At 54.1% G+C, this 144,179-nt stretch overlaps 2 protein-coding genes across 3 annotated transcripts; both read right to left on the bottom strand.

The window, feature by feature from the left end:
• Positions 1-52,061: 52,061 nt before the first annotated feature.
• Positions 52,062-99,125, bottom strand: RASSF1 (Ras association domain family member 1). Of its 2 annotated transcripts, XM_073645155.1 has the most exons (6): positions 98,197-99,125; positions 76,941-77,059; positions 54,832-54,936; positions 54,261-54,552; positions 52,732-52,847; positions 52,062-52,598 (listed from the first exon to the last, which is right to left on the bottom strand). In XM_073645155.1, the coding sequence occupies exons 1-6, from the start codon at positions 98,510-98,512 to the stop codon at positions 52,452-52,454; spliced, it is 1,095 nt and encodes a 364-aa protein (XP_073501256.1). In that variant the 5' UTR covers positions 98,513-99,125; the 3' UTR covers positions 52,062-52,451. The 2 variants fall into 2 exon arrangements, with proteins under 2 accessions (XP_073501256.1, XP_073501257.1); XM_073645156.1 differs by lacking the exons at positions 76,941-77,059; positions 98,197-99,125 and adding an exon at positions 57,796-58,167.
• A 10,401-nt stretch (positions 99,126-109,526) lies between these two features.
• ZMYND10 (zinc finger MYND-type containing 10) lies at positions 109,527-136,963 on the bottom strand. Its single transcript, XM_073642806.1, has 12 exons — positions 136,725-136,963; positions 126,264-126,372; positions 125,505-125,621; positions 125,378-125,431; positions 124,575-124,727; positions 123,982-124,070; positions 123,816-123,916; positions 123,539-123,711; positions 123,328-123,453; positions 116,027-116,148; positions 115,818-115,943; positions 109,527-109,817 (listed from the first exon to the last, which is right to left on the bottom strand). Exons 1-12 carry the CDS (start codon positions 136,817-136,819, stop codon positions 109,721-109,723), a joined length of 1,362 nt encoding a protein of 453 aa, XP_073498907.1. The 5' UTR covers positions 136,820-136,963; the 3' UTR covers positions 109,527-109,720.
• Between the last annotated feature and the right edge of the window lie 7,216 nt (positions 136,964-144,179).

Here is a 144,179-nt window from a genome sequence, read left to right as displayed (position 1 = left end):
TCTCCCCCGCACTCCCCCTGATACTATATATACAAGGCCGCACAGCATAGTCCTGTCTGTATCTCCCCTCCCCCGCACTCCCCCTGATACTATATATACAAGGCCGCACAGCACAGTCCTGTCTGTATCTCCCCCGCACTCCCCCTGATACTATATATACAAGGTCGCACAGCGCAGTCCTGTCTTTATCTCCCCCGCACTCCCCCTGATACTATATATACAAGGCCGCACAGCACAGTCCTGTCTGTATCTCCCCCGCACTCCCCCTGATACTATATATACAAGGCCGCACAGCGCAGTCCTGTCTGTATCTTCCCCGCACTCCCCCTTATACTATATATACAAGGCCGCACAGCATAGTCCTGTCTGTATCTCCCTTCCCCCGCACTCCCCCTGATACTATATATACAAAGCCGGACAGCAAAGTCCTGTCTGTATCTCCCCCGCACTCCCCCTGATACTATATATACAAGGCCGCACAGCACAGTCCTGTCTGTATCTCCCCCCGCACTCCCCCTGATACTATATATACAAGGCCGCACAGCACAGTCCTGTCTGTATCTCCCCCGCACTCCCCGTGATACTATATATACAAGGACGCACAGCACAGTCCTGTCTGTATCTCCCCCGCACTCCCCCTGATACTATATATACAAGGCCGCACAGCACAGTCCTGTCTGTATCTCCCCCGCACTCCCCCCTGAAACTATATATACAAGGCCGCACAGCACAGTCCAGTCTGAATCTCCCCCCGCACTCCCCCTGATACTATATATACAAGGCAGCACAGCGCAGTCCTGTCTGTATCTCCCCCGCACTCCCCCTGATACTATATATAGAAGGCCACACAGCGCAGTCCTGTCTGTATCTCCCCGCACTCCCCCTGATAATATATATACAAGGCCGCACAGCACAGTCCTGTCTGTATCTCCTCCGCCCTCCCCCTGATACTATATATACAAGGCCGCACAGCGCAGTCCTGTAAGTATCTCCCCCGCACTCCCCCTGATACTATATATACAAGGTCGCACAGCGCAGTCCTGTCTGTATCTCCCCGCACTCCCCCTGATACTATATATACAAGGTCGCACAGTGCAGTCCTGTCTGTATCTCCTCGCACTCCCCCTGATACTATATATACAAGGCCGCACAGCGCAGTCCTGTAAGTATCTCCCCCGCACTCCCCCTGATACTATATATACAAGGTCGCACAGCGCAGTCCTGTCTGTATCTCCCCGCACTCCCCCTGATACTATATATACAAGGTCGCACAGCGCAGTCCTGTAAGTATCTCCCCCGCACTCCCCCTGATACTATATATACAAGGTCGCACAGCGCAGTCCTGTCTGTATCTCCCCGCACTCCCCCTGATACTATATATACAAGGCCGCACAGCGCAGTCCTGTAAGTATCTCCCCCGCACTCCCCCTGATACTATATATACAAGGTCGCACAGCGCAGTCCTGTCTGTATCTCCCCGCACTCCCCCTGATACTATATATACAAGGCCGCACAGCGCAGTCCTGTAAGTATCTCCCCCGCACTCCCCCTGATACTATATATACAAGGTCGCACAGCGCAGTCTTGTCTGTATCTCCCCGCACTCCCCCTGATACTATATATACAAGGTCGCACAGCGCAGTCCTGTCTGTATCTCCCCGCACTCCCCCTGATACTATATATACAAGGCCGCACAGCACAGTCCTGTCTGCATCTCCTCCGCCCTCCCCCTGATACTATATATACAAGGTCGCACAGCGCAGTCCTGTCTGTATCTACCCGCACTCCCCCTGATACTATATATACAAGGCCGCACAGCGCAGTCCTGTCTGAATCTCCCCCGCACTCCCCCTGATACTATATATACAAGGCCGCACAGCACAGTCCTGTCTGTATCTCCCCCGCACTCCCCCCTGATACTATATATACAAGGCCACACAGCACAGTCCTGTCTGTATCTCCCTCGCAATCCCCCTGATACTATATATATGTAGCACCCTGAGGATTCGGCTGCTACAGGAGTATTGCACCTCAACCCAGAGGTGTGATATTCCACTCCCGGGTAAGGAAGGAGTGTGGAACTGAGCTCAGATAGACTGCATGCACTACATACATCCCATTCCAGAGGAGCAGGCCGACGGCACTCCCACTTAGAAATGTGCAGGTGCGACCGAGCCTGTTCCTGGCTGGAGTGGGAGGGGGGAGGAACATCCCATGTAGTGTAGGGGCAGATAGGGGGAGCAGTCTGGGTAGTGGTAGGAGCTCATTGGGTGCTGGGCACCTGAGCTCACACATAGAGGGTGTATATAAGGTGGGCACCATCAAAGATCAGGGTCAGACGCAGAGAGTTAGTCTGCTGCAGAGGAAGTCAGCCTGCAGCAAGGGAGCAGAACAGACCTGAGCCTGAAGAGTGAGAGAGTGGAGTACAGAAAGACCCAGAGGGGGACAAAGAAGGGACCCAAGAACCCAAATAAGAACACCGGGTGAGGAGTCAGCAGAAGGGTACCGGAACCCAAGCTGGTGGGGGTAAAGACATTCCCCAGCCAGAGACCGGAGACCGTGGGCAGAGTCTGTCACGGTCACCCACTACATTCACCCTGAAGGCACACCACATGGAGGGTCAGGGAACCTGAGGCCAAAGGTTGCCCAACAGAAGGCCCGAGGGAGCTGGATTTAGGTGAATCACTGGTGGGGACGGCTGAAGGAAGGACAGAGGGAGAGCTCAGGGCCACGCTCCGGACTTGTTTGGGGGTTGGCCGGATCCAGGACCTGGTGGACGCAGCACGGCTCGGGAGGTCACTTGGAGCTAGAGTGACCAGGAACATCTGCAGTAAGTAAAGACCCTTAACTGCACTACCCGAGTCTGTCATCATTACCGGCTGCACCGCACCACCACAACCCCATCCTCTGCGCCTGTCCCCTCTGAGGCTATACCCCTCCCGTTGGGGGTTATCCCACCAAGCTGCGCATCCACCATCAGCCTCAGCGGACCCTGCTGCAGCGGCGGCCACAGTGACCGCATCACAACGGGTGGCGTAGTCGACATAACGAACTTTAATAACATCAGTAAGGACTGCCACATAACACTTAGCTTGACGCCCTGGGCACGGGATCGGGTCACAGCCGCTCGGAGACTACAACCCCCCATCTGATCCGGTGCCGGGTATTCCCCTCACAAAGGAATATGTCCCAGGGGGCGCGTCAACTTTGGCGTAGTCGGCAGGATTACGTGCCCGCAACACCCGGGTACTGCGTGCCTGAAGAAAAGTGCAAGTTTACCTCAGAAAGAAGACTCCTGCCGGTTCCGGAGGGTCCACGCCATCGGACTCCATCACCAGTCGTTTCCCGCCGATTGTCCGCCATTTCCAGCTTGTTCCCGCCATCTGCAGAGTTTCCCGCCACTGGGAAGCGATTCCCGCCAAAACCGCAGATTTCCCGCCTTGGAAGAGCAGCGGACGCCATTATGGGCGTGCCAAAGGAGGGCGAGAGGCCACCTCCCATCGTGGGCCGGGACAGAAAATGGCGCCAAAAGTGGAAACCGCCCCCACCAACAGAGACTGTGATGCTGGAGGTGTCTGTCAGCGTGAAAGAACTCCCCCTGGAGCTGACAGTCACCGAGTTGCCCCGGGACCGCCCTCGAAGTGGGAGGAGACGAAAGAAAAGAGCAAAGATGGGTGTCGCTTGGAGCAGTGTAGAACGAGCGCACCCGGAGGCAAGAGGTCTAATGAGGAGTAGCGGAGAAGCTCACCCGGAGTCGAGGAGAGAAAGAGTGGACCCGGGAATGGAGCGGCAGCAGAGCAGCACCGGCCCGCTGGCCAGGAGCCTGCTGGAGGAAGAAGGAGGAGAGCAGAGCAGCACCGGCCCGCTGGCCAGGAGCCTGCCGGAAACAGAGCAGAGCAGCACCGACCCGATGGTCAGGAGCCTGCTGGAGTCAACAACCCCGCTAGGCTTAGCGGAGATCCTGGCGCAGCTTCCCCGAGATCGGGAGTGCGCGCGGAGTGCCCTGGAGGGCCTCGCGGGAAGGATGGCCCGAGTGCAGAGGGAGATCCTGGCGGAGTGGGGCCGGGAGATGGCCCAGCAAGCTGGAATCCGCCCACGGAACCCGCTCCCTTGGAAGAAGACACCGACTACCTCTGCGGATGACGCGGGAGGACCCAAGGCCGGAGACGGCGCAGAAGAGGGAGCGAGACGTATGGCAGCAGGTAAGGGGGATGCCTATACCCCATACCGGAAGGCCACCCACCTGCCCCAGCTCCCCGTCGCAGAGCCCGAAGGTCCCCCGGCCGTACCCGAGACCGCCATGACACCGCCACCGACTAGGCCCCGACCGGAAGCCGCCGTCGCGACCCCGATGACGTCACGCATCGTGACCCGGAGCGTGGCGCCGGAAGAGGAGCCTCCGGCCTGGTCACAGGGCCTAGCATTTCCGGGCGCCGCATCCAAAGCAGAGCCATCTACCTCCGCGGAGCCTCCGGCCTGGTCGCAAGGCCAGGTAACCCAGGGCGCCGCCGTCCTAACGGTGCCCTTCACCTTCCAGGTGCCCCAGGCCTGGCCGCAAGGCCTGGGCAACCCGGGCGCCACCACCACCGCGCCCGCGCCCGTAATACCTAGGGTGCCACATCTGGGAGAGGACCCCTTCAGCCAGCTAACGTGGCCGGACGGTCGGCCTTTCATCTGGCCCGAAGGATTCTTGGAGCTGGAGCGGCAGAAGCAACTAGGTCCCCTGTGTGAGCCCCTAATCCCGGCTCCGAAGCCCGTGACTCGGGTCTCGCCTCCACTCGAGGAAGCCCAGTTCGTGTGGGATCCCACGGGAGAAGATTTGATGGGGTTCACCGGAGAGACTCGGGCAGCTGCAGCAGAGCGTACAGAGTGTTGCCGTCAACAGCTGGCAGAGTTCAAGAGAGAGCGGGAGGAGAGGCAGGCCAAAGAGCAATGGGCCCAGACCCGCAGCGCGGAGCAAAAGAGTCGGACCAGAAGGGACCCCCGTGCAGCAGATCGTCCCCGTACCATCGGGACGGTAATAAAGTTTAATGCGCAGCATGGGTGGGGCTTCATAAGGGACCGGAACACCATGGGTGACGTCTTCGTTACACGACGGGACGTCGAGTCCCACCTGCCAGAGGGTCACAAAGGCCGTGACCTCTACGTCGGTGATGAGGTAACGTTCACCCGGCACAAGTGTGCCAAGGGACCTTACGCCCTCCACGTGCATCGCTTGACGGAGGAGGAGTTGCGGTGCGAGGAGGAGGAGCAAGAGGACCCGGACGGGTCTGAAGAAACCACCAGCCGTAAGATAAGAGCAGGAGGCAGACGCCGTTGAGTGCGGCAGAGCAGGAGACTGTATATAGTTGCCTGTCGGGGCACAGTGAATCGGAACTGAAACTGGAACTGTTGTTGCTGCTAAAATAGTCCCCGTTGGGACCAGCGAACTGTTACCTGTAACCCTTTCCATACCAGGCTGAGGACTGTGAGCAGCCATCCCTTTCCCTTTACCTGGCCGGGGACTGAGAACGGCCAAAATTTCCCCTGTACATAGTTGCGCTTGCTAAAGCGCCCCCTATCGGTTTTATAGGAAAAACCATTTTTCTAAAAGACTGTCGCACTCTACCTGGTCACGAGTTGCACGGTGACCAGAGGAACAGAAGAGAGAAAGAGACGACGAGAATGTTGTTTACCTGAAAAAGTTTATATATATATTTATATAGTATTTCGTATAATATTTAATATGTTTTACATGTTTATAAAAATGTTGTATGTTTTGGTGTTTTTTGTCTTTGCAGCCCGAGGACGTGCTGTGATTTACCAGGGGGGAATGTAGCACCCTGAGGATTCGGCTGCTACAGGAGTATTGCACCTCAACCCAGAGGTGTGATATTCCACTCCCGGGTAAGGAAGGAGTGTGGAACTGAGCTCAGATAGACTGCATGCACTACATACATCCCATTCCAGAGGAGCAGGCCGACGGCACTCCCACTTAGAAATGTGCAGGTGCGACCGAGCCTGTTCCTGGCTGGAGTGGGAGGGGGGAGGAACATCCCATGTAGTGTAGGGGCAGATAGGGGGAGCAGTCTGGGTAGTGGTAGGAGCTCATTGGGTGCTGGGCACCTGAGCTCACACATAGAGGGTGTATATAAGGTGGGCACCATCAAAGATCAGGGTCAGACGCAGAGAGTAAGTCTGCTGCAGAGGAAGTCAGCCTGCAGCAAGGGAGCAGAACAGACCTGAGCCTGAAGAGTGAGAGAGTGGAGTACAGAAAGACCCAGAGGGGGACAAAGAAGGGACCCAAGAACCCAAATAAGAACACCGGGTGAGGAGTCAGCAGAAGGGTACCGGAACCCAAGCTGGTGGGGGTAAAGACATTCCCCAGCCAGAGACCGGAGACCGTGGGCAGAGTCTGTCACGGTCACCCACTACATTCACCCTGAAGGCACACCACATGGAGGGTCAGGGAACCTGAGGCCAAAGGTTGCCCAACAGAAGGCCCGAGGGAGCTGGATTTAGGTGAATCACTGGTGGGGACGGCTGAAGGAAGGACAGAGGGAGAGCTCAGGGCCACGCTCCGGACTTGTTTGGGGGTTGGCCGGATCCAGGACCTGGTGGACGCAGCACGGCTCGGGAGGTCACTTGGAGCTAGAGTGACCAGGAACATCTGCAGTAAGTAAAGACCCTTAACTGCACTACCCGAGTCTGTCATCATTACCGGCTGCACCGCACCACCACAACCCCATCCTCTGCGCCTGTCCCCTCTGAGGCTATACCCCTCCCGTTGGGGGTTATCCCACCAAGCTGCGCATCCACCATCAGCCTCAGCGGACCCTGCTGCAGCGGCGGCCACAGTGACCGCATCACAACGGGTGGCGTAGTCGACATAACGAACTTTAATAACATCAGTAAGGACTGCCACATAACACTTAGCTTGACGCCCTGGGCACGGGATCGGGTCACAGCCGCTCGGAGACTACAACCCCCCATCTGATCCGGTGCCGGGTATTCCCCTCACAAAGGAATATGTCCCAGGGGGCGCGTCATATACAAGGCCGCACAGCGCAGTCCTGTCTGTATCTCCCCCCCACTCCCCCTGATACTATATATACAAGGCCGCACAGCGCAGTCCTGTCTGTATCTCCCCCGCACTCCCCCTGATACTATATATACAAGGCCGCACAGCACAGTCCTGTCTGTATCTCCCCCACACTCCCCTTGATACTATATATACAAGGCCGCACAGCACAGTCTTGTCTGTATCTCCCCCGCACTCCCCCTGATACTATATATACAAGGCCGCACAGCACAGTCCTGTCTGAGTCTCCCCCGCACTCCCCCTGATACTATATATACAAGGCCGCACAGCACAGTCCTGTCTTTATCTCCCCCGCAATCCCCCTGATACTATATATACAAGGCCGCACAGCACAGTCCTGTCTGTATCTCCCCTGCACTCCCCCCTGATACTATATATACAAGGCCACACAGCACAGTCCTGTCTGTATCTCTACCGCACTCCCCCTGATACTATATATACAAGGCCGCACAGCACAGTCCTGTCTGTATCTCCCCCGCACTCCCCCTGATAATATATATACAAGGCCACACAGCACAGTCCTGTCTGTATCTCCCCTGCACTCCCCCTGATAATATATATACAAGGCCACACAGCACAGTCCTGTCTGTATCTCCCCCCCACTCCCCCTGATAATATATATACAAGGCCACACAGCACAGTCCTGTCTGTATCTCCCCTGCACTCCCCCCTGATACTATATATACAAGGCCACACAGCACAGTCCTGTCTGTATCTCTACCGCACTCCCCCTGATACTATATATACAAGGCCGCACAGCACAGTCCTGTCTGTATCTCCCCCGCACTCCCCCTGATACTATATATACAAGGCCACACAGCACAGTCCTGTCTGTATCTCCCCCGCACTCCCCGATACTATATATACAAGGCCGCACAGCGCAGTCCTGTCTGTATCTCCCCCGCACTCCCCCTGATACTATATATACAAGGCCGCACAGTGCAGTCCTGTCTGTATCTCCCCCGCACTCCGCCTGATGCTATATATACAAGGTCGCACAGCGCAGTCCTGTCTGTATCTGCCCAGCACTCCCCCTGATACTATATATACAAGGCCGCACAGCACAGTCCAGTCTGTATCTCCCCCGCACTCCCCCTGATACTATATATACAAGGCCGCACAGCGCAGTCCTGTCTGTATCTTCCCCGCACTCCCCCCTGATACTATATATACAAGGCCGCACAGCAAAGTCCTGTCTGAATCTCCCCCGCACTCCCCCTGATACTATATATACAAGGCTGCACAGCACAGTCCTGTCTGTATCTCCCCCGCACTCCCCCTGATACTATATATACAAGGCCGCACAGCAAAGTCCTGTCTGTATCTCCCCCGCACTCCCCCCTGATACTATATATACAAGGACGCACAGCACAGTCCTGTCTGTATCTCCCCCGCACTCCCCCCTGATACTATATATACAAGGCCGCACAGCACAGTCCTGTCTGTATCTCCCCCGCACTCCCCCCTGATACTATATATACAAGGCCGCACAGCACAGTCCTGTCTGTATCTCCCCCGCACTCCCCCCTGATACTATATATACAAGGCCGCACAGCACAGTCCTGTCTGTATCCCCCCGCACTCCCCCTGATACTATATATACAAGGCCACACAGCACAGTCCTGTCTGCATCTCCTCCGCCCTCCCCCTGATACTATATATACAAGGTCGCACAGCGCAGTCCTGTCTGTATCTACCCGCACTCCCCCTGATACTATATATACAAGGCCGCACAGCGCAGTCCTGTCTGTATCTCCCCCGCACTCCCCCTGATACTATATATACAAGGCCGCACAGCACAGTCCTGTCTGTATCTCCCCCGCACTCCCCCCTGATACTATATATACAAGGCCACACAGCACAGTCCTGTCTGTATCTCCCTTGCAATCCCCCTGATACTATATATACAAGGCCGCACAGCGCAGTCCTGTCTGTATCTCCCCCCCACTCCCCCTGATACTATATATACAAGGCCGCACAGCGCAGTCCTGTCTGTATCTCCCCCGCACTCCCCCTGATACTATATATACAAGGCCGCACAGCACAGTCCTGTCTGTATCTCCCCCACACTCCCCTTGATACTATATATACAAGGCCGCACAGCACAGTCTTGTCTGTATCTCCCCCGCACTCCCCCTGATACTATATATACAAGGCCGCACAGCACAGTCCTGTCTGAGTCTCCCCCGCACTCCCCCTGATACTATATATACAAGGCCGCACAGCACAGTCCTGTCTTTATCTCCCCCGCAATCCCCCTGATACTATATATACAAGGCCGCACAGCACAGTCCTGTCTGTATCTCCCCTGCACTCCCCCCTGATACTATATATACAAGGCCACACAGCACAGTCCTGTCTGTATCTCTACCGCACTCCCCCTGATACTATATATACAAGGCCGCACAGCACAGTCGTGTCTGTATCTCCCCCGCACTCCCCCTGATAATATATATACAAGGCCACACAGCACAGTCCTGTCTGTATCTCCCCTGCACTCCCCCTGATAATATATATACAAGGCCACACAGCACAGTCCTGTCTGTATCTCCCCCCCACTCCCCCTGATAATATATATACAAGGCCACACAGCACAGTCCTGTCTGTATCTCCCCTGCACTCCCCCCTGATACTATATATACAAGGCCACACAGCACAGTCCTGTCTGTATCTCTACCGCACTCCCCCTGATACTATATATACAAGGCCGCACAGCACAGTCCTGTCTGTATCTCCCCCGCACTCCCCCTGATACTATATATACAAGGCCACACAGCACAGTCCTGTCTGTATCTCCCCCGCACTCCCCGATACTATATATACAAGGCCGCACAGCGCAGTCCTGTCTGTATCTCCCCCGCACTCCCCCTGATACTATATATACAAGGCCGCACAGTGCAGTCCTGTCTGTATCTCCCCCGCACTCCGCCTGATGCTATATATACAAGGTCGCACAGCGCAGTCCTGTCTGTATCTGCCCAGCACTCCCCCTGATACTATATATACAAGGCCGCACAGCACAGTCCAGTCTGTATCTCCCCCGCACTCCCCCTGATACTATATATACAAGGCCGCACAGCGCAGTCCTGTCTGTATCTTCCCCGCACTCCCCCCTGATACTATATATACAAGGCCGCACAGCAAAGTCCTGTCTGAATCTCCCCCGCACTCCCCCTGATACTATATATACAAGGCTGCACAGCACAGTCCTGTCTGTATCTTCCCCGCACTCCCCCTGATACTATATATACAAGGCCGCACAGCAAAGTCCTGTCTGTATCTCCCCCGCACTCCCCCCTGATACTATATATACAAGGACGCACAGCACAGTCCTGTCTGTATCTCCCCCGCACTCCCCCCTGATACTATATATACAAGGCCGCACAGCACAGTCCTGTCTGTATCTCCCCCGCACTCCCCCCTGATACTATATATACAAGGCCGCACAGCACAGTCCTGTCTGTATCTCCCCCGCACTCCCCCCTGATACTATATATACAAGGCCGCACAGCACAGTCCTGTCTGTATCCCCCCGCACTCCCCCTGATACTATATATACAAGGCCACACAGCACAGTCCTGTCTGTATCTCCCCCGCACTCCCCCTGATACTATATATACAAGGTCGCACAGCGCAGTCCTGTCTGTATCTCCCCAGCACTCCCCCTGATACTATATATACAAGGCCGCACAGCGCAGTCCTGTCTGTATCTCCTCCGCCCTCCCCTTGATACTATATATACAAGGCCGCACAGCACAGTCCTGTCTGTATCTCCCCCGCACTCCCCCTGATACTATATATACAAGGCCGCACAGCACAGTCCTGTCTGTATCTCCCCCGCACTCCCCCTGATACTATATATACAAGGCCGCACAGCACAGTCCTGTCTGTATCTCCCCCGCACTCCCCCTGATACTATATATACAAGGTCACACAGCACAGTCCTGTCTGTATCTCCCCCGCACTCCCCCTGATACTATATATACAAGGCCGCACAGCATAGTCCTGTTTGTATCTCCTCCGCCCTCCCCCTGATAATATATATACAAGGCCACACAGCACAGTCCTGTCTGTATCTCCCCTGCACTCTCCGATAGTATATATACAAGGCCGCACAGCACAGTCCTGTCTGTATCTCCTCCGCCCTCCCCGATACTATATATACAAGACCGCACAGCGCAGTCTGTCTGTATCTCCCCGCACTCCCCCTGATACTATATATACAAGGCCGCACAGCACAGTCCTGTCTGTATCTCCTCCGCCGTCCCCGATACTATATATACAAGGCCGCACAGCACAGTCCTGTCTGTATCTCCCCCGCACTCCCCCTGATACTATATATACAAGGCCACACAGCACAGTCCTGTCTGTATCTCCCCTCCCCCGCACTCCCCCTGATACTATATATACAAGGCCGCACAGCACAGTCCAGTCTGTATCTCCCCCGCACTCCCCCTGATACTATATATACAAGGCCGCACAGCACAGTCCTGTCTGTATCTCCCCCTCACTCCCCCTGATACTATATATACAAGGCCGCACAGCGCAGTCCTGTATGTATCTCCCCCTCACTCCCCCTGATACTATATATACAAGGCCGCACAGCATAGTCCTGTCTGTATCCCCCCGCACTCCCCCTGATGCTATATATACAAGGCCGCACAGCACAGTCCTGTCTGTATCTCCCCCGCACTCCCCCTGATACTATATATACAAGGCCGCACAGCACAGTCCTGTCTGTATCTCTCCCGCACTCCCCCTGATGCTATATATACAAGGCTGCACAGCACAGTCCTGTCTGTATCTCCCCCGCACTCCCCCTGATACTATATATACAAGGCCGCACAGCACAGTCCTGTCTGTATCTCCCCCGCGCTCCCCCCTGATACTATATATACAAGGCCGCATAGCACAGTCCTGTCTGTATCTCCCCCGCACTCCACCTGATACTATATATACAAGGCCGCACACCGTAGTCCTGTCTGTATCTCCCCCGCACTCCCCCTGATACTATATATACAAGGCCGCACAGCACAGTCCTGTCTGTATCTCCCCCGCACTCCCCCTGATACTATATATACAAGGCCGCACAGCGCAGTCCTGTCTGTATCTCCCCCGCACTCCCCCTGATACTATATATACAAGGCCGCACAGCACAGTCCTGTCTGTATCTCCCCCGCACTCCCCCTGATACTATATATACAAGGCCGCATAGCACAGTCCTGTCTGTATCTTCCGCGCACTCCCCCTGATACTATATATACAAGGCCGCACAGCGCAGTCCTGTCTGTATCTCCCCCGCACTCCCCCTGATACTATATATACAAGGCCGCACAGCACAGTCCTGTCTGTATCTCCCCCGCACTCCCCCTGATACTATATATACAAGGCAGCACAGCACATTCCTGTCTGTATCTCCCCCGCACTCCCCCTGATACTATATATACAAGGCCGCACTCACAGTCCTGTCTGTATCTCCCCCGCACTCCCCCTGATACTATATATACAAGGCCGCACAGCACAGTCCTGTCTGTATCTCTCCCGCACTCCCCCTGATGCTATATATACAAGGCCGCACAGCACAGTCCTGTCTGTATCTCCCCCGCACTCCCCCTGATACTATATATACAAGGCCGCACAGCACAGTCCTGTCTGTATCTCCCCCGCGCTCCCCCCTGATACTATATATACAAGGCCGCATAGCACAGTCCTGTCTGTATCTCCCCCGCACTCCACCTGATACTATATATACAAGGCCGCACACCGTAGTCCTGTCTGTATCTCCCCCGCACTCCCCCTGATACTATATATACAAGGCCGCACAGCACAGTCCTGTCTGTATCTCCCCCGCACTCCCCCTGATACTATATATACAAGGCCGCACAGCGCAGTCCTGTCTGTATCTCCCCCGCACTCCCCCTGATACTATATATACAAGGCCGCACAGCACAGTCCTGTCTGTATCTCCCCCGCACTCCCCCTGATACTATATATACAAGGCCGCATAGCACAGTCCTGTCTGTATCTTCCGCGCACTCCCCCTGATACTATATATACAAGGCCGCACAGCGCAGTCCTGTCTGTATCTCCCCCGCACTCCCCCTGATCCTATATATACAAGGCCGCACAGCACAGTCCTGTCTGTATCTCCCCCGCACTCCCCCTGATATTATATATACAAGGCCGCACAGCACAGTCCTGTCTGTATCCCCCCGCACTCCCCCTGATACTATATATACAAGGAGGCACAGCACAGTCCTGTCTGTATCTCCCCCGCACTCCCCCTGATACTATATATACAAGGCCGCACAGCACAGTCCTGTCTGTATCTCCCCCGCACTCCCCCTGATACTATATATACAAGGCCGCACAGCGCAGTACTGTCTGTATCTCCCCCGCACTCCCCCTGATACTATATATACAAGGCCGCACAGCGCAGTACTGTCTGTATCTCCCCCGCACTCCCCCTGATACTATATATACAAGGCCGCACAGCACAGTCCTGTCTGTATCTCCCCCGCACTCCCCCTGATACTATATATACAAGGCCGCACAGCGCAGTACTGTCTGTATCTCCCCCGCACTCCCCCTGATACTATATATACAAGGCCACAGAGCGCAGTCCTGTCTGTATCTCCTCCGCCCTCCCCCTGATACTATATATACAAGGCCGCACAGCACAGTCCTGTCTGTATCTCCCCCGCACTCCCCCTGATACTATATATACAAGGCCGCACAGCGCAGTACTGTCTGTATCTCCCCCGCACTCCCCCTGATACTATATATACAAGGCCGCACAGCACAGTCCTGTCTGTATCTCCCCCGCACTCCCCCTGATACTATATATACAAGGCCACAGAGCGCAGTCCTGTCTGTATCTCCCCCGCACTCCCCCTGATACTATATATACAAGGCCACAGAGCGCAGTCCTGTCTGTATCTCCTCCGCCCTCCCCCTGATACTATATATACAAGGCCGCACAGCACAGTCCTGTCTGTATCTCCCCCGCACTCCCCCTGATACTATATATACAAGGCCGCACAGCGCAGTACTGTCTGTATCTCCCCCGCACTCCCCCTGATACTATATATACAAGGCCGCACAGCACAGTCCTGTCTGTATCTCCCCCGCACTCCCCCTGATACTATATATACAAGGCCGCACAGCACAGTCCTGTCTGTATCTCCCCCGCACTCCCCCTGATACTATATATACAAGGCCACAGAGCGCAGTCCTGTCTGTATCTCCTCCGCCCTCCCCCTGATACTATATATACAAGGCCGCACAGCACAGTCCTGTCTGTATCTCCCCCGCACTCCCCCTGATACTATATATACAAGGCCGCACAGCGCAGTACTGTCTGTATCTCCCCCGCACTCCCCCTGATACTATATATACAAGGCCGCAGAGCACAGTCCTGTCTGTATCTTCCCCGCACTCCCCCTGATACTATATATACAAGGCCGCACACCGCAGTCCTGTATGTATCTCCCCCCGCACTCCCCCTGATACTATATATACAAGGCCGCACAGCACAGTCCTGTCTGTATCTCCCCCTGACTCCCCCTGATACTATATATACAAGGCCGCACAGCACAGTCCTGTCTGTATCTCCCCCGCACTCCCCCTGATACTATATATACAAGGCCGCACAGCACAGTCCTGTCTGTATCCCCCCGCACTCCCCCTGATACTATATATACAAGGCCGCACAGCGCAGTCCTGTCTGTATCTCCCCCGCACTCCCCCTGATACTATATATACAAGGCCGCACACCGCAGTCCTGTATGTATCTCCCCCGCACTCCCCCTGATACTATATATACAAGGCCGCACAGCGCAGTCCTGTCTGTATCTCCCCCGCACTCCCCCTGATACTATATATACAAGGCCGCACACCTCAGTCCAGTCTGTATCTCCCCCGCACTCCCCCTGATACTATATATACAAGGCCGCACAGCGCAGTCCTGTCTGTATCTCCCCCGCACTCCCCCTGATACTATATATACAAGGCCGCACACCACAGTCCAGTCTGTATCTCCCCCGCACTCCCCCTGATACTATATATACAAGGCCGCACAGCGCAGACCTGTCTGTATCTCCCCGCACTCCCCCTGATACTATATATACAAGGCCGCACTCACAGTCCTGTCTGTATCTCCCCCGCACTCCCCCCTGATACTATATATACAAGGCCACACAGCACAGTCCTGTCTGTATCTCCCCCGCACTCCCCCTGATACTATATATACAAGGCCGCACACCGCAGTCCTGTATGTATCTCCCCCCGCACTCCCCCTGATACTATAGATACAAGGCCGCACAGCACAGTCCTGTCTGTATCTCCCCCGCACTCCCCCTGATACTATATATACAAGGCCGCACAGCACAGTCCTGTCTGTATCTCCCCCGCACTCCCCCCTGATACTATATATACAAGGCCGCACAGCACAGTCCTGTCTGTATCTCCCCCGCACTCCCCCTGATACTATATATACAAGGCCGCACAGCACAGTCCTGTCTGTATCTCCCCCGCACTCCCCCTGATACTATATATACAAGGCCGCACAGCACAGTCCTGTCTGTATCTCCCCCGCACTCCCCCTGATACTATATATACAAGGCCGCACAGCACAGTCCTGTCTGTATCTCCCCCGCACTCCCCCTGATACTATATATACAAGGCCACACAGCACAGTCCTGTCTGTATCTCCCCCGCACTCCCCCTGATACTATATATACAAGGCCGCACAGCACAGTCCTGTCTGAATCTCCCCCGCACTCCCCCTGATACTATATATACAAGGCTGCACAGCACAGTCCTGTCTGTATCTCCCCCGCACTCCCCCTGATACTATATATATATAAGGCCGCACTCACAGTCCTGTCTGTATCTCCCCCGCACTCCCCCCTGATACTATATATACAAGGCCACAGAGCGCAGTCATGTCTATATCTCCTCCGCCCTCCCCCTGATACTATATATACAAGGCCGCACAGCACAGTCCTGTCTGTATCTCCCCCGCACTCCCCCTGATACTATATATTCAAGGCCGCACAGCGCAGTCCTGTCTGTATCTCCCCCGCACTCCCCCTGATACTATATATACAAGGCCGCACACCGCAGTCCTGTATGTATCTCCCCCCGCACTCCCCCTGATACTATATATACAAGGCCTCACAGCGCAGTCCTGTCTGTATCCCCCCGCACTCCCCCTGATACTATATATACAAGGCCACACAGCACAGTCCTGTCTGTATCTCCCCCGCACTCCCCCTGATACTATATATACAAGGCCGCACAGCACAGTCCTGTCTGTATCCCCCCGCACTCCCCCTGATACTATATATACAAGGCCGCACAGCGCAGTCCTGTCTGTATCTCCCCCGCACTCCCCCTGATACTATATATACAAGGCCGCACAGCGCAGTCCTGTATGTATCTCCCCGCACTCCCCCTGATAGTATATATACAAGGCCGCACAGCACAGTCCTGTCTGTATCTCCCCCGCACTCCCCCTGATACTATATATACAAGGCCGCACAGCGCAGTCCTGTCTGTATCTCCCCCGCACTCGCCCTGATACTATATATACAAGGCCGCACACCGCAGTCCTGTATGTATCTCCCCCCGCACTCCCCATGATACTATATATACAAGGCCACACAGCACAGTCCTGTCTGTATCTCCCCCGCACTCCCCCTGATACTATATATACAAGGCTGCACAGCACAGTCCTGTCTGTATCTCCCCCGCACTCCCCCTGATACTATATATACAAGGTCGCACAGCGCAGTCCTGTCTGTATCTCCCCCGCACTCCCCCTGATACTATATATACAAGGCCGCACAGCACAGTCCTGTCTGTATCTCCACTGCACTCCCTCTGATACTATATATACAAGGCCACACAGCACAGTCCTGTCTGTATCTCCCCCGCACTCCCCCTGATACTATATATACAAGGCCGCACAGCGCAGTCCTGTCTGTATCTCCCCCCGCACTCCCCCTGATACTATATATACAAGGCCGCACAGCGCAGTCCTGTCTGTATCTCCCCCGCACTCCCCCTGATACTATATATACAAGACCGCACAGCAAAGTCCTGTCTGTATCTCCCCCGCACTCCCCCTGATACTATATATACAAGGCCGCACAGCATAGTCCTGTCTGTATCTCCCCCGCACTCCCCCTGATACTATATATACAAGGCCGCACAGCACAGTCCTGTCTGTATCTCCCCCCGCACTCCCCCTGATACTATATATACAAGGCCGCACAGCGCAGTCCTGTCTGTATCTCCCCCGCACTCCCCCTGATACTATATATACAAGGCCGCACAGCAAAGTCCTGTCTGTATCTCCCCCGCACTCCCCCGGATACTATATATACAAGGCCGCACAGCACAGTCCTGTCTGTATCTCCTCCGCCCTCCCCCTGATACTATATATACAAGGCCGCACAGCATAGTCCTGTCTGTATCTCCTCCGCCCTCCCCCTGATACTATATATACAAGGCCGCACAGCACAGTCCTGTCTGTATCTCCCCACGCTCCCCCTGATACTATATATACAAGGCCGCACAGCACAGTCCTGTCTGTATCTCCCCTGCACTCCCCCTGATACTATATATACAAGGCCGCACAGCACAGTCCTGTCTGTATCTCCTCCGCCCTCCCCCTGATACTATATATACAAGGCCGCACAGCGCAGTCCTGTCTGTATCTCCCCCGCACTACGCCTGATACTATTTATACAAGGCCGCACAGCGCAGTCCTGTCTGTATCTCCCCCGCACTCCCCCTGATACTATATATACAAGGCCACACAGCACAGTCCTGTCTGTATCTCCCCCGCACTCCCCCTGATACTATATATACAAGGCCACACAGCACAGTCCTGTCTGTATCTCCCCCACACTCCCCCTGATACTATATATACAAGGCCGCACAGCACAGTCCTGTCTGTATCTCCCCCGCACTCCCCCTGATACTATATATACAAGGCCACACAGCATAGTCCTGTCTGTATCTCCGCCGCACTCCCCCTGATACTATATATACAAGGCCGCACAGTCCTGTCTGTATCTCCCCCGCACTCCCCCTGATACTATATATACAAGGCCGCACAGTCCTGTCTGTATCTCCCCCGCACTCCCCCTGATACTATATATACAAGGCCGCACAGCACAGTCCTGTCTGTATCTCCCCCGCACTCCCCCTGATACTATATATACAAGGCCGCACAGCGCAGTCCTGTCTGTATCTCCCCCGCACTCCCCTTGATACTATATATACAAGGCCGCACAGCGCAGTCCTGTCTGTATCTCCCCCGCACTCCCCCTGATACTATATATACAAGGCCGCACAGCGCAGTCCTGTCTGTATCTCCCCCGCACTCCCCCTGATACTATATATACAAGGCCGCACATCACAGTCCTGTCTGTATCTCCCCAGCACTCCCCCTGATACTATATATACAAGGCCGCACAGCGCAGTCCTGTCTGTATCTCCCCCGCACTCCCCCTGATACTATATATACAAGGCCGCACAGCACAGTCCTGTCTGTATCTCCCCCGCACTCCCCCTGATACTATATATACAAGGCCACACAGCACAGTCCTGTCTGTATCTCCCCCGCACTCCCCCTGATACTATATATACAAGGCCGCACAGCACAGTCCTGTCTGTATCTCCCACGCACTCCCCCTGATACTATATATACAAGGCCACACAGCACAGTCCTGTCTGTATCTCCCCCGCACTCCCTCTGATACTATACATACAAGGCCGCACAGCACAGTCCTGTCTGTATCTCCCCTGCACTCCCCCCTGATACTATATATACAAGGCTGCACAGCACAGTCCTGTCTGTATCTCCCCCGCACTCCCCCCTGATACTATATATACAAGGCCGCACAGCAAAGTCCTGTCTGTATTTCTCCAGAACTCCCTCTGATACTATATATACAAGGCCGCACAGCACAGTCCTGTCTGTATCTCCCCCGCACTCCCCCTGATACTATATATACAAGGCCACACAGCACAGTCCTGTCTGTATCTCCCCCGCACTCCCCCTGATACTATATATACAAGGCTGCACAGCACAGTCCTGTCTGTATCTCCCCCGCACTCCCCCTGATACTATATATACAAGGCCGCACAGCACAGTCCTGTCTGTATCTCCCCAGCACTCCCCCTGATACTATATATACAAGGCCGCACAGCGCAGTCCTGTCTGTATCTCCCCCGCACTCCCCGTGATACTATATATACAAGGCCGCACAGCACAGTTCTGTCTGTATCTCCCCCGCACTCCCCCTGATACTATATATACAAGGCCGCACAGCACAGTCTTGTCTGTATCTCCCCCGCACTCCCCCTGATACTATATATACAAGGCCGCACAGCGCAGTCCTGTCTGTATCCCCCCGCACTCCCCCTGATACTATATATACAAGGCCACACAGCATAGTCCTGTCTGTATCTCCCCGCACTCCCCCTGATACTATATATACAAGGCCGCACAGCACAGTCCTGTCTGTACTCCCCCTGATACTATATATACAAGGCCGCACAGCGCAGTCCTGTCTGTATCTCCCCCGCACTCCCCCTGATACTATATATACAAGGCCGCACAGCGCATTCCTGTCTGTATCCCCCTGCACTCCCCCTGATACTATATATACAAGGCCGCACAGCGCAGTTCTGTCTGTATCTCCCCCCGCACTCCCCCTGATACTATATATACACAAAGCCACACAGCGCAGTCCTGTCTGTATCTCCCCCCGCACTCCCCCTGATACTATATATACAAGACCACACAGCATAGTCCTGTCTGTATCTCCCCGCACTCCCCCTGATACTATATATACAAGGCCACACAGCAGAGTCCTGTCTGTATCTCCCCCGCACTCCCCCTGATACTATATATACAAGGCCGCACAGCGCAGTCCTGTCTGTATCTCCCCCGCACTCCCCCTGATACTATATATACAAGGCCGCACAGCGCAGTCCTGTCTGTATCTCCCCCGCACTCCTCCTGATACTATATATACAAGGCCGCACAGCACAGTCCTGTCTGTATCTCCCCCGCACTCCCCCTGATACTATATATACAAGGCCGCACAGCGCAGTCCTGTCTGTATCTCCCCCGCACTCCCCCTGATACTATATATACAAGGCCGTACAGCATAGTCCTGTCTGTATCTCCCCCACACTCCCCCTGATACTATATATACAAGGCCGCACAGCGCAGTCCTGTCTGTATCTCCCCCGCACTCCCCCTGATACTATATATACAAGGCCGCACAGCGCAGTCCTGTCTGTATCTCCTCCGCCCTCCCCCTGATACTATATATACAAGGCCGCACAGCACAGTCCTGTCTGTATCTCCTCCGCCCTCCCCCTGATAGTATATACACAAGGCCGCACAGCAGAGTCCTGTCTGTATCTCCTCCGCCCTCCCCCTGATACTATATATACAAGGCCGCACAGCACAGTCCTGTCTGTATCTCCCCCGCACTCCCCCTGATACTATATATACAAGGCCGCACAGCACAGTCCTGTCTGTATCTCCCCCGCACTCCCCCTGATACTATATATACAAGGCCGCACAGCACAGTCCTGTCTGTATCTCCCCAGCACTCCCCCTGATACTATATATACAAGGCCGCACAGCACAGTCCTGTCTGTATCTCCCCCGCACTCCCCCTGATACTATATATACAAGGCCACACAGCGCAGTCCTGTCTGTATCTCCCCAGCACTCCCCCTGATACTATATATACAAGGCCGCACAGCGCAGTCCTGTCTGTATCTCCCCCGCACTCCCCCTGATACTATATATACAAGGCCGCACAGCGCAGTCCTGTCTGTATCTCCCCCGCACTTCCCCTGATACTATATATACAAGGCCGCACAGCGCAGTCCTGTCTGTATCTCCCCCGCACTCCCCCTGATACTATATATACAAGGCCGTACAGCGCAGTCCTGTCTGTATCTCCCCCGCACTCCCCCTGATACTATATATACAAGGCCGCACAGCGCAGTCCTGTCTGTATCTCCCCCGCACTCCCCCTGATACTATATATACAAGGAAGCACAGCGCAGTCCTGTCTGTATCTCCCCCGCACTCCCCCTGATACTATATATACAAGGCCGCACAGCGCAGTCCTGTCTGTATCTCCCCCGCACTCCCCCTGATACTATATATACAAGGCCGCACAGCGCAGTCCTGTCTGTATCTCCCCCGCACTCCCCCTGATACTATATATACAAGGCCACACAGCACAGTCCTGTCTGTATCTCCCCCGCACTCCCCCTGATACTTTATATACAAGGCCGCACAGCAAAGTCCTGTCTGTATTTCTCCAGCACTCCCTCTGATACTATATATACAAGGCTGCACAGCGCAGTCCTGTCTGTATCTCCCCCGCACTCCCCCTGATACTATATATACAAGGCCGCACAGTCCTGTCTGTATCTCCCCCGCACTCCCCCTGATACTATATATACAAGGCCACACAGCACAGTCCTGTCTGTATCTCCCCCGCACTCCCCCTGATAATATATATACAAGGCCACACAGCGCAGTCCTGTCTGTATCTACCCGCACTCCCCCTGATACTATATATACAAGGCCGCACAGCGCAGTCCTGTCTGTATCTCCCCCGCACTCCCCCTGATACTATATATACAAGGCCGCACAGCGCAGTCCTGTCTGTATCTCCCCCGCACTCCCCCTGATACTATATATACAAGGCCGCACAGCACAGTCCTGTCTGTATCTCCCCCGCACTCCCCCTGATACTATATATACAAGGCCGCACAGCGCAGTCCTGTCTGTATCTCCCCCGCACTCCCCCTGATACTATATATACAAGGCCACACAGCGCAGTCCTGTCTGTATCTCCCCCGCACTCCCCCTGATACTATATATACAAGGCCGCACAGCGCAGTCCTGTCTGTATCTCCCCCGCACTCCCCCTGATACTATATATACAAGGACGCACAGCACAGTCCTGTCTGTATCTCCCCCGCACTCCCCCTGATACTATATATACAAGGCCGCACAGCACAGTCCTGTCTGTATCTCCCCCGCACTCCCCCTGATACTATATATACAAGGCCGCACAGCGCAGTCCTGTCTGTATCTCCCCCGCACTCCCCCTGATACTATATATACAAGGCCACACAGCACAGTCCTGTCTGTATCTCCCCCGCACTCCCCCTGATACTTTATATACAAGGCCGCACAGCAAAGTCCTGTCTGTATTTCTCCAGCACTCCCTCTGATACTATATATACAAGGCTGCACAGCGCAGTCCTGTCTGTATCTCCCCCGCACTCCCCCTGATAATATATATACAAGGCCGCACAGCACAGTCCTGTCTGTATCTCCCCCGCACTCCCGCTGATACTATATATACAAGGCCACACAGCACAGTCGTGTCTGTATCTCCCCCGCACTCCCCCTGATTCTATATATACAAGGCCGCACAGCACAGTCCTGTCTGTATCTCCCCCGCACTCCCCCTGATACTATATATACAAGGCCGCACAGCACAGTCCTGTCTGTATCTCCCCCGCACTCCCCCTGATAATATATATACAAGGCCACACAGCGCAGTCCTGTCTGTATCTCCCCCGCACTCACCCTGATACTATATATACAAGGCCGCACAGCACAGTCCTGTCTGTATCTCCCCCGCACTCCCCCTGATAATATATATACAAGGCCACACAGCGCAGTCCTATCTGCATCTCCCCCGCACTCCCCCTGATACTATATATACAAGGCCGCACAGCACAGTCCTGTCTGTATCTCCCCCGCACTACGCCTGATACTATTTATACAAGGCCGCACAGCACAGTCCTGTCTGTATCTCCCCTGCACTCCCCCTGATACTATATATACAAGGCCGCACAGCACAGTCCTGTCTGTATCTCCTCCGCACTCCCCCTGATACTATATATACAAGGCCGCACAGCGCAGTCCTGTCTGTATCTCCCCCGCACTACGCCTGATACTATTTATACAAGGCCGCACAGCGCAGTCCTGTCTGTATCTCCCCCGCACTCCCCCTGATACTATATATACAAGGCCACACAGCACAGTCCTGTCTGTATCTCCCCCGCACTCCCCCTGATACTATATATACAAGGCCACACAGCACAGTCCTGTCTGTATCTCCCCCACACTCCCCCTGATACTATATATACAAGGCCGCACAGCACAGTCCTGTCTGTATCTCCCCCGCACTCCCCCTGATACTATATATACAAGGCCACACAGCATAGTCCTGTCTGTATCTCCGCCGCACTCCCCCTGATACTATATATACAAGGCCGCACAGTCCTGTCTGTATCTCCCCCGTACTCCCCCTGATACTATATATACAAGGCCGCACAGTCCTGTCTGTATCTCCCCCGCACTCCCCCTGATACTATATATACAAGGCCGCACAGCACAGTCCTGTCTGTATCTCCCCCGCACTCCCCCTGATACTATATATACAAGGCCGCACAGCGCAGTCCTGTCTGTATCTCCCCCGCACTCCCCCTGATACTATATATACAAGGCCGCACAGCGCAGTCCTGTCTGTATCTCCCCCGCACTCCCCCTGATACTATATATACAAGGCCGCACAGCGCAGTCCTGTCTGTATCTCCCCCGCACTCCCCCTGATACTATATATACAAGGCCGCACAGCACAGTCCTGTCTGTATCTCCCCCGCACTCCCCCTGATACTATATATACAAGGCCGCACAGCGCAGTCCTGTCTGTATCTCCCCCGCACTCCCCCTGATACTATATATACAAGGCCGCACAGCGCAGTCCTGTCTGTATCTCCCCCGCACTCCCCCTGATACTATATATACAAGGCCACACAGCACAGTCCTGTCTGTATCTCCCCCGCACTCCCCCTGATACTTTATATACAAGGCCGCACAGCGCAGTCCTGTCTGTATCTCCCCCGCACTCCCCCTGATACTATATATACAAGGCCGCACAGCACAGTCCTGTCTGTATCTCCCCCGCACTCCCCCTGATACTATATATACAAGGCCACACAGCACAGTCCTGTCTGTATCTCCCCCGCACTCCCCCTGATACTATATATACAAGGCCGCACAGCACAGTCCTGTCTGTATCTCCCACGCACTCCCCCTGATACTATATATACAAGGCCACACAGCACAGTCCTGTCTGTATCTCCCCCGCACTCCCCCTGATACTATACATACAAGGCCGCACAGCACAGTCCTGTCTGTATCTCCCCTGCACTCCCCCCTGATACTATATATACAAGGCTGCACAGCACAGTCCTGTCTGTATCTCCCCCGCACTCCCCCCTGATACTATATATACAAGGCCGCACAGCAAAGTCCTGTCTGTATTTCTCCAGAACTCCCTCTGATACTATATATACAAGGCCGCACAGCACAGTCCTGTCTGTATCTCCCCCGCACTCCCCCTGATACTATATATACAAGGCCACACAGCACAGTCCTGTCTGTATCTCCCCCGCACTCCCCCTGATACTATATATACAAGGCCGCACAGCATAGTCCTGTCTGTATCTCCCCTGTACTCCCCCCTGATACTATATATACAAGGCTGCACAGCACAGTCCTGTCTGTATCTCCCCCGCACTCCCCCTGATACTATATATACAAGGCCGCACAGCACAGTCCTGTCTGTATCTCCCCAGCACTCCCCCTGATACTATATATACAAGGCCGCACAGCGCAGTCCTGTCTGTATCTCCCCCGCACTCCCCGTGATACTATATATACAAGGCCGCACAGCACAGTTCTGTCTGTATCTCCCCCGCACTCCCCCTGATACTATATATACAAGGCCACACAGCACAGTCCTGTCTGTATCTCCCCCGCACTCCCCCTGATACTATATATACAAGGCCGCACAGCACAGTCCTGTCTGTATCTCCCCCGCACTCCCCCTGATACTATATATACAAGGCCACACAGCACAGTCCTGTCTGTATCTCCCCCGCACTCCCCCTGATACTATATATACAAGGCCACACAGCACAGTCCTGTCTGTATCTCCCCCGCACTCCCCCTGATACTATATATACAAGGCTGCACAGCACAGTCCTGTCTGTATCTCCCCCGCACTCCCCCTGATACTATATATACAAGGCCGCACAGCATAGTCCTGTCTGTATCTCCCCTGCACTCCCCCCTGATACTATATATACAAGGCTGCACAGCACAGTCCTGTCTGTATCTCCCCCGCACTCCCCCTGATACTATATATACAAGGCCGCACAGCACAGTCCTGTCTGTATCTCCCCAGCACTCCCCCTGATACTATATATACAAGGCCGCACAGCATAGTCCTGTCTGTATCTCCCCTGCACTCCCCCCTGATACTATATATACAAGGCTGCACAGCACAGTCCTGTCTGTATCTCCCCCGCACTCCCCCTGATACTATATATACAAGGCCGCACAGCACAGTCCTGTCTGTATCTCCCCAGCACTCCCCCTGATACTATATATACAAGGCCGCACAGCGCAGTCCTGTCTGTATCTCCCCCGCACTCCCCGTGATACTATATATACAAGGCCGCACAGCACAGTCCTGTCTGTATCTCCCCCGCACTCCCCCTGATACTATATATACAAGGCCACACAGCACAGTCCTGTCTGTATCTCCCCCGCACTCCCCCTGATACTATATATACAAGGCCGCACAGCACAGTCCTGTCTGTATTTCTCCAGAACACCCTCTGATACTATATATACAAGGCCGCACTCACAGTCCTGTCTGTATCTCCCCCGCACTCCCCCTGATACTATATATACAAGGCCACACAGCACAGTCCTGTCTGTATCTCCCCCGCACTCCCCCTGATACTATATATACAAGGCCACACAGCACAGTCCTGTCTGTATCTCCCCCGCACTCCCCCTGATACTATATATACAAGGCCGCACAGCACAGTCCTGTCTGTATCTCCCCCGCACTCCCCCTGATACTATATATACAAGGCCGCACAGCATAGTCCTGTCTGTATCTCCCCTGCACTCCCCCCTGATACTATATATACAAGGCTGCACAGCACAGTCCTGTCTGTATCTCCCCCGCACTCCCCCTGATACTATATATACAAGGCCGCACAGCACAGTCCTGTCTGTATCTCCCCAGCACTCCCCCTGATACTATATATACAAGGCCGCACAGCATAGTCCTGTCTGTATCTCCCCTGCACTCCCCCCTGATACTATATATACAAGGCTGCACAGCACAGTCCTGTCTGTATCTCCCCCGCACTCCCCCTGATACTATATATACAAGGCCGCACAGCACAGTCCTGTCTGTATCTCCCCAGCACTCCCCCTGATACTATATATACAAGGCCGCACAGCGCAGTCCTGTCTGTATCTCCCCCGCACTCCCCGTGATACTATATATACAAGGCCGCACAGCACAGTCCTGTCTGTATCTCCCCCGCACTCCCCCTGATACTATATATACAAGGCCACACAGCACAGTCCTGTCTGTATCTCCCCCGCACTCCCCCTGATACTATATATACAAGGCCGCACAGCACAGTCCTGTCTGTATCTCCCCCGCACTCCCCCTGATACTATATATACAAGGCCACACAGCACAGTCCTGTCTGTATCTCCCCCGCACTCCCCATGATACTATATATACAAGGCCGCACAGCACAGTCCTGTCTGTATCTCCCCTGCACTCCCCCCTGATACTATATATACAAGGCCACACAGCACAGTCCTGTCTGTATCTCCCCCGCACTCCCCCTGATACTATATATACAAGGCCGCACAGCACAGTCCTGTCTGTATCTCCCCTGCACTCCCCCCTGATACTATATATACAAGGCTGCACAGCACAGTCCTGTCTGTATCTCCCCCGCACTCCCCCCTGATACTATATATACAAGGCTGCACAGCACAGTCCTGTCTGTATCTCCCCTGCACTCCCCCCTGATACTATATATACAAGGCCGCACAGCAAAGTCCTGTCTGTATTTCTCCAGAACTCCCTCTGATACTATATATACAAGGCCGCACAGCGCAGTCCTGTCTGTATCTCCCCCGCACTCCCCCTGATACTATATATACAAGGCCGCACAGCGCAGTCCTGTCTGTATCTCCCCCGCACTCCCTCTGATACTATATATACAAGGCCTCAGAGCGCAGTCCTGTCTGTATCTCCCCCGCACTCCCCCTGATACTATATATACAAGGCCTCAGAGCGCAGTCCTGTCTGTATCTCCCCCGCACTCCCCCTGATACTATATATACAAGGCCGCACAGCGCAGTCCTGTCTGTATCTCCCCCGCACTCCCTCTGATACTATATATACAAGGCCGCACAGCACAGTCCTGTCTGTATCTCCCCCGCACTCCCCCTGATACTATATATACAAGGCCACACAGCACAGTCCTGTCTGTATCTCCCCCGCACTCCCCCTGATACTATATATACAAGGCCGCACAGCACAGTCCTGTCTGTATCTCCCCCGCACTCCCCCTGATACTATATATACAAGGCCGCACAGCACAGTCCTGTCTGTATTTCCCCCACACTCCCCCTGATAATATATATACAAGGCCACACAGTGCAGTCCTGTCTGTATCTCCCCCGCACTCCCCCTGATACTATATATACAAGGCCGCACAGCACAGTCCTGTCTGTATCCCCCCGCACTCCCCCTGATACTATATATACAAGGCCACACAGCGCAGTCCTGTCTGTATCTCCCCCGCACTCCCCCCTGATACTATATATACAAGGCCGCACAGTCCTGTCTGTATCTCCCCCGCACTCCCCCTGATACTATATATACAAGGCCGCACAGCACAGTCCTGTCTGTATCTCCTCCGCACTCCCCCTGATAATATATATACAAGGCCACACAGCGCAGTCCTGTCTGTATCTCCCCCGCACTCCCCCTGATACTATATATACAAGGCCGCACAGCGCAGTCCTGTCTGTATCTCCCCCGCACTCCCCCTGATACTATATATACAAGGCCGCACAGCGCAGTCCTGTCTGTATCTCCCCCGCACTCCCCCTGATACTATATATACAAGGCCGCACAGCACAGTCTTGTCTGTATCCCCCCGCACTCCCCCTGATACTATATATACAAGGCCGCACAGCACAGTCCTGTCTGTATCTCCTCCGCCCTCCCCCTGATACTATATATACAAGGCCGCACAGCACAGTCCTGTCTGTATCTCCTCCGCACTCCCCCTGATACTATATATACAAGGCCGCACAGCACAGTCCTGTCTGTATCTCCTCCGCCCTCCCCCTGATACTATATATACAAGGCAGCACAGCACAGTCCTGTCTGTATCTCCCCCGCACTCCCCCTGATACTATATATACAAGGCCGCACAGCACAGTCCTGTCTGTATCTCCCCCGCACTCCCCCTGATACTATATATACAAGGCAGCACAGCGCAGTCCTCTCTGTATCTCCCCGCCCTCCCCCTGATACTATATATACAAGGCAGCACAGCACAGTCCTGTCTGTATCTCCTCCGCCCTCCCCCTGATACTATATATACAAGGCCGCACAGCACAGTCCTGTCTGTATCTCCCCCGCACTCCCCCTGATACTATATATACAAGGCAGCACAGCGCAGTCCTGTCTGTATCTCCCCGCACTCCCCCTGATACTATATATACAAGGCCGCACAGCACAGTCCTGTCTGTATCTCCCCCCGCACTCCCCCTGATACTATATATACAAGGCCACACAGCACAGTCCTGTCTGTATCTCCCCCGCACTCCCCCTGATACTATATATACAAGGCCGCACAGCACAGTCCTGTCTGTATCTCCCCCGCACTCCCCCTGATACTATATATACAAGGCCGCACAGCACAGTCCTGTCTGTATCTCCTCCGCCCTCCCCCTGATACTATATATACAAGGCCGCACAGCACAGTCCTGTCTGTATCTCCTCCGCACTCCCCCTGATACTATATATACAAGGCCGCACAGCACAGTCCTGTCTGTATCTCCTCCGCCCTCCCCCTGATACTATATATACAAGGCCGCACAGCACAGTCCTGTCTGTATCTCACCGCACTCCCCCTGATACTATATATACAAGGCAGCACAGCGCAGTCCTGTCTGTATCTCCCCCGCACTCCCCCTGATACTATATATACAAGGCCGCACAGCACAGTCCTGTCTGTATCTCCTCCGCCCTCCCCCTGATACTATATATACAAGGCCGCACAGCACAGTCCTGTCTGTATCTCCCCCGCACTCCCCCTGATACTATATATACAAGGCCGCACAGCGCAGTCCTGTCTGTATCTCCCCCGCACTCCCCCTGATACTATATATACAAGGCCGCACAGCGCAGTCCTGTCTGTATCTCCCCCTGATACTATATATACAAGGCCGCACAGCGCAGTCCTGTCTGTATCTCCCCCGCGCTCCCCCTGATACTATATATACAAGGCCGCACAGCACAGTCCTGTCTGTATCTCCCCCGCACTCCCCCTGATACTATATATACAAGGCCGCACAGCGCAGTCCTGTCTGTATCTCCCCCGCACTCCACCTGATACTATATATACAAGGCCGCACAGCACAGTCCTGTCTGTATCTCCCCCGCACTCCCCCTGATACTATATATACAAGGCCGCACAGCACAGTCCTGTCTGTATCTCCCCCGCACTTCCCCTGATACTATATATACAAGGCCGCACAGCGCAGTCCTGTCTGTATCTCCCCCGCACTCCCCCTGATACTATATATACAAGGCCGCACAGCGCAGTCCTGTCTGTATCTCCCCCGCACTCCCCCTGATACTATATATACAAGGCCGCACAGCGCAGTCCTGTCTGTATCTCCCCCGCACTCCCCCTGATACTATATATACAAGGCCGCACAGCGCAGTCCTGTCTGTATCTCCCCCGCACTCCCCCTGATACTATATATACAAGGCCACACAGCACAGTCCTGTCTGTATCCCCCCGCACTCCCCCTGATACTATATATACAAGGCCGCACAGCACAGTCCTGTCTGTATCTCCCCCGCACTCCCCGATACTATATATACAAGGCCGCACAGCGCAGTCCTGTCTGTATCTCCCCCGCACTCCCCCTGATACTATATATACAAGGCCGCACAGCGCAGTCCTGTCTGTATCTTCCCCGCACTCCCCCCTGATACTATATATACAAGGCCGCACAGCGCAGTCCTGTCTGTATCTCCCCTGCACTCCCCCTGATACTATATATACAAGGCCACACAGCTCAGTCCTGTCTGTATCTCCCCCGGACTCCCCCTGATACTATATACAAGGCCGCACAGCACAGTCCTGTCTGTATCTCCCCCGCACTCCCCCCTGATACTATATATACAAGGCCGCACAGCACAGTCCTGTCTGTATCTCCCCCGCACTCCCCCGATACTATATATACAAGGCCGCACAGCGCAGTCCTGTCTGTATCTCCCCCGCACTCCCCCTGATACTATATATACAAGGCCGCACAGCACAGTCCTGTCTGTATCTCCCCCGCACTCCCCCTGATACTATATATACAAGGCCGCACAGCACAGTCCTGTCTGTATCTCCCCCGCACTCCCCCTGATACTATATATACAAGGCCGCACAGCACAGTCCTGTCTGTATCTCCCCCGCACTCCCCCTGATACTATATATACAAGGCCGCACAGCACAGTCCTGTCTGTATCTCCCCCGCACTCCCCCTGATACTATATATACAAGGCCGCACAGCACAGTCCTGTCTGTATCTCCCCCGCACTACGCCTGATACTATTTATACAAGGCCACACAGCACAGTCCTGTCTGTATCTCCCCCGCACTCCCCCTGATACTATATATACAAGGCCGCACAGCAGAGTCCTGTCTGTATCTCCCCCGCACTCCCCCTGATACTATATATACAAGGCCGCACAGCACAGTCCTGTCTGTATCTCCCCCGCACTCCCCCTGATACTATATATACAAGGCCGCACAGCACAGTCCTGTCTGTATCTCCCCCGCACTCCCCCTGATACTATATATACAAGGCCGCACAGCACAGTCCTGTCTGTATCTCCCCCGCACTCCCCCTGATACTATATATACAAGGCCGCACAGCACAGTCCTGTCTGTATCTCCCCCGCACTCCCCCTGATACTATATATACAAGGCCGCACAGCAGAGTCCTGTCTGTATCTCCCCCGCACTCCCCCTGATACTATATATACAAGGCCGCACAGCATAGTCCTGTCTGTATCTCCCCCGCACTCCCCCTGATACTATATATACAAGGCCGCACAGCAAAGTCCTGTCTGCATCTCCCCCGCACTCCCCCTGATACTATATATACAAGGCCGCACAGTCCTGTCTGTATCTCCCCCGCACTCCCCCTGATACTATATATACAAGGCCGCACAGCACAGTCCTGTCTGTATCTCCCCCGCACTCCCCCTGATACTATATATACAAGGCCGCACAGCAGTCTTGTCTGTATCTCCCCCACACTCCCCCTGATACTATATATACAAGGCCGCACAGCAGTCTTGTCTGTATCTCCCCCGCACTCCCCCTGATACTATATATACAAGGCCGCACAGCACAGTCCTGTCTGTATCTCCCCCGCACTCCCCCTGATACTATATATACAAGGCCGCACAGCACAGTCTTGTCTGTATCTCCCCCGCACTCCCCCTGATACTATATATACAAGGCCGCACAGCACAGTCCTGTCTGTATCTCCCCCACACTCCCCGATACTATATATACAAGGCCGCACAGCACAGTCTTGTCTGTATCTCCCCCGCACTCCCCCTGATACTATATATACAAGGCCGCACAGCACAGTCCTGTCTGTATCTCCCCCGCACTCCCCCTGATACTATATATACAAGGCCGCACAGCACAGTCCTGTCTGTATCTCCCCCGCACTCCCCCTGATACTATATATACAAGGCCGCACAGCACAGTCCTGTCTGTATCTCCCCCACACTCCCCCTGATACTATATATACAAGGCCGCACAGCACAGTCCTGTCTGTATCTCCCCCTCACTCCCCCTGATACTATATATACAAGGCCGCACAGCACAGTCTTGTCTGTATCTCCCCCACACTCCCCCTGATACTATATATACAAGGCCGCACAGCACAGTCCAGTCTGTATTTCCCCCGCACTCCCCCTGATACTATATATACAAGGCCGCACAGCGCAGTCCTGTCTGTATCTCCCCCGCACTCCCCCTGATACTATATATACAAGGCCGCACAGCACAGTCCTGTCTTTATCTCCCCCGCACTCCCCCCTGATACTATATATACAAGGCCACACAGCACAGTCCTGTCTGTATCTCCCCCGCACTCCCCCTGATACTATATATACAAGGCCGCACACCGCAGTCCTGTATGTATCTCCCCCCGCACTCCCCCTGATACTATAGATACAAGGCCGCACAGCACAGTCCTGTCTGTATCTCCCCCGCACTCCCCCTGATACTATATATACAAGGCCACACAGCACAGTCCTGTCTGTATCTCCCCCGCACTCCCCCTGATACTATATATACAAGGCCGCACAGCACAGTCCTGTCTGTATCTCCCCGCACTCCCCCTGATACTATATATACAAGGCCGCACAGCGCAGTCCTGTCTGTATCTCCCCACCACTCCCCCTGATACTATATATACAAGGCCGCACAGCATAGTCCTGTCTGTATCTCCTCCGCCCTCCCCCTGATACTATATATACAAGGCCGCACAGCACAGTCCTGTCTGTATCTCCCCCGCACTCCCCCTGATACTATATATACAAGGCCGCACAGAACAGTCCTGTCTGTATCTCCCCCGCACTCCCCCTGATACTATATATACAAGGCCGCACAGCACAGTCCTGTCTGTATCTCCCCCGCACTCCCCCTGATACTATATATACAAGGCCGCACAGCACAGTCCCGTCTGTATCTCCCCCGCACTCCCCCTGATACTATATATACAAGGCCGCACAGCACAGTCCTGTCTGTATCTCCCCCGCACTCCCCCTGATACTATATATACAAGGCCACACAGCACAGTCCTGTCTGTATCTCCCCCGCACTCCCCCTGATACTATATATACAAGGCCGCACAGCACAGTCCTGTCTGAATCTCCCCCGCACTCCCCCTGATACTATATATACAAGGCCGCACAGCACAGTCCTGTCTGTATCTCCCCCGCACTCCCCCTGATACTATATATACAAGGCCGCACAGCACAGTCCTGTCTGTATCTCCCCCGCACTCCCCCTGATACTATATATACAAGGCCGCACAGCACAGTCCTGTCTGAATCTCCCCCGCACTCCCCCTGATACTATATATACAAGGCCGCATAGCACAGTCCTGTCTGTATCTCCCCCGCACTCCCCCTGATACTATATATACAAGGCCGCACAGCGCAGTCCTGTCTGAATCTCCCCCGCACTCCCCCTGATACTATATATACAAGGCTGCACAGCGCAGTCCTGTCTGTATCTCCCCCGCACTCCCCCTGATACTATATATACAAGGCCGTACAGCGCAGTCCTGTCTGTATCTCCCCCGCACTCCCCCTGATACTATATATACAAGGCCACACAGCACAGTCCTGTCTGTATCTCCCCCGCACTCCCCCTGATACTTTATATACAAGGCCGCACAGCAAAGTCCTGTCTGTATTTCTCCAGCACTCCCTCTGATACTATATATACAAGGCTGCACAGCGCAGTCCTGTCTGTATCTCCCCCGCACTCCCCCTGATACTATATATACAAGGCCGCACAGTCCTGTCTGTATCTCCCCCGCACTCCCCCTGATACTATATATACAAGGCCACACAGCACAGTCCTGTCTGTATCTCCCCCGCACTCCCCCTGATAATATATATACAAGGCCACACAGCGCAGTCCTGTCTGTATCTCCCCCGCACTCCCCCTGATACTATATATACAAGGCCGCACAGCACAGTCCTGTCTGTATCTCCCCCGCACTCCCCCTGATACTATATATACAAGGCCGCACAGCGCAGTCCTGTCTGTATCTCCCCCGCACTCCCCCTGATACTATATATACAAGGCCACACAGCGCAGTCCTGTCTGTATCTCCCCCGCACTCCCCCTGATACTATATATACAAGGCCGCACAGCGCAGTCCTGTCTGTATCTCCCCCGCACTCCCCCTGATACTATATATACAAGGCCGCACAGCACAGTCCTGTCTGTATCTCCCCCGCACTCCCCCTGATACTATATATACAAGGCCACACAGCACAGTCCTGTCTGTATCTCCCCCGCACTCCCCCTGATACTATATATACAAGGCCGCACAGCGCAGTCCTGTCTGTATCTCCCCCGCACTCCCCCTGATACTATATATACAAGGCCACACAGCACAGTCCTGTCTGTATCTCCCCCGCACTCCCCCTGATACTTTATATACAAGGCCGCACAGCAAAGTCCTGTCTGTATTTCTCCAGCACTCCCTCTGATACTATATATACAAGGCTGCACAGCGCAGTCCTGTCTGTATCTCCCCCGCACTCCCCCTGATAATATATATACAAGGCCGCACAGCACAGTCCTGTCTGTATCTCCCCCGCACTCCCGCTGATACTATATATACAAGGCCACACAGCACAGTCGTGTCTGTATCTCCCCCGCACTCCCCCTGATTCTATATATACAAGGCCGCACAGCACAGTCCTGTCTGTATCTCCCCCGCACTCCCCCTGATACTATATATACAAGGCCGCACAGTCCTGTCTGTATCTCCCCCGCACTCACCCTGATACTATATATACAAGGCCGCACAGCACAGTCCTGTCTGTATCTCCCCCGCACTCCCCCTGATAATATATATACAAGGCCACACAGCGCAGTCCTGTCTGCATCTCCCCCGCACTCCCCCTGATACTATATATACAAGGCCGCACAGCGCAGTCCTGTCTGTATCTCCCCCGCACTCCCCCTGATACTATATATACAAGGCCGCACAGCACAGTCCTGTCTGTATCTCCCCCGCACTCCCCCTGATACTATATATACAAGGCCGCACAGCACAGTCCTGTCTGTATCTCCCCCGCACTACGCCTGATACTATTTATACAAGGCCGCACAGCACAGTCCTGTCTGTATCTCCCCTGCACTCCCCCTGATACTATATATACAAGGCCGCACAGCACAGTCCTGTCTGTATCTCCTCCGCCCTCCCCCTGATACTATATATACAAGGCCGCACAGCACAGTCCTGTCTGTATCTCCTCCGCCCTCCCCCTGATACTATATATACAAGGCCGCACAGCGCAGTCCTGTCTGTATCTCCCCCGCACTACGCCTGATACTATTTATACAAGGCCGCACAGCGCAGTCCTGTCTGTATCTCCCCCGCACTCCCCCTGATACTATATATACAAGGCCACACAGCACAGTCCTGTCTGTATCTCCCCCGCACTCCCCCTGATACTATATATACAAGGCCACACAGCACAGTCCTGTCTGTATCTCCCCCACACTCCCCCTGATACTATATATACAAGGCCGCACAGCACAGTCCTGTCTGTATCTCCCCCGCACTCCCCCTGATACTATATATACAAGGCCACACAGCATAGTCCTGTCTGTATCTCCGCCGCACTCCCCCTGATACTATATATACAAGGCCGCACAGTCCTGTCTGTATCTCCCCCGCACTCCCCCTGATACTATATATACAAGGCCGCACAGTCCTGTCTGTATCTCCCCCGCACTCCCCCTGATACTATATATACAAGGCCGCACAGCACAGTCCTGTCTGTATCTCCCCCGCACTCCCCCTGATACTATATATACAAGGCCGCACAGCGCAGTCCTGTCTGTATCTCCCCCGCACTCCCCCTGATACTATATATACAAGGCCGCACAGCGCAGTCCTGTCTGTATCTCCCCCGCACTCCCCCTGATACTATATATACAAGGCCGCACAGCGCAGTCCTGTCTGTATCTCCCCCGCACTCCCCCTGATACTATATATACAAGGCCGCACAGCACAGTCCTGTCTGTATCTCCCCAGCACTCCCCCTGATACTATATATACAAGGCCGCACAGCGCAGTCCTGTCTGTATCTCCCCCGCACTCCCCCTGATACTATATATACAAGGCCGCACAGCACAGTCCTGTCTGTATCTCCCCCGCACTCCCCCTGATACTATATATACAAGGCCACACAGCACAGTCCTGTCTGTATCTCCCCCGCACTCCCCCTGATACTATATATACAAGGCCGCACAGCACAGTCCTGTCTGTATCTCCCACGCACTCCCCCTGATACTATATATACAAGGCCACACAGCACAGTCCTGTCTGTATCTCCCCCGCACTCCCCCTGATACTATACATACAAGGCCGCACAGCACAGTCCTGTCTGTATCTCCCCTGCACTCCCCCCTGATACTATATATACAAGGCTGCACAGCACAGTCCTGTCTGTATCTCCCCCGCACTCCCCCCTGATACTATATATACAAGGCCGCACAACAAAGTCCTGTCTGTATTTCTCCAGAACTCCCTCTGATACTATATATACAAGGCTGCACAGCACAGTCCTGTCTGTATCTCCCCCGCACTCCCCCTGATACTATATATACAAGGCCACACAGCACAGTCCTGTCTGTATCTCCCCCGCACTCCCCCTGATACTATATATACAAGGCCACACAGCACAGTCCTGTCTGTATCTCCCCCGCACTCCCCCTGATACTATATATACAAGGCCACACAGCGCAGTCCTGTCTGTATCTCCCCCGCACTCCCCCTGATACTATATATACAAGGCCGCACAGCATAGTCCTGTCTGTATCTCCCCTGCACTCCCCCCTGATACTATATATACAAGGCTGCACAGCACAGTCCTGTCTGTATCTCCCCCGCACTCCCCCTGATACTATATATACAAGGCCGCACAGCGCAGTCCTGTCTGTATCTCCCCAGCACTCCCCCTGATACTATATATACAAGGCCGCACAGCGCAGTCCTGTCTGTATCTCCCCCGCACTCCCCGTGATACTATATATACAAGGCCGCACAGCACAGTTCTGTCTGTATCTCCCCCGCACTCCCCCTGATACTATATATACAAGGCCGCACAGCACAGTCCTGTCTGTATCTCCCCCGCACTCCCCCTGATACTATATATACAAGGCCGCACAGCGCAGTCCTGTCTGTATCCCCCCGCACTCCCCCTGATACTATATATACAAGGCCGCATAGCACAGTCCTGTCTGTATCTCCCCCGCACTCCCCCTGATACTATATATACAAGGCCACACAGCATAGTCCTGTCTGTATCTCCCCGCACTCCCCCTGATACTATATATAAAAGGCCGCACAGCACAGTCCTGTCTGTACTCCCCCTGATACTATATATACAAGGCCGCACAGCGCAGTCCTGTCTGTATCTCCCCCGCACTCCCCCTGATACTATATATACACAAAGCCACACAGCGCATTCCTGTCTGTATCCCCCTGCACTCCCCCTGATACTATATATACAAGGCCACACAGCATAGTCCTGTCTGTATCTCCCCGCACTCCCCCTGATACTATATATACAAGGCCACACAGCAGAGTCCTGTCTGTATCTCCCCCGCACTCCCTCTGATACTATATATACAAGGCCGCACAGCACAGTCCTGTCTTTATCTCCCCCGCACTCCCCCTGATACTATATATACAAGGCCGCACAGCGCAGTCCTGTCTGTATCTCCCCCGCACTCCCCCTGATACTATATATACAAGGCCGCACAGCGCAGTCCTGTCTGTATCTCCCCCGCACTCCTCCTGATACTATATATACAAGGCCGCACAGCACAGTCCTGTCTGTATCTCCCCCGCACTCCCCCTGATACTATATATACAAGGCCGCACAGCGCAGTCCTGTCTGTATCTCCCCCGCACTCCCCCTGATACTATATATACAAGGCCGTACAGCTTAGTCCTGTCTGTATCTCCCCCACACTCCCCCTGATACTATATATACAAGGCCGCACAGCGCAGTCCTGTCTGTATCTCCCCCGCACTCCCCCTGATACTATATATACAAGGCCGCACAGCGCAGTCCTGTCTGTATCTCCTCCGCCCTCCCCCTGATACTATATATACAAGGCCGCACAGCACAGTCCTGTCTGTATCTCCTCCGCCCTCCCCCTGATAGTATATACACAAGGCCGCACAGCAGAGTCCTGTCTGTATCTCCTCCGCCCTCCCCCTGATACTATATATACAAGGCCGCACAGCACAGTCCTGTCTGTATCTCCCCCGCACTCCCCCTGATACTATATATACAAGGCCGCACAGCACAGTCCTGTCTGTATCTCCCCCGCACTCCCCCTGATACTATATATACAAGGCCGCACAGCACAGTCCTGTCTGTATCTCCCCAGCACTCCCCCTGATACTATATATACAAGGCCGCACAGCACAGTCCTGTCTGTATCTCCCCCGCACTCCCCCTGATACTATATATACAAGGCCACACAGCGCAGTCCTGTCTGTATCTCCCCAGCACTCCCCCTGATACTATATATACAAGGCCGCACAGCGCAGTCCTGTCTGTATCTCCCCCGCACTCCCCCTGATACTATATATACAAGGCCGCACAGCGCAGTCCTGTCTGTATCTCCCCCGCACTCCCCCTGATACTATATATACAAGGCCGCACAGCGCAGTCCTGTCTGTATCTCCCCCGCACTCCCCCTGATACTATATATACAAGGCCGTACAGCGCAGTCCTGTCTGTATCTCCCCCGCACTCCCCCTGATACTATATATACAAGGCCGCACAGCGCAGTCCTGTCTGTATCTCCCCCGCACTCCCCCTGATACTATATATACAAGGAAGCACAGCGCAGTCCTGTCTGTATCTCCCCCGCACTCCCCCTGATACTATATATACAAGGCCGCACAGCGCAGTCCTGTCTGTATCTCCCCCGCACTCCCCCTGATACTATATATACAAGGCCGCACAGCGCAGTCCTGTCTGTATCTCCCCCGCACTCCCCCTGATACTATATATACAAGGCCACACAGCACAGTCCTGTCTGTATCTCCCCCGCACTCCCCCTGATACTTTATATACAAGGCCGCACAGCAAAGTCCTGTCTGTATTTCTCCAGCACTCCCTCTGATACTATATATACAAGGCTGCACAGCGCAGTCCTGTCTGTATCTCCCCCGCACTCCCCCTGATACTATATATACAAGGCCGCACAGTCCTGTCTGTATCTCCCCCGCACTCCCCCTGATACTATATATACAAGGCCACACAGCACAGTCCTGTCTGTATCTCCCCCGCACTCCCCCTGATAATATATATACAAGGCCACACAGCGCAGTCCTGTCTGTATCTACCCGCACTCCCCCTGATACTATATATACAAGGCCACACAGCATAGTCCTGTCTGTATCTCCCCGCACTCCCCCTGATACTATATATACAAGGCCGCACAGCACAGTCCTGTCTGTACTCCCCCTGATACTATATATACAAGGCCGCACAGCGCAGTCCTGTCTGTATCTCCCCCGCACTCCCCCTGATACTATATATACAAGGCCGCACAGCGCATTCCTGTCTGTATCCCCCTGCACTCCCCCTGATACTATATATACAAGGCCGCACAGCGCAGTTCTGTCTGTATCTCCCCCCGCACTCCCCCTGATACTATATATACACAAAGCCACACAGCGCAGTCCTGTCTGTATCTCCCCCCGCACTCCCCCTGATACTATATATACAAGGCCACACAGCATAGTCCTGTCTGTATCTCCCCGCACTCCCCCTGATACTATATATACAAGGCCACACAGCAGAGTCCTGTCTGTATCTCCCCCGCACTCCCTCTGATACTATATATACAAGGCCGCACAGCACAGTCCTGTCTGTATCTCCCCCCGCACTCCCCCTGATACTATATATACAAGGCCGCACAGCGCAGTCCTGTCTGTATCTCCCCCGCACTCCCCCTGATACTATATATACAAGGCCGCACAGCGCAGTCCTGTCTGTATCTCCCCCGCACTCCTCCTGATACTATATATACAAGGCCGCACAGCACAGTCCTGTCTGTATCTCCCCCGCACTCCCCCTGATACTATATATACAAGGCCGCACAGCGCAGTCCTGTCTGTATCTCCCCCGCACTCCCCCTGATACTATATATACAAGGCCGTACAGCATAGTCCTGTCTGTATCTCCCCCACACTCCCCCTGATACTATATATACAAGGCCGCACAGCGCAGTCCTGTCTGTATCTCCCCCGCACTCCCCCTGATACTATATATACAAGGCCGCACAGCGCAGTCCTGTCTGTATCTCCTCCGCCCTCCCCCTGATACTATATATACAAGGCCGCACAGCACAGTCCTGTCTGTATCTCCTCCGCCCTCCCCCTGATAGTATATACACAAGGCCGCACAGCAGAGTCCTGTCTGTATCTCCTCCGCCCTCCCCCTGATACTATATATACAAGGCCGCACAGCACAGTCCTGTCTGTATCTCCTCCGCCCTCCCCCTGATACTATATATACAAGGCCGCACACCGCAGTCCTGTCTGTATCTCCCCCGCACTCCCCCTGATACTATATATACAAGGCCGCACAGCACAGTCCTGTCTGTATCTCCCCCGCACTCCCCCTGATACTATATATACAAGGCCGCACAGCACAGTCCTGTCTGTATCTCCCCAGCACTCCCCCTGATACTATATATACAAGGCCGCACAGCACAGTCCTGTCTGTATCTCCCCCGCACTCCCCCTGATACTATATATACAAGGCCACACAGCGCAGTCCTGTCTGTATCTCCCCAGCACTCCCCCTGATACTATATATACAAGGCCGCACAGCGCAGTCCTGTCTGTATCTCCCCCGCACTCCCCCTGATACTATATATACAAGGCCGCACAGCGCAGTCCTGTCTGTATCTCCCCCGCACTCCCCCTGATACTATATATACAAGGCCGCACAGCGCAGTCCTGTCTGTATCTCCCCCGCACTCCCCCTGATACTATATATACAAGGCCGTACAGCGCAGTCCTGTCTGTATCTCCCCCGCACTCCCCCTGATACTATATATACAAGGCCGCACAGCGCAGTCCTGTCTGTATCTCCCCCGCACTCCCCCTGATACTATATATACAAGGAAGCACAGCGCAGTCCTGTCTGTATCTCCCCCGCACTCCCCCTGATACTATATATACAAGGCCGCACAGCGCAGTCCTGTCTGTATCTCCCCCGCACTCCCCCTGATACTATATATACAAGGCCGCACAGCGCAGTCCTGTCTGTATCTCCCCCGCACTCCCCCTGATACTATATATACAAGGCCACACAGCACAGTCCTGTCTGTATCTCCCCCGCACTCCCCCTGATACTTTATATACAAGGCCGCACAGCAAAGTCCTGTCTGTATTTCTCCAGCACTCCCTCTGATACTATATATACAAGGCTGCACAGCGCAGTCCTGTCTGTATCTCCCCCGCACTCCCCCTGATAATATATATACAAGGCCGCACAGCACAGTCCTGTCTGTATCTCCCCCGCACTCCCGCTGATACTATATATACAAGGCTGCACAGCGCAGTCCTGTCTGTATCTCCCCCGCACTCCCCCTGATACTATATATACAAGGCCGCACAGTCCTGTCTGTATCTCCCCCGCACTCCCCCTGATACTATATATACAAGGCCACACAGCACAGTCCTGTCTGTATCTCCCCCGCACTCCCCCTGATAATATATATACAAGGCCACACAGCGCAGTCCTGTCTGTATCTACCCGCACTCCCCCTGATACTATATATACAAGGCCGCACAGCGCAGTCCTGTCTGTATCTCCCCCGCACTCCCCCTGATACTATATATACAAGGCCGCACAGCACAGTCCTGTCTGTATCTCCCCCGCACTCCCCCTGATACTATATATACAAGGCCGCACAGCGCAGTCCTGTCTGTATCTCCCCCGCACTCCCCCTGATACTATATATACAAGGCCACACAGCGCAGTCCTGTCTGTATCTCCCCCGCACTCCCCCTGATACTATATATACAAGGCCGCACAGCGCAGTCCTGTCTGTATCTCCCCCGCACTCCCCCTGATACTATATATACAAGGCCGCACAGCACAGTCCTGTCTGTATCTCCCCCGCACTCCCCCTGATACTATATATACAAGGCCACACAGCACAGTCCTGTCTGTATCTCCCCCGCACTTCCCCTGATACTATATATACAAGGCCGCACAGAGCAGTCCTGTCTGTATCTCCCCCGCACTCCCCCTGATACTATATATACAAGGCCACACAGCACAGTCCTGTCTGTATCTCCCCCGCACTCCCCCTGATACTTTATATACAAGGCCGCACAGCAAAGTCCTGTCTGTATTTCTCCAGCACTCCCTCTGATACTATATATACAAGGCTGCACAGCGCAGTCCTGTCTGTATCTCCCCCGCACTCCCCCTGATAATATATATACAAGGCCGCACAGCACAGTCCTGTCTGTATCTCCCCCGCACTCCCGCTGATACTATATATACAAGGCCACACAGCACAGTCGTGTCTGTATCTCCCCCGCACTCCCCCTGATTCTATATATACAAGGCCGCACAGCACAGTCCTGTCTGTATCTCCCCCGCACTCCCCCTGATACTATATATACAAGGCCGCACAGTCCTGTCTGTATCTCCCCCGCACTCACCCTGATACTATATATACAAGGCCGCACAGCACAGTCCTGTCTGTATCTCCCCCGCACTCCCCCTGATAATATATATACAAGGCCACACAGCGCAGTCCTGTCTGCATCTCCCCCGCACTCCCCCTGATACTATATATACAAGGCCGCACAGCACAGTCCTGTCTGTATCTCCCCCGCACTACGCCTGATACTATTTATACAAGGCCGCACAGCACAGTCCTGTCTGTATCTCCCCTGCACTCCCCCTGATACTATATATACAAGGCCGCACAGCATAGTCCTGTCTGTATCTCCCCCGCACTACGCCTGATACTATTTATACAAGGCCGCACAGCACAGTCCTGTCTGTATCTCCCCTGCACTCCCCCTGATACTATATATACAAGGCCGCACAGCACAGTCCTGTCTGTATCTCCTCCGCACTCCCCCTGATACTATATATACAAGGCCGCACAGCGCAGTCCTGTCTGTATCTCCCCCGCACTACGCCTGATACTATTTATACAAGGCCGCACAGCGCAGTCCTGTCTGTATCTCCCCCGCACTCCCCCTGATACTATATATACAAGGCCACACAGCACAGTCCTGTCTGTATCTCCCCCGCACTCCCCCTGATACTATATATACAAGGCCACACAGCACAGTCCTGTCTGTATCTCCCCCACACTCCCCCTGATACTATATATACAAGGCCGCACAGCACAGTCCTGTCTGTATCTCCCCCGCACTCCCCCTGATACTATATATACAAGGCCACACAGCATAGTCCTGTCTGTATCTCCGCCGCACTCCCCCTGATACTATATATACAAGGCCGCACAGTCCTGTCTGTATCTCCCCCGCACTCCCCCTGATACTATATATACAAGGCCGCACAGTCCTGTCTGTATCTCCCCCGCACTCCCCCTGATACTATATATACAAGGCCGCACAGCACAGTCCTGTCTGTATCTCCCCCGCACTCCCCCTGATACTATATATACAAGGCCGCACAGCGCAGTCCTGTCTGTATCTCCCCCGCACTCCCCCTGATACTATATATACAAGGCCGCACAGCGCAGTCCTGTCTGTATCTCCCCCGCACTCCCCCTGATACTATATATACAAGGCCGCACAGCGCAGTCCTGTCTGTATCTCCCCCGCACTCCCCCTGATACTATATATACAAGGCCGCACAGCACAGTCCTGTCTGTATCTCCCCCGCACTCCCCCTGATACTATATATACAAGGCCGCACAGCGCAGTCCTGTCTGTATCTCCCCCGCACTCCCCCTGATACTATATATACAAGGCCGCACAGCGCAGTCCTGTCTGTATCTCCCCCGCACTCCCCCTGATACTATATATACAAGGCCACACAGCACAGTCCTGTCTGTATCTCCCCCGCACTCCCCCTGATACTTTATATACAAGGCCGCACAGCGCAGTCCTGTCTGTATCTCCCCCGCACTCCCCCTGATACTATATATACAAGGCCGCACAGCACAGTCCTGTCTGTATCTCCCCCGCACTCCCCCTGATACTATATATACAAGGCCACACAGCACAGTCCTGTCTGTATCTCCCCCGCACTCCCCCTGATACTATATATACAAGGCCGCACAGCACAGTCCTGTCTGTATCTCCCACGCACTCCCCCTGATACTATATATACAAGGCCACACAGCACAGTCCTGTCTGTATCTCCCCCGCACTCCCCCTGATACTATACATACAAGGCCGCACAGCACAGTCCTGTCTGTATCTCCCCTGCACTCCCCCCTGATACTATATATACAAGGCTGCACAGCACAGTCCTGTCTGTATCTCCCCCGCACTCCCCCTGATACTATATATACAAGGCCGCACAGCAAAGTCCTGTCTGTATTTCTCCAGAACTCCCTCTGATACTATATATACAAGGCCGCACAGCACAGTCCTGTCTGTATCTCCCCCGCACTCCCCCCTGATACTATATATACAAGGCCGCACAGCAAAGTCCTGTCTGTATTTCTCCAGAACTCCCTCTGATACTATATATACAAGGCCGCACAGCACAGTCCTGTCTGTATCTCCCCCGCACTCCCCCTGATACTATATATACAAGGCCGCACAGCATAGTCCTGTCTGTATCTCCCCTGTACTCCCCCCTGATACTATATATACAAGGCTGCACAGCACAGTCCTGTCTGTATCTCCCCCGCACTCCCCCTGATACTATATATACAAGGCCGCACAGCACAGTCCTGTCTGTATTTCCCCAGCACTCCCCCTGATAATATATATACAAGGCCGCACAGCATAGTCCTGTCTGTATCTCCCCCGCACTCCCCCTGATACTATATATACAAGGCTGCACAGCACAGTCCTGTCTGTATCTCCCCCGCACTCCCCCCTGATACTATATATACAAGGCTGCACAGCACAGTCCTGTCTGTATCTCCCCCGCACTCCCCGTGATACTATATATACAAGGCCGCACAGCACAGTTCTGTCTGTATCTCCCCCGCACTCCCCCTGATACTATATATACAAGGCCACACAGCACAGTCCTGTCTGTATCTCCCCCGCACTCCCCCTGATACTATATATACAAGGCCACACAGCACAGTCCTGTCTGTATCTCCCCCGCACTCCCCCTGATACTATATATACAAGGCCGCACAGCACAGTCCTGTCTGTATCTCCCCTGCACTCCCCCCTGATACTATATATACAAGGCTGCACAGCACAGTCCTGTCTGTATCTCCCCCGCACTCCCCCCTGATACTATATATACAAGGCTGCACAGCACAGTCCTGTCTGTATCTCCCCTGCACTCCCCCTGATACTATATATACAAGGCCGCACAGCAAAGTCCTGTCTGTATTTCTCCAGAACTCCCTCTGATACTATATATACAAGGCCGCACAGCGCAGTCCTGTCTGTATCTCCCCCGCACTCCCCCTGATACTATATATACAAGGCCGCACAGCGCAGTCCTGTCTGTATCTCCCCCGCACTCCCTCTGATACTATATATACAAGGCCTCAGAGCGCAGTCCTGTCTGTATCTCCCCCGCACTCCCCCTGATACTATATATACAAGGCCTCAGAGCGCAGTCCTGTCTGTATCTCCCCCGCACTCCCCCTGATACTATATATACAAGGCCGCACAGCGCAGTCCTGTCTGTATCTCCCCCGCACTCCCTCTGATACTATATATACAAGGCCGCACAGCACAGTCCTGTCTGTATCTCCCCCGCACTCCCCCTGATACTATATATACAAGGCCACACAGCACAGTGCTGTCTGTATCTCCCCCGCACTCCCCCTGATACTATATATACAAGGCCGCACAGCACAGTCCTGTCTGTATCTCCCCCGCACTCCCCCTGATACTATATATACAAGGCCACACAGCACAGTCCTGTCTGTATCTCCCCCGCACTCCCCCTGATACTATACATACAAGGCCGCACAGCACAGTCCTGTCTGTATCTCCCCTGCACTCCCCCCTGATACTATATATACAAGGCTGCACAGCACAGTCCTGTCTGTATCTCCCCCGCACTCCCCCCTGATACTATATATACAAGGCTGCACAGCAAAGTCCTGTCTGTATCTCCCCCGCACTCCCCCTGATACTATATATACAAGGCCGCACAGCACAGTCCTGTCTGTATTTCTCCAGAACTCCCTCTGATACTATATATACAAGGCCGCACTCACAGTCCTGTCTGTATCTCCCCCGCACTCCCCCTGATACTATATATACAAGGCCACACAGCACAGTCCTGTCTGTATCTCCCCCGCACTCCCCCTGATACTATATATACAAGGCCACACAGCACAGTCCTGTCTGTATCTCCCCCGCACTCCCCCTGATACTATATATACAAGGCCGCACAGCACAGTCCTGTCTGTATCTCCCCCGCACTCCCCCTGATACTATATATACAAGGCCACACAGCACAGTCCTGTCTGTATCTCCCCCGCACTCCCCCTGATACTATATATACAAGGCCACACAGCACAGTCCTGTCTGTATCTCCCCCGCACTCCCCCTGATACTATATATACAAGGCCGCACAGCACAGTCCTGTCTGTATCTCCTCCGCCCTCCCCCTGATACTATATATACAAGGCCGCACAGCGCAGTCCTGTCTGTATCTCCCCCGCACTCCCCCTGATACTATATATACAAGGCCGCACAGCATAGTCCTGTCTGTATCTCCCCTGCACTCCCCCCTGATACTATATATACAAGGCTGCACAGCACAGTCCTGTCTGTATCTCCCCCGCACTCCCCCTGATACTATATATACAAGGCCGCACAGCACAGTCCTGTCTGTATCTCCCCAGCACTCCCCCTGATACTATATATACAAGGCCGCACAGCGCAGTCCTGTCTGTATCTCCCCCGCACTCCCCGTGATACTATATATACAAGGCCGCACAGCACAGTCCTGTCTGTATCTCCCCCGCACTCCCCCTGATACTATATATACAAGGCCGCACAGCACAGTCCTGTCTGTATCTCCCCCGCACTCCCCCTGATACTATATATACAAGGCCGCACAGCACAGTCCTGCCTGTATTTCTCCAGAACTCCCCCTGATACTATATATACAAGGCCGCACAGCACAGTCCTGTCTGTATCTCCCCCGCACTCCCCCTGATACTATATATACAAGGCCGCACTCACAGTCCTGTCTGTATCTCCCCCGCACTCCCCCTGATACTATATATACAAGGCCACACAGCACAGTCCTGTCTGTATCTCCCCCGCACTCCCCCTGATACTATATATACAAGGCCACACAGCACAGTCCTGTCTGTATCTCCCCCGCACTCCCCCTGATACTATATATACAAGGCCGCACAGCACAGTCCTGTCTGTATCTCCCCCGCACTCCCCCTGATACTATATATACAAGGCCGCACAGCATAGTCCTGTCTGTATCTCCCCTGCACTCCCCCTGATACTATATATACAAGGCCGCACAGCATAGTCCTGTCTGTATCTCCCCCGCACTCCCCCTGATACTATATATACAAGGCCGCACAGCACAGTCCTGTCTGTATCTCCCCAGCACTCCCCCTGATACTATATATACAAGGCCGCACAGCGCAGTCCTGTCTGTATCTCCCCCGCACTCCCCGTGATACTATATATACAAGGCCGCACAGCACAGTCCTGTCTGTATCTCCCCCGCACTCCCCCTGATACTATATATACAAGGCCACACAGCACAGTCCTGTCTGTATCTCCCCCGCACTCCCCCTGATACTATATATACAAGGCCGCACAGCACAGTCCTGTCTGTATCTCCCCCGCACTCCCCCTGATACTATATATACAAGGCCACACAGCACAGTCCTGTCTGTATCTCCCCCGCACTCCCCCTGATACTATATATACAAGGCCGCACAGCACAGTCCTGTCTGTATCTCCCCCGCACTCCCCCTGATACTATATATACAAGGCCGCACAGCGCAGTCCTGTCTGTATCCCCCCGCACTCCCCCTGATACTATATATACAAGGCCGCACAGCACAGTCCTGTCTGTATCTCCCCCGCACTCCCCCTGATACTATATATACAAGGCCACACAGCACAGTCCTGTCTGTATCTCCCCCGCACTCCCCCTGATACTATATATACAAGGCCGCACAGCACAGTCCTGTCTGTATCTCCCCCGCACTCCCCCTGATACTATATATACAAGGCCGCACAGCGCAGTCCTGTCTGTATCCCCCCGCACTCCCCCTGATACTATATATACAAGGCCGCACAGCGCAGTCCTGTCTGTATCTCCCCCGCACTCCCCCTGATACTATATATACAAGGCCACACAGCACAGTCCTGTCTGTATCTCCCCCGCACTCCCCCTGATACTATATATACAAGGCCGCACAGCACAGTCCTGTCTGTATCTCCCCCGCACTCCCCCTGATACTATATATACAAGGCCACACAGCACAGTCCTGTCTGTATCTCCCCCGCACTCCCCCTGATACTATATATACAAGGCCGCACAGCACAGTCCTGTCTGTATCTCCCCCGCACTCCCCCTGATACTATATATACAAGGCCGCACAGCGCAGTCCTGTCTGTATCCCCCCGCACTCCCCCTGATACTATATACACAAGGCCGCACAGCGCAGTCCTGTCTGTATCTCCCCGATACTATATTCTCCACACTCCTGCCCTTTCCCCCGGCGGCTGGATATTGTCTTCTGGTCAGATCCTGACTGATGGCCGCCCGTTCTCGTCTTATCAGAGCTGGGTTTTGTTGCGTTTTGAGGATTGACTGCAGGTTCTCAATGGGAGATCTGGAAGTTTCCAGCCGAGGACCCAGAATGTCCATTATTTGTTGCATGACCACTTGGTTCTCACTTTTATTTTGTGACCTGGTCTTCGTGGATGAAAAGGCCCGACACATTGTTTGTGATCCCCTCCATGGATGAGAAGCCCCCACACATTACGAGTGAAGACATTCTTCCACCAGAAATCCAAGAAAGGTAATAAGCACAGTGCAGTGATGGTTCGGGAAAATCCAATTACTGGTAATTATCTTTTTCCTACACCCTGACAGCAACATGCGGAGAGACTAAAATAGAAGAAGTCCCTGGGAGGGACCACCGCAGAAAGAACCTTTCTTCCAATGGAAAGATCAGGATGCGCCTGTGTCGTGCTACGTCACTTCCGGCCCCAACTTCCGAACTTGGAAGCGGCCCACCGGTAGCAGAGCGGCGTCCTCTACCCATTCCAGCAATTGCCCAGAAGGACAAGGAAGAACAGCAAACCCCATCGATGGACCCAGGGGATTGTCAGCTGAATATCCCGGGCATGCCTGCTGCAACTCCTGAAGACATTTCTCCAAGTATCTCCAACTTCATCTGGCAAGGCTGCAGGTCTCCTGACCGAGGGGGGCCAGGAGCGTGGAGACCCGAGGGGGGCCAGGAGCGTGGAGACCCGAGGGGGGCCAGGAGCGTGGAGACCCGAGGGGGGCCAGGAGCGTGGAGACCCGAGGGGGGCCAGGAGCGTGGAATATTGGGGCATCACAGAAACTTCTTGGATTTATCAATAAACTGTAACAAAGGACGGAATGTTTACAATTATCCGTCAGTAACCATAGAAACAGCAACTAAAAGAGCGAAAATACTAAAAGGGGCAAAATGTGAAAAGCAAAATCTCTTTCAGTCTTAAAACTTACACTGCCCTGCAGTACCCAGCAGAGCCTGTGGTTTGGGGGCGCTCTTTATTCACTTCTGATTTTGGTTTCCTATCTGAGATAACATTAAACTACAAGAAGATCCTAGCGATAACGAGGACGCTGTACCTTTAAATGAAATAAGGATATGATTCACATTGAATAACATTTTCTCTGAATAAACCGTCCCCCATCTGCAGGAAATGACTCAACCGTGGCAGAACATGATGCAATACTCTGCATCGCCAGTGACAGGAAAGGGAGATCTTACCAAGTGTCATTACTGCAGCCGTCCAGTCCGCGCCTGTCCACAGCGTAAATCTACAAATAATCAGGTCATTTCTACTGCCACAATCCTGTGTCATGTCTTATCCTCCAGAGCTGCGGTCACTATTCTGCTATTACATCAGGTCTTATCCTCCAGAGCTGCGGTCACTATTCTGCTGTTACATCAGGTCTTATCCTCCAGAGCTGCGGTCACTATTCTGCTGTTACATAGAGAAATAGATTCGGCACTCTAATTTGTAATAAACGTTGATTTAGTCATGCAGATGTGATCCATAAAGTAACGTTTCGGTCGTACCATTTCGACCTTCCGCAGACGGATTGCTGGCGAAACAAAACGCCAGGGAAACCAGAGCTGTGGTGCCTGGGCTTGTATTGCCCTAAGGATTTTTGGCGCAGTGAACGCCGCCGCTCGTCATGAATTAGATGAGCAGAGACCACCCTGCCCCCACTTCACCCATTTTATTGGAGTTGGGAGAAACTGGCGCGAAAACACCAGAAATCAAAGTTTAGGAGCAACTTCAATTTGCACCTAAATTTTGCAACTTTTCAAAGCTTCTACACCAGAATAATGGTGGAAGGTTTAGAGCAGGGGTCTCAAACTCGGCTGGGTATATGGGCCGCACATGGAAAAAATTTGAATTTGGGGGGCCGCATTCTTTGTTCAATGTGACATTTTTAGTGATACCATTTTTTTTTGTATAAACCTTTTGAACATTTTTGCCGTGTTTATTTTTTTATGGCCTGGGTCGTTATGGATGTGGCGATAATAAACGTGCACTTTTTTGTGTTTACTTTAGTTTACATATAAAACAGCATTTTTAGTGCCCAATATTTTTTCATGCTTTATTTTATTTTTTATACAATTTTATTTCCCCCAATTGGCCACATACAGTAATATTGTCTTACAATTAGCATCATATAGTAATAATGGAAAACATCTTGTAGTAACGTTCCCCATCCTGGCGCCCATCTTGTACTAATGTGCCCCATCCAGGTCCCCGTCCTGTGGCTATGTGCCTCATCCAGGTCCCCTCTTGTGGCTATGTGCCTCATCCAGGTCCCCTCTTGTGGCTCTGTGCCCCATCCAGGTCCCCTCTTGTGGCTCTGTGCCCCATCCAGGTCCCCATCTTGTGGCTCTGTGCCTCATCCAGGTCCCCATCTTGTGGCTATGTGCCTCATCCAGGTCCCCATCTTGTGGCTATGTGCCCCATCCAGGTCCCCATCTTGTGGCTATGTGCCCCCTGTTCTTCACACACATAAAATAGAAAAAAAAAAAAAGATGATTCTCACCTGTCCTCCGTTCCCTCGGCGTCCTTCCTGCAGATGTCGCCCGCAGGCACAGACCCCTTGACGATCCCGACCTGGTCCAGGAGGAGCCGCCGACAGCAGCGCTGCATTGCCGCACACAGACTGTCTCCCAGCACTGCATTTTCAATGTCAGCCGCCGGCCAATCAGAGACCAGCAGCTGATATCTGCATATGGCAATGACGTCATACTCGCTGCGCCGACACGCAGATATCAGCTGCTGGCCTCTGATTGGCCGGCGGCTGGCATTGGAAATGCAGTGCTGGGAGACAGTCTCTGTGCGGCAATGCAGCGCTGCTGTCGGCGGCTCCTCCTGGACCAGGTCGGGATCGTCAAGGGGTCTGTGCATGCGGCCCGCGTGTTTGAGACCCCTGGTTTAGAGGGATCGTCCCTACATCTCCCATTGTGCAGAGCAGGATTTATACACCAGCAGGAAACTGTAAAAGGAAACTGAGGATACAAAGTAGCACAAAACTTTATTAGTGCCAGAAACACAAATACGTAGAATCAGACGGGGCCATACAGTGCACGGGCACCTCCTCCCCCGACCTGCACCACGAGCCCCAGCCGCCTGTGCGTCTCCGGCGCAGCCTCGAAGGTCGCAGTCACAGAGCCGCACATTGAGGTTCCTGCCCGTGTTACGCCGGGACGTTCATCCCGTCCCCTCAGGTCATTGCCCACCATTGTAGATGCACTCTCTCTTCCGCTCGCTCACATGTATTCTGCGGGGGTAGATCTCTGCGCCCCCGGCCGTCGCTCCCACACTTCAGTCACACCGCGTCCTCTGGATCAGTCGTGCAGTCTTCATGCGCTCAGTTCCTTTAGGGGTACGCATGGTGTTTCAACCAGGGGTCCGTGACACAAGAGCCTCCTGCATCTGCTGCCGGCAACGGGCGTAGCGCTGCACAATCTGCCGCATGTGCTCCTCTTCCTCACGCTGAAGAATACGCAGGAAGTTCTGCAGCTCCGGCATGCTGAAGGCGTCCCACTGCGAGGGAGAGACGGGGTCAATGCAACAAGAGCGCAGCACAGAAGAAGCCACAGAGACAGCCGACAAAAGCAGGCAGAGCCGACAAAAAGCAGGCAGAGCCGACAAAAAAGCAGGCAGAGCCGCAACTTACATTCACTTCACCAGTCTCGTTCTCCTTCAGAATGAAACTTAGAATCTTCTCACACGGCCCCGATAGCAGACGCAACCTTAACGGCTCCTCATCATCAGAGAGTCTCCGCATACAGACTGCAAGAAATGGTATTATCAGTGCAGATGTTATATCAGTGCTGGAGCGTTATAAGAGGCTGATATCAGTCACATATGGTGTAATGTCTGGAGGTTATATCAGTACTGGAGCGTTATAAGAGGCTGATATCAGTCACATATGATGTAATGTCTGGAGGTTATATCAGTAATGGAGCGTTATAAGAGGGGCTGATATCAGTCACATATGGTGTAATGTCTGGAGGTTATATCAGTACTGGAGCGTTATAAGAGGCTGATATCAGTCACATATGATGTAATGTCTGGAGGTTATATCAGTACTGGAGCGTTATAAGAGGCTGATATCAGTCACATATGGTGTAATGTCTGGAGGTTATATCAGTACTGGAGCGTTATAAGAGGGGCTGATATCAGTCACATATGGTGTAATGTCTGGAGGTTATATCAGTACTGGAGCGTTATAAGAGGGGCTGATATCAGTCACATATGGTGTAATATCTGGAGGTTATATCAGTACTGGAGCGTTATAAGAGGGGCTGATATCAGTCACATATGGTGTAATGTCTGGAGGTTATATCAGTACTGGAGTGTTATAAGAGGGGCTGATATCAGTCACATATGGTGTAATGTCTGGAGGTTATATCAGTACTGGAGTGTTATAAGAGGGGCTGATATCAGTCACATATGGTGTAATGTCTGGAGGTTATATCAGTACTGGAGCGTTATAAGAGGGGCTGATATCAGTCACATATGGTGTAATATCTGGAGGTTATATCAGTACTGGAGCGTTATAAGAGGGGCTGATATCAGTCACATATGGTGTAATGTCTGGAGGTTATATCAGTACTGGAGCGTTATAAGAGGGGCTGATATCAGTCACATATGGTGTAATGTCTGGAGGTTATATCAGTACTGGAGTGTTATAAGAGGGGCTGATATCAGTCACATATGGTGTAATGTCTGGAGGTTATATCAGTACTGGAGCGTTATAAGAGGGGCTGATATCAGTCACATATGGTGTAATGTCTGGAGGTTATATCAGTACTGGAGCGTTATAAGAGGGGCTGATATCAGTCACATATGGTGTAATATCTGGAGGTTATATCAGTACTGGAGCGTTATAAGAGGGGCTGATATCAGTCACATATGGTGTAATGTCTGGAGGTTATATCAGTACTGGAGCGTTATAAGAGGGGCTGATATCAGTCACATATGGTGTAATGTCTGGAGGTTATATCAGTACTGGAGCGTTATAAGAGGGGCTGATATCAGTCACATATGGTGTAATGTCTGGAGGTTTTATCAGTACTGGAGCGTTATAAGAGGAGCTGATATCAGTCACATGTGATGCTGTATTTCTGTGTAGCCGTTGATGAGGCCACTTCTGCTGTGTGTACATGGCTGCCGTACGACCACCTCTGGGCAGGTTCTCACCTTGACCTTCCTTCTCTGTTCTCTGGAATAAGGCGAATTTCCGGGGATTATCCAGCACGGTGAATTTGCGCAGCAGCGCCTGGATGACCTCGCTGGCCGGGGTGCGGGAGCTCAGGTGCAGGTGTTTGGAGGCGTCCTTGGGGAGGTAGAAGGAGGTTCTGCGTCTCACTTGGGAGCGTACAGCTCCTCTCCTCTCATGATTACAAGATGGCTTCTTTGCTTCAGGCACTGACACCGGGCGGACGAGCTTCAGCTGCACCTTGATGAATCCGGTGTAGGAGCCATCTTTATTCTGAAGAGCGGAGAACAGGTTCGTTTATCCCCTGGAAAGAAAATGTATTCACGGATCCCGGTGCTGAGTGACCGCTGAGCGGGAGAACCGGGACCTGATACCAGAACCGACACCAGTCACCGGAGCAATGAGGGGGTCACCCGAGAAATATCAGAGCATCTCGTCACCACCGGCCCCCGACAGTCGGCCCCAGTCATGACGCAGCCCCCCTGCCAGTAATCACCACACACCGCTACCCCCCGTCAGTGACGTCTCGCAGGTGTCAGCCGGAGGACGTACCAGGCTCATGAAGAGATTGCTCTTGATCTTGGAGTTGTAATCCTTGATCATCTGCTGCGTCTCCGTCAGGCTCAGGGCCGGCGGCTGCTTCTCTGGTTTCTCATCCTGTAAAGACAAGAGATGATGGGAGTTGTCAGCCAGATGTGGAGATCAGCGGCTCCTCCGGCGTCATCTCCGCCTTTATTGGAGGCGGCTGCGGATCCCCTGATGTGTGACGGGTTCTTCTGGTTTCTCCGCACTTTCCTCGTAGTTTTGGGTGGTGAAGACGCCGGTGCGAGGTTTCTGAGCTCGCTGCACGACGGGGACGTCCCTGCTGAATCACCAGCGGCGGATTAACCCTTCACAGCTGGTAACAGCCTATGCGGGATATTTCCTCCTGTGCCCGGGTCAGCTGCTCTGACTGTAAAGAATCCTTTCCTATACAAGACTTTGGCCTTCTTGACGCCGCTCCTCCATTGTTTGCCCCCAAGATACAGGGCCGACTGTATCATGGGGTCACAGACAAAGTTACCCGAACTCCTGCCCTTCACCCTCATCCCCCCCCTCCCATGATGGGGGGTGTAATTTCCACCTGTACTTATACCTTTATGATACAGTATGAGACATGGAGCAACGATAAGAACTATCATAGGCACAAAACTCAGAAAGCTCTGCTCCCATCCAGGCTGCAGCCGACGTTACACTGCAACGACACCACCTCTCTGCCCCATCCTGCACTCCTCTCCGCAGGGTCCACGCTCCCCCTCCTTCCGTTTCTTGCTCACAGTTGCATCACTCTCTTTGCTGGGGATGATGGGGGGTTGGGAGCCATTGGACGGCCGCCAGCCTCCGCCAGCCCGGCTCTGACTCCGAACGCAGCGGCTGAGAGTTCAGCTGAAGTGAAAGGAGCCCGAGAACCAGAAAGGCCGAAACCGAGAGGAAGGAAACTGCACAACCCGGCCCCAGCCGTACGCAGCTGCCGCCAGACCCCGGCCCCCACTCCCCAGCCCCCCCCGCTCCCTCCCCAGCCCCCCCGTCACCCCCCCCCCCTCCGTCGCCCGCTCCCTCAGATCCCCCCCCCCCTCAGTCACCCGCTCCCTCAGATCCCCCCCCCCTCAGTCACCCGCTCCCTCAGATCCCCCCCCCCCTCAGTCACCCGCTCCCTCAGATCCCCCCCCCCTCAGTCACCCGCTCCCTCAGATCCCCCCCCCCTCAGTCACCCGCTCCCTCAGTCACCCGCTCCCTCAGTCACCCGCTCCCTCAGATCCCGCTCCCTCAGATCCCGCTCCCTCAGTCACCCGCTCCCTCAGATCCCCCCCCTCAGTCACCCGCTCCCTCAGATCCCCCCCCCCCTCAGTCACCCGCTCCCTCAGATCCCCCCCCCCCTCAGTCACCCGCTCCCTCAGATCCCCCCCCCCTCAGTCACCCGCTCCCTCAGATCCCCCCCCCCTCAGTCACCCGCTCCCTCAGATCCCCCCCCCCTCAGTCACCCGCTCCCTCAGTCACCCGCTCCCTCAGTCACCCGCTCCCTCAGTCACCCGCTCCCTCAGATCCCGCTCCCTCAGTCACCCGCTCCCTCAGATCCCCCCCTCAGTCACCCGCTCCCTCAGATCCCCCCCTCAGTCACCCGCTCCCTCAGATCCCCCCCTCAGTCACCCGCTCCCTCAGATCCCCCCCCCGTCAGTCACCCGCTCCCTCAGATCCCCCCCCTCAGTCACCCGCTCCCTCAGATCCCCCCCCCCTCAGTCACCCGCTCCCTCAGATCCCCCCCCCTCAGTCACCCGCTCCCTCAGATCCCCCCCCTCAGTCACCCGCTCCCTCAGATCCCCCCCCCTCAGTCGCCCGCTCCCTCAGATCCCCCCCCTCAGTCGCCCGCTCCCTCAGATCCCCCCCCCTCAGTCGCCCGCTCCCTCAGATCCCCCCCCCTGTCACCCGCTCCCTCAGATCCCCCCCCCTCAGTCGCCCGCTCCCTCAGATCCCCCCCCCTCAGTCGCCCGCTCCCTCAGATCCCCCCCCCTCAGTCGCCCGCTCCCTCAGATCCCCCCCCCTCAGTCACCCGCTCCCTCAGATCCCCCCCCCTCAGTCACCCGCTCCCTCAGATCCCCCCCCCTCAGTCGCCCGCTCCCTCAGATCCCCCCCCCTCAGTCGCCCGCTCCCTCAGATCCCCCCCCCTCAGTCGCCCGCTCCCTCAGATCCCCCCCCCTCAGTCGCCCGCTCCCTCAGATCCCCCCCCCTCAGTCGCCCGCTCCCTCAGATCCCCCCCCCTCAGTCACCCGCTCCCTCAGATCCCCCCCCCTCAGTCACCCGCTCCCTCAGATCCCCCCCCCTCAGTCACCCGCTCCCTCAGATCCCCCCCCCTCAGTCGCCCGCTCCCTCAGATCCCCCCCCCTCAGTCACCCGCTCCCTCAGATCCCCCCCCCTCAGTCGCCCGCTCCCTCAGATCCCCCCCCCTCAGTCGCCCGCTCCCTCAGATCCCCCCCCCTCAGTCGCCCGCTCCCTCAGATCCCCCCCCCTCAGTCGCCCGCTCCCTCAGATCCCCCCCCCTCAGTCACCCGCTCCCTCAGATCCCCCCCCCTCAGTCACCCGCTCCCTCAGATCCCCCCCCCTCAGTCACCCGCTCCCTCAGATCCCCCCCCCTCAGTCGCCCGCTCCCTCAGATCCCCCCCCCTCAGTCGCCCGCTCCCTCAGATCCCCCCCCCTCAGTCGCCCGCTCCCTCAGATCCCCCCCCCTGTCACCCGCTCCCTCAGATCCCCCCCCCTCAGTCACCCGCTCCCTCAGATCCCCCCCCCTCAGTCGCCCGCTCCCTCAGATCCCCCCCCTCAGTCACCCGCTCCCTCAGATCCCCCCCCCCCTCAGTCGCCCGCTCCCTCAGATCCCCCCCTGCATCAGTCTTTACTCCTGGGGTGTGCACCGCTCCGGTGTGTTGGCGCTATATGAGCCGGGCAGTAGCTCCGTGGCCCCTGCAGGGCGGCCCTGTCTCTGACCTGGCTCTTGGCCGGGGGTCTCCGGGGCAGTATGGAGGTCCTGGCGGTGTAGTAGAGCTCCAGCTCCGGGTCGGACTCCTCCTGGCTGCAGTAGCCGCTGCTCGTGGTGCTGCTCCAGCTCCGCTCGAAGCTCGCGCTGTCCTTGTCTCCCTTCCCCATAGCGGCGGCGGCGGCGGCGGCGGCGCAGATCACGGACAGAGCAGATCGCACGACGTCCTCCCTCCGGCAGAGCGCAGACAGAGTGGCGTCTCCAGGAGGATCGGGCGGAGCGATGACTTCATCCTCCCGAGTCCCCACACCCACATCCGCCCCGGAAGCCGCTGATCTCACAGCTGATCTCCGCCGCATCTTCTGCATTTTTCAAACCAGCGCGAAACACCCAGATGCAGATCCAGTCCTAGAACCAGATCCAGTCCCAGGTCCAGTCCTAGAACCAGATCCAGTCCCAGATCCAGTCCTAGAACCAGATCCAGTCTCTGGTCCAGACCTAGAACCAGATCCAGTCTCTGGTCCAGTCCTAGAACCAGATCCAGTCCTAGAACCAGATCCAGTCCCAGGTCCAGTCCTAGAACCAGGTCCAGTCCCAGATCCAGTCCTAGAACCAGATCCAGCCCTAGAACCAGATCCAGTCCCAGGTCCAGTCCTAGAACCAGATCCAATCCCAGATCCCTTCTCTGGTCCAGTCCTAGAACCAGATCCAGTCCCAGGTCCAGTCCTGCTGCTGGGAGTTATTGGTCAGTACAGCAGATGTTGATTTGAGGCTGAAGTTGTTTCTTATTTACTAAATTTTCTTTTTTTACAGGTTTAATAAGAATAAGAAATGTTGATAACAATAACCCTCAGTGCGGAGCGCCAGACCTGAATGCACATAGAAGCAGCTACAAAAATTATGAAAGTGGCAGAAAATGGGCATTGAAGGCGTTATCCAAACGGTCACATGACTCTGGGCCGCTGATCTCCCCCTGCAGACACAGCAATCAGATTAGGCCACTCCAGTCTGGCCCAAACGGGTCCTGGGCATCAGAGCAGGCGATCGGCCAATGTTCACAATTGTATAAAAGTAACTGATGTTCTTAAAGAGTGAAATGGTCCCGGATCTCACTACACTGGTACACAGATAGTGATGGCCGCAGGGACTTGTCACAGCTGTGGGGGTCCCGCTCTGATATCCGCAATCTTCACATACAGAACAGCACTGCAGACCCTCTGATCCTGCCGCCGTCACATGTGACTGGAACAGAGAACTGGACATCAATGAGAACAGGATCACATACACTTCAGACCGTACTGGGACCAATGGAGGGACCCCCAACAACCAATGGCGGGACCCCCAGCAACCAATGAAGGGACCCCCAGCAACCAATGGAGGGACCCTAGCAACCAATGAAGGGACCCCCAGCAACCAATGGAGGGACCCGAGCAACCAATGAAGGGACCCCCAGCAACCAATGGAGGGACCCCCAACAACCAATGGAGGGACCCCCAACAACCAATGGAGGGACCCTAGCAACCAATGAAGGGACCCCCAGCAACCAATGGAGGGACCCCCAGCTGGACCCCCAGCAACCAATGGAGGGACCCTAGCAACCAATGAAGGGACCCCCAGCAACCAATGGAGGGACCCGAGCAACCAATGAAGGGACCCCCAGCAACCAATGGAGGGACCCCCAGCAACCAATGGAGGGACCCCCAACAACCAATGGAGGGACCCCCAGCTACCAATGGAGGGACCCGAGCAACCAATGAAGGGACCCCCAGCAACCAATGGAGGGACCCCAGCAACCAATGGAGGGACCCCCAACAACCAATGGAGGGACCCCCAGCTACCAATGGAGGGACCCGAGCAAGCAATGAAGGGACCCCCAGCAACCAATGGAGGGACCCCCAGCTGGACCCCCAGCAACCAATGGAGGGACCCTAGCAACCAATGAAGGGACCCCCAGCAACCAATGGAGGGACCCGAGCAACCAATGAAGGGACCCCCAGCAACCAATGGAGGGACCCCCAACAACCAATGGAGGGACCCGAGCAACCAATGAAGGGACCCCCAGCAACCAATGGAGGGACCCCCAACAACCAATGGAGGGACCCCCAGCTACCAATGGAGGGACCCGAGCAACCAATGAAGGGACCCCCAGCAACCAATGGAGGGACCCCAGCAACCAATGGCAGGATGCCCAGCAACCAATGCAGGGACCCCCAGCAACCAATGGAGGGACCCCCAGCAACCAATGGAGGGACCCGAGCAACCAATGAAGGGACCCCCAGCAACCAATGGAGGGACCCCCAGCAACCAATGAAGGGACCCCCAGCAACCAATGGAGGGACCCGAGCAACCAATGAAGGGACCCCCAGCAACCAATGGAGGGACCCCAGCAACCAATGCAGGGACCCCCAGCAACCAATGGAGGGACCCCAGCAATCAATGGAGGGACCCCCAGCAACCAATGGCAGGATGCCCAGCAACCAATGCAGGGACCCCCAGCAACCAATGCAGGGACCCCCAGCAACCAATGGAGGGACCCCCAGCGATAATGAAGTAACCCCTAGAGTAAGTAACTGGTGCCATATCTCATCATGGGCAGGGGCTGGCTGGTAAATTTTGGCCTAGGGGCAAGCATACAGCAGTGGCCCATGAGCAGCGGCACAGCCTCACTGCGCGAGACCAGCACCAGACATGTAGAAATGCGGTTTCTAACCGTTTGTGCAGACACATGCACATTTGTGGCTGCTGGAGGTTATTTTGCAGGGCTCTGGCAGTGCTCCTCCTGTTCCTCCTTGCACAAAGGCGGAGGTAGCGGTCCTGCTGCTGGGTTGTTGCCCTCCTACGGCCCCCTCCACATCTCCTGGTGTACTGGCCTGTCTCCTGGTAGCGCCTCCAGCCTCTGGACACTATGCTGACAGACACGGCAAACCTTCTGGCCACAGCTCGCATTGATGTGCCATCCTGGATGAGCTGCACTACCTGAGCAACTTCTGTGGGTTGTAGAGTCCGTCTCATGCTACCACGAGTGTGTAAGCACAACCAACATTCAAAAGTGACCAAAACATCAGCCAGAAAGCATTGGTACTGAGATGTGGTCTGTGGTCCCCACCTGCAGAACCACTCCTTTATTGAGGGGGTCTTGATAATTGCCAATAATTTCCATCTATTGTCTATTCCATTTGCACAACAGCAGGTGAGATTGATTGTCAATCAGTGCTGCTTCCTAAGTGGACAGTTTGATTTCACAGAAGTTTCATTTACTTGGAGTTATATTCTGTTGTTTAAGTGTTCCCTTTATTTTTTTGAGCAGTGTATGTAATTTAACAAAGGGTAAAAATCCTTGAATGAAACAGATAATGTATGATGCAAACAAAAGTGCCCCCAAACCCAGTATGATACCCCCACAGTGCATCCCTCCACACTCACAGTATGATGACTCTACTGTACCCCCCTCACTCAATCCCCCCAAACAAAGAATGGTGATCCCATCACAGTATGATTATCCAACTGTAATCCCCACACAGTCCTCCATACAGAATAATGGGCCCCACATAGCCCTCCATACAGTATAATGGCCCCACATAGCCCTCCATACAGTATAATGGCCCCACATAGCCCTCCATACAGTATAATGGCTCCACATAGTCCTCCATAAAGAAAAATGGGCCCCACATAGCCCTCCATACAGAATAATGGCCCCACATAGTCCTCCATACAGTATAATGGGCCCCACATAGCCCTCCATACAGAATAATGGGCCCCACATAGTCCTCTATACAGAATAATGGGCCCCAAATAGTCCTCCATACAGTATAATGACCCCACATAGTCTTCAGTACAGTATAATGGGCCCCACATAGTCCTCCATACAGTATAATAGGCCCACATAGTCCTCAGTACCGTATAATGGGCCCCACATAGTCCTCCATACAGTATAATGACCCCACATAGTCCTCAGTACCGTATAATGGGCCCCACATAGTCCTCCATACAGTATAATCGGCCCACATAGTCCTCCATACAGTATCATGGCCCCACATAGTCCTCCATACAGTATAACGGCCCCACATAGTCCTCCATACAGTATAATGGGCACCACATAGTCCTCCATACAGTATAATGGCCCCACATAGTCCTCCATACAGTATAATGGGCCCACATAGTCTTCCATATAATATAATAAGCACCACATAGTCCTCCATACAGAATTATGGGCCCCGCATAGTGCTCCGTACTGTATACATGGCTCCGCATAGTGCTCCGTACTGTATACATGGCCCCGCATAGTGCTCCGTACTGTATACATGGCCCTGCATAGTGCTCCGTACTGTATATATGGCCCCTGTATAGTGCTCCGTACTGTATACATGGCCCCGAATAGTGCTCCGTACTGTATACATGGCCCCGCATAGTGCACCGTACTGTATACATGGCCCCGCATAGTGCTCTGTACTGTATACACGGCCCCGCATAGTGCTCCGTACTGTATACACGGCCCCGCATAGTGCTCCGTACTGTATACACGGCCCCGCATAGTGCTCTGTACTGTATACACGGCCCCGCATAGTGCTCCGTACTGTATACACGGCCCCGCATAGTGCTCCGTACTGTATACACGGCCCCGCATAGTGCTCCGTACTGTATACACGACCCCGCATAGTGCTCCGTACTGTATACACGACCCCGCATAGTGCTCTGTACTGTATATATGGCCCCGCATAGTGCTCTGTACTTTATATATGGCCCCGCATAGTGCTCTGTACTGTATATATGGCCCCGCATAGTGCTCTGTACTGTATATATGGCCCCTGTATAGTGCTCCGTACTGTATACATGGCCCCGCATAGTGCTCCGTATTGTATACATGGCCCCGCATAGTGCACCATACTGTATACATGGCCCCGCATAGTGCTCCGTATTGTATACATGGCCCCGCATAGTGCTCCGTACTGTATACACAGCCCCGCATAGTGCTCCGTATTGTATACACAGCCCCGCATAGTGCTCCGTACTGTATACATGGCCCCGCATAGTGCTCCGTATTGTATACATGGCCCCGCATAGTGCTCCGTACTGTATACACAGCCCCGCATAGTGCTCCGTATTGTATACACAGCCCTGCATAGTGCTCCGTACTGTATACACGACCCCGCATAGTGCTCCGTAAGGGATACACGACCCCGCATAGTGCTCCGTATTGTATACACAGCCCCGCATAGTGCACCATACTGTATACATGGCCCCGCATAGTGCTCCGTATTGTATACATGGCCCCGCATAGTGCTCCGTACTGTATACACAGCCCCGCATAGTGCTCCGTATTGTATACACAGCCCTGCATAGTGCTCCGTACTGTATACACGACCCCGCATAGTGCTCCGTAAGGGATACACGACCCCGCATAGTGCTCCGTATTGTATACACGGCCCCGCATAGTGCTCTGTACTGTATACACAGCCCCGCATAGTGCTCTGTACTGTATACACGACCCCGCATAGTGCTCCGTACTGTATATATGGCCCCGCATAGTGCTCTGTACTGTATATATGGCCCCGCATAGTGCTCTGTACTGTATATATGGCCCCGCATAGTGCTCTGTACTGTATATATGGCCCCGCATAGTGCTCTGTACTGTATACATGACCCCGCATAGTGCTCTGTACTGTATACATGGCCCCGCATAGTGCTCTGTACTGTATATATGGCCCCGCATAGTGCTCTGTACTGTATACATGGCCCCGCATAGTGCTCTGTACTGTATATATGGCCCCGCATAGTGCTCTGTACTGTATACATGGCCCCGCATAGTGCTCTGTACTGTATATATGGCCCCGCATAGTGCTCTGTACTGTATATATGGCCCCGCATAGTCCTCTGTACTGTATACATGGCCCCGCATAGTGCTCTGTACTGTATACAGTGCTGGCCAAAAGTATTGGCACCCCTGCAATTCTGGCAGATAATACTCCGTTTCTTCCTGAAAATGATTGCAATCACAAATTCTTTGGTCTTATTCTCTTCATTTAATTTGTATTCAATGAAAAAAACACAAAAAGAATTGTCCTAAAGCCAAATTGGATATAATTCCACACCAAACCTAAAAAAGGGGGTGGACAAAAGTATTGGCACCCTTTGAAAAATCCTGTGATGCTTCTGTAATTGGTGTAATTAACAGCACCTGTAACTTACCTGTGGCACCTAACAGGAGTTGGCAGTAACTAAATCACACTTGCAGCCAGTTAACATGGATTAAAGTTGCCTCAACCTCTGTCCTGTGTCCTTGTGTGACCACATTGAGCATGGAGAAAAGAAAGAAGACCAAAGAACTGTCTGAGGACTTGAGAAACCAAATTGTGAGGAAACATGAGCAATCTCAAGGCTACAAGTCCATCTCCAAAGACCTGAATGTTCCTGTGTCTTCCGTGCGCAGTGTCAGCAAGAAGTGTAAAGCCCATGGCACTGTGGCTAACCTCCCTAGATGTGGACGGAAAAGAAAAACTGACGAGAGATTTCAACGCAAGATTGTGCGGATGGTGGATAAAGAACCTCAACTAACATCCAAACAAGTTCAAGCTGCCCTGCAGTCCGAGGGTACAACAGTGTCAACCCGTACTATCCGTCGGTGTCTGAATGAAAAGGGACTGTATGGTAGGATACCCAGGAAGACCCCACTTCTTACCCCGAGACATAAAAAAGCCAGGCTGGAGTTTGCCAAAACTTACCTGAGAAAGCCTAAAACGTTTTGGAAGAATGTTCTCTGGTCAGATGAGACAAAAGTAGATGGGAAAAAGCATCAACATAGAGTGTACTGGGAAAAAAAAGAGGCATTCAAAGAAAAGAACACGGTCCCTACAGTCAAACATGGCGGAGGTTCCCTGATGTTTTGGGGTTGCTTTGCTGCCTCTGGCACTGGACTGCTTGACCGTGTGCATGGCATTATGAAGTCTGAAGACTACCAACAAATTTTGCAGCATAATGTAGGGCCCAGTGTGAGAAAGCTGGGTCTCCCTCAGAGGTCATGGGTCTTCCAGCAGGACAATGACCCAAAACACACTTCCAAAAGCACTATAAAATGGTTTGAGAGAAAGCACTGGAGACTTCTAAGGTGGCCAGCAATGAGTCCAGACCTGAATCCCATAGAACACCTGTGGAGAGATCTCAAAATGGCAGTTTAGAGAAGGCACCCTTCAAATATCAGGGACCTGGAGCAGTTTGCCAAAGAAGAATGGTCTACAATTCCCGCAGAGCATTGCAAGAAACTCATTGATGGTTACCGGAAGCGGTTGTTCGCAGTTATTTTGGCTAAAGGTTGTGCAACCAAGTATTAGGCTGAGGGTGCCAATACTTTTGTCCGGCCCTTTTTTGGAGTTTTGTGTGAAATGATCAATGATTTGATATTTGCTTCATTCTCTTTTGTGTTTTTTCTTTGCAAGAAAATTAAATGAAGAGAATAAGACCAAAGAATTTGTGATTGCAAGAAACTGAGTATTATCTGACAGAATCGCAGGGGTGCCAATACTTTTGGCCAGCACTGTATATAGCCCCGCATAGTGCTCTGTACTGTATACATGACCCTGCATAGTGCTCTGTACTGTATATATGGCCCCGCATAGTGCTCTGTACTGTATATATGGCCCCGCATAGTGCTCTGTACTGTATATATGGCCCCGCATAGTGCTCCGTACTGTATACATGACCCCGCATAGTGCTCCGTACTGTATATATGGCCCTGCATAGTGCTCTGTACTGTATATATGGCCCCGCATAGTGCTCTGTACTGTATATATGGCCCCGCATACTGCTCCGTACTGTATACATGACCCTGCATAGTGCTCCGTACTGTATACATGGCCCCGCATAGTGCTCCGTACTGTATACATGGCCCCGCATAGTGCTCCGTACTGTATACATGGCCCCGCATAGTGCTCCGTACTGTATACATGGCCCCGCATAGTGCTCCGTACTGTATACATGGCCCCGCATAGTGCTCCGTACTGTATACATGGCCCCGCATAGTGCTCTGTACTGTATACATGACCCCGCATAGTGCTCTGTACTGTATATATGGCCCCGCATAGTGCTCTGTACTGTATACATGGCCCCGCATAGTGCTCCGTACTGTATACATGGCCCCGCATAGTGCTCTGTACTGTATACATGGCCCCGCATAGTGCTCTGTACTGTATACATGGCCCCGCATAGTGCTCTGTACTGTATACATGGCCCCGCATAGTGCTCCGTACTGTATACATGGCCCCGCATAGTGCTCTGTACTGTATACATGGCCCCGCATAGTGCTCCGTACTGTATACATGGCCCCGCATAGTGCTCCGTACTGTATATATGGCCCCGCATAGTGCTCCGTACTGTATATATGGCCCCGCATAGTGCTCCGTACTGTATACATGGCCCCGCATAGTGCTCCGTACTGTATACATGGCCCCGCATAGTGCTCTGTACTGTATATATGGCCCCGCATAGTGCTCCGTACTGTATACATGGCCCCGCATAGTGCTCTGTACTGTATACATGGCCCCGCATAGTGCTCTGTACTGTATACATGGCCCCGCATAGTGCTCTGTACTGTATACATGGCCCCGCATAGTGCTCCGTATTGTATACATGGCCCCGCATAGTGCTCCGTATTGTATACATGGCCCCGCATAGTGCTCCGTACTGTATACATGGCCCCGCATAGTGCTCTGTACTGTATACATGGCCCCGCATAGTGCTCTGTACTGTATACATGGCCCCGCATAGTGCTCTGTACTGTATATATGGCCCCGCATAGTGCTCTGTACTGTATATATGGCCCCGCATAGTGCTCTGTACTGTATACATGGCCCCGCATAGTGCTCTGTACTGTATACATGGCCCCGCATAGTGCTCTGTACTGTATACATGGCCCCGCATAGTCCTCTGTACTGTATACATGGCCCCGCATAGTCCTCTGTACTGTATACATGGCCCCGCATAGTCCTCTGTACTGTATACATGGCCCCGCATAGTCCTCTGTACTGTATACATGACCCTGCATAGTGCTCTGTACTGTATACATGGCTCTGCATAGTGCTCTGTACTGTATACATGACCCTGCATAGTGCTCTGTACTGTATATATGGCCCCGCATAGTCCTCTGTACTGTATACATGGCCCCGCATAGTCCTCTGTACTGTATACATGGCCCCGCATAGTCCTCTGTACTGTATACATGACCCTGCATAGTGCTCTGTACTGTATACATGGCTCTGCATAGTGCTCTGTACTGTATACATGACCCTGCATAGTGCTCTGTACTGTATATATGGCCCCGCATAGTGCTCTGTACTGTATATATGGCCCCGCATAGTGCTCTGTACTGTATACATGACCCCGCATAGTGCTCTGTACTGTATACACGGCCCCGCATAGTGCTCTGTACTGTATACATGGCCCCGCATAGTGCTCTGTACTGTATACATGGCCCCGCATAGTGCTCTGTACTGTATATATGGCCCCGCATAGTGCTCTGTACTGTATACATGACCCCGCATAGTGCTCTGTACTGTATACACGGCCCCGCATAGTGCTCTGTACTGTATACATGACCCTGCATAGTGCTCTGTACTGTATACATGGCCCCGCATAGTGCTCTGTACTGTATACAGTGCTGGCCAAAAGTATTGGCACCCCTGCAATTCTGTCAGATAATACTCAGTTTCTTCCTGAAAATTATTGCAATCACAGATTCTTTGGTATTATTATCTTCATTTAATTTGTATTCAATGAAAAAAACACAAAAAGAATTGTCCTAAAGCCAAACTGGATATAATTCCACACCAAACCTAAAAAAGGGGGTGGACAAAAGTATTGGCACCCTTTGAAAAATCCTGTGATGCTTCTGTAATTGGTGTAATTAACAGCACCTGTAACTTACCTGTGGCACCTAACAGGAGTTGGCAATAACTAAATCACACTTGCAGCCAGTTAACATGGATTAAAGTTGCCTCAACCTCTGTCCTGTGTCCTTGAGTGACCACATTGAGCATGGAGAAAAGAAAGAAGACCAAAGAACTGTCTGAGGACTTGAGAAACCAAATTGTGAGGAAGCATGAGCAATCTCAAGGCTACAAGTCCATCTCCAAAGACCTGAATGTTCCTGTGTCTTCCGTGCGCAGTGTCATCAAGAAGTGTAAAGCCCATGGCACTGTGGCTAACCTCCCTAGATGTGGACGGGAAAGAAAACCTGACGAGAGATTTCAATGCAAGATTGTGCGGATGGTGGATAAAGAACCTCGACTAACATCCAAACAAGTTCAAGCTGCCCTGCAGTCCGAGGGTACAACAGTGTCAACCCGTACTATCCGTCGGCGTCTGAATGAAAAGGGACTGTATGGTAGGATACCCAGGAAGACCCCACTTCTTACCCCGAGACATAAAAAAGCCAGGCTGGAGTTTGCCAAAACTTACCTGAGAAAGCCTAAAACGTTTTGGAAGAATGTTCTCTGGTCAGATGAGACAAAAGTAGATGGGAAAAAGCATCAACATAGAGTGTACAGGAAAAAAAAGAGGCATTCAAAGAAAAGAACACGGTCCCTACAGTCAAACATGGCGGAGGTTCCCTGATGTTTTGGGGTTGCTTTGCTGCCTCTGGCACTGGACTGCTTGACCGTGTGCATGGCATTATGAAGTCTGAAGACTACCAACAAATTTTGCAGCATAATGTAGGGCCCAGTGTGAGAAAGCTGGGTCTCCCTCAGAGGTCATGGGTCTTCCAGCAGGACAATGACCCAAAACACACTTCCAAAAGCACTATAAAATGGTTTGAGAGAAAGCACTGGAGACTTCTAAGGTGGCCAGCAATGAGTCCAGACCTGAATCCCATAGAACACCTGTGGAGAGATCTCAAAATGGCAGTTTGGAGAAGGCACCCTTCAAATATCAGGGACCTGGAGCAGTTTACCAAAGAAGAATGGTCTACAATTCCAGCAGAGCATTGCAAGAAACTCATTGATGGTTACCGGAAGCGGTTGTTCACAGTTATTTTGGCTAAAGGTTGTGCAACCAAGTATTAGGCTGAGGGTGCCAATACTTTTGTCCGGCCCTTTTTTGGAGTTTTGTGTGAAATGATCAATGATTTGATATTTGCTTCATTCTCTTTTGTGTTTTTTCTTTGCAAGCAAATTAAATGAAGAGAATAAGACCAAAGAATTTGTGATTGCAAGAAACTGAGTATTATCTGACAGAATTGCAGGGGTGCCAATACTTTTGGCCAGCACTGTATATGGCCCCGCATAGTGCTCTGTACTGTATACATGACCCCGCATAGTGCTCTGTACTGTATATATGGCCCCGCATAGTGCTCTGTACTGTATATATGGCCCCGCATAGTGCTCTGTACTGTATGCATGGCCCCGCATAGTGCTCTGTATGGAATATATGGCCCCGCATAGTGCTCCGTACTGTATACACAGCCCCGCATAGTGCTCTGTACTGTATACATGACCCCGCATAGTGCTCTGTACTGTATATATGGCCCCGCATAGTGCTCTGTACTGTATATATGGCCCCGCATAGTGCTCTGTACTGTATATATGGCCCCGCATAGTGCTCTGTACTGTATGCATGGCCCCGCATAGTGCTCCGTACTGTATACATGGCCCCGCATAGTGCTCTGTACTGTATATATGGCCCCGCATAGTGCTCCGTACTGTATACATGGCCCTACATAGTGCTCTGTACTGTATATATGGCCCTGCATAGTGCTCCGTACTGTATACATGGCCCCGCATAGTGCTCTGTACTGTATATATGGCCCCGCATAGTGCTCCGTACTGTATACATGACCCCGCATAGTGCTCTGTACTGTATACATGGCCCCGCATAGTGCTCTGTACTGTATACATGGCCCTGCATAGTGCTCCGTACTGTATATATAGCCCCGCATAGTGCTCTGTACTGTATACATGGCCCCGCATAGTGCTCCACACAGTATAATGGCCCCAGATTAAAAAAATAAATAAATACTCACCTCTGCCATTCCAAACTGATCCCTACTTATCTGGGGGTCCACGGGCCATCCCCCTTTCACCTGATGGGAGGGCGCGTGCAGAGGAGAGTGGCCGCGGCAGTATTGAGGCAATGGCTGACGACCGGGCGGCCCAAAACCTCTGCTGGAGGACCGGCCTGGTGGGCACTTGCCCCTCTGCCACCTGGTCCAGCCCGCCCCTGATCATGGATTAGACAAGCCGTGGTGTTTCGCCCCATCCCACCATCCAGCCCCAGCTCTGCCCGTTCTGGTGGATCTGGGTGAAACTGACTTGGAAAAAGGCCAAAAGTCACAAATTTCTTGATCAATCTGGAGATGTGACTGATAAATCCGAGCCGAGATCCAGATCAGTACAACGGTCGCTGCCCAATCGGATGACAGGAGCTGACTTTCTTGGTTTCCTGGTTCTCTTCACCGCGGGTGTCGGACCTGGTTCTCTGCACCGCGGCTGTCGGACCGGGTTCTCTGCACCGCGGCTGTCGGACCGGGTTCTCTGCACCGCGGCTGTCGGACCGGGTTCTCTGCACCGCGGCTGTCGGACCGGGTTCTCTGCACCGCGGCTGTCGGACCGGGTTCTCTGCACCGCGGCTGTCGGACCGGGTTCTCTGCACCGCGGCTGTCGGACCGGGTTCTCTGCACCGCGGCTGTCGGACCGGGTTCTCTGCACCGCGGCTGTCGGACCGGGTTCTCTGCACCGCGGCTGTCGGACTTCATTGTGGCCCTTATATTCCGCTCCTGAACCCCGGGCACATCTATGGGCTCCTGTCGCGGGGCTGCACATGGACCCTGTCATTAGCACATGATGCCCCTTCCCCCGCTGCTCTACTTCATTTTAACCTTTGTTCTTGTGATTTTGGCAGACTCTGGGTCACATGATCGTATATCCTGAGGCCGGGGGTCTCCTGCCAGATGTGGGAACATCCTGCTTTTAATAGTTACCGGTCCCTCGGGGTCATCGCCCCTCTGTGCTGTAAAATTAGGCTGTAATCCAACCACGGCCATTACTCTGTGACACTGAGCGGCCTTCATCCACAGAGGCCCAGCCTCAGCTACAGACCTGCAGAGCAGCCTCCACCCAGAGGACCAGCCTCAACTACAGACCTGCAGAGCAGCCTCCAACCACAGAGGACCAGCCTCAACTACAGACCTGCAGAGCAGCCTCCAACCACAGAGGACCAGCCTCAACTACAGACCTGCAGAGCAGCCTCCACCCACAGAGGCCCAGCCTCAACTACAGACCTGCAGAGCGGCCTCCACCCACAGAGGCCCAGCCTTAACTACTGACCTGCAGAGCAGCCTCCAACCACAGAGGACCAGCCTCAACTACAGACCTGCAGAGCTGCCTCCACCCAGAGGACCAGCCTCAACTACAGACCTGCAGAGCAGCCTCCACCCACAGAGGCCCAGCCTCAACTACAGACCTGCAGAGCGGCCTCCACCCACAGAGGCCCAGCCTTAACTACTGACCTGCAGAGCAGCCTCCAACCACAGAGGACCAGCCTCAACTACAGACCTGCAGAGCAGCCTCCAACCACAGAGGCCCAGCCTCAGCTACAGACCTGCAGAGCGGCCTCCACCCACAGAGGCCCAGCCTTAACTACTGACCTGCAGAGCAGCCTCCAACCACAGAGGACCAGCCTCAACTACAGACCTGCAGAGCAGCCTCCAACCAGAGGACCAGCCTCAACTACAGACCTGCAGAGCAGCCTCCAACCACAGAGGCCCAGCCTCAGCTACAGACCTGCAGAGCGGCCTCCACCCACAGAGGCCCAGCCTTAACTACTGACCTGCAGAGCAGCCTCCACCCAGAGGACCAGCCTCAGCTACAGACCTGCAGAGCAGCCTCCACCCAGAGGCCCAGCCTCAGCTACAGACCTGCAGAGCAGCCTCCACCCAGAGGACCAGCCTCAACTACAGACCTGCAGAGCAGCCTCCACCCGCAGAGGACCAGCCTCAACTACAGAAGTACAGAGCGGCCTCCACCCACAGAGGACCTTCCTCAACTACAGACCTGCAGAGCAGCCTCCACCCAGAGGCCCAGCCTCAGCTACAGACCTGCAGAGCAGCCTCCACCCAGAGGACCAGCCTCAACTACAGACCTGCAGAGCAGCCTCCACCCAGAGGACCAGCCTCAACTACTGACCTGCAGAGCAGCCTCCAACCAGAGGACCAGCCTCAACTACAGACCTGCAGAGCAGCCTCCAACCACAGAGGCCCAGCCTCAGCTACAGATCTGCAGAGCAGCCTCCACCCAGAGGACCAGCCTCAACTACAGACCTGCAGAGCAGCCTCCACCCAGAGGACCAGCTTCAACTACAGACCTGCAGAGCAGCCTCCACCCGCAGAGGACCAGCCTCAACTACAGACCTGCAGAGCAGCCTCCACCCGCAGAGGACCAGCCTCAACTACAGACCTGCAGAGCAGCCTCCACCCACAGAGGACCAGCCTCAACTACAGACCTGCAGAGCAGCCTCCACCCGGAGGACCAGCCTCAACTACAGACCTGCAGAGCAGCCTCCACCCAGAGGACCAGCCTCAACTACAGACCTGCAGAGCAGCCTCCACCCAGAGGACCAGCCTCAACTACAGACCTGCAGAGCAGCCTCCACCCAGAGGACCAGCCTCAACTACAGACCTGCAGAGCAGCCTCCACCCGCAGAGGACCAGCCTCAACTACAGACCTGCAGAGCAGCCTCCACCCGCAGAGGACCAGCCTCAACTACAGACCTGCAGAGCAGCCTCCACCCAGAAGACCAGCCTCAACAACAGAACTGCAGAGCAGCCTCCACCCAGAGGACCAGCCTCAACTACAGACCTGCAGAGCAGCCTCCACCCAGAGGACCAGCCTCAACTACAGACCTGCAGAGCAGCCTCCACCCACAGAGGACCAGCCTCAACTACAGACCTGCAGAGCAGCCTCCACCCACAGAGGACCAGCCTCAACTACAGAACTGCAGAGCAGCCTCCACCCACAGAGGACCAGCCTCAACTGCAGACCTGCAGAGCGGCCACCACCCACAGAGACCCAGCCTCAACTACAGACCTGCAGAGCAGCCTCCACCCACAGAGGACCAGCCTCAACTACAGACCTGCAGAGCAGCCTCCACCCAGAGGACCAGCCTCAACTACAGACCTGCAGAGCAGCCTCCACCCAGAGGACCAGCTTCAACTACAGACCTGCAGAGCAGCCTCCACCCAGAGGACCAGCCTCAACTACAGACCTGCAGAGCGGCTTCCACCCACAGAGGACCAGCCTCAACTACAGACCTGCAGAGCAGCCTCCACCCAGAGGACCAGCCTCAACTACAGACCTGCAGAGCGGCCTCCACCCACAGAGACCCAGCCTAAACTACAGAACTGCAGAGCAGCCTCCACCCACAGAGGACCAGCCTCAACTACAGAACTGCAGAGCAGCCTCCACCCACAGAGGACCAGCTTCAACTACAGAACTGAAGAGCAGCCTCCACCCAGAGACCCAGCCTCAACTACAGACCTGCAAAGCAGCCTCCACCCACAGAGGACCAGCCTCAACTACAGACCTGCAGAACGGCCTCCACCCAGAGGACCAGCCTCAACTACAGACCTGCAGAGCAGCCTCCACCCAGAGGACCAGCCTCAACTACAGACCTGCAGAGTGGCCTCCACCCACAGAGGACCAGCCTCAACTACAGACCTGCAGAGCGGCCTCCACCAACAGAGACCCAGCCTCAACTACAGACCTGCAGAGCAGCCTCCACCCACAGAGGACCAGGCTCAACTACAGAACTGCAGAGCAGCCTCCACCCACAGAGGACCAGCCTCAACTACAGACCTGCAGAGCAGCCTCCACCCACAGAGGACCAGCCTCAACTACAGACCTGCAGAGCAGCCTCCACCCACAGAGGACCAGCCTCAACTACAGAAGTACAGAGCGGCCTCCACCTACAGAGGCCCAGCCTCGACTACAGACCTGCAGAGCGGCCTCCACCCAGAGGCCCAGCCTCAACTACAGACCTGCAGAGCGGCCTCAACCCACAGAGGACCAGCCTCAACTACAGACCTGCAGAGCAGCCTCCACCCACAGAGACCCAGCCTCAACTACAGACCTGCAGAGCAGCCTCCACCCAGAGGACCAGCCTCAACTACAGACCTGCAGAGCAGCCTCCACCCACAGAGGACCAGCCTCAACTACAGACCTGCAGAGCAGCCTCCACCCACAGAGGACCAGACTCAACTACAGACCTGCAGAGCAGCCTCCACCCACAGAGGACCAGCCTCAACTACAGAAGTACAGAGCGGCCTCCACCCACAGAGGCCCAGCCTCGACTACAGACCTGCAGAGCAGCCTCCACCCAGAGGCCCAGCCTCAACTATAGACCTGCAGAGCGGCCTCAGCCCACAGAGGACCAGCCTCAACTACAGACCTGCAAAGCGGCCTCAGCCCACAGAGGACCAGCCTCAACTACAGACCACCAGAGCAGCCTCCACCCACAGAGACCCAGCTTCAACTACAGACCTGCAGAGCAGCCTCCACCCAGAGGACTAGCCTCAACTACAGACCTGCAGAGCAGCCTCCACCCACAGAGGACCAGCCTCAACTACAGACCTGCAGAGCAGCCTCCACCCAGAGGCGCAGCCTCCACCCACAGAGGACCAGCCTCAACTACAGACCTGCAGAGCAGCCTCCACCCAGAGGACTAGCCTCAACTACAGACCTACAGAGCGGCCTCCACCCACAGAGACCCAATCTCAACTACTGACCTGCAGAGCAGCCTCCACCCACAGAGGACCAGCCTCAACTACAGAACTGCAGAGCAGCCTCCACCCACAGAGACCCAGCCTCAACTACAGACCTGAAGAGCAGCCTCCACCCACAGAGGACCAGCCTCAACTACTGACCTGCAGAGTAGCCTCCACCCACAGAGGACCAGCCTCAACTACAGACCTGAAGAGCAGCCTCCACCCAGAGGACCAGCCTCAACTACAGACCTGCAGAGCAGCCTCCACCCAGAGGCCCAGCCTCAACTACAGACCTGGAGAGTGGCCTCCACCCATAGAGACCCAGCCTCAACTACAGACCCGCAGAGCGGCCTCCACCCACAGAGGCCCAGCCTCAACTACAGACCTGCAGAGCAGCCTCCACCCACAGAGGACCAGCCTCAACTACAGAAGTACAGAGCGGCCTTCACCCACAGAGAACCAGCCTTAACTACTGACCTGCAGAGCAGCCTCCACCCACAGAGGACCTTCCTCAACTACAGACCTGCAGAGCAGCCTCCACCCACAGAGGACCAGCCTCAACTACAGAAGTACAGAGCGGCCTTCACCCACAGAGAACCAGCCTTAACTACTGACCTGCAGAGCAGCCTCCACCCACAGAGAACCAGCCTTAACTACTGACCTGCAGAGCGGCCTCAAGCCAAAGAGGACCAGCCTCAACTACAGACTTGCAGAGCGGCCTCCACCCACAGAGGCCCAGCCTCAACTACTGACCTGCAGAGCGGTCTCCACCCACAGAGGCCCAGCCTTAACTACTGACCTGCAGAGCGGCCTCCACCCACAGAGGCCCAGCCTGAAGTACAGACCTACGGTACTTTTACATGGATTGGACTCTGTGGTTGATGTTTAAAGGGACATTTTATCTAACAAAGTATATGGCATCACTATCATCAGCGGGGTCCGACCTATGGGACCCTTTAAGAACCTAAGTTGCTTTTTTTCTCCTTTCCCCATTGAAAACACATGTACACTGGGCTGACAACTATCTTAGTGTCTGACAACCACACTCAGAAGATGCGGACATGAATGAATCCCCCAGATATACCCGGTATGCCGGCGTTCACAAGGGCAGAGCGCTGACGTGTCTTATAGTGCGGATTATTCTAGGGTCCGAGGATTATACACAGGGACACTAAGGGTTAACTAGGGCTCCAGTGTTGTTTTAAAGGGACAGATCCCTGAGGGCACAGCAGGGGGTGACTAATCATCTATTATATGGATTCTCAGAAGTCACAGACTGTTTGTCACTGGAGCAGCGGCTGCACCCCAACTTTATGGGGAGCAGATTTTATGTTCCACAGAAATCACTAGCGCATGCGTTACTGCGGCCAAGATTGTCAAGCTCCTCCATACATTCCTAGGGACTCCTCTGTCCCCTCCAGACTCCTCTGCCCCCCTCCAGACTCCTCTGTCCCCCTCCAGACTTCTATGCCCCCCTCCAGACTCCTCTGTCCCCTCCAGACTCCTCTGTCCCCCTCCAGACTCCTCTGCCCCCTCCAGACTCCTCAGCCCCCCATCAGACTCCTCTGTCCCCCTCCAGACGCCTCTGCCCCCCTCCAGACGCCTCTGTCCCCCTCCAGACTCCTCTGTCCCCCTCCAGACTCCTCTGTCGCTCTCCAGACTCCTCTGTCCCCCTCCAGACTCCTCTGTCCCCCTCCAGACTGCTCTGTCCCCCTCCAGACTCCTCTGTCCCCCTCCAGACTCCTCTGTCGCTCTCCAGACTCCTCTGTCCCCCTCCAGACTCCTCTGTCCCTCTCCAGACTCCTCTGTCCCCATTGGACACCCTAGCTTCCCCCAGAATTCTTTGGCTGTGTTAATCTCCACTAACAAAAGGATTGAGCATGTTGAAATCCAACATGCCTGGTCCTTCTTTGCCATGACCTCAGGCGAGAGCTGTGACATCCCCTCGTACATGGCTGATGGTCCGGCTCGCTGTGTACGGAGACCTCTGACTTTAGCGTCTGCTGCAGTATTTTATACCTTAAAAAAACAGTGTAAAAAACGCTGTAAAATGCAGTAATGGCTGATGTTCCTGTGCAGATGATAAGCTGCTGAACGCTGACCAGGCGGACCCCCGCTACCACAAGGACTGTGCTTTGTGTCACCATTTTGTTTTGTCTTCCCTTTTGCTGTATTTTCTTTTATGGACTCAATGTTGGTTTATGCTGCACTTTAATAAACCAACAAGAAATTTAAAGAGACAGCGTACCTGTGTCTACCTCCGTGTGCAGCTGACTGAGCGATCTACCACAATGGTTTAATCTTTGTCGATCTTCCATAACTGGACCGGACGGGGAATGAGTCTCTCCCCTCCAGTCATGGTTAGTGTCCAGCGCCGGGTAATATGGCGGTTATCAGGCATGGCGGTCTTACCACATCGGTGTCTTTCTCCCAGGCGGCGTCCTGTAATTGGTCGCTGTCCGCGTCGTCTCCTCTGCTGCAGTCCAATCGGATGAGCGCTCGGCATCGGTAGTGACACGTGAAGCTGCAATCTGCGAGACACAAGAGTAATGCAGGTGACTGGTGAGGCCCGAGCACATCCCCAGCAGGGGGCGCTAAGGGTCATTTCTACTCCATTAGAGGAAAAGCAGAGAAGTTTTCAGGGTCCTGATGATGCGGGGAAGTGAGGCGGAACAGAGGAAAGCGCAGCAGCATGGAGGGAGGTACAGAGGCACAGAGGAAAGCACAGCAGCATGGAGGGATGTACAGCGGCACAGAGGAAAGCGCAGCAGCATGGAGGGAGGCACAGAGGGATGTACAGCGGCACAGAGGAAAGCGCAGCAGCATGGAGGGAGGTACAGAGGAAAGCTCAGCAGCATGGAGGGAGGTACAGAGGAAAGCGCAGCAGCATGGAGGGAGGTACAGAGGCACAGAGGGATGTACAGCGGCAAAGAGGAAAGCGCTTCATCATGGAGGGAGGTACAGAGGGATGTACAGCGGCAAAGAGGAAAGCGCTTCATCATGGAGGGAGGTACAGAGGAAAGCGCAGCAGCATGGAGGGAGGTACAGAGGCACAGAGGGATGTACAGCGGCAAAGAGGAAAGCGCTTCATCATGGAGGGAGGTACAGAGGGATGTACAGCGGCAAAGAGGAAAGCGCTGCATCATGGAGGAAGGTACAGAGGAAAGCGCAGCAGCATGGAGGGAGGTACAGAGGCACAGAGGAAAGCGCAGCAACATGGAGGGAGGTACAGAGGCACAGAGGGATGTACAGCGGCACAGAGGAAAGCGCAGCAGCATGGAGGGAGGTACAGAGGAAAGCGCAGCAGCATGGAGGGAGGTACAGAGGCACAGAGGGATGTACAGCGGCACAGAGGAAAGCGCAGCAGCATGGAGGGAGGTACAGAGGCACAGAGGGATGTACAGCGGCACAGAGGAAAGCGCAGCAGCATGGAGGGAGGTACAGAGGGATGTACAGCGGCACAGAGGAAAGCGCAGCAGCATGGAGGGAGGTACAGAGGCACAGAGGAAAGCGCAGCAGCATGGAGGGAGGTACAGAGGCACAGAGGAAAGCGCAGCAGCATGGAGGGAGGTACAGAGGAAAGCGCAGCAGCATGGAGGGAGGTACAGAGGCACAGAGGGATGTACAGCGGCAAAGAGGAAAGTGCTGCATCATGGAGGGAGGTACAGAGGGATGTACAGCGGCAAAGAGGAAAGCGCTGCATCATGGAGGGAGGTACAGAGGCACAGAGGAAAGCGCAGCAGCATGGAGGGAGGTACAGAGGCACAGAGGAAAGCGCAGCAGCATGGAGGGAGGTACAGAGGCACAGAGGAAAGCGCAGCAGCATGGAGGGAGGTACAGAGGCACAGAGGGATGTACAGCGGCACAGAGGAAAGCGCAGCAGCATGGAGGGAGGTACAGAGGGATGTACAGCGGCACAGAGGAAAGCGCAGCAGCATGGAGGGAGGTACAGAGGAAAGCGCAGCAGTATGGAGGGAGGTACAGCGGCACAGAGGAAAGCGCAGCAGCATGGAGGGAGGTACAGAGGCACAGAGGGATGTACAGCGGCACAGAGGAAAGCGCAGCAGTATGGAGGGAGGTACAGCGGCACAGAGGAAAGCGCAGCAGCATGGAGGGAGGTACAGAGGCACAGAGGGATGTACAGCGGCAAAGAGGAAAGCGCTGCATCATGGAGGGAGGTACAGAGGGATGTACAGCGGCAAAGAGGAAAGCGCTGCATCATGGAGGGAGGTACAGAGGCACAGAGGAAAGCGCAGCAGCATGGAGGGAGGTACAGAGGCACAGAGGGATGTACAGCGGCACAGAGGAAAGCGCAGCAGCATGGAGGGAGGTACACAGGCACAGAGGAAAGCGCAGCAGCATGGAGGGAGGTACAGCGGCACAGAGGAAAGCGCAGCAGCATGGAGGGAGGTACAGAGGCACAGAGGAAAGCGCAGCAGCATGGAGGGAGGTACAGAGGCACAGAGGGATGTACAGCGGCACAGAGGAAAGCGCAGCAGCATGGAGGGAGGTACAGAGGGATGTACAGCGGCACAGAGGAAAGCGCAGCAGCATGGAGGGAGGTACAGAGGCACAGAGGAAAGCGCAGCAGCATGGAGGGAGGTACAGAGGCACAGAGGAAAGCGCAGCAGCATGGAGGGAGGTACAGAGGCACAGAGGGATGTACAGCGGCACAGAGGAAAGCGCAGCAGCATGGAGGGAGGTACAGAGGCACAGAGGGATGTACAGCGGCACAGAGGAAAGCGCAGCAGCATGGAGGGAGGTACAGAGGGATGTACAGCGGCACAGAGGAAAGCGCAGCAGCATGGAGGGAGGTACAGAGGCACAGAGGAAAGCGCAGCAGCATGGAGGGAGGTACAGAGGCACAGAGGGATGTACAGCGGCAAAGAGGAAAGTGCAGCAGCATGGAGGGAGGTACAGCGGCAAAGAGGAAAGCGCAGCAGCATGGAGGGAGGTACAGAGGCACAGAGGAAAGCGCAGCAGCATGGAGGGAGGTACAGAGGCACAGAGGAAAGCGCAGCAGCATGGAGGGAGGTACAGAGGCACAGAGGAAAGCGCAGCAGCATGGAGGGAGGTAAAGAGGTACAGAGGGATGTACAGCGGCACAGAGGAAAGCGCGGTAGCATGGAGGGAGGTACACAGGCACAGAGGAAAGCGCAGCAGCATGGAGGGAGGTACAAAGGCACAGAGGGATGTACAGCAGCAAAGAGGAAAGCGCAGCAGCATGGAGGGAGGTACAGAGGGATGTACAGCGGCACAGAGGAAAGCGCAGCAGCATGGAGGGAGGTACAGAGGCACAGAGGAAAGCCCTGCATCATGGAGGGAGGTACAGAGGCACAGAGGGAAGTACAGAGGCACAGAGGAAAGCCCTGCATCATGGAGGGAGGTACAGCGGCACAGAGCGAGGTACAGCGGCAAAGAGGAAAGCCCTGCATCATGGAGGGAGGTACAGAGGCACAGAGATACAAATTATTACGCAGATGCCATTTTCCTCTGATTTTCCTGGACACAGATGAGTCGTACAACGTCCAATCATCGAACGTTAGAGGATAAATCACATTTATTGCACAAATCTCCCAATGAGAACAGGATTTATTGCAAAACTTAAAAAAAAAACTCAGAAAGCAGAAAATTCTTCTGCAGAACAAGAGTGCAGACATTTTCCAGGTTGTAAAGATCTGAGATCGGTGATTTGTGGGATCTGCAGCATTAAGACGTCACATTCACCGACATCAGAAGCTTTTCCATCAGAAACCTCCTGACAGGCCGCCGCCGTCCATCTAACATCGGAGCTCGGGGATTTCACAATTCTCCTCCATTGATTGTGGGAGTTTATAGAGTTTCTGGTAGAATTTCTTTGACGGAAGTCAGAATCGCCCCCAGAGCTGCTGTTTAGTGATGAGCGAACGCACTCGCTACTGCTCGAGATGCTCGGCGCTCTGCGAGTATTTCCGGAGTTGCTCGGCGGGAGCTCGGGTCCCCTCCCTGCATGTTTGGCGCTCTTTACAGAACCAATGAACATGCAGGGATTGCCGCAGCCATGCACTGTAATGCCGTAGCGATGTTGGTTGTGGCATTACAGTGATTGGCTGGCCGCACAGCATCATCAGGTCTATATCAGACCGGGCGCCGCCATGCTCGTCATAGTCACTACAGATCAGACAGTGTAGGGAGAGCTGCTGCTGAGCTAGGGAGAGATTTGCTTTTTTATAGTTAGTATAGGTATTCCACAACATATATACACTGTGTTCCAAATTATTATGCAAATAATATTTTCTCAGATTTTCCCACATTCCCTCTATGAATTGCAGTCATTGTAATTTTCCAGTCCAATAACTATTCGAGTACAATTGAAAGGTTTTTGTATAAACTGCCGATGATAACAGGAGATTTTTAAAAAATAAAACACTCAAACTGCACTCAAAATGCATGTTCCAAATTATTATGCCCAGCAGAGGTTTCAACCTTTTCATTTTAATAAAGAACAAAAAAATGGTCATTTGTGAAATTCTAAGCATTAGCCGGTTATTACACACTGAAATCAAGCAGTTTTCAACTCAAAACTTTATTCTAGGTGATGTTACATTTGCACATAGGACCCCTTGTTCGAAAGGAGCTTCTGAACTCTCTCGTCCATTGAATTTGTCAGGTTTTGGATGGTTTCTGCTTCAATTGTTTGCATGAGGACAGAATACGCTAACAGAGCTGTTGCTTAGATGTGAACTGCCTCCCGCCATCATAGACACTCCTTTTGATGATGCTCCAGAGGTTCTCAATGGGGTAGAGGTCAGGGGAGCATGGGGGTCACACCATAAGTTTGTCCCCTTTTATGCCCATAGCAGCCAGAGATGCAGATGTGTTATGTGCAGCATGAGACCGGGCATTATCAGGCATGAAATGATCTTGCTGCGGAATACACGGTTCTTCTTCTTGAACCATGGCAGGAAGTGCTGTTTGAGAAACTCCACATACATTATGGAGTTCATCTTTACCCCTTCAGGGATCCTAAAAGGGCCGACAATCTCTCTCCCCATGATTCCAGCCCAAAACAGGCAGGAAGAAGCAGTGTGGTGGCCGCAGACTGAAGGAGGGCAACCGTTCCCTGTAACACCAACACGAAGGAAGCTGCCAGTACAACTGTTAGGTCTTCCCGAGTCTGGTTAATAACCCCAAAAAGGCCATTTGCACCACCTGCCAGGCCAGCATCAGCAGGGGTGGCAAAACTACCAGCCTGACCTCCACCAGCATGATCAGGCACATGGCAGCAAAGCACCGACTAAGTGGGCCGATCCGCAGGGTCCAGGAACAGTGTCTGTGGGTGACACCACTGCTTATTTCGCTGTTGTGCATGCAAGCCAATCCCCTGAGGCGCGGGGTACTCTCACAAGGAGTGCAAAGTTTTGGGAAGATGCTGAGGGAGTACCTTGCCGACCGTACCAACGTCCTCCGTGATTCCTCTGTGCCTTATAATTATTGGGCATCCAAGCTGGATACGTGGAATGAACTGGCTCTCTATGCCTTGGAGGTCCTGGCCTGCCCTGCCGCCAGCGTTTTATCAGAGCGGGTTTTTAGTGCCGCTGGTGGAATTATAACTGATAAGCGCATCCGCCTGTCAACTGACAATGCTGACAGGCTGACTCTTATAAAAATGAACAAGGGCTGGATTGGGCCAGACTTCTCAACACCACCGAATGATAGCAGCGTAACATAAACTCAAATCCAGCGTCTTTTTTTTGGGAGGTCTAACTCTATTCCCATGCACCTCTGTCTTCACACCCAGACATGGGTATACGCTTCCTGATTGTGTCTATTTGCTCTTGTCCTCCTCCTTCTCCGCATCCTCCACCACCATATCACAATCATATGTACCATATCAACATATCTATGTCTCTTGCAAGGGGCATTGGAGTTCCTCTAAATTTTTGGCAGCCGTTGCATTCACTGCTTACAAAATAACACTATGGGAGACCCACTTCCTAATAATGGGAACATTGTTTTCAGGAGGCCCTCCGCCCTCTACGTCTCTTGCAAGGGGCATTGGAGTTCCTCCAAATTTTAAGCAGCCATTGCTTCACTGCATACGCAATAACAGTATGGGAGACCCACTCGTTAATAATGGGAACAACAAAGCATAGCCGGCTGATGTCTCTCTAACAATAGTGAGGGCCAACTGCTGGCCCTTTAAGAATAGTAAGGGCCGCCTGATGGCCCTATAAAAATAGGCTTTGTGACTTTCAGAGTCCCTCCATTATAAATTAAACAGGATGTGTCTGATGATGTGTCATACACCACATGGCCAGATAAGGTTGTAAAATGTTAAAATGACATTTCCCGGTGAATGCATTTGTCACGGTTGAAAGCAATGCAAAAGTGCAAAAACACATCAAAAACGCTATGTGTGAACATAGCCCAAGGTATGGAGGAGCATTATTGTTTTTGGTTATTTATTTTGCCTTATATACAAGTCATTACCCTGGAAAGGATGTTCCTTAACATATTTCCCAGGAAAATCCATTTTGGTTTAGTTTTTGTATGTTTTATTGTCCGTAAAAGTAGCGTAATACTCTGACAACGTTGTTGACAGCAGTGACCTGGGAGTCAGAAATGCTTCCAGGGGTCTTCCCCATGCTGTTCCCATGTCATTTGAGCACTGTTCCCATCAATTTGGGCAATTTTTAGGCCCTCTGCAGACCACCGGGGGGAGCCGCCTGAAAAATGCTTGAGTTTCCCATAGACTTACATTGGGCTCGTTACTTGGACCGAGCACCCGAGTATTCCAATGTGCTCGACCCGAGCAACGAGCACCCGAGCATTTTAGTGCTCGCCCATCATTACTGCTGATCTGATGTGATCGGCCTCCACCCTCATAGATCTTCTGCTGAGGACACTCCAAAGGTTCTCAGTAGGGCTGAGGTCAGGGGAGGGTGGTGGCTGCACCATGAGTTTCTCTCCTCTATGACTATAGCAGCCAATGACTCGGAGGTTTCTTTGCAGCATGAGATGAGACATTGTCAGCGTGAAGAGGATTCTTCTACGGACGGCGCGGTTCTTCTGTTTATACCAAGGAAGAAAGTGGTCGGTCAGAAACTCTATAGACTTTGCCAAGATCATTTTTGTTACGGGTCCGGGTGGTGGAGCCTCTGTGCTTCAGTGCAAGGAGGGACCAGAGGGGGGTGATTAAGTGCCTACTCCAACTCCGTGAACCAGGGAGGGGCCGGGCAGGTGGACCAGGTGCCACTCTGGGACCGACCTTGTGTGAGAGCAGGCGACTCCCACGGGTCAGATGGCAGGAACTGACCGGTACAGCGGATGAGCACGGCAGGAAGGCTGACGGGTGGTCCGGGTAGATAAGCAGGCAGGTACGGCCGATAGCCAGACAGGCGCTCCGGGAAGGCAAGCAGGCGGGCATGACAGGTAACTGGCAAGTGCTCCAGGTAGGCAGGCTGGGGGCACAACAGGTAACTGGCAGGTGCTCCAGGTAGGCAGGCTGGGGGCACAACAGGTAACTGGCAGGTGCTCCAGGTAGGCAGGCTGGGGGCACGACAGGTAACTGGCAGGTGCTCCAGGTAGGCAGGCTGGCGGGCACGACAGGTAACTGGCAGGTGCTCCAGGTAAGCATGCTGGCGGGCACGACAGGTAACTGGCAGGTGCTCCAGGTAGGCAGGCTGGCGGGCACGGCAGGTAACTGGCAGGTGCTCAAGGTAAGCAGGCTGGCGGGCACGACAGGTAACTGGCAGGTGCTCCAGGTAAGCAGGCTGGCGGGCACGACAGGTAACTGGCAGGTGCTCCAGGTAGGCAGGCTGGCGGGCACGGCAGGTAACTGGCAGGTGCTCAAGGTAAGCAGGCTGGCGGGCACGACAGGTAACTGGCAGGTGCTCCAGGTAAGCAGGCTGGCGGGCACGACAGGTAACTGGCAGGTGCTCCAGGTAGGCAGGCTGGCGGGCACGGCAGGTAACTGGCAGGTGCTCCAGGTAGGCAGGCTGGCGGGCACGACAGGTAACTGGCAGGTGCTCCAGGTAAGCAGGCTGGCGGGCACGACAGGTGACTGGCAGGTGCTCCAGGTAAGCAGGCTGGCTGGCACGGCAGGTAACTGGCAGGTGCTCCAGGTAAGCAGGCTGGCGGGCACGACAGGTACCCGGCAGACTGGCAGGCAGAACTATAGACAGACTGGTGGGCAGGACTGACTGGCAGCGGGACCTGAGGGCTGAAGCAAGTGTTAGCTCACGGAACAACAACCTTGCACAGGCACCTCCATTTTGGAGGAGGTGCCTTATATAGGAGAAGTCCTCCGGCCATTGGCCGGGGACTTTTTAGGACGGCGCGTGCGGCCCCTTTAAGAGGGGGGGGGAGCGCGCGCACCCTAAGCACAGTGCCCGGGAAGCTACGCGCGGTGTGTGCCACAGGAGCAGGAAGACGCCGGACCTGGATCGCGGCGGTGAGGGGAATGGCATATCTGCCCGGCAGGAGGCAGAGACGCCGATGCTACAATTTTCACACCTTCAGCGACCCTAAAGGGGCGACCAGCTCTCCCCGTGATTCCAGCCCAAAACATGATTCCGCCACCTCCTCGCTGACGTCGCAGCCTTGTTGGGACATGGAGGCCGTCCACCAACCAGCCACTACTCCATGCATCTGGACCATCCAGGGTTACCGGCATCACCAGAAAACATGAAACATGGCTGGTTTACAATGAGTCTTCATGTATTTTGGGGCCACTGCAGGCGTCTCTGCTTCTGAGCGCTGTTTAGGGGCGGCCGAATAATAGAATTATGCACAGCTGCAGCCTCTGCAGGATCCGAAACCTTGAGGTTCGCAGACTCCAGGTGCTCCAGCAGCTTCACATACCTGACTGCTGCTTTGTAATGGGATTTTAGCAGCTGCTCTCTTAATCCGATGGCTTTATCTGCAGGAACCTTCCTCATTATGCCTTTATCTGCAGGAACCTGTCTGTGATCTATATAGGCCACAAATCTCTTCACAGTACGATGATCATGCTTAAGTTTCCGTGAAATATCTAATGTTTTCATACCTTGTTCGAGGCTTTGCACTATGTGACGCTATTTGGCAGCAGAGATCCTTTTTCTTTCCATATTGCTGGAAACCTGCGGCTGCTTAATAATGTGGAACATCCTACTTAAGGAGTTTTCCTTTAATTGGACACCTGGCAGCTAATTATCACAGGGGTCTGAGATTGATGTCAGTGATCCAAAGACCCCGAGACATAAACCGTCCATGAGGTTATGGGAAAAACACAAAATTACATCTTTATAACACTCATGTCCAATCTGCAGAATAATTTGGACCGTGGTGTGCTGCAGCACAGAGGAATGTAACGCTTGTATCTCTGCTGCAGCACAGAGGAACGTAACGCTTGTATATTGTATCTCTGCTGCAGCTGAACCTCCACCACGCACAGATTCTTGCTTTATACAAACACATGTGGATTATATGTGGCCACAACATAGTGCCCCCTGGTGGCAGCTACAAAGAAGGGACCCTACACAGAAAAATGAGTCTTACACTGGGACCAGACAAGTGTATGATAAAAAATCCAGAGATAAACAGCCCCTTTTCCTCGTAGCCCCCTCCCATCTGTCATCCGTATGTCCGTATTTATACTGCAGCAGTTACAACCATTCAGCTTCCTACGATAATAACTGCAATGTATCTGGAAAAAGCAGACGCAACATGGATGAACCATATGGAACCGTGCGGGAGCCATTATTACTATTATCCATAGACTTGACGAGTGGCATCCGGAATACGGAAGGGACGAAACCTGCTGCGATATTTTGTCACATGGACGCTCGGCCATTGTCAAAAACTCTCGCCTGAGCAGCATTGATCTGTGGTGTGTGACACCCGAGTATAAGAAAATAAAAAGTGCAGAACTTCTCTCCATCACAAAACCAGAACCGGACAGTCTGTGCCTGCCATCCCCGCGCTGTCTGTGCCTGCCATCCCCGCGCTGTCTGTGCCTGCCATCCCCGCGCTGTCTGTTCCTGCCATCCCCGCGCTGTCTGTGCCTGCCATCCCCGCGCTGTCTGTTCCTGCCATCCCCGCGCTGTCTGTGCCTGCCATCCCCGCGCTGTCTGTGCCTGCCATCCCCGCGCTGTCTGTGCCTGCCGTCCCCGCGCTGTCTGTGCCTGCCGTCCCCGCGCTGTCTGTGCCTGCCGTCCCCGCGCTGTCTGTTCCTGCCGTCCCCGCGCTGTCTGTGCCTGCCGTCCCCGCGCTGTCTGTGCCTGCCGTCCCCGCGCTGTCTGTGCCTGCCGTCCCCGCGCTGTCTGTGCCTGCCGTCCCCGAGCTGTCTGTTCCTGCCGTCCCCGCGCTGTCTGTGCCTGCCGTCCCCGCGCTGTCTGTGCCTGCCGTCCTCGCGCTGTCTGTGCCTGCCGTCCCCGCGCTGTCTGTTCCTGCCGTCCCCGCGCTGTCTGTGCCTGCCGTCCCCGCGCTGTCTGTGCCTGCCGTCCCCGCGCTGTCTGTGCCTGCCGTCCCCGCGCTGTCTGTGCCTGCCGTCCCCGCGCTGTCTGTGCCTGCCGTCCCCGCGCTGTCTGTTCCTGCCGTCCCCGCGCTGTCTGTGCCTGCCGTCCCCGCGCTGTCTGTGCCTGCCGTCCCCGCGCTGTCTGTGCCTGCCGTCCCCGCGCTGTCTGTTCCTGCCGTCCCCGCGCTGTCTGTGCCTGCCGTCCCCGCGCTGTCTGTGCCTGCCGTCCCCGCGCTGTCTGTTCCTGCCGTCCCCGCGCTGTCTGTTCCTACCGTCCCCGCGCTGTCTGTGCCTGCCGTCCCCGCGCTGTCTGTTCCTGCCGTCCCCGCGCTGTCTGTACCTGCCGTCCCCGCGCTGTCTGTGCCTGCCGTCCCCGCGCTGTCTGTGCCTGCCGTCCCCGCGCTGTCTGTGCCTGCCGTGCCCGCGCTGTCTGTTCCTGCCGTCCCCGCGCTGTCTGTGCCTGCCGTCCCCGCGCTGTCTGTTCCTGCCGTCCCCGCGCTGTCTGTTCCTGCCGTCCCCGCGCTGTCTGTTCCTGCCGTCCCCGCGCTGTCTGTTCCTGCCGTCCCCGCGCTGTCTGTTCCTGCCCTCCTCGCGCTGTCTGTGCCTGCCATCCCCGCGCTGTCTGTTCCTGCCATCCCCGCGCTGTCTGTGCCTGCCATCCCCGCGCTGTCTGTGCCTGCCATCCCCGCGCTGTCTGTGCCTGCCATCCCCGCGCTGTCTGTGGCTGCCATCCCCGCGCTGTCTGTTCCTGCCATCCCCGCGCTGTCTGTGGCCGCCATCCCCGCGCTGTCTGTTCCTGCCATCCCCGCGCTGTCTGTGCCTGCCATCCCCGCGCTGTCTGTGCCTGCCATCCCCGCGCTGTCTGTGCCTGCCATCCCCGCGCTGTCTGTTCCTGCCGTCCCCGCGCTGTCTGTTCCTGCCGTCCCCGCGCTGTCTGTTCCTGCCGTCCCCGCGCTGTCTGTTCCTGCCGTCCCCGCGCTGTCTGTTCCTGCCCTCCTCGCGCTGTCTGTGCCTGCCATCCCCGCGCTGTCTGTTCCTGCCATCCCCGCGCTGTCTGTGCCTGCCATCCCCGCGCTGTCTGTGCCTGCCATCCCCGCGCTGTCTGTGCCTGCCATCCCCGCGCTGTCTGTGGCTGCCATCCCCGCGCTGTCTGTTCCTGCCATCCCCGCGCTGTCTGTGGCCGCCATCCCCGCGCTGTCTGTGCCTGCCATCCCCGCGCTGTCTGTGCCTGCCATCCCCGCGCTGTCTGTGGCCGCCATCCTCGCGCTGTCTGTGCCTGCCATCCCCGCGCTGTCTGTTCCTGCCATCCCCGCGCTGTCTGTGCCTGCCATCCCCGCGCTGTCTGTGCCTGCCGTCCCCGCGCTGTCTGTGCCTGCCGTCCCCGCGCTGTCTGTTCCTGCCGTCCCCGCGCTGTCTGTGGCCGCCATCCCCGCGCTGTCTGTGCCTGCCATCCCCGCGCTGTCTGTTCCTGCCATCCCCGCGCTGTCTGTGCCTGCCATCCCCGCGCTGTCTGTGCCTGCCATCCCCGCGCTGTCTGTGCCTGCCATCCCCGCGCTGTCTGTGCCTGCCATCCCCGCGCTGTCTGTTCCTGCCATCCCCGCGCTGTCTGTGCCTGCCATCCCCGCGCTGTCTGTGCCTGCCATCCCCGCGCTGTCTGTGCCTGCCATCCCCGCGCTGTCTGTGCCTGCCATCCCCGCGCTGTCTGTGCCTGCCATCCCCGCGCTGTCTGTGGCCGCCATCCCCGCGCTGTCTGTGCCTGCCATCCCCGCGCTGTCTGTTCCTGCCATCCCCGCGCTGTCTGTGCCTGCCATCCCCGCGCTGTCTGTGGCTGCCATCCCCGCGCTGTCTGTGGCTGCCATCCCCACGCTGTCTGTTCCTGCCATCCCCGCGCTGTCTGTGGCCGCCATCCCCGCGCTGTCTGTGCCTGCCATCCCCGCGCTGTCAGTGCCTGCCATCCCCGCGCTGTCTGTGCCTGCCATCCCCGCGCTGTCTGTGCCTGCCATCCCCGCGCTGTCTGTGCCTGCCATCCCCGCGCTGTCTGTTCTTGCCATCCCCGCGCTGTCTGTGGCCGCCATCCCCGCGCTGTCTGTGCCTGCCATCCCCGCGCTGTCTGTGCCTGCCATCCCCGCGCTGTCTGTGCCTGCCATCCCCGCGCTGTCTGTGGCCGCCATCCCCGCGCTGTCTGTGCCTGCCATCCCCGCGCTGTCTGTTCCTGCCATCCCCGCGCTGTCTGTGGCCGCCATCCCCGCGCTGTCTGTGGCCGCCATCCCCGCGCTGTCTGTGCCTGCCATCCCCGCGCTGTCTGTGCCTGCCATCCCCGCGCTGTCTGTGGCCGCCATCCCCGCGCTGTCTGTTCCTGCCATCCCCGCGCTGTCTGTGCCTGCCATCCCCGCGCTGTCTGTTCCTGCCATCCCCGCGCTGTCTGTGCCTGCCATCCCTGCGCTGTCTGTGCCTGCCATCCCCGCGCTGTCTGTGCCTGCCATCCCCGCGCTGTCTGTGGCCGCCATCCCCGCGCTGTCTGTTCCTGCCATCCCCGCGCTGTCTGTGCCTGCCATCCCCGCGCTGTCTGTTCCTGCCATCCCCGCGCTGTCTGTGCCTGCCATCCCTGCACTGTCTGTGCCTGCCATCCCCGCGCTGTCTGTGCCTGCCATCCCCGCGCTGTCTGTGACCTTCACCTTCACCATCACCTTGTATAGGTAATTTTTGTGACACATCTCCGTGATTTTTTTTAGAGAAACTTGGACCACGAACATGGGATCCGCTCCACAGATTGTAACGAGTGCGTGATCTGTCCATATCAGGAGAGACATGGCAGTGTGCACGGCGTGTGACGGAGGATGTGCGCACATTCAGCCAGAATTCACTCAGTAAACCTCTCCAATATCTCTGCTGTTTTTTATTCCACCTCTTTTTATCACCGTCTAGCTGTGGGATCATGAAGATTAGGGTCAGGAGTGCAGGTCGCACCCCCCGAGATCCTGGGCTATCAGAATACTGCAATAAGTGGCAGAATGTGGACGACCTCTCAGCCGCTCCGTCTTCTACTATTTCGTATTTGATAACAGAAGAAACAAGATATTAATGAAAGGTTCTGTACATGACCTATGCACGCCATCACGTGTGCAGATCATACATACACGCTCACATACATATACGCCACCACACATGCGTCATACACATACATCATATACATCGTCATCCATACTGTACACGTCATCATGCACTGTACATACACCATCATACATATACATGTACATCATCCTACTTACACACAACTCTACCCCCGGTCATGGAATTTCCTAGCAGTTTTCTTTCCGGTATATTAATGTTAGAAATCTCCATCATGACTCCAGTGTCCTCCAGGTGGCGCTCCTGCACTTATTTTCCCTCACATTGTGCATTGCCTAAAGTCCCAGGTGCACGGCTTGTGTACGGCTTGTGTACGGCTTGTGTACGGCTTGTGCACGGCTTGTGCACGGCTTGTTTATGGCTTGTGTACGGCTTGTGCACGGCTTGTTTATGGCTTGTGTACGGCTTGTGCACGGCTTGTGCACGGCTTGTTTATGGCTTGTGTACGGCTTGTGCACGGCTTGTGTACGGTTTGAGCACGGCTTGTGTACGGTTTGAGCACGGCTTGTGTACGGTTTGTTTATGGCTTGTGTACGGCTTGTGCACGGCTTGTTTATGGCTTGTGCACGGCTTGTGCACAGCTTGTGTAAGGTTTGTTTATGGCTTGTGTACGGTTTGTGCACGGCTTGTGTAAGGTTTGTTTATGGCTTGTGTACGGTTTGTGCACAGCTTGTGTAAGGTTTGTTTATGGCTTGTGTACGGTTTGTGCACGGCTTGTGTACGGCTTGTTTATGGCTTGTGTACGGCTTGTTTATGGCTTGTGTACGGCTTGTTTATGGCTTGTGTACGGCTTGTGTGCGGTTTGTGCACGGCTTGTTTATGGTTTGTGTACGGCTTGTTTATGGCTTGTGTACGGTTTGTGCACGGCTTGTGTACGGCTTGTTTATGGTTTGTGTACGGCTTGTTTATGGCTTGTGTACAGCTTGTGTACGGTTTGTGCACGGCTTGTGTACGGCTTGTTTATGGCTTGTGTACGGCTTGTTTATGGCTTGTGTACGGCTTGTTTATGGCTTGTGTACGGCTTGTTTAAGGCATGTGTACGGTTTGTGCACGGCTTGTGTACGGCTTGTTTATGGTTTGTGTACGGCTTGTTTATGGCTTGTGTACAGCTTGTGTACGGTTTGTGCACGGCTTGTGCACGGCTTGTGTACGGCTTGTTTATGGCTTGTGTATGGCTTGTTTATGGCTTGTGTACGGCTTGTGTACGGCTTGTGCACGGCTTGTTTATGGCTTGTGTACGGCTTGTTTATGGCTTGTGTACGGCTTGTTTATGGCTTGTGTACGGCTTGTGCACGGCTTGTTTATGGCTTGTGCACGGCTTGTTTATGGCTTGTGTACGGCTTGTTTATGGCTTGTGTACGGCTTGTTTATGGCTTGTGTACGGTTTGTGCACGGTTTGTTTATGGTTTGTGTACGGCTTGTTTATGGCTTGTGTACAGCTTGTGTACGGTTTGTGCACGGCTTGTGTACGGCTTGCTTATGGCTTGTGTACGGCTTGTTTATGGCTTGTGTACGGCTTGTGCACGGCTTGTTTAAGGCTTGTGTACGGTTTGTGCACGGCTTGTGTACGGCTTGTTTATGGTTTGTGTACGGCTTGTTTATGGCTTGTGTACAGCTTGTGTACGGTTTGTGCACGGCTTGTGCACGGCTTGTGTACGGCTTGTGTACGGCTTGTTTATGGCTTGTGTACGGCTTGTTTATGGCTGTGTACGGCTTGTGCACGGCTTGTGTAAGGTTTGTTTATGGCTTGTGTACGGTTTGTGCACAGCTTGTGTAAGGTTTGTTTATGGCTTGTGTACGGTTTGTGTACGGCTTGTGTACGGCTTGTTTATGGCTTGTGTACGGCTTGTTTATGGCTTGTGTACGGCTTGTGTGCGGTTTGTGCACGGCTTGTTTATGGTTTGTGTACGGCTTGTTTATGGCTTGTGTACGGTTTGTGTACGGCTTGTTTATGGTTTGTGTACGGCTTGTTTATGGCTTGTGTACAGCTTGTGTACGGTTTGTGCACGGCTTGTGTACGGCTTGTTTATGGCTTGTTTATGGCTTGTGTACGGCTTGTTTAAGGCATGTGTACGGTTTGTGCACGGCTTGTGTATGGCTTGTTTATGGTTTGTGTACGGCTTGTTTATGGCTTGTGTACAGCTTGTGTACGGTTTGTGCACGGCTTGTGTACGGCTTGTTTATGGCTTGTGTACGGCTTGTGCACGGCTTGTGTACGGCTTGTGCACGGCTTGTACACGGCTTGTGCACGGCTTGTACACGGCTTGTGCACGGCTTGTGCACGGCTTGTTTATGGCTTGGGCACGGCTTGTTTATGGCTTGTGTACGGCTTGTTTATGGCTTGTGTACGGCTTGTGCACGGCTTGTTTATGGCTTGTGCATGGCTTGTGTACGGTTTGTGCACGGCTTGTGCACGGCTTGTTTATGGCTTGTGTACGGCTTGTTTATGGCTTGTGTACGGCTTGTGCACGGCTTGTTTATGGCTTGTGCACGGCTTGTGCACGGTTTGTGTACGGTTTGTGCACGGCTTGTGCACGGCTTGTTTATGGCTTGTGCACGGCTTGTGTACGGCTTGTGTACGGTTTGTGCACGGCTTGTTTATGGCTTGTTTATGGCTTGTGTACGGCTTGTGCACGGCTTGTGTACGGCTTGTGCACGGCTTGTGCACGGCTTGTGCACGGCTTGTGTAGCTGACGGTTTCTTAGGCCTCTTTGCAAATTGTCTCTTCAGAGAGGAAGAGGACCAGAACTCTAGCGCCACCTACAGGAAGTAGCGATCCTAAAAGTCAACAGCGACCCTTTGACGAGCCTTGTCACATGACTTAGGATATAAGCCAGAACCAGAAACTCAATTTGCAGACGCTGTGTTTCGGGGCACTGCCCCTCGTCAGTGCAAAGTGTGAGTTCTGGTCTGGCTGGGTGAGAGGCGTCAGACCGGTATCTAGGGGTAACATTTCTCCGTGCGGAGAGCGACATGTTGAGCACATCAGGTGAGGAGACATTAGGGCTCTTTCACACGTCAGTATCTCCGGTACGAGTGGTGACAGTTTCCACACGTACCGGAGACACTGACACACGTAGACACATTCAAATCTATGGGTCTGCGCACACGTCAGAGTGTTTCCACGGACCGTGTGTCCATGTGCTCCACACACTGACGTTATTTACATGCTGCACAGTCTGCACAATGTCTCACGCTGAACACACGGATGACACCAGTGTGACACGGACCGGCGCCTGGGAATCAGTGTATAGTTAGCGCTGTTCCCAAGCGCCGGGTGCTGAACGCTGTCCTCATCATTGTTTCTTGCTCACGTTGTGATCAGCGCCAGGAAGAGACAATGTTGGGAGTAGTAGTGTCTGCTCCCGCAGTGTCCCTGTGTAAAAATAATAAAATCCTTATATTCGCCTGTCCGGAGAGGTCCCCCGCTGTAATCCTGTGACTGCTGACGCCGAGGAGAATGAGCGGCTCCAGCACTGAGTGACAGGACACCGCTCCTGAGCTCAGCGCCGCTCCGGGGCCCACTCGCTGGAGTGGCTCACTCTCCCCGGCTCCTCAGCGTCAGCGCTCAGAGGATTACAGCCAGAGTATTCGGTCAGTATTCGGTCAGTATTTTTTCTCAGGAGCCAAAACCAGGAGAGGAACAATCAGAGGAAAGGTCTAATAGAAACAAGTCACCAATTCTGCATTTATCACCCCCTCCTGGTTTTGGCTCCCACTCCTGAGATAAAATACTGACCGAATACTGATAGTGGGAACGCAGCCTTAGGACTCGCTCTCACTTGTGATGCAATTGGACAAGTGACATCCAATAAAAAATCGTATTTCACTCGCCCCAGTGTTACCCTATGGGGCAGCGCACATCTGCGATTATGTTCTCATGCCGATTCGGCAGCATGCTGTGGTTGCATCCTGAAATCGGATTGTACGCACCCATATAAGCCCGTGTGAAACATCGCACTGCACTCGGATATTACTCGAGTGCAGCACGATTCCCGCCGATGCCAGCAACAGAGGAGATGAAGGAACTGATTTCTCCTTCCCCTCCGCCGCTGTGCTGAGATCCGCTCTGTGCGAGAGGATCGGGGCCCGGAGCACTGATATTCGGCTGACACTCGCAGCAGAGCAGGAGCCAAATGTCGCTAGTCTATCGCATCGGATGCCGTACGCTAGTGGGACCCCGGCCTCACAGTTGTAGCCAGAACACACAATACTCAGCCATAAACTCGCTGACAACAAGGCTGATACATTGTAGCAAACGCGCTGGAGATCTGGGCTCACAGAGCACTGTTCACACTTGTGTGTATCCTCTTCTCAGCTGACGGCAGGGCGGCCATGGACTGGGTCAGCAGTGGTTTCATTCCCTGACAGCTGGTGGACATATTCAAACAAGAGAGAAATTGACATACAAGGTCCATTAGAAAGTTGTAAAAAGTTTTATTTACCCCGGGATGAATTCTGTAATCAGAAAACTTCAAGGATCCATCAGATCAGAGGATGACACTTTGCCCAGACCTATTACTTCATAAAGGTGAGGGTTTGTTACAATGTATCAGTGCAGTAAACAAGCCAGAAGCAGCTGAAATCTCTCCTGTCCTGATACAATGTATCACTGCAGATGAAAAGTCAAAGTGGACTGGATACAACTGGAACAAACCTCCTGCTGTGAGGAGCGTTAGCTCTGTGCTCTGGGATGTAGGCTCTTAATTCAATGACCACAAGCAGAGGTATAGGGACTGTGCAGACATGGACCCCAATACTACAATTACGTGTGAGTGCAGCTCTTAAAGGGCCCTCTTACAGGCACATGTTATTGGGGGGATCTAGGAGCTGGGCCCCCATTGATTTTACGAATGAAGGTGGCCACAACTCTACAGATTGCTCCTGGATGTCCTTTTACAACAAGGGAATATAAGACTGATGGAGTGCCCCTTTAATTCAGCGGAGATTATCAAAACTAATGCAAGGAAAAAGTGACCAATCAGACGTCTCTGCACAGTGTCCTCCGACCTCCGGACTCCTCCAAGAAACTGCATCACGGGGAAAGCTATGGGCGCAGTCACATCTGATGGGAGCGGAGGGGTCAGTAAGGGATGTAATCAACAGATCAGCTGCAGCTCTGGAGGTGACTGGAGGATAAGACACGATGTAACAGCAGAATAGTAAGTGCAGCTCTGGAGGTGACTGGAGGATAAGACGTGATGTAACAGCAGAATAGTGACTGCAGCTCTGGAGGTGGCTGGAGGATGAGAGACGATGTAACAGCAGAATAGTGACTGCAGCTCTGGAGGTGACTGGAGGATAAGACACGATGTAACAGCAGAATAGTAAGTGCAGCTCTGGAGATGACTGGAGGATAAGACATGATGTAACAGCAGAATAGTGACTGCAGCTCTGGAGGTGACTGGAGGATAAGACATGATGTAACAGCAGAATAGTGACTGCAGCTCTGGAGGTGGCTGGAGGATGAGAGACGATGTAACAGCAGAATAGTGACTGTAGCTCTGGAGGTGACTGGAGGATAAGACACGATGTAACAGCAGAATAGTGACTGCAGCTCTGTAGGTGACTGGAGGATAAGACACGATGTAACAGCAGAATAGTGACTGCAGCTCTGGAGGTGACTGGAGGATAAGACACGATGTAACAGCAGAATAGTGACTGCAGCTCTGGAGGTGACTGGAGGATAAGACACTATGTAACAGCAGAATAGTAAGTGCAGCTCTGGAGGTGAAAGGAGGATAAGACATGATGTAACAGCAGAATAGTGAGTGCAGCTCTGGGGGTGACTGGAGAAGACACATTGTAACAGCCGAATAGTGACTGCAGCTCTGGAGGTGACTGGAGAAGACACATTGTAACAGCCGAATAGTGACTGCAGCTCTGGAGGTGACTGGAGAAGACACATTGTAACAGCCGAATAGTGACTGCAGCTCTGGGGTGACTGGAGGATAAGACATGATGTAACAGCAGAATAGTGACTGAAGCTCTGGAGGTGACTGGAGGATAAGACATGATGTAACAGCAGAATAGTGACTGCAGCTCTCGAGGTGACTGAAGGATAAGACACAATGTAACAGCAGAATAGTGAGTGCAGCTCTGGAGGTGACTGAAGGATAAGACATGATGTAACAGCAGAATAGTGACTGCAGCTCTGGAGGTGACTGGAGGATATTAAAAAAAAAATATATATGTGATCAGGGTGTTTTGATTGGTGGAGGAGGCTGGTTATATGGAGTCGTCACCAATGTCGGGGCTATGGCGGCTATTAGGAATATATCGCGTTGTGTATGGATGGCGTTGTACAATCCTTAATATGGGGGAAAGTTCAGAATTTACCAGATTGTCGCCGGCTATATACAACATTTGACGCATGGAGCAGCCCAGGCCTCGTGTCATGGGTGTCATACCTGGTGCAGACATGGTGCGCCCACGGCGAGGTGTGTGGCCCACAGCGAGGTGTATGGTCCTCGACGAGGTGTGTAGCCCACGGCGAGGTGTATGGTCCTCGACGAGGTGTATGCCCACGGTGAGGTGTGTGGCCCACGGCGAGGTGTATGCCCACGGTGAGGTGTGTGGCCCACAGCGAGGTGTATGCCCACGGTGAGGTGTGTGGCCCACGGCGAGGTGTATGCCCACGGTGAGGTGTGTGGCCCACGGCGAGGTGTATGCCCACGGCGAGGTGTGTGGCCCACAGCGAGGTGTATGGTCCTCGACGAGGTGTGTGGCCCACGGCGAGGTGTATGCCCACGGTAAGGTGTGTGGCCCTCGGCGAGGTGTATGCCCACGGTGAGGTGTGTGGCCCACGGCGAGGTGTATGCCCACGGTGAGGTGTGTGGCCCACGGCGAGGTGTATGCCCACGGTGAGGTGTGTGGCCCACGGCGAGGTGTATGCCCACGGTGAGGTGTGTGGCCCACGGCGAGGTGTATGGTCCACAGCGAGGTGTATGCGCACAGCGAGGTGTGTAGCCCACGGCGAGGTGTGTGGTCCACGGCGAGGTGTGTGGTCCTCAACGAGGTGTATGCCCACGGCGAGGTGTATGGCCACGGTGAGGTGTGTGGTCCACGGCGAGGTGTATGGTCCTCGACGAGGTGTATGCCCACGGCGAGGTGTGTGGTCCACGGCGAGGTGTATGGTCCTCGACGAGGTGTATGCCCACGGCGAGGTGTATGCCCACGGCGAGGTGTGTGGTCCACGGCGAGGTGTATGGTCCTCGACGAGGTGTATGCCCACGGCGAGGTGTATGCCCACGGCGAGGTGTGTGGCCCACGGCGAGGTGTGTGGCCCACGTTTGGTTGGCGCTCCCCATTCCTACAGATGGCGGCTGTGACTATTTGTACGCTGTGGAGACAGATGACAACTCATCTACATCACGAGACCGGACCGGAGAGGATGCCATATAGTGCGGCGCTGCTGCAGATTGTCGCATCTTTCCTCCCGGTTGGTTCACGTTACATTAGTTAATCAGGCGCACTGTACGACTCCGCGCTGCTTTATAATCGCTTTACAGGTCGGAGGAGCTGAGTGCGTGTAACAGACCAGACCTGGCGCTCGGCGAGTGTGCGGCTCGTGTTGGCGGCTTCCTCTAAGGCCGTGTTCACATGTGCAGTAATCATCCGTTAGCGGATCCAGCAGCAGTCAGTGAGTTGTGCAGACACAACCTGGATCCGTTTCAAATGGCAGAAGAACGGACGTCTAATTACGGATCCTTTGTCTATGGACTTCAACGTTAACAAAACGGATCCAGTTGAATCAGTTTTTTAAAAACGGAGATAAAGGCTGTGTCTGCACGAGTCACTGATTGCTGCTGGATCCGTTAACGGATGATTACTGCACATGTGAACACAGCCTTATCCTCCTCGAGAGTCGTGTGAGTCTCTCGGGACTTTCTCCGCCATGTGACGGATCAGAGCTGCGACCGAAGACGCGGGCCTCATAACACAGAGCTGCGGTTTTGCTTTAATGTTGCAGCCGGTGCTACATCTGGCTCCGGCTTCGCTACCATTAACCCCTTCCACCCCCCAGGTGTAACGGTGCAGCAGCCGGAGGGTTGTACTCACAGGTGCAGCGCAGGCTCTTCCTGTAGATGCCCCAGATGAAGTCCCCGCAGAGGTCACACCAGGTGTACTGCGTGTGTGACGTGGGCTGGAAGTAGTGCCCTTTCCCTATTTTGCCGGGTGGCAGCGAGGCATCCTGTCCTGACACGACCCTTCTCCGCAGACTCCGCTGTAGGATGAGGGGCGCTCTGCCCGGGGGGATCCTCACCGCATTCGTCCGCTCCAGCCGGTGACCTCCTTTAGGGTTCCTGGTCAGATCCAACCCATCCAGCTCATCACATGGACTCAAGGTCTGCAGTTCTATCATCTCATAAGACATCCCATAAAGCTTGGGGTGAAGTCACCAGGGGTCAGGAGTGACCCCGACCTCTGACTCCACAACTTTTTGCTGTCTCTTTGCTGCGGTTCCTCCTCCCTTCTTCTCGCTCTTCTTTCTCATTTCTGGCTTCCTTCCCTCCTCCCCTCGGTCACATTCTTCCGTCTTTCTTTCTTCGCTTTCTTACAGTTTGAACTTCTCATCATCGATGGAAGAAAATGTTATCAGGGTCCCCAGGTCCGAGCTGCAGCAGGGGCTGTGGAGCCAGTGGGCTGTTGGCTGTGGGGGTCTCAGGAATTCACAGACCACCCCCTGAAGCTCAGTGTGGTGTCCGGAGCACCACAGTCTGGTGACAATCAGCAGGATGGACGGGTCTGGGATCTAATCTGGCCACGAAGGGGTTAGGGAAGCAATGCCAACAGCTGCTGCTGGGGTCCGGCTGGGGGAAATGAAGAGGGGACCTGGCAACTCCTGAAAAGTCTACAAAGATCCTGCAAAGTCAGGACAAAGAAAACCAAAAGTGGAGAAAAAGACGTCGCTCAGCCCAAAGTGACCGACGAAATCGCCTTGTAGGATGGAAAATGGTCTGGAGCAAAGGAGAACGTCAGCAGCAGGCGGCGGCGGAGATATGGAGGGGGGAGGAGACCCGGCCCCTGCCCCACAAAGACCCCGGCCCCTGCCCCACACAGCCCCGACCGCTGCCCCACACAGACCCCGGCTGCTGCCCCACAAAGACCCCAGCTGCTGCCCCACACAGCCCCGGCCGCTGCCCCACACAGACCCCGGCCGCTGCCCCACACAGACCCCGGCCGCTGCCCCACACAGACCCCGGCCGCTGCCCCACAAAGACCCCGGCTGCTGCCCCACACAGACCCCGGCCCCTGCCCCACACAGCCCCGGCTGCTGCCCCACACAGACCCCGGCCCCTGCCCCACACAGCCCCGGCCGCTGCCCCACACAGCCCCGGCCGCTGCCCCACACAGACCCCGGCCCCTGCCCCACACAGACCCCGGCCCCTGCCCCACACAGACCCCAGCTGCTGCCCCACACAGACCCGGCCCCTGCCCCACAAAGACCCCGGCCCCTGCCCCACAAAGACCCCGGCCCCTGCCCCACAAAGACCCCAGCTGCTGCCCCACACAGACCCCGGCCCCTGCCCCACACAGCCCCGGCCGCTGCCCCACACAGCCCCGGCCGCTGCCCCACACAGACCCCGGCCCCTGCCCCACACAGACCCCGGCCCCTGCCCCACACAGACCCCAGCTGCTGCCCCACACAGACCCCAGCTGCTGCCCCACACAGACCCGGCCCCTGCCCCACAAAGACCCCGGCCCCTGCCCCACAAAGACCCCGGCCCCTGCCCCACAAAGACCCCAGCTGCTGCCCCACACAGACCCCGGCCCCTGCCCCACAAAGACCCCAGCTGCTGCCCCACACAGACCCCGGCCCCTGCCCCACAAAGACCCCGGATGCTGCCCCACAAAGACCCCGGCCGCTGCCCCACAAAGACCCCGGCCGCTGCCCCACACAGACCCCGGCCCCTGCCCCACAAAGACAACAGCTGCTGCCCCACACAGACCCCGGACGCTGCCCCACACAGACCCCGGCCCACACAGCCCCCAGCCACTGCCCCATGCAGACCCCGGACGCAGCCCCACACAGCCCCCCGCCGCTGCCCCACACAGACCCCGGCCCACACAGCCCCCGGCTGCTGCCCCACACAGCCCAAGGCCGCTGCCCCACACAGCCCCCAGACACTGCCCCATACAGCCCCCGGGCCCTGACACACAGACCCCTGCCCCACACAGCCCCCGGCCCCTGCCCCACACAGACCCTGGGCCCCTGCCCCACACAGCCCCCAGGCCCTGACACACAGACCCCTGCCCCACACAGACCCTGGGCCCCTGCCCCACACAGCCCCCGGCCGCTGCCCCACACAGTCCCCCGGCCGCTGCCCCACATAGCCCTCTGCCCCACACAGCCCCCGGCCCCTGCCCCACACAGACCTTGGCCCACACAGCCCCCTGCCCCACACAGCCCACGGGCCCCTGCCCCATACAGCCCCCGGGCCCCTGCCCCACACAGGCTCCGGGCCCCTGCCCCACACAGGCTCCGGGCCCCTGCCCCACACAGCCCCCGGGCCCCTGCTCCACAGAGCCCCAGGTCGCTGCCCCACAGAGCCCCCGGCCCCTGCCGCACACAGCCCCCGGCCCCTGCCCCACACAGCGCTCGGCCCCTGCCCCACACAGCGCTCGGCCCCTGCCGCACACAGCCCCCGGCCCCTGCCACACACAGCGCTCGGCCCCTGCCGCACACAGCCCCCGGCCCCTGCCCCACACAGCGCTCGGCCCCTGCCGCACACAGCCCCCGGCCCCTGCCGCACACAGCCCCCGGCCCCTGCCGCACACAGCGCTCGGCCCCTGCCGCACACAGCCCCCGGCCCCTGCCGCACACAGCCCCCTGCCGCACACAGCCCCCGGCCCCTGCCGCACACAGCCCCTGCCCCACACAGCGCTCGGCCCCTGCCGCACACAGCCCCCGGCCCCTGCCGCACACAGCCCCCGGCCCCTGCCGCACACAGCGCTCGGCCCCTGCCGCACACAGCCCCCGGCCCCTGCCCCACACAGCGCTCGGCCCCTGCCGCACACAGCCCCCGGCCCCTGCCGCACACAGCCCCCGGCCCCTGCCGCACACAGCCCCCGGCCCCTGCCGCACACCGCCCCCGGCCCCTGCCGCACACCGCCCCCGGCCCCTGCCGCACACAGCCCCCGGCCCCTGCCACACACCGCCCCCGGCCCCTGCCGCACACCGCCCCCGGCCCCTGCCGCACACAGCCCCAGTCTACATAGAAAAGAGCAAAAAACAAAACTAGATTAGTGAAAAGCCGGAATGTGGAGGCAGCGGCTGCGGTGACCAGAGGAGAGAGAAAAATGCTGAAAAGTTCCCTCAACCTGATGTTTGAGCAGCAAAAGAGCCCCAGGGGCCACACATCGTGCTCAGCACCACGCACTCTTACCTATAAATGTTGTAGCCAACTGTGACTGGGGTACGACAAGGAATACAATATGGGGGCTGGAATATGACGAGCGATACAACTTGGGGGCCGGGGTACGACGAGCGAAACAACATGGGGGCCAGGACACGATAAGAAATACCACATGGGGGGCCGGGCAACAATGAGTGATACCACATGGGGGCCAGGACACGACGAGGGATACAATATGGGAGCCGCAGTACGACAGCGAAACAACATGGGGGCAGGGGTACAACAAGCAAAACATGGGGGCTGGAGTACGACAAGTAATACAATATGGGGGATGGAGTTTAATGAGCGAAACATGGGGACCAAGATACAATGAATGAAACATGGGAGCTAAGGTAACGTGAGTGAAATGACATAGGGGGATGGTGTACGACTAGTGTATTACATAGGGGGAGACGAGCGATACAATATGGGAACCGGGGTATGGAGAATAATTCAAGATGGGTTATGGGGACTATTACACATTCCTTGGGGCCTGTGTAGTAGGGTAGTTATAGAACCCTGGGTCTGGTGTGAGGTGTAGTTATAGAACCCTGGGTCTGGTGTGAGATGTAGTTATAGAACCCTGGGTCTGGTGTGAGGTGTAGTTATAGAACCCTGGGTCTGGTGTGAGGTGTAGTTATAGAACCCTGGGTCTGGTGTGAGATGTAGTTATAGAACCCTGGGTCTGGTGTGAGGTGTAGTTATAGAACCCTGGGTCTGGTGTGAGGTGTAGTTATAGAACCCTGGGTCTGGTGTGAGGTGTAGTTATAGGATCCTTTGTTCCTTGTAGGGGGTAGTTATAAAAACCCTTGTTCTGGTGTGAGGGTGGTGGTTATAGGGCCTTAGGTCCTGTGTAAGGGGTTAGTCATAGGACCTCTAGGTCTGGTGTAGGGGGGTAGTTCTAGGACCCCTTGGTGTAGTGGGGCAGTTATAGGACAGGGCAGTTATAGGACCCCTTGGTGTAGGGGGTAGTTCTAGGACCCCTTGGTGTAGTGGGGCAGTTATAGGACGGGGCAGTTATAGGACCCCTTGGTGTAGGGGGTAGTTCTAGGACCCCTTGGTGTAGGGGGTAGTTCTAGGACCCCTTGGTGTAGTGGGGCAGTTATAGGACAGGGCAGTTATAGGACCCCTTGGTGTAGGGGGTAGTTCTAGGACCCCTTGGTGTAGTGGGGCAGTTATAGGACGGGGCAGTTATAGGACCCCTTGGTGTAGGGGGTAGTTCTAGGACCCCTTGGTGTAGGGGGTAGTTCTAGGACCCCTTGGTGTAGTGGGGCAGTTATAGGACAGGGCAGTTATAGGACCCCTTGGTGTAGGGGGTAGTTCTAAGACCCCTTGGTGTAGGAGGGTAGTTCTAGGACCCCTTGGTGTAGGGGGGCAGTTATAGGACGGGGCAGTTATAGGACCCCTTGGTGTAGGGGGTAGTTCTAGGACCCCTTGGTGTAGGAGGGTAGTTCTAAGACCCCTTGGTGTAGGGGGGTAGTACTAGGACCCCTTGGTGTAGGGGGGCAGTTATAGGACCCCTTGGTGTAGGAGGGTAGTTCTAGGACCCCTTGGTGTAGGAGGGTAGTTCTAAGACCCCTTGGTGTAGGGGGGTAGTACTAGGACCCCTTGGTGTAGGGGGGCAGTTATAGGACGGGGCAGTTATAGGACCCCTTGGTGTAGGGGGTAGTTCTAGGACCCCTTGGTGTAGGAGGGTAGTTCTAAGACCCCTTGGTGTAGGGGGGTAGTACTAGGACCCCTTGGTGTAGGGGGGCAGTTATAGGACCCCTTGGTGTAGGGGGTAGTTCTAGGACCCCTTGGTGTAGGAGGGTAGTTCTAAGACCCCTTGGTGTAGGGGGGTAGTACTAGGACCCCTTGGTGTAGGGGGGCAGTTATAGGACCCCTTGGTGTAGGAGGGTAGTTCTAGGACCCCTTGCTGTAGGGGGGCAGTTATAGGACGGGGCAGTTATAGGACCCCTTGGTGTAGGGGGTAGTTCTAGGACCCCTTGGTGTAGGAGGGTAGTTCTAAGACCCCTTGGTGTAGGAGGGTAGTTCTATGATCCCTTGCTGTAGGGGATAGTTCTAGGACCCCTTGGTGTAGGGGGTAGTTCTAGAACCCCTTGCTGTAGGGGGTAGTTCTATGATCCCTAGCTGTAGGGGGTAGTTCTAGGACCCATTGGTGTAGGGGGATAGCTCTAGGACCCCTTGCTGTAGGGGGTAGTTCTAGGACCCATTGGTGTAGGGGGATAGTTCTAGGACCCCTTGCTGTAGGGGGTAGTTCTAGGATCCCTTGGTGTAGGGGGGTAGTTCTAGGACCCATTGGTGTAGGGGGTAGTTCTAGGATCCCTTGCTGTAGGGGGTAGTTCTAGGATCGCTTGGTGTAGGGGGGTAGTTCTAGGACCCATTGGTGTAGGGGGATAGTTCTAGGACCCCTTGGTGTAGGAGGGTAGTTCTAGGACCTCTTGGTGTAGGGGGTAGTTCTAGGACCCCTTGGTGTAGGGGGTAGTTCTAGGACCCCTTGCTGTAGGGGGTAGTTCTACGATCCCTTGGTGTAGGGGGGTAGTTCTAGGACCCCTTGGTGTAGGGGGTAGTTCTAGGACCCCTTGCTGTAGGGGGTAGTTCTAGGACCCCTTGGTGTAGGGGGGTAGTACTAGGACCCCTTGGTGTAGGGGGGCAGTTATAGGACCCCTTGGTGTAGGAGGGTAGTTCTAGGACCCCTTGCTGTATGGGGTAGTTCTAGGACCCCTTGGTGTAGGGGGTAGTTCTAGAACCCCTTGCTGTAGGGGGTAGTTCTACGATCCCTTGGTGTAGGGTGGTAGTTCTAGGACCCCTTGCTGTAGGGGGTAGATCTAGGATTCCTTGGTGTAGGGGGGTAGTTTTAGGACCCCTTGGTGTAGGGGGGTAGCTCTAGAACCCCTTGATGTTGATGTAGGGGGGTAGTCATAGGACCCCTGTTTCTGGGATAGTTGTACGGATGGAGGTGCAGTCTGTAGTAATAATGGCCCCGTTTTCCTCGTGTGAACGCTCCTCTGCCGTCCTGACATTCCCAGGTCTCAGGAGTATCATTCTGCCATCATCCCCCCATCCATGAATATCAGGAAGCCCCCCGCTCCCTCCCTCTCCGGACGTTTTTTTCTTGTTTTTGATCTAAACTTCCTGTCGCTTTATCTAATGACAGCAGCGTCTATTACTAATTACTGAGGTCACTGCGCCCCAAACCTCGCGCCAGATCCTGCTCGTTTCCTCCTGAAGTCAAGAAATCACAAGGAAAATAAGTCACTGCGGCGTCAGACATATCTGACATTGGGAGAACTGTGTGACCACCAATATGGCCGATATTCAGCTCATCACTGTTGTCACCCAGGTCACCCACCCACGGGGCCCAGGATGCCGGCAGCAGAAGTGAAGACTACACAGGAAGACTGAACTGGACGGGAAAGTGCAACTCTTTTTGCTCAGGTCTAATTCTAATTGATGGGAGCTGCTCGGCCCATTGGAAGGGGGACTGCTCGGCCCGTATGGAGGGGGGTGGCTCGGCCTGTGTGGAGGGGGGCTGCTCGGCCCGTATGGAGGGGGGTGGCTCGGCCTGTGTGGAGGGGGCTGCTCGGCCCGTATGGAGGGGGGTGGCTCGGCCTGTGTGGAGGGGGGTGGATCGGCCCATTGGAAGGGGGGCTGCTCGGCCCATATGGAGGGGGGTGGCTTGGCCTGTGTGGAGGGGGGCTGCTCGGCCCGTATGGAGGGGGGTGGCTCGGCCTGTGTGGAGGGTGGCGGCTCGGCCCGTGTGGAGAGGGGCGGCTCAGCCTGTGTGGAGGGGCGGCTCGGCCCGTGTGGAGAGGGGTGGCTCGGCCCGTGTGGAGAGGGGCGGCTCAGCAAGTGTGGAGAGGGGCGGCTCAGCCCGTGTGGAGGGGGCGGCTCGGCCCGTGTGGAGAGGGGTGGCTCGGCCCGTGTGGAGGGGGGTGGCTCGGCCCGTGTGGAGGGGGGCGGCTCGGCCCATGTGGAGAGGGGTGGCTCGGCCCGTGTGGAGAGGGGCGGCTCGGCCCGTGTGGAGGGGGGCGGCTCGGCCCGTATGGAGTGGGGTGGCTCGGCCCGTGTGGAGGGGGCGGCTCGGCCCGTATGGAGGGGGACGGCTCAGCCTGTGTGGAGGGGGGCGGCTCGGCCCGTGTGGAGAGGGGTGGCTCGGCCCGTGTGGAGGGTGGCAGCTCGGCCCGTGTGGAGAGATCGGCTCGGCCCGTGTGGAGGGTGGCGGCTCGGTCCATGTGGAGGGGACGGCTCGGCCAGTGTGGAGGGGGGCGGCTCGGCCTGTGTGGAGAGGGGTGGCTCGGCCCGTGTGGAGGGTGGCAGCTCGGCCCGTGTGGAGAGATCGGCTCGGCCCGTGTGGAGGGTGGCGGCTCGGTCCATGTGGAGGGGACGGCTCGGCCAGTGTGGAGGGGGGCGGCTCGGCCTGTGTGGAGAGGGGTGGCTCGGCCCGTGTGGAGGGTGGCAGCTCGGCCCGTGTGGAGAGATCGGCTCGGCCCGTGTGGAGGGTGGCGGCTCGGTCCACGTGGAGGGGGCGACTCGGCCCCTGTGAAGGCAGCGGCTCGGCCTGTGTGAATTGGGCAGCTCGGCCCGTGTGGAGTGGGCGGCTCGGCCCGTGTGGAGTGGGCGGCTCGGCCCGTATGGAGGGGGTGGCTCGGCCCGTGTGGAGGGGGCGGCTCGGCCCGTATGGAGGGGGGCGGCTCAGCCTGTGTGGAGGGGGGCGGCTCGGCCCGTGTGGAGAGGGGTGGCTCGGCCCGTGTGGAGGGTGGCAGCTCGGCCCGTGTGGAGAGATCGGCTCGGCCCGTGTGGAGGGTGGCGGCTCGGTCCGTGTGGAGGGGACGGCTCGGCCAGTGTGGAGGGGGGCGGCTCGGCCTGTGTGGAGAGGGGTGGCTCGGCCCGTGTGGAGGGTGGCAGCTCGGCCCGTGTGGAGAGATCGGCTCGGCCCGTGTGGAGGGTGGCGGCTTGGTCCATGTGGAGGGGACGGCTCGGCCAGTGTGGAGGGGGGCGGCTCGGCCTGTGTGGAGGGGGGTGGCTCGGCCCGTGTGGAGGGTGGCAGCTCGGCCCGTGTGGAGAGATCGGCTCGGCCCGTGTGGAGGGTGGCGGCTCGGTCCACGTGGAGGGCGCGACTCGGCCCCTGTGAAGGCAGCGGCTCGGCCTGTGTGAATTGGGCAGCTCGGCCCGTGTGGAGTGGGCGGCTCGGCCCGTGTGGAGGGGGCGGCTCGGCCCGTGTGGAGGGGGCGGCTCGGCCCGTGTGGAGGGGGCGGCTCGGCCCGTGTGGAGGGGGAGACTCGGCCTTTGTGGAGGGGGAGACTCGGCCTTTGTGGAGGCAGCGGCTCGGCCCGTGTGGAGGGGGCGGCTCGGCCAGTGTGGAGGGGGAGGCTCGGCCAGTGTGGAGGGGGCGGCTCGGCCCGTGTGGAGGGGACGGCTCAGCCCGTGTGGAGGCAGCGGCTCGGCCCTTGTGGAGGGGGCGGCTCGGTCCGTGTGGAGGCAGCGGCTCGGCCCGTGTGGAGGGGGCGGCTCAGCCCGTGTGGAGGGGGCGGCTCAGCCCGTGTGGAGGGGGAGGCTCGGCCCATGTGGAGGGGGAAGCTCGGCCCGTTTGGAGGGGGCGGCTCGGCCCGTGTGGAGGGGGCGACTCGGCCCGTGTGGAGAGGGGTGGCTCGGCCCGTGTGGAGGGTGGCAGCTCGGCCCGTGTGGAGGGTGGCGGCTCGGTCCGTGTGGAGGGGACGGCTCGGCCAGTGTGGAGGGGGGCGGCTCGGCCTGTGTGGAGAGGGGTGGCTCGGCCCGTGTGGAGGGTGGCAGCTCGGCCCGTGTGGAGAGATCGGCTCGGCCCGTGTGGAGGGTGGCGGCTTGGTCCATGTGGAGGGGACGGCTCGGCCAGTGTGGAGGGGGGCGGCTCGGCCTGTGTGGAGAGGGGTGGCTCGGCCCGTGTGGAGGGTGGCAGCTCGGCCCGTGTGGAGAGATCGGCTCGGCCCGTGTGGAGGGTGGCGGCTCGGTCCACGTGGAGGGCGCGACTCGGCCCCTGTGAAGGCAGCGGCTCGGCCTGTGTGAATTGGGCAGCTCGGCCCGTGTGGAGTGGGCGGCTCGGCCCGTGTGGAGGGGGCGGCTCGGCCCGTGTGGAGGGGGCGGCTCGGCCCGTGTGGAGGGGGAGACTCGGCCTTTGTGGAGGGGGAGACTCGGCCTTTGTGGAGGCAGCGGCTCGGCCCGTGTGGAGGGGGCGGCTCGGCCAGTGTGGAGGGGGAGGCTCGGCCAGTGTGGAGGGGGCGGCTCGGCCCGTGTGGAGGGGACGGCTCAGCCCGTGTGGAGGCAGCGGCTCGGCCCTTGTGGAGACAGAGGCTCGGCCAGTGTGGAGGGGACTGCTTGGCCCGTTTGGAGGGGGCGGCTCGGCCCGTGTGGAGGGGGCGGCTCGGTCCGTGTGGAGGCAGCGGCTCGGCCCGTGTGGAGGGGGCGGCTCAGCCCGTGTGGAGTGGGCGGCTCAGCCCGTGTGGAGGGGGAGGCTCGGCCCATGTGGAGGGGGCAGCTCGGCCCGTTTGGAGGGGGCGGCTCGGCCCGTGTGGAGGGGGCGACTCGGCCCGTGTGGAGGGGGCGGCTCGGCCCGTGTGGAGGGGGTGACTCGGCCCTTGTGGAGGCGGCGGCTCGGCCCGTGTGGAGGGGGTGACTCGGCCTTTGTGGAGGCAGCGGCTCGGCCCGTGTGGAGGCGTCGGCTCGGCCCGTGTGGAGGCGGCGGCTCGGCCCGTGTGGAGGCGGCGGCTCGGCCCCTTAGGAGGGGGCGGCTCGGCCCTTGTGGAGGCAGCGTCTCAGCCCGTGTAAAGGGGATGGCTCGGCCCGTGTGGAGTGGGCGGCTCGGCCCGTGTGGAGTGGGCGGCTCGGCCCGTGTGGAGGGGACGGCTCGGCCCGTGTGAAGGGGGCGGCTCGGCCCGTGTGGAGGGGGCGGCTCGGCACGTGTGGAGTGGGCGGCTCGGCTCTTGTGGAGGGGGCGGCTCGGCCCGTGTGGAGGGGACGGCTCGGCCCGTGTGAAGGGGGCGGCTCGGCCCGTGTGGAGGGGGCGGCTCGGCACGTGTGGAGTGGGCGGCTCGGCTCTTGTGGAGGGGGCGGCTCGGCCCGTGTGGAGGGGGCGGCTCGGCCCGTGTGGAGAGGGCGGCTCGGCCCGTGTGGAGGGGACGGCTCGGCCCGTGTGGAGGGGGCGGCTCGGCCCGTGTGGAGGGGGCGGCTCGGCCCGTGTGGAGGGGGCGGCTCGGCCCTTGTGGAGGGGGCGGCTCGGCCCGTGTGGAGGCAGCGGCTCGGCCCGTGTGGAGGGGGCGGCTCGGCCCGTGTGGAGGGGGCGGCTCGGCCCTTGTGGAGGGGGCGGCTCGGCCCTTGTGGAGGGGGCGGCTCGGCCCGTGTGGAGGGGGCGGCTCGGCCCGTGTGGAGGGGGCGGCTCGGCCCGTGTGGAGGGGGCGGCTAGGCCCTTGTGGAGGGGGCGGCTCGGCCCTTGTGGAGGGGGCGGCTCGGCCCGTGTGGAGGGGGCGGCTCGGCCCGTGTGGAGGGGGCGGCTCGGCCCGTGTGGAGGGGGCGGCTCGGCCCTTGTGGAGGGGGCGGCTCGGCCCGTGTGCTGCCTGATGATGGGCTCCGCTGCAGTCAGTAACATGTGGTCCCATCATCTCGCGCTTCACTCTGCACCGGCAGGAAACCACAATGATCTGCTCACCAGCATCTCGATACCATGCAGCATTTATGTCTGATGAAATAACATCTCTAATACATCAGAGTGACTCCCAGCATGCCCTGACAGTCTGCAGCGGTCATAGCATGCTGGGAGTAGTAGTCTCACATATGAGTCCACTCCTGTACAAAAGAAAAGGGCGCAGGAACATTGGAGAATATGGTGTGAACAGGAGGCAAGTCCACCAAGAGACTCAGGCAGTCACGCTGACGTCCTCCCGTGCTGTGATCGTCTGAGGGGAGGGGAGAGCGCAGCTCTGAGACACATACAGCAGCTATCACACTCTAACTTCTCAGACATTTCTTACAGAAAAAAAATCATTTAATAAAAGAAAGAAAACAAAATGCAAATATTTCCAACCGAGAGCAGAAACGACAAATCTACGGGTCAGCGCTGGGGGCGGAGTCAGGGCGAGCGGGCAATCCGATTGGCTGTTGGAAATATAAATGTCCTTGAGGTCGGCAGATGGGAGTCGATTCCCACAGTGACAGCGTCACATCGGGGTCTTCATGTCCTCCGTCATCTTCATGGCTGCACTCACTAGATCACAGGACGTCTTATGCTTCTGCCAATCACGGACCTGACACTGCCTGCGACAAGAGAGAGACCGCAAAACGTCCTGGAGGTCAGATATCCACCGAACATAGATGTGGGGGCGACTAAGAGAGCAAAGGGGTCCTTGGTATTGTGAGGTCTGAACACTTCACATCATGAGCTTGGACTTCAGGTTTGATGATAGAAGACGAACGTGTATTGTCTAATATCAAAGTGTGCAATGTTACCGGAGCAACTCCTATATACAGTGGTGCTCAAAAGTTTACATACCCCGGCAAAAGTTTTCCTTTCTTGGCCTTGTTTCAGAGAATATGAATCATAACAAAAACCTTTTTCTCCACTCATGGTTATTGGTTCGGTGAAGCCATTTATTGTGTTTTGTCTTTTTAAATCTTAATGACGACCAAAAACATCCAAATGACCCTGATCAGAAGGTCACATACCCTGGTGGTTTTGGCCTGATAACATGCACAGAATTTGACACAAATGCGTTTGAATGGCTGCTAAAGGTAACATCCTCACCTGTGACCTGTTTGCTTGTAATCAGTGTGTGTGCATAAAAGCTGAGTGAGTTTCTGGGATCCAGACAGACTCTTGCATCTTTCATCCAGCCACTGGCGTTTCTGGATTGTGATTCATGGGGAAAGTAAAAGATTTGTCAACGGATCTACGGGAAAAGGTAGTTGAACTGTATAACACAGGAAAGGGATACAAAAAGATATCCAAGGAATTGATAATGTCAGTCAGCAGCGTTCAAAATGTGATTAACAAATGGAAAATCAGGGGCTCTGTAAAAACCAAACCACGGTCAGGTAGACCAACAAAAGTTTTGGCCACAACTGCCAGGAAAATTGTTCGGGATGCAAAGAAAAACCCACGAATAACATGAGCTGAAATTCAGGACTCTCTGAATACTAGCGTTGTGGCTGTTTCAAGATGCACAATAAGGAGGCACTGGAAGAAAAATGGGCTGCATGGTCGAGTCGCCAGAAGAAAGCCATTACTGCACAAATGCCACAAAGTATCTCACCTACAATACGCCAAACAGCACAGAGACAAGCCTCAAAACTTCTGGAACAAGGTAGTTTGGAGTGATGAGACCAAAATTGAACTTTTTGGCCACAACCATAAACGTTACATTTGGAGAGAGGTCAACAAGGCCTATGATGAAAGGAACACCATTCCTACAGTAAAGCACGGAGGTAGATCGCTGATGTTTTGGGGATGTATGAGCCTCAAAGGCACAGGAAACTTGGTAAAAGTTGAAGGAAAGATGAATGTAGCACGTTATCAACAAATACTGGAGGCAAATTTGCCCGGAAGCTGCGCATGGGACGTACTTGGATGCTCCAACATGACAATGATCCAAAACACAAGGCCAAGTTGACCTGTCATTGGCTACAGCAGAACAAAGTGAAGGTTCTGGAGTGGCCATCTCAGTCTCCTGACCGCAATATCAGTGAGCCCCTCTGGAGAAATCTCAAGCGCGCAGTTCATGCTAGACAGCCCAGGAATTTACAGGAACTGGAGGCTTTTTGCCAAGAAGAATGGGCAGCTTTACCATCTGAGAAAATAAAGAACCTCATCCACAACTACCACAAAAGACATCAAGCTGTCATTGATGTTAGAGGGGGCAATACACGGTATTAAGAACTGGGGTATGTGAACTTTTGATCAGGGTCATTTGGATGTTTTTGGTCATCATTAAGATTTAAAAACAGAAAACATAATAAATGGCTTCACCCAACCAATAACCATGAGTGGAGGAAAATTTTTTGTTATCAATCATATTCTGTGAAACAAGGAAGGAACAATTCTGCCGGAGTGTGTAAACTTTTGAGCACAACTGTACATTACTGATCCTGAGTTACCTCCTGTATTATACTCCAGAGCTGCACTCACTATTCTGCTGGTGCAGTCACTGTGTACATACATTACATTACTGATCCTGAGTTACCTCCTGTATTATACTCCAGAGCTGCACTCACTATTCTGCTGGTGCAGTCACTGTGTACATACATTACATTACTGATCCTGAGTTACATCCTGTATTATACTCCAGAGCTGCACTCACTATTCTGCTGGTGCAGTCACTGTGTTCATACATTACATTACTGATCCTGAGTTACCTCCTGTATTATACTCCAGAGCTGCACTCACTATTCTGCTGGTGCAGTCACTGTGTACATACATTACATTACTGATCCTGAGTTACATCCTGTATTATACTCCAGAGCTGCACTCACTATTCTGCTGGTGGAGTCACTGTGTACATACATTACATTACTGATCCTGAGTTACATCCTGTATTATACTCCAGAGCTGCACTCACTATTCTGCTGGTGCAGTCACTGTGTTCATACATTACATTACTGATCCTGAGTTACCTCCTGTATTATACTCCAGAGCTGCACTCACTATTCTGCTGGTGCAGTCACTGTGTACATACATTACATTACTGATCCTGAGTTACCTCCTGTATTATACTCCAGAGCTGCACTCACTATTCTGCTGGTGCAGTCACTGTGTACATACATTACATTACTGATACTGAGTTACATCCTGTATTATACTCCAGAGCTGTACTCACTATTCTGCTGGTGTAGTCACTGTGTACATACATTACATTACTGATTCCTGAGTTACATCCTGTATTATACTCCAGAGCTGCACTCACTATTCTGCTGGTACAGTCACTGTGTCCATACATTACAACACTGATCCTGTACTGATCCTGAGTTACATCCTGTATTATACTCCAGAGCTGCACTCACTATTCTGCTGGTGCAGTCACTCTGTACATACATTACATTACTGATCCTGAGTTACCTCCTGTATTATACTCCAGAGCTGCAGTCACTATTCTGCTGGTGCAGTCACTGTGTACATACATTACATTACTGATCCTGAGTTACATCCTGTATTATACCTCAGAGCTGCACTCACTATTCTGCTGGTGCAGTCACTGTGTACATACATTACATTACTGATCCTGAGTTACATCCTGTATTATACTCCAGAGCAGCACTCGCTATTCTGCTGGTGCTGTCACTGTGTACATACATTACATTACTGATCCTGAGTTACACCCTGTATTATACTCCAGAGCTGCACTCACTATTCTGCTGGTGCAGTCACTGTGTACATACATTACATTACTGATCCTGAGTTACCTCCTGTATTATACTCCAGCGCTGCACTCACTATTCTGCTGGTGCAGTCACTGTGTACATACATTACTGATTCTGAGTTACATCCTGTATTATACTCCAGAGCTGCACTCACTATTCTGCAGGTGCAGTCACTGTGTACATACATTACATTACTGATCCTGAGTTACCTCCTGTATTATACTCCAGAGCTGCACTCACTATTCTGCTGGTGCAGTCACTGTGTACATACATTACTGATTCTGAGTTACATCCTGTATTATACTCCAGAGCTGCACTCACTATTCTGCTGGTGCAGTCACTGTGTACATACATTACTGATTCTGAGTTACCTCCTGTATTATACTCCAGAGCTGCACTCACTATTCTGCTGGTGCAGTCACTGTGTACATACATTACTGATCCTGAGTTACATCCTGTATTATACTCCAGAGCTGCACTCACTATTCTGCTGGTGCAGTCACTGTGTACATACATTACATTACTGATCCTGAGTTACATCCTGTATTATACTCCAGAGCTGGACTCACTATTCTGCTGGTGCAGTCACTGTATACATACATTACATTACTGATTCTGAGTTACCTCCTGTATTATACTCCAGAGCTGCACTCACTATTCTGCTGGTGCAGTCACTGTGTACATACATTACTGATCCTGAGTTACATCCTGTATTATACTCCAGAGCTGCACTCACTATTCTGCAGGTGCAGTCACTGTGTACATACATTACATTACTGATCCTGAGTTACCTCCTGTATTATACTCCAGAGCTGCACTCACTATTCTGCTGGTGCAGTCACTGTGTACATACATTACTGATTCTGAGTTACATCCTGTATTATACTCCAGAGCTGCACTCACTATTCTGCTGGTGCAGTCACTGTGTACATACATTACTGATTCTGAGTTACCTCCTGTATTATACTCCAGAGCTGCACTCACTATTCTGCTGGTGCAGTCACTGTGTACATACATTACTGATCCTGAGTTACATCCTGTATTATACTCCAGAGCTGCACTCACTATTCTGCTGGTGCAGTCACTGTGTACATACATTACATTACTGATCCTGAGTTACCTCCTGTATTATACTCCAGAGCTCCACTCACTATTCTGCTGGTGCAGTCACTGTGTACATACATTACATTACTGATCCTGAGTTACATCCTGTATTATACTCCAGAGCTGCACTCACTATTCTGCTGGTGCAGTCACTGTGTACATACATTACATTACTGATCCTGAGTTACCTCCTGTATTATACTCCAGAGCTGCACTCACTATTCTGCTGGTGCAGTCACCGTGTACATACATTACATTACTGATCCGGAGTTACCTCCTGTATTATACTCCAGAGCTGCACTCACTATTCTGCTGGTGCAGTCACTGTGTACATACATTACATTACGGATCCTGAGTTACACCCTGTATTATACTCCAGAGCTGCACTCACTATTCTGCTGGTGCAGTCACTGTGTACATACATTACATTACTGATCCTGAGTTACCTCCTGTATTATACTCCAGAGCTGCACTCACTATTCTGCTGGTGGAGTCACTGTGTACATACATTACATTACTGATCCTGAGTTACATCCTGTTTTATACCCCAGAGCTGCACTCACTATTCTGCTGGTGCAGTCACTGTGTACATACATTACATTACTGATCCTGAGTTACATCCTGTATTATACTCCAGAGCTGCACTCACTATTCTGCTGGTGCAGTCACTGTGTACATACATTACATTACTGATCCTGAGTTACATCCTGTATTATACTCCAGAGCTGCACTCACTATTCTGCTGGTGCAGTCACTGTGTACATACATTACATTACTGATCCTGAGTTACCTCCTGTATTATACTCCAGAGCTGCACTCACTATTCTGCTGGTGCAGTCACTGTGTACATACATTAGATTACTGATCCTGAGTTACCTCCTGTATTATACTCCAGAGCAGCACTCACTATTCTGCTGGTGCAGTCACTGTGTACATACATTACATTACTGATCCTGAGTTACCTCCTGTATTATACTCCAGAGCTGCACTCACTATTCTGCTGGTGCAGTCACTGTGTACATACATTACATTACTGATCCTGAGTTACATCCTGTATTATACTCCAGAGCTGCACTCACTATTCTGCTGGTGCAGTCACTGTGTACATACATTACATTACTGATCCTGAGTTACCTCCTGTATTATACTCCAGAGCTGCACTCACTATTCTGCTGGTGCAGTCACTGTGTACATACATTACATTACTGATCCTGAGTTACATCCTGTATTATACTCCAGAGCTGCACTCACTATTCTGCTGGTGCAGTCACTGTGTACATACATTACATTACTGATCCTGAGTTATATCCTGTATTATACTCCAGAGCTGCACTCACTATTCTGCTGGTGCAGTCACTGTGTACATACATTACATTACTGATCCTGAGTTACATCCTGTATTATATCCCAGAGCTGCACTCACTATTCTGCTGCTGCAGTCACTGTGTACATACATTACAATACTGATCCTGAGTTACATCCTGTATTATACTCCAGAGCTGCACTCACTATTCTGCTGGTGCAGTCACTGTGTACATACATTACATTACTGATCCTGAGTTACATCCTGTATTATTCTCCAGAGCTGCACTCACTATTCTGCTGGTCCAGTCACTGTGTACATACATTACATTACTGATCCTGAGTTACATCCTGTATTATACTCCAGAGCTGCACTCACTATTCTGCTGGTGCAGTCACTGTGTACATACATTACATTACTGATCCTGAGTTACCTCCTGTATTATACTCCAGAGCTGCGCTCACTGTTCTGCTGGAGTCTCACCGCTCAGCACTCACCTGCTGCAGTACCGCTCACTCTGGCAGCGGGCGCAGCGTTTTGCAGCCTCGGCTCCACAAGATCCACACTTGGGTTTATCTGGCACTAATGACTCCATTACATCCATGTTATAGGTCTGCGCCCACCTGCGGGTAATATTAAAGCTCAGGTGGTTGTGCCCCCCGCAGCTGGGTACATGTATACGGTGGTCTCGGTGAGGGGCACTGACCTCTGGGCCTGGTGACGCAGTTCGCTGTCGCTGGGGGAGAACGCGTGCTTTATCTGATGCTTCGCTATCGCCTTCCATTTCCCAGAATTCTCTCTGATAATGGAGTCCCAGACTTCAGGAACCTGAAAAAGTCCAGAGAGGTGAGAAAGTGATGAGATGACGGACGGAGCAACAGAGCATTGCGGGGGAGGGGCAGAAAGCTGCAAACTTCACCACAGGGGTCCAGACGATTGGAGGTCCGAGCTCAGAGATGCCCGCCCTGTCAGCAAGGGAGAAAACAGAATTCTTTCGCTTCCTCATAGACTTTATGTTTATTTTCCTTTTTCTGAGATCTCTGCTTGCTGTCAGTGAATGACTCGGTTATTTATTCCTCCACTGACGCTGAAGGTTTGTATCTGAACAGCCGTCCCGAGAACGAGGCCGGCACAGGGGCTTACATCCGGCCCCCCGAGAATGAGGCCGGCACAGGGGCTTACATCCGTCCCCCCGAGAACGAGGCCGGCACAGAGGCTTACATCCGTCCCCCCGAGAACGAGGCCGGCACAGAGGCTTACATCCGTCCCCCCGAGAACGAGGTCGGCACAGGGGCTTACATCCATCCCGAGAAGGAGGCCGGCACAGGGGCTTACATCCGGCACCCCGAGAACGAGGGCGGCACAGGGGCTTACATCCGTCCCCCCGAGAACGAGGCCGGCACAGGGGCTTACATCCGTCCCGAGAAGGAGGCCGGCACAGGGGCTTACATCCGGCACCCCGAGAACGAGGGCGGCACAGGGGCTTACATCCGGCTGTCCCAAGAACGAGGCCGGCACAGGGGCTTACATCCATCCCGAGAAGGAGGCCGGCACAGGGGCTTACATCCGGCACCCCGAGAACGAGGGCGGCACAGGGGCTTACATCCGGCCGCCCCGAGAACGAAGCCGGCACAGGGGCTTACATCCGGCTGTCCCGAGAACGAAGCCGGCACAGGGGCTTACATCCGGCTGTCCCAAGAACGAGGCCGGCACAGGGGCTTACATCCATCCCGAGAAGGAGGCCGGCACAGGGGCTTACATCCGTCCCCCCGAGAACGAGGCCGGCACAGGGGCTTACATCCATCCCGAGAACAAGGCCTGCACAGGGGCTTACATCCATCCCGAGAACAAGGCCGGCACAGGGGCTTACATCCATCCCGAGAACGAGGCCAGCACAGGGGCTTACATCCATCCCGAGAACGAGGCCGGCACAGGGGCTTACATCCATCCTGAGAACAAGGCCTGCACAGGGGCTTACATCCATCCCGAGAACAAGGCCTGCACAGGGGCTTACATCCATCCCGAGAACGAGGCCGGCACAGGGGCTTACATCCATCCCGAGAACGAGGCCGGCACAGGGGCTTACATCCATCCCGAGAACGAGGCCGGCACAGGGGCTTACAACCGGCCGCCCCGAGAACGAGGCCGGCACAGGGGCTTACATCCATCCCGAGAACGAGGCCGGCACAGGGGCTTACATCCATCCCGAGAACGAGGCCGGCACAGGGGCTTACATCCATCCCGAGAACAAGGCCTGCACAGGGGCTTACATCCATCCCGAGAATGAGGCCGGCACAGGGGCTTACATCCATCCCGAGAATGAGGCCGGCACAAGGGCTTACATCCATCCCGAGAACGAGGCCGGCACAGGGGCTTACATCCATCCCGAGAACGAGGCCGGCACAGGGGCATACATCCATCCCGAGAACAAGGCCTGCACAGGGGCTTACATCCGGCCGTCCCGAGAACCAGGCCGGCACAGGGGCTTACATCCATCCCGAGAACAAGGCCTGCACAGGGGCTTACATCCAGCCGCCCCAAGAACCAGGCCAGCACAGGGGCTTACATCCATCCCGAGAACAAGGCCTGCACAGGGGCTTACATCCGTCCGCCCCGAGAACGAGGCCGGCACAGGGGCTTACATCCATCCCGAGAAGGAGGCCGGCACAGGGGCTTACATCCGGCCCCCCGAGAACGAGGGCGGAACAGGGGCTTACATCCGTCCCCCAGAGAACGAGGCCGGCACAGGGGCTTACATCCATCCCGAGAAGGAGGCCGGCACAGGGGCTTACATCCGGCCCCCCGAGAACGAGGGCGGCACAGGGGCTTACATCCGGCCGCCCCGAGAACGAGGCCGGCACAGGGGCTTACATCCGGCCGCCCCGAGAACGAGGCCGGCACAGGGGCTTACATCCGGCCGCCCCGAGAACGAAGCCGGCAGAGGGGCTTACATCCGGCCACCCCGAGAACGAAGCCGGCACAGGGGCTTACATCCATCCCGAGAACAAGGCCTGCACAGGGGCTTACATCCATTCCGAGAATGAGGCCGGCACAGGGGCTTACATCCATCCCGAGAACAAGGCCTGCACAGGGGCTAACATCCATCCCGAGAACGAGGCCGGCACAGGGGCTTACATCTATCCCGAGAACAAGGCCTGCACAGGGGCTTACATCCATACCGAGAACGAGGCCGGCACAGGGGCTTACATCCATCCCGAGAACGAGGCCGGCACAGGGGCTTACAACCGGCCGCCCCGAGAACGAGGCCGGCACAGGGGCTTACATCCATCCCGAGAACGAGGCCGGCACAGGGGCTTACATCCATCCCGAGAACAAGGCCTGCATAGGGGCTTACATCCATCCCGAGAACGAGGCCGGCACAGGGGCTTACATCCATCCCGAGAACGAGGCCGGCACAGGGGCTTACAACCGGCCGCCCCGAGAACGAAGCCGGCACAGGGGCTTACATCCATCCCGAGAACGAGGCCGGCACAGGGGCTTACATCCATCCCGAGAACAAGGCCTGCACAGGGGCTTACATCTGGCCGTCCCGAGAACCAGGCCGGCACAGGGGCTTACATCCATCCCGAGAACAAGGCCTGCACAGGGGCTTACATCCAGCCGCCCCAAGAACCAGGCCGGCACAGGGGCTTACATTCATCCCGAGAACAAGGCCTGCACAGGGGCTTACATCCGGCCGACCCGAGAACGAGGCCGGCACAGGGGCTTACATCCAGCCACCCCGAGAACAAGGCCTGCACAGGGGCTTACAACCGGCCGCCCCGAGAACGAGGCTGGCACAGGGGCTTACATCCGGCCGTCCCGAGAACGAGGCCTGCACAGGGGCTTACATCCGGCCGCCCCAAGAACGAGGCCGGCACAGGGGCTTACATCCGGCCGCCCCGAGAACGAGGCCGGCACAGGGGCTTACATACGGCCGCCCTGAGAACGAGGCCGGCACAGGGGCTTACATACGGCCGCCCTGAGAACGAGGCCGGCACAGGGGCTTATATACGGCTGCCCCGAGAACGAGGCCGGTACAGGGGCTTACATCCGGCCGCCCCGAGAACGAGGCCGGCACAGGGGCTACCATCCGTCTGTCCCGAGAACGAGGCAGGCACAGGGGCTTACATCCGCCCGCCTCAAGAACGAAGCCGGCACAGGGGCTAACATCCGGCCGCCCCGAGAACGAGGCCGGCACAGGGGCTTACATCCGGCCGCCCCGAGAACGAGGCCGGTACAGGGGCTTACATCCTGCCGACCCGAGAACGAGGCCGGCACAGGGGCTTACATCCGTCTGTCCCGAGAAAGAGCCCAGCACAGGGGCTTACATCCGGCTGCCTCAAGAACGAAGCCGGCACTGGGGCTAACATCCGGCCGCCCCGAGAACGAGGCCGGCACAGGGGCTTACATCCGGCCACCCCGAGAATGAGGCCGGCACAGGGGCTTACATCCGGCCGCCCCGAGAACAAGGCGGCACAGGGGCTTACATCCGTCTGTCACGAGAAAGAGCCCGGCACAGGGGCTTACATCCGGCCATCCCGAGAACAAGACCTGCACAGGGGCTTACATCCAGCCACCCCGAGAACAAGGCTGGCACAGGGGCTTACATCCGGCCGCCCCGAGAATGAGCCCGGCACAGCGGCTTACATCCGGCCGCCCCGAGAACGAGGCCTGCACAGGGGCTTACATGCGGCCGCCCCGAGAACGAGGCCGGCACAGGGGCTTACATCCGGCCGCCCCGAGAAAGAGCCCTGCACAGGGGCTTACATCCGTCTGTCCCGAGAAAGAGCCCTGCACAGGGGCTTACATCCGGCCGCCCCGAGAACGAGGCCGGTACAGCGGCTTACATCCGTCTGTCCCGAGAAAGAGCCCAGCACAGGGGCTTACATCCGGCTGCCTCAAGAACGAAGCCGGCACTGGGGCTAACATCCGGCCGCCCTGAGAACGAGGCCGGCACAGGGGCTTACATCCGGCCGCCCCGAGAACGAGGCCGGCACAGGGGCTTACATCCGGCCGCCCCGAGAACGAGGCTGGCACAGGGGCTTACATCCGGCCGCCCCGAGAACGAGGCCTGCACAGGGGCTTACATCCGGCCGCCCCGAGAACAAGGCCTGCACAGGGGCTTACAACCGGCCGCCCCGAGAACGAGGCCGGCACAGGGGATTACATCCGGCTGTCCCGAGAACAAGGCCTGCACAGGGGCTTACATCCAGCCACCCCGAGAACAAGGCCTGCACAGGGGCTTACAACCGGCCGCCCCGAGAACGAGGCTGGCACAGGGGCTTACATCCGGCCGTCCCGAGAACGAGGCCTGCACAGGGTCTTACATCCGGCCGCCCCGAGAACAAGGCCGGCACAGGGGCTTACATCCGGCCGCCCCGAGAACGAGGCCTGCACAGGGGCTTACATGCGGCCGTCCCGAGAACAAGGCCTGCACAGGGGCTTACTTCCAGCCACCCCGAGAACGAGGCAGGCACAGGGGCTTACATCTGGCCGCCCCGAGAATGAGGCCGGCACAGGGGCTTACATCTGGCCGCCCCGAGAATGAGGCCGGCACAGGGGCTTACATGCGGCCGTCCCGAGAACAAGGCCTGCACAGGGGCTTACTTCCAGCCACCCCGAGAACGAGGCTGGCACAGGGGCTTACATCCGGCCGCCCTGAGAACGAGGCCGGCACAGGGGCTTATATACGGCTGCCCCGAGAACGAGGCCGGTACAGGGGCTTACATCCGGCCGCCCCGAGAACGAGGCCGGCACAGGGGCTACCATCCGTCTGTCCCGAGAACGAGGCAGGCACAGGGGCTTACATCCGGCCGCCCCGAGAACGAGGCCGGCACAGGGGCTTACATACGACCGCCCCGAGAACGAGGCCGGCACAGCGGCTTACATCCGGCTGCCCCGAGAACGAGGCCGGCACAGCGGCTTACATCCGGCCGCCCCGAGAACGAGGCCGGCACAGCGGCTTACATCCGGCCGCCCCGAGAACGAGGCCGGCACAGCGGCTTACATCCGGCCGCCCCGAGAACGAGGCCGGTACAGCGGCTTACATCCGGCCGCCCCGAGAACGAGGCAGGCACAGGGGCTTACATCCGGCCGCCCCGAGAACGAGGCCGGCACAGGGGCTTACATCCGGCCGTCCCGAGAACAAGGCCTGCACAGGGGCTTACATCCAGCCACCCCGAGAACGAGGCCGGCACAGGGGCTTACATCCGGCCGCCCTGAGAACGAGGCCGGCACAGGGGCTTACATCCGGCCGCCCCGAGAACGAGGCCGGCACAGCGGCTTATATCCGGCCGCCCCGAGAACGAGGCCGGCACAGGGGCTTACATCCGTCTGTCCCGAGAACGAGGCCTGCACAGGGGCTTACATCCGTCTGTCCCGAGAACGAGGCCTGCACAGGGGCTTACATCCGTCTGTCCCGAGAACGAAGCCGCCACAGGGGCTAACATCCGTCTGTCCCGAGAAAGAGCTCGGCACAGGGGCTTACATCCGACCGCCTCAAGAACGAAGCCGGCACAGGGGCTAACATCCAGCCGCCCCGAGAACGAGGCCGGCACAGGGGCTTACATACGGCCGCCCCGAGAACGAGACAGGCACAGGGGCTTACATCCAGCCTCCCCGAGGATGAGGCAGGTACAAGGGCTTACATCCGGCCGCCCCGAGAACGAGGCCGGCACAGGGGCTTGCATCCGGCCATCCCGAGAACGAGGCCGGCACAGGGGCTTGCATCCGGCCATCCCGAGAACGAGGCCGGCACAGGGGCTTGCATCCGGCCATCCCGAGAACGAGGCCGACACAGGGGCTTGCATCCGTCCGTCACGAGAACGAGGTCGGCACAGGGGCTTACATCCAGCCACCCCGAGAACGAGGCCGGCACAGGGGCTTACATCTTTCCGTCCCGAGAACGAGGCCGGCACAGGGGCTTACATCTGTCCGTCCCGAGAACGAGGCCGGCACAGGGGCTTGCATCCGGCCATCCCGAGAACGAGGCCGGCACAGGGGCTTACATCCGTCCGTCACGAGAACGAGGTTGGCACAGGGGCTTACATCCTTCCGTCCCGAGAAAGAGGCCGGCACAGGGGCTTACATTCGTTTGTCCCGAGAAACAGTTTGGCACAGGGGCTTACATCCTTCCGTCCCGAGATCGAGGTCGGCACAGGGGCTTACATCCGGCCGCCTCGTGAACAAGGTAGGCACAGGGGCTTACATCCGTCCATCCCGAGAACGGGCCTGCACAGGGGCTAACATCCGGCCGCCCCGAAAACGAGGCCTGCACAGGGGCTTACATCCGGCCATCCCAGGAACAAGGCCTGCGCAGGGGTTTACATCCGGCTCTCCCGAGAACGAGGCCGGTACAGGAGTACATCCGGCCGTCCCGAGACCGAGGCCGGCACAGGGGCTTACATCCTGCCGACCCGAGAACGAGGCGGCACAGGGGCTTACATCCGGCCATCCCAGGAACAAGGCCTGCGCAGGGGTTTACATCCGGCTCTCCCGAGAACGAGGCCGGCACAGGAGTACATCCGGCCGTCCCGAGACCGAGGCCGGCACAGGGGCTTACATCCGGCCGTCCCGAGAACAAGGCGGCACAGGGGCTTACATCCGGCCACCTCGAGAACGAGGCTGGCACACGTGCTTACATCCAGCCGCCGCGAGAACAAGGCCAGCACAGGGGCTTACATTCGGTCGTCCCGAGAATGAGGCCGGCACAGGGGCTTACATTCGGTCGTCCCGAGAATGAGGCCGGCACAGGGGCTTACATTCGGTCGTCCCGAGAATAAGGCCGGCACAGGGGCTTACATCCGGCTGCCGCTCTGCTGTCCATAGACAGGTCTTCGACAACTCCTTTAAGTCAGATCGAGATATGGATGGAAATAAGAACGTTCCCATTCACTTACCACAAGCAGAGATCTTACATATGGGAAGGACCTGAAATATCAGATCTGAGGGGAGCAGAAGGGATTTCATCTGTCCCCCCTGGATGCCAGGTTCCCCCACTCATACCTGCTCTAGGATCAGCTCTTTCTTTGGGGGCGCCGTTTCGCTCACTGACAGATGACTGAGGAATCGCTGCACCTCCACCAGGTTCGGCAGCTGATCGATGAGGACCTCAGTGAGATGAGAGCGGAGCTGAAATGACAGGACAGACATAGGGTGCCATGATGATGGCAGAGCCGCAAGGACGGCACCGGGGGTCTGCACCGGGAGGCGTTACCTTCAGTAGCTGTCCCCGGGTGAAGCTGTCGATGTTGTACTTCCGCTGGCACTCCGGCCTCAGCAGCAGGTTGTACAGTGATATCCACACCTGACCGTCCAGCTTGGTCATCTTCTGCTGGTCCTCGGCCGGCACTGACAACCAGCGGCCGCTCTCGTACTTCTGTATCAGACCTGCGGGGTGGGGGGGGGGACAGTGAGGGATGGGGTATTTATGAGGAGGGGGCGACCTGTTGTGGGATGGTCATGTGACGTGGATCTGGGGCGACACCTTGTACCTTTGCTCCGCCGGCTCCAGGGGCAGCTGTGCAGCAGTTCCACCAGGACACAGGGCAGGTTGTGCGTGTTGAGCAGGCGGGTGGTGGCGCTCAGTGGGAGGCTGGGGGTATACAGTGTAAGTCACTCTCAGGTCGATATCCTGCACCCCGTCACCCGGGGACTTACCTGTCCGTGTGGTCGGTGATGTACCGCAGGACAGATAGACACTTCAGGGCAACATCAAAGTCCAGCGCCTCGGCCTGCAGCTTCAGTTCCTGGGGATGATGGGAGCATCAGTCACATGTGGTGTATACAGGTGGCTGTTATCAGCCATTACTGGGGGAGGTGACTGTAGGACAGGAGACTACAATCTATTACTCCCTGTTATCAGCCATTACTGGGGGAGGTGACTGTAGGACAGGAGACTACAATCTATTACTCCCTGTTATCAGCCATTTCAGGTCAGGGAGAGGTGACTGTAGTGACAGGAGATGTAGACCCCCTTCGGCCTCATGATCACTATCACACATGTTCAGGGACTTTACAATCTGTGACTATGAGCTCTACTGGTCCTTTAGTATCGGTACAGCGCAGTGTCGCCCCCTATATACCGGGTGATACGAGGCCGGGGTCCTGCTATAGAGATCACTGCACGTTTCGCCTCTTCTATGTGCAGACAGGGTCGTGCGGAGGTGGCGGGAGGAATATTCTGCAGTGAATGGTGGCTTTGTCTGTCTCCTACCCCCGCCTGGGTTTCGGCAGAGACTCATGTACTGTACCTCCAGAGAAGAGGTCTCACTGGCAGAGCTCGGCAGCAGTCTGTCCTGACTCGCTATCACTCCTGCAGAACATCGCGACAGCAGCAACGTCAGCTTCCGATGACAATAATCAATGAGATCCAGCACCAGATCCTCGGCAGATTCACACACGTCCTGTAGAGATCATGAGATCCACATCACCCCACACTGCAACCTCACATTGGACATTCAGGCATCCCCATGTTCAGGACCTCTGCTTGCTGTCTATGAATGTACGCGGTCACACAGGTGAGGGGCTTGTTACCAGGGGCCTCGTGTGAGCACAGGACCGTGTCTGCCCATCAGTCTCCGCTGTGTCCCGCGGCTCACAATGGGCAGAGCGCAGTAATGGCCGGTCCATTATACTGGTGCGGTGGGATCTCACCATCATACACCAGGCTGGGGGATCTGCTCATTGTCCTGGGACTTATAATAATCCGGAAGGATCTGTCCTTTATCAAAAAGAAAATGAGAATAAGCAGAATCCGGGCTCCGGAGATGACGCTCTCCTGTGTATACAAACTCAGCAGCCATCGCCCCACGGGGGCTTTATATCATGCGACACCACTCGTGCGGACCCTGACAGCTCCCGGAAATGTGCACAATTCTGCGCTATCCTGCACCATCACCTGTGCACGCTAATGGACGCCATTATGAAGAAGATAACGAGCCGGTGGCACAAGGCGCTCAGGACGGTGACTGTGGTGAGAGGCGCCGTGCTCAGGTACTAGTCTGACGCCTCTAGGTTTATTGTTCAGGGCTACCCTAGCCCCTGCGAGTCTCACCTTGTGGTAAAATATGGTTTCCAGGAGATTAATGATGGTCGCCTCATGATGGATCTGCAAGGAAGGAGACACTGGTCAGTGTGTTACCCGGCAGCCGCTGCAGGGGGCGCTCATGAGATGCACTTACCACCATGTACAGGGGGAAGGTGCTTCTGGGCTGGAAATCCTGCAGCTCGGAGATCACAGGGAAAACCTTCTGCTTCCAGATCTCTACAGCGATCAACTCCCGGATCAACAAGGAAACCTGAGAGAAGCCGCAGAGGAGGGAGATTCATACAGGTCACACCGCCAAAGAGACAGCGACTCAAAAAATAGTGCAAAACACAGTGGACCTTTAGGTTAAGTTCAGACCAGGAAGTTTAGAGGATACACAATTTTACTGTGCATAAAACCCAACATCTTACAGCAAAGTGGACGGGATATATAGACAACAGCTTCTGATAAAACCTGACGCCAAACAGGGAAAAATCCACACGTAATCTAATGTATCTAACTGGTGCCGAAATACTGAAGAAATACTGCAAACTCGCAGCCGATCCTCGTTGTGGGAACGTGGCCTCATTGGCCCAATCTCAAGCTGAGAAAAGGTAATTTTTAAAGCGTAATGTCGCCACGTGGAGCAATAAATGCGCACTATGCGGGGCAGCCGAAACATAGCTGTGCAGAAATCACTGAAATGTATCACAACACGTGACATGGAGGAAAGCATGGCAGTGCTGGGACCGCCAGCCATCAGCGTTACCGCACACTCACACACAGGTTTGCACTATTTCTTTTTCTGTGCTGCCTCCCTAATGGATTTATATAATAGAAATGTTCTAAATTCCTTGGGAAGCCGGTGCTGTGATAGACGGACGGACGGACGGACGGACAGACATCCTGATACCTTTCCATGTGTCACCAGTAGATCCTTGATCATCTCCTCTTGGCCGGCGGATGCGTTGACGATCGCCTGCATGTTCAGCTTCTCCATGTACTCGTGCTGCTTCAGCCACCTGACAACAAGGAATAAAAGCTCAATATCTGCATCACAGATCTGTGTCTGAGCTTAACAGGAAGCTAAGGAAAGTATCAGTCTGGTTATAAAGTAGAAAACCCAAGAGCAGAAACACCGAACATATGCTCATGGAAGGATGTGTTGGGGTAGAGCGTTCCAAAGTAGGGGGGAAGCACGGGAGAAATCTTGCATGCGATTGTGGGAGCAGGAGATTAGAGGAGGAGATCTTGTGAGGATCGGAGGTTGCGTGCAGGTATGTACTGGGAGACTAGATCACAGATATATGGAGGAGACAGGTTGTGGATGGCTTTGTGTGCCAGGGTTAGGGGTGAATGGAGTCTCTGGGTAATGGGGAGCCGGTGAAGAGATTGACAGAGAGGAGACGCCGGGGAATAGCGGGGGGACAGGTGGATTAGTCGGGCAGCTGAGTTTAGGATAGATTGGAGGGGTGCGAGAGTGTTAGAGGGGAGGCCACAGAGCAGGAGGTTGCAGTAGTCGAGGCGGGAGATGATGAGGGCGTGCACTGGTGTTTTTGCAGATTCGTGGTTGAGGAATGTGCGGATCCAGGAGATATTTTTGAGTTGGGGTCGGCAGGAAGTGGAAAGGGCTTGGATATGTGGTGTGAAGGAGACATCAGAGTCCAGGGTTACCCCGAGGCAGCGAGCTTGTGGGACTGGGGAGAGTGGACAGCCATTGACATTGATAGATAGGTCAGATGGGGGGGTTGAGTAAGGGGGGGGGGAAGATGATTTTTAGAAATCTGTCAGAGAAGAAGGATGAAATAGCGGACTGACATTGTGGGATTCTGGTTAGTAAGGAGGTGATATCGGGTCCAGAGAGGTAGATCTGTGTGTCATCAGCATAGAGGTGATACTGAAAGCCGTGAGACTCTATGAGCTGTCCCAGGCCGAAGATGTAGATGGAGAAGAGCAGGGGTCCTAGAACTGAACCTTGGGGGACACCGACAGATAGGGGGCGAGATGAGGAGGTGGTGTGTGAGTGGGAGACACTGAATGTCCGGTCTGTTAGGTATGAGGAGATCCAGGATAGGGCCAAGTCTGTGATGCCGAGAGATGAGAGAGTCTGGAGTAAGAGGGAATGGTCCACTGTGTCAAAGGCAGATGACAGGTCCAGGAGGTGGAGGACAGAGTGGATTTGGATTTGGCTGTTAGTAGGTCGTTGGTGACACTGGTGGACACAGACAGAAAAGGGTCCCTGTGCAAGAACAATATATGGGCCCTTTTCACCCCAAGAGCTCCTAAAAATGCAAAAATTGCACCTGCTATGGAGGTAGAAATGGGCCCCCTAACCTCTTGGGCCCCTGTACAGGTTGCACCAATGATATGTCCGCCCCTTGTTGGTGACTTTAGTCAGGGCAGTTTCAGTAGAATGGTGCGGTCAGAAGCCAGATTGTAAGCGGTCAAAGAGGGAGCGGGAGGAGAGGTGGGAGGACAGTTCAAGATGGACGTGTTGTTCCAGTAGTAGGCATAGAGGAGAAGTGATATGATCAGAGAGGATGGGTCAAGGGAGGGTTTTTGAGGATGGGTGTGATCGAGGCATGTTTGAAGCATGAGGGGAAGACACCAGTTGCTAGTGACAGGTTGAAGAGGTGGGTTAGGGTTAGGAAGAAGACAGTGGTGAGATTTGGGATGAGGTAGGATGGGATTGGGTCAAGTTCACAGGCGGTGAGGTGTGATTTGGAGAGTAGAGAGGAAAGTTGATCTTCTGTAATGGTGGAGAAGCTAGTTTTGGAGGACGAGGATTGAGAAGGTGTGAGGAGGGGCTGGGGTATGGAGGAGAGAATTGAAGGTGTTGAATAGTTGTTTGGGGTTGTGAGACAGGGAGGATATGAGAGATGAGAAGAAGGTTTGCTTTGCTGCAGTGAGTGTGGACTTGAAGGTAGTGAGGGACTTTCTGAATGCGATGAAGTGCTCATTGGAGTGGGATCTTTTCCATCTCCGCTCAGCAACCCTGGAGGCCGGTCGCAGTTCTTTAGTCAGGCTGGTGTGCCAGGGTTGTCTGTTGATTGTGCGAGCTTTGGTATGTGTGAGGGGGGCGACTGAATTGAGAGCTGAAGCTATTGTGGTGTTATATAATGCGGCAGCAGCATCACGCAAGGAGCTTATGTCTGTAAGAGGGAGGAGGGATTCAGAGAGAGAGTGTAGGTCAAGGTGTATGAGATTTCTGCGAGGGTCTGCAAGTTTGTGGAATGGGGCTTGCTTCCCTGGAGAGGAGAGGGGAGAGAATGTGAGTAGGTTGTGGTCAGAGAGAGGGAGAGGTGAGTTAGAGAGGTTATATAGGGAACAGAGGCGGGTGAAGATGACGTCCAGTGTGTGGCCATCTTTATGAATGGCTGCTGAAGACCATTGAGCGAGGCCGAAGGAGGAAGTGAGAGATAGAAGCTTAGGGACAGATGAGTGGGAAGTGTCAATGGGGATGTTGAAGTCATCCATGATGATAGTGGGGATGTCAGTGGAAAGGAAATGAAGCTGCCAGGTGGTGAAGTGGTCGAAGAAGGTGGTGGCTGGTCCTGGGGGGCGGTAGATGATGGCCAGCTGGAGGCTGGAAGGGAGTAGATGCGCACACAGTGCACCTCAAAAGAGGGGGGGTAACGGAGGGTGGCAGTGGGAATTGGGTGAAGGAGCAGTTATCTGACAGCAGAAAACCAACTCCTCCACCATGCTTGCCAATGGGGCGGGGTGTGTGGGAATGGTGGAATACATGGTACGAAAGTTCAGCTGGAGAGGCCGTGTCAGAGGGGGTGAGCCAGGGTTTGGTGATGACGAGGAAGAAAAGTTTGATAGTGATGAAAAGATCATGGATGTAGGAAAGTTTGTTGCAGACGGAGAGAGCGTTCCATAGAGCTCCTGTTAGTGGGACTGGGGAAGCGGGGGCTGGGCGGATGGGTATGAGGTTAGAAGGGTTGTGAGAGTTGGTAATAGATTGTGGATAGGAGGTGGAGGTGACTGTGGGGATATGGCGAGGAGGACCAGGATTTGGGGAGATATCGCCGGCAGTGAGGAGGAGCAGGGGAAGTGTTAGCAGGTGGGAGCAGGAGAGGGCATGGGGTGGCTGTCTGTGTGTGGAGACACAGGATTGTATGTTGAGGAATATTTTGGAGGAGGAGGTGAGATGGGTGGGGAGGATGGAGGGAGAGATGAAGAGTTCATTACTAGGTGTAGGGATTAGGGGTGGTTGTAAGAAGTGAAGGATTAAGGGGGTGAGAGTGAAAACATAGACAAACATTCCTTACAGTGTCCAAGTATCTAGTTCCCTTCAGGTTCAATTCAGCATTACATTACAGATCCTGTATTGATCCTGAGTTACATCCTGTATTATACTCCAGAGCTGCACTCACTATTCTGCGGATGCAGTCACTGTGTACATACATTACAGATCCTGTATTAATCCTGAGTTACATCCTGTATTATACTCCAGAGCTGCACTCACTATTCTGCTGATGCAGTCACTGTGTACATATATTACATTACTGATCCTGAGTTACCTCCTGTATTATACTCCAGAGCTGCACTCACTATTCTGCTGGTGCAGTCACTGTGTACATACATTACATTACTGATCCTGAGTTACCTCCTGTATTATACTCCAGAGCTGCACTCACTATTCTGCTGGTGCAGTCACTGTGTACATACATTACATTACTGATCCTGAGTTACATCCTGTATTATACTCCAGAGCTGCACTCACTATTCTGCTGGTGCAGTCAATGTGTATATACATTACATTACTGATCCTGAGTTACATCCTGTATTATACTCCAGAGCTGCACTCACTATTCTGCTGGTGCAGTCACTGTGTACATACATTACATTACTGATCCTGAGTTACATCCTGTATTATACTCCAGAGCTGCGCTCACTATTCTGCTGGTACAGTCACTGTGTACATACATTACATTACTGATCCTGAGTTACATCCTGTATTATACTCCAGAGCTGCACTCACTATTCTGCTGGTGCAGTCACTGTGTACATACATTACATTACTAATCCTGAGTTACATCCTGTATTATACTCCAGAGCTGCACTCACTATTCTGCTCGTGCAGTCACTGTGTACAGACATTACATTACTGATCCTGAGTTACATCCTGAATTATACTCCAGAGCTGCACTCACTATTCTGCTGGTGCAGTCACTGTATACATACATTACATTACTGATCCTGAGTTACCTCCTGTATTATACTCCAGAGCTGCACTCACTATTCTGCTGGTGCAGTCACTGTGTACAGACATTACATTACTGATCCCGAGTTACATCCTGTATTATACCCCAGAGCTGCACTCACTATTCTGCTGGTGCAGTCACTGTGTACATACATTACATTACTGATCCTGAGTTACATCCTGTATTATACCCCAGAGCTGCACTCACTATTCTGCTGGTGCAGTCACTGTGTACATACATTACATTACTGATCCTGAGTTACATCCTGTATTATACTCCAGAGCTGCACTCACTATTCTGCTGGTGCAGTCACCGTGTACATACATTACATTACTGATCCTGAGTTACCTCCTGTATTATACTCCAGAGCTTCACTCACTATTCTGCTGGTGCAGTCACTGTGTACATACATTACATTACGGATCCTGAGTTACATCCTGTATTATACTCCAGAGCTGCACTCACTATTCTGCTGGTGCAGTCACTGTGTACAGACATTACATTACTGATCCTGAGTTACATCCTGAATTATACTCCAGAGCTGCACTCACTATTCTGCTGGTGCAGTCACTGTGTACATACATTACATTACTGATCCTGAGTTACATCCTGTATTATACCCTAGAGCTGCACTCACTATTCTGCTGGTGCAGTCACTGTGTACAGACATTACATTACTGATCCTGAGTTACATCCTGTATTATACTCCAGAGCTGCACTCACTATTCTGCTGGTGCAGTCACTGTGTACATACATTACATTACTGACCCTGAGTTACCTCCTGTATTATACCCCAGAGCTGCACTCACTATTCTGCTGGTGCAGTCACTGTGTACATACATTACATTACTCATCCTGAGTTACATCCTGTATTATACTCCAGAGCTGCACTCACTATTCTGCTGGTGCAGTCACTGCGTACATACATTACTGATCTTGAGTTACATCCTGTATTATACTCCAGAGCTGCACTCACTATTCTGCTGGTGCAGTCACTGTGTACATACATTACTGATCCTGAGTTACATCCTGTATTATACTCCAGAGCTGCACTCACTATTCTGCTGGTGCAGTCACTGGGTACATACATTACTGATCCTGAGTTACATCCTGTATTATACTCCAGAGCTGCTCTCACTATTCTGCTGGTGCAGTCACTGTGTACATACATTACATTACTCATCCTGAGTTACATCCTGTATTATACTCCAGAGCAGCACTCACTATTCTGCTGGTGCAGTCACTGTGTACATACATTACATTACTGATCTTGAGTTACATCCTGTATTATACTCCAGAGCTGCACTCACTATTCTGCTGGTGCAGTCACTGTGTACATACATTACATTACTCATCCTGAGTTACATCCTGTATTATACTCCAGAGCTGCACTCACTATTCTGCTGGTGCAGTCACTGTGTACATACATTACATTACTGATTCTGAGTTACATCCTGTATTATACTCCAGAGCTGCACTCACTATTATGCTGGTGCAGTCACTGTGTATATACATGACATTACTGATCCAGAGTTACATCCTGTATTATACTCCAGAGCTGCACTCACTATTCTGCTGGTGCAGTCACTGTGTACATACATTACATTACTGATCCTGAGTTACCTCCTGTATTATACTCACTATTCTGCTGGTGCAGTCACTGTGTGCATACATTACATTACTGATCCTGAGTTACATCCTGTATTATACTCCAGAGCTGCACTCACTATTCTGCTGGTGCAGTCACTGTGTACATACATTACATTACTGATCCTGAGTTACATCCTGTATTATACTCCAGAGCTGCACTCACTATTCTGCTGGTGCAGTCACTGTGTACATACATTACATTACTGATCCTGAGTTACCTCCTGTATTATACTCACTATTCTGCTGGTGCAGTCACTGTGTGCATACATTACATTACTGATCCTGAGTTACATCCTGTATTATACTCCAGAGCTGCACTCACTATTCTGCTGGTGCAGTCACTGTGTACATACATTACATTACTGATCCTGAGTTACATCCTGTATTATACTCCAGAGCTGCACTCACTATTCTGCTGGTGCAGTCACTGTGTACATACATTACTGATCCTGAGTTACATCCTGTATTATACTCCAGAGCTGCACTCACGATTCTGCTGGTGCAGTCACTGTGTACATACATTACTGATCCTGAGTTACATCCTGTATTATACTCCAGAGCTGCACTCACTATTCTGCTAGTGCAGTCACTGTGTACATACATTCCATTACTGATTCTGAGTTACATCCTGTATTATACTCCAGAGCTGCACTCACTATTCTGCTGGTGCAGTCACTGTGTACATACATTACATTACTGATCCTGAGTTACCTCCTGTATTATACCCCAGAGCTGCACTCACTATTCTGCTGGTGCAGTCACTGTGTACATACATTACATTACTGATATTGAGTTACCTCCTGTATTATACTCCAGAGCTGCACTCACTATTCTGCTGGTGCAGTCACTGTGTACATACATTACATTACTGATCCTGAGTTACCTCCTGTATTATACTCCAGAGCTGCACTCACTATTCTGCTGGTGCAGTCACTGTGTATATACATTACATTACTGATCCTGAGTTACATCCTGTATTATACTCCAGAGCTGCACTCACTATTCTGCTGGTGTAGTCACTGTGTACATACATTACATTACTGATCCTGAGTTACATCCTGTATTATACCCCAGAGCTGCACTCACTATTCCGATGGTGCAGTCACTGTGTATATACATTACATTACTGATCCTGAGTTACCTCCTGTATTATACTCCAGAGCTGCACTCACTATTCTGCTGGTGCAGTCACTGTATACATACATTACTGATCCTGAGTTACATCCTGTATTATACTCCAGAGCTGCACTCACTCTTCTGCTGGTGCAGTCACTGTGTACATACATTACATTACATTACTGATCCTGAGTTACATCCTGTATTATACTCCAGAGCTGCACTCGCTATTCTGCTGGTGCAGTCACTGTGTACATACATTACATTACTGATCCTGAGTTACATCCTGTATTACACCCCAGAGCTGCACTCACTCTTCTGCTGGTGCAGTCACTGTGTACATACATTACTGATCCTGAGTTACATCCTGTATTATACTCCAGAGCTGCACTCACCATTCTGCTGGTGCAGTCACTGTGTACATACATTACTGATCCTGAGTTACATCCTGTATTATACTCCAGAGCTGCGCTCACTATTCTGCTGGTGCAGTCACTGTGTACATACATTACTGATCCTGAGTTACATCCTGTATTATACTCCAGAGCTGCACTCACCATTCTGCTGGTGCAGTCACTGTGTACATACATTACATTACATTACTGATCCTGAGTTACCTCCTGTATTATACTCCAGAGCTGCACTCACTATTCTGCTGGTGCAGTCACTGTGTACATACATTACATTACTGATCCTGAGTTACCTCCTGTATTATACTCCAGAGCTGCACTCACTATTCTGCTGGTGCAGTCACTGTGTACATACATTACTGATCCTGAGTTACATCCTGTACTATACTCCAGAGCTGCACTCACTATTCTGCTGGTGCAGTCACTGTGTACATACATTACATTACTGATCCTGAGTTACATCCTGTATTATACCCCAGAGCTGCACTCACTATTCTGCTGGTGCAGTCACTGTGTATATACATTACATTACTGATCCTGAGTTACATCCTGTATTATACTCCAGAGCTGCACTCACTATTCTGCTGGTGCAGTCACTGTGTACATACATTACATTACTGATCCTGAGTTACCTCCTGTATTATACTCCAGAGCTGCACTCACTATTCTGCTGGTGCAGTCACTGTGTACATACATTACATTACTGATCCTGAGTTACATCCTGTATTATACTCCAGAGCTGCACTCACTATTCTGCTGGTGCAGTCACTGTGTACATACATTACATTACTGATCCTGAGTTACATCCTGTATTATACCCCAGAGCTGAACTCACTATTCTGCTGGTGCAGTCACTGTGTACATACATTACTGATCCTGAGTTACATCCTGTATTATACTCCAGAGCTGCACTCACTATTCTGCTGGTGCAGTCACTGTGTACATACATTACATTACTGATCCTGAGTTACATCCTGTATTATACTCCAGAGCTGCACTCACGATTCTGCTGGTGCAGTCACTGTGTACATACATTACTGATCCTGAGTTACATCCTGTATTATACTCCAGAGCTGCACTCACTATTCTGCTAGTGCAGTCACTGTGTACATACATTCCATTACTGATTCTGAGTTACATCCTGTATTATACTCCAGAGCTGCACTCACTATTCTGCTGGTGCAGTCACTGTGTACATACATTACATTACTGATCCTGAGTTACCTCCTGTATTATACCCCAGAGCTGCACTCACTATTCTGCTGGTGCAGTCACTGTGTACATACATTACATTACTGATCCTGAGTTACCTCCTGTATTATACTCCAGAGCTGCACTCACTATTCTGCTGGTGCAGTGACTGTGTACATACATTACATTACTGATCCTGAGTTACCTCCTGTATTATACTCCAGAGCTGCACTCACTATTCTGCTGGTGCAGTCACTGTGTATATACATTACATTACTGATCCTGAGTTACATCCTGTATTATACTCCAGAGCTGCACTCACTATTCTGCTGGTGTAGTCACTGTGTACATACATTACATTACTGATCCTGAGTTACATCCTGTATTATACCCCAGAGCTGCACTCACTATTCTGATGGTGCAGTCACTGTGTATATACATTACATTACTGATCCTGAGTTACATCCTGTATTATACTCCAGAGCTGCACTCACTATTCTGCTGGTGCAGTCACTGTATACATACATTACTGATCCTGAGTTACATCCTGTATTATACTCCAGAGCTGCACTCACTCTTCTGCTGGTGCAGTCACTGTGTACATACATTACATTACATTACTGATCCTGAGTTACATCCTGTATTATACTCCAGAGCTGCACTCGCTATTCTGCTGGTGCAGTCACTGTGTACATACATTACATTACTGATCCTGAGTTACATCCTGTATTACACCCCAGAGCTGCACTCACTATTCTGCTGGTGCAGTCACTGTGTACATACATTACATTACATTACTGATCCTGAGTTACCTCCTGTATTATACTCCAGAGCTGCACTCACTATTCTGCTGGTGCAGTCACTGTGTACATACATTACATTACTGATCCTGAGTTACCTCCTGTATTATACTCCAGAGCTGCACTCACTATTCTGCTGGTGCAGTCACTGTGTACATACATTACTGATCCTGAGTTACATCCTGTACTATACTCCAGAGCTGCACTCACTATTCTGCTGGTGCAGTCACTGTGTACATACATTACATTACTGATCCTGAGTTACCTCCTGTATTATACTCCAGAGCTGCGCTCACTATTCTGCTGGTGCAGTCACTGTGTACATACATTACATTACTGATCCTGAGTTACATCCTGTATTATACCCCAGAGCTGCACTCACTATTCTGCTGGTGCAGTCACTGTGTATATACATTACATTACTGATCCTGAGTTACATCCTGTATTATACTCCAGAGCTGCACTCACTATTCTGCTGGTGCAGTCACTGTGTACATACATTATATTACTGATCCTGAGTTACCTCCTGTATTATACTCCAGAGCTGCACTCACTATTCTGCTGGTGCAGTCACTGTGTACATACATTATATTACTGATCCTGAGTTACATCCTGTATTATACCCCAGAGCTGCACTCACTATTCTGCTGGTGCAGTCACTGTGTACACACATTACATTACTGATCCTGAGTTACATCCTGTATTATACCCCAGAGCTGCACTCACTATTCTGCTGGTGGAGTCACTGTGTATATACATTATATTACTGATCCTGAGTTACATCCTGTATTATACCCCAGAGCTGCACTCACTATTCTGCTGGTGGAGTCACTGTGTACATACATTACATTACTGATCCTGAGTTACATCCTGTATTATACTCCAGAGCTGCACTCACTATTCTGCTGGTGCAGTCACTGTGTACAGACATTACTGATCCTGTATTATCCTCCAGAGCTGCACTCCTATCACCACTATCTGCCTGGTGTCTCACCCTCCGGATCCTGTATCGCGCAGGGTGAAGCTCTGCAGACTCTGGACCATTCCCTCCGCCTCTCCGTACAGCAGCACCGGATTGGACGCCATCATCTTTCACCGGAGCCAACTGCGTTTTGGTGTTACTATGGAAATAAAACACTGCTTCTGAGATTGCGCAGCGTGTTATCACCACGACAACAGCAACTTCCTGTCCGCAAGCGCAGTGAGCCGCTCTTTGTTCGCTGGTTCACGCATGCGCGGGGGCGTTATCCTGAGACAGCGCTTTGATTTGTAACGTGAGCGGAAGTTGATGCTGTTCCCTCTGTTGTTTTCTCCCGGCTGTTGTGTAACCACCGGAAGTTCCGTCGCCGCCATCTTGGCACACCCAGTGCTTTGTTATGGTCCTTACAATAGATCCCTCCTGGTTATAAAGAAAGAAGCGATGACCGGTTATTTAGTTAGATTTCCAAATATATTATCCTCAGTGTCAGGTGTAAGGCCTCTGCACCTTAGCCTCTGTGATCACACACTAGTGAGCCGTGTATCTAATCTTCTGTGGTACTGTCTGCTGAGCATTGTATCTAATCCTCTCCTGTGTGATACTGTCTGCTGAGCCATGTATCTAATCCTCTCCTGTGTGATACTGTCTGCTGAGCATTGTATCTAATCCTATCCTGTGTGATACTGTCTGCTGAGCCGTGTATCTAATCCTCTCCTGTGTGATACTGTCTGCTGAGCCGTGTATCTAATCCTATCCTGTGTGATACTGTCTGCTGAGCATTGTATCTAATCCTCTCCTGTGTGATACTGTCTTCTGAGCCGTGTATCTAATCCTCTCCTGTGTGATACTGTCTTCTGAGCCGTGTATCTAATCCTATCCTGTGTGATACTGTCTGCTGAGCCGTGTATCTAATCCTTTCCTGTGTGATACTGTCTGCTGAGCCGTGTATCTAATCCTCTCCTGTGTGATACTGTCTGCTGAGCCGTGTATCTAATCCTATCCTGTGTGATACTGTCTGCTGAGCATTGTATCTAATCCTATCCTGTGTGATACTGTCTTCTGAGCCGTGTATCTAATCCTATCCTGTGTGATACTGTCTGCTGAGCCGTGTATCTAATCCTTTCCTGTGTGATACTGTCTGCTGAGCCGTGTATCTAATCCTATCCTGTGTGATACTGTCTGCTGAGCCGTGTATCTAATCCTCTCCTGTGTGATACTGTCTGCTGAGCCGTGTATCTAATCCTATCCTGTGTGATACTGTCTGCTGAGCTGTGTATCTAATCCTTTCCTGTGTGATACTGTCTGCTGAGCTGTGTATCTAATCCTATCCTGTGTGATACTGTCTGCTGAGCTGTGTATCTAATCCTCTCCTGTGTGATACTGTCTGCTGAGCCGTGTATCTGATCCTATCCTGTGTGATACTGTCTGCTGAGCTGTGTATCTAATCCTCTCCTGTGTGATTCTGTCTGCTGAGCTGTATCTAATCCTATCCTGTGTGATACTGTCTGCTGAGCCATGTATCTAATCCTATCCTGTGTGATACTGTCTGCTGAGCTGTGTATCTAATCCTATCCTGTGTGATACTGTCTGCTGAGCTGTGTATCTAATCCTCTCCTGTGTGATACTGTCTGCTGAGTCGTGTATCTAATCCTATCCTGTGTGATACTGTCTTCTGAGCCGTGTATCTAATCCTATCCTGTGTGATACTGTCTGCTGAGCCTTGTATCTAATCCTTTCCTGTGTGATACTGTCTGCTGAGCTGTGTATCTAATCCTTTCCTGTGTGATACTGTCTTCTGAGCCGTGTATCTAATCCTATCCTGTGTGATACTGTCTTCTGAGCCGTGTATCTAATCCTATCCTGTGTGATACTGTCTGCTGAGCTGTGTATCTAATCCTTTCCTGTGTGATACTGTCTGCTGAGCCGTGTATCTAATCCTATCCTGTGTGATACTGTCTGCTGAGCCGTGTATCTAATCCTATCCTGTGTGATACTGTCTGCTGAGCCGTGTATCTAATCCTATCCTGTGTGATACTGTCTGCTGAGCTGTGTATCTAATCCTCTCCTGTGTGATACTGTCTGCTGAGTCGTGTATCTAATCCTATCCTGTGTGATACTGTCTTCTGAGCCGTGTATCTAATCCTATCCTGTGTGATACTGTCTGCTGAGCCTTGTATCTAATCCTTTCCTGTGTGATACTGTCTGCTGAGCTGTGTATCTAATCCTTTCCTGTGTGATACTGTCTTCTGAGCCGTGTATCTAATCCTATCCTGTGTGATACTGTCTTCTGAGCCGTGTATCTAATCCTATCCTGTGTGATACTGTCTGCTGAGCTGTGTATCTAATCCTTTCCTGTGTGATACTGTCTGCTGAGCCGTGTATCTAATCCTATCCTGTGTGATACTGTCTGCTGAGCCGTGTATCTAATCCTATCCTGTGTGATACTGTCTGCTGAGCCGTGTATCTAATCCTATCTTGTGTGCCCGGGCTGCGTCCCCCGTTGTGCCCGGGCTGCGTCCCCTGTTGTGCCCAGGCTGCGTCCCCCGTTGTGCCCGGGCTGCGTCCCCTGTTGTGCCCAGGCTGCGTCCCCCGTTGTGCCCGGACTGCGTCCCCCATTGTACCATCGGCCTTGTCCCTGAACCTTTCGATGATTTTATGTGCTGGAGATTGCGGGATATTGACAGACTTTCACCGATTAGTTTCGATCCCCTGGTGATCATCGTCTTTGTCTCCGTGCGTGTTGTCTCCCCTGGGACGGAGAAGCCACCACATGGATACAGTAGATCTCCCATTCACCTCAGCCGGAGACATGAAGGGAGATAATAAACCTCCACTTACAGTGCTGGCCAAAAGTATTGGCACCCCTGCAATTCTGTCAGATAATACTCAGTTTCTTGCAATCACAGATTCTTTGGTCTTATTCTCTTCATTTAATTTGCTTGCAAGGAAAAAACACAAAAGAGAATGAAGCAAAAATCAAATCATTGATCATTTCACACAAAACTCCAAAAATGGGCCGGACAAAAGTATTGGCACCCTCAGCCTAATACTTGGTTGCACAACCTTTAGCCAAAATAACTGTGAACAACCGCTTCCGGTAACCATCAATGAGTTTCTTGCAATGCTCTGCTGGAATTGTAGACCATTCTTCTTTGGCAAACTGCTCCAGGTCCCTGATATTTGAAGGGTGCCTTCTCTAAACTGCCATTTTGAGATCTCTCCACAGGTGTTCTATGGGATTCAGGTCTGGACTCATTGCTGGCCACCTTAGAAGTCTCCAGTGCTTTCTCTCAAACCATTTTATAGTGCTTTTGGAAGTGTGTTTTGGGTCATTGTCCTGCTGGAAGACCCATGACCTCTGAGGGAGACCCAGCTTTCTCACACTGGGCCCTACATTATGCTGCAAAATTTGTTGGTAGTCTTCAGACTTCATAATGCCATGCACACGGTCAAGCAGTCCAGTGCCAGAGGCAGCAAAGCAACCCCAAAACATCAGGGAATCTCCATCATGTTTGACTGTAGGGACCGTGTTCTTTTCTTTGAATGCCTCTTTTTTTTTCCTGTACACTCTATGTTGATGCTTTTTCCCATCTACTTTTGTCTCATCTGACCAGAGAACATTCTTCCAAAACGTTTTAGGCTCAGGTAAGTTTTGGCAAACTCCAGCCTGGCTTTTTTATGTCTCGGGGTAAGAAGTGGGGTCTTCCTGGGTATCCTACCATACAGTCCCTTTTCATTCAGACGCCGACGGATAGTACGGGTTGACACTGTTGTACCCTCGGACTGCAGGGCAGCTTGAACTTGTTTGGATGTTAGTCGAGGTTCTTTATCCACCATCCACACAATCTTGCGTTGAAATCTCTCGTCAATTTTTCTTTTCCGCCCACATCTAGGGAGGTTAGCCACAGTGCCATGGGCTTTACACTTCTTGATGACACTGTGCACGGAAGACACAGGAACATTCAGGTCTTTGGAGATGGACTTGTAGCCTTGAGATTGCTCATGCTTCCTCACAATTTGGTTTCTCAAGTCCTCAGACAGTTCTTTGGTCTTCTTTCTTTTCTCCATGCTCAATGTGGTCACACAAGGACACAGGACAGAGGTTGAGGCAACTTTAATCCATGTTAACTGGCTGCAAGTGTGATTTAGTTACTGCCAACTCCTGTTAGGTGCCACAGGTAAGTTACAGGTGCTGTTAATTACACCAATTACAGAAGCAGCACAGGATTTTTCAAAGGGTGCCAATACTTTTGTCCACCCCCTTTTTTAGGCTTGGTGTGGAATTATATCCAATTTGGCTTTAGGACAATTCTTTTTGTGTTTTTTCATTGAAGACAAATTAAATGAAGATAATAAGACCAAAGAATTTGTGATTGCAATCATTTTCAGGAAGAAACAGAGTATTATCTGACAGAATTGCAGGGGTGCCAATACTTTTGGCCACCACTGTATCTCCGCTGCAGACCACTGCTGGCTTATGTTGTCCACCTTCTTTCAGTGGCTGTAAAATCGCCCCCGTTTCTCCCCCCGCCTGTATCAGTCGCTTGTTCTATTCACAGTCATCATCAGGAGCAGAATGGAAAGGTCACGTTGAGGAATATTTCTCAGAAGTTGTTCCACACATTTTAGGCACAGATCGATGACCTCCGACCATCTTTGCTGCAGAGAGACTCTGCCTCTCTCACACTCTTTACACGCAGTCGTGTGACTTAGTTGAGGCTCAATCCTCCGGCTGTTCTTCGTTCGTAGCACTTATGTTTCTTGCCCGGCACTTTGTGTGATTTGTCGCTGCCGTCTATTTCTAATTTAGTTATTTAATTCAAATGAAAAATTTCCAACATTAAATTTCTGTGCAAAAAAAATATGAGGATCTGAGATTTCCTGATCATCGCGTTCTGGTTTTCTCATGTTACACAGCGGGCTCACTGATGGAATTGGGGTTGTACTTGCCTAATCTTTTTAAAGTGCGATCCGGTCCTGATCCGCTGTATCTAATGCTGTCATTTCAGAAACTTTGCTGAGCATCTAATAAAGACCCAGTACTGATCCTCCTCATCTGACCCATCTCATCATAGAGACAGGTCAGATGAGGAGGATCAGTACCGGGGGATGGGTCAGATGAGGAGGATCAGTACAGTGGGGGATGGGTCAGATGAGGAGGATCAGTACCGGGGGATGGGTCAGATGAGGAGGATCAGTACCGGGGGATGGGTCAGATGAGGAGGATCAGTACCGGGGGATGGGTCAGATGAGGAGGATCAGTACAGTGGGGGATGGGTCAGATGAGGAGGATCAGTACAGTGGGGGATGGGTCAGATGAGGAGGATCAGTACAGTGGGGGATGGGTCAGATGAGGAGGATCAGTACCGGGGGATGGGTCAGATGAGGAGGATCAGTACCGGGATGGGTCAGATGAGGAGGATCAGTACCGGGGGATGGGTCAGATGAGGAGGATCAGTACCGGGGGATGGGTCAGATGAGGAGGATCAGTACCGGGATGGGTCAGATGAGGAGGATCAGTACCGGGATGGGTCAGATGAGGAGGCTCAGTACCGGGATGGGTCAGATGAGGAGGATCAGTACCGGGATGGGTCAGATGAGGAGGATCAGTACCGGGGATAGGTCAGATGAGAAGGATCAGTACCGGGGATAGGTCAGATGAGAAGGATCAGTACCGGGGATAGGTCAGATGAGGAGGATCAGTACCGGGGATAGGTCAGATGAGGAGGATCAGTACCGGGGGATGGGTCAGATGAGAAGGATCAGTACCGGGGATAGGTCAGATGAGGAGGATCAGTAGCGGGGGATGGGTCAGATGAGGAGGATCAGTACAGTGGGGGATGGGTCAGATGAGGAGGATCAGTACCGGGGGATGGGTCAGATGAGGAGGATCAGTACAGTGGGGGATGGGTCAGATGAGGAGGATCAGTACCGGGGGATGGGTCAGATGAGGAGGATCAGTACCGGGATGGGTCAAATGAGGAGGATCAGTACCGGGGGATGGGTCAGATGAGGAGGATCAGTACCGGGATGGGTCAGATGAGGAGGATCAGTACCGGGGGATGGGTCAGATGAGGAGGATCAGTACCGGGGGATGGGTCAGATGAGGATGATCAGTACCGGGATGGGTCAGATGAGGAGGATCAGTACCGGGATGGGTCAGATGAGGAGGCTCAGTACCGGGATGGGTCAGATGAGGAGGATCAGTACCGGGATGGGTCAGATGAGGAGGATCAGTACCGGGGATAGGTCAGATGAGAAGGATCAGTACCGGGGATAGGTCAGATGAGAAGGATCAGTACCGGGGATAGGTCAAATGAGGAGGATCAGTACCGGGGATAGGTCAGATGAGGAGGATCAGTACCGGGGATAGGTCAGATGAGGAGGATCAGTACCGGGGGATGGGTCAGATGAGAAGGATCAGTACCGGGGATAGGTCAGATGAGGAGGATCAGTACCGGGGGATGGGTCAGATGAGAAGGATCAGTACCGGGGATAGGTCAGATGAGGAGGATCAGTACCAGGGGATGGGTCAGATGAGGAGGATCAGTACCGGGATGGGTCAGATGAGGAGGATCAGTACCAGGGAATGGGTCAGATGAGAAGGATCAGTACCGGGGATAGGTCAAATGAGGAGGATCAGTACCAGGGGATGGGTCAGATGAGGAGGATCAGTACCGGGATGGGTCAGATGAGGATCAGTACCGGGGATGGGTCAGATGAGAAGGATCAGTACCGGGGATAGGTCAGATGAGGAGGATCAGTACCGGGGGATGGGTCAGATGAGAAGGATCAGTACCGGGGATAGGTCAGATGAGGAGGATCAGTACCGGGGGATGGGTCAGATGAGAAGGATCAGTACCGGGGATAGGTCAGATGAGGAGGATCAGTACCGGGGGATGGGTCAGATGAGGAGGATCAGTACCGGGATGGGTCAGATGAGGAGGATCAGTACCGGGGATGGGTCAAATGAGAAGGATCAGTACCGGGGATAGGTCAGATGAGGAGGATCAGTACCGGGGGATGGGTCAGATGAGGAGGATCAGTACCGGGATGGGTCAGATGAGGAGGATCAGTACCGGGGATGGGTCAAATGAGAAGGATCAGTACCGGGGATAGGTCAGATGAGGAGGATCAGTACCGGGGGATGGGTCAGATGAGGAGGATCAGTCATCCCTGGCTTTATACTGTAACAATGGAAAGGTAACGGCAGTTCTCATTGGCTCACTGTGATTACTGATAGTTATTACTGATTCTTCTTCTGACATGTTGGGTTACTCCATGTGATGACGCTGCTATTCCTCCTTATTACAGGACATCTTCTCTTTCTTATCCTATAGGACACTTTCTCTTCTCTTAAACTATTATACATTATTACCCTGTTATTACTGATATTATTATACATTATTACCCCGTTATTACTGATTATTATTATACATTATTACCCTGTTATTACTGATATTATTATAC

The sequence above is a fragment of the Phyllobates terribilis genome, unplaced genomic scaffold (assembly GCF_046119375.1).
Source record: "Phyllobates terribilis strain yellow unplaced genomic scaffold, ASM4611937v1 Scaffold_8__6_contigs__length_399053987, whole genome shotgun sequence".
Classification (NCBI taxonomy): Eukaryota; Metazoa; Chordata; class Amphibia; order Anura; family Dendrobatidae; genus Phyllobates; species Phyllobates terribilis.
The sequence above is the reverse complement of the archived record's forward strand: the minus strand, read 5'-3'. Positions and strand labels throughout refer to the sequence as shown.

Coding starts and splice junctions, on each gene's coding strand:
- RASSF1 (XM_073645155.1), bottom strand. CDS start 98,512: ATGTCTTATGAGATGATAGAACTGCAGACCTTGAGTCCATGTGATGAG. Junction 54,553..54,831: donor GCAATCTCTTCATGAGCCTG/GTACGTCCTCCG, acceptor TCCGCTCTTCAG/AATAAAGATGGCTCCTACAC. Junction 52,599..52,731: donor ACGAGACTGGTGAAGTGAAT/GTAAGTTGCGGC, acceptor TCTCCCTCGCAG/TGGGACGCCTTCAGCATGCC.
- ZMYND10 (XM_073642806.1), bottom strand. CDS start 136,819: ATGATGGCGTCCAATCCGGTGCTGCTGTACGGAGAGGCGGAGGGAATG. Junction 126,373..136,724: donor CGCGATACAGGATCCGGAGG/GTGAGACACCAG, acceptor CCTTGTTGTCAG/GTGGCTGAAGCAGCACGAGT. Junction 123,712..123,815: donor CTGGAGCCGGCGGAGCAAAG/GTACAAGGTGTC, acceptor CCCACCCCGCAG/GTCTGATACAGAAGTACGAG.